Source organism: Mustela nivalis (assembly GCF_964662115.1).
Source record: "Mustela nivalis genome assembly, contig: HAP1_SCAFFOLD_1158, whole genome shotgun sequence".
Classification (NCBI taxonomy): Eukaryota; Metazoa; Chordata; class Mammalia; order Carnivora; family Mustelidae; genus Mustela; species Mustela nivalis.
In genome coordinates this window covers 20875-165053 of record NW_028135506.1, presented here as the reverse complement: position 1 = coordinate 165053, position 144179 = coordinate 20875, and the positions used below count along the sequence as shown (strand labels likewise).

General features: G+C 42.8%; 1 protein-coding gene and 2 long non-coding RNA genes across 3 annotated transcripts; 2 read left to right on the top strand and 1 right to left on the bottom strand.

Moving 5' to 3' along the window:
• Positions 1 to 34776: 34776 nt before the first annotated feature.
• Positions 34777 to 40621, bottom strand: LOC309857739. The gene is made up of 3 exons (XR_014307885.1): positions 40491 to 40621; positions 39657 to 39764; positions 34777 to 35307 (listed from the first exon to the last, which is right to left on the bottom strand). It is a non-coding gene; the product is annotated as an uncharacterized lncRNA (long non-coding RNA).
• A 15889-nt stretch (positions 40622 to 56510) lies between these two features.
• On the top strand, positions 56511 to 121809 carry LOC309857738 (uncharacterized protein; the record flags this gene model as incomplete). Its single annotated transcript, XM_082750497.1, has 3 exons — positions 56511 to 56617; positions 58356 to 58999; positions 121698 to 121809. The coding sequence occupies 3 exons, from the start codon at positions 56511 to 56513 to the stop codon at positions 121736 to 121738; spliced, it is 792 nt and encodes a 263-aa protein (XP_082606623.1). The 3' UTR covers positions 121739 to 121809.
• On the top strand, positions 59916 to 87075 carry LOC309857737. Its single transcript, XR_014307884.1, has 4 exons — positions 59916 to 60021; positions 82381 to 82502; positions 86615 to 86757; positions 86886 to 87075. It is a non-coding gene; the product is annotated as an uncharacterized lncRNA (long non-coding RNA).
• Positions 121810 to 144179: the final 22370 nt, after the last annotated feature.

The window sequence follows — 144179 nt, the reverse complement described above, 5'->3', positions numbered from 1 at the left end:
ACAAACCCTAACCTTGTATGGTCTTAAGCGAGGGCAGTGACTTGCAGAACACTGAGCAGTGACTGCCCGGACAAAAATGATGTGAATGGCAGAGGCTCAAATCCACTGAGCAGCGGGCCGCATGGTTTACAAAGGAGAGCTTTGCTAATTGAACAACGTGGCTTGGCCGATGGACCACAGCCCAGAGCATAAATTTAGCTGGCTTCTCGGTCCTCTGTCTGGACTAGTATGCAGCTGAGGAGCTGAGGATTCTCTCTTTCCCGGTGCAAAGTCAGAGGGGAAAGGAGATATCAATGTTGCATTTCTCTGGAAGATGATCTGCTGGGCTGAGCAAGGGCCTGAAGGGTTAAATCCGATCGTGTCTTGCCTTGCCCTTTCAGAAGGTCAGTGCCCCATTTCAGAAGGGCTTTCTTCTTGATTCCAAGTTGCCAGTGATTTGAGAGCTCAATTGAGAGTTAGTTGATTGATACTTATAATTTGTACACATTTTCCCTCACTTGGGTTCAAGGGAACTTGGCATGAATGTTCCCTTGTTCATTCATTGGATCAGCTCAGCTGTCTTTCCAAAGTGCAGTGGGTCTCGCAAGTCACTGGTTCCTGGTGGCTGTGGATCCAGCAGGGTCTGTCGCTGGTGTCTGTTCCCCCATTGATGTTTTGGGTATATGCATCTGATCTCAGTCAGCGATCCCCTCTCTCCTTCCCTGCTCCCTGGGCATCCTTCTAGAAGCTGTGTTGTCTCTTTTCAACAGGTTAATGTTCCAGGAGAAAGGGGACACTCCCTCAGGGCCAGCACAGGTGTTCAGGGCAAGAACAGTGGCCACTTTACATTTTGGTCCCCTCACCTGTGTTTCATGCTCCCTTGCCCTTCAATGTCCCATGAGCATGTACCCCACATCTCTCTTTGATTAACCTATGCCTTAGTTTACATCTCACAGTATCTGTTAGCTCTCAAATTCACAGCTGCATCAGGGAAATACTGAGAATAAAATAATTTACACATTTGGAATGCAATGGGGCTTTATGAGGGGACCACAACACATCGTCTATTCTGGTCCTTTGGGATAAAGTCCAGCCACTGTGTGGAAAGCTTTGGGGAGGGGGTGGTGTAGGAATAGATGCTATCTTTCATATCCAGGCTGATGAGCAGAAAGAAACACGTATTTTGTGTTTTAAAATGTAATCAATAGACACACTAGAAGGAAGAAGGGCTCTTTGGAGGAATGACTGCTTCCAAGTCTAGGCAGGAAATCTACAAGAGGAGCAGAGAGGTCGTGTGTCGTAATATCCAAAAGCAGAGACTTTGGGACCTATGAAAAGGATACAGGAGACATCATGAAAGAACTCCCATGGGCCAGATATGGAGCGATTAAAGAATAAAAAAGATTAGTGAATACAGTTGATTGAAACACATTGAATACATTAACAAGACCCAAGAATTCATTATCATCATTATCATCAGCAAGAGATAGTCTTTCATCCTTCACTAAAGAAGCCAAAACAAAAACAAAAACAAAAAAATTTTTTTTAAAACAATTTTTTTAAAAGATTTTATTTATTTATTTGACAGATAGAGATCACAAGTTGGCAGGCAGAGAGGCAGGCAGGAGGAAGCAGGCTCCCTGCTGAGCAGAGAGGCCCAGGTGGGCCTCGATCCCAGGATCCTGGGATCAAGACCTGAGCTGAAGGCAGAGGCTTTAACCCACTGAGCCACCCAGGTGCCCCAAAACAAAAAAATTCTATAGACACTCCTATAGACAGTTAGGTTGGGTACCAAATCCTTGATTTGAAAATGAACACTTAAAGGGAAAGAATTAAACACCTATCCAACCTTTCTTATTTATTTATTTTTTTCTTTTCACAGTAACAGTATTCATTGTTTTTGCACCACACCCAGTGCTCCATCCAATATGTGCCCTAATACCCACCACCTGGTTACCCCAACCTCCCAACCCCCGACCCTTCAAAACCATCAGGTCTTTTTTTTCAGAGTCCATAGTCTCTCATGGTTCACCTCCCCTTCCAATTTCCCCCAACTCCCTTCTCCTCTTCATCTCCCCATGTCCTCCATGTTATTTGTTATGCTCCACAAATAAGTGAAACCGTATGATAATTGACTCTCTGCTTGACTGATTTCACTCAGCATAATCTCTTCTGTCCATGTTGCTACAAAAGTTGGGTATTCATCCTTTCTGATGGAGGCATAATACTCCATAGTGTATATGGACCACATCTTCCTTATCCATTTGTCCATTGAAGGGCATCTTGGTTCTTTCCACAGTTTGGCGACTGTGGCCATTGCTGCTATAAACATTGGGGTCATTGGGGTACATTGACCATTGGGGTACAAATGGCCCTTCTTCTCACTCCATCTGTATCTTTGGGATAAATACCCAGTGGTGCAATTGCAGGGTCATGGGGAAGCTCTATTTTTAATTTCTTGAGGAATCTCCACACTGTTCTCCAAAGTGGCTCCACCAACTTGCATTCCCACCAACAGTGTAAGAGGGTTCCCCTTTCTCCACATCCTCTCCAACATATGTTGTTTCCTGTCTTGCTAATTATGGCCATTCTAACTGGTGTAAGGTGGTATCTCAATGGGGTTTTAATTTGAACCTCCCTGATGGCTAGTGATGATGAACATTTTTTCATGTGTCTGATAGCCATTTGTATGTCTTGATTGGAGAAGTGTCTGTTCATATCTTCTGCCCATTTTTTGATATGATTATCTGTTTTGTGTGTGTTGAGTTTGAGGAGTTCTTTATAGATCCAGGATATCAACCTTTTGTCTGTACTGTCATTTACAAGTCTCTTCTCTCATTCCGTGAGTTGCCTCTTTGTTTTGTTGATTGTTTCCTTTGCTGTGCAGAAGCTTTTGATCTTGATGAAGTCTCAAAAGTTCATTTTTGCTTTTGTTTCCTTTGCCTTTGGAGACATATCTTGAAAGAAGTTGCTCTGGCTGATATCGAAGAGGTTACTGCCTATGTTCTCCTCTAGGATTCTCATGGATTCCTATCTCACGTTGAGGTCTTTTATCCATTTTGAGTTTATCTTTGAGTATGGTGTAAGAGAATGGTGGAGTCTTTGGGGTTTTCCATATAAAAAATCATGTCATCTGCGAATAGAGAGAGTTTGACTTCTTCATTGCCAATTTGGATACCTTTTATTTCTCTTTGTTGTCTGATTGCTGTTGCTAGGACTTCTAATACTATGTGGAACAAGAGTGGTGAGAGTGGGCATCCTTATCGTGTTCCTGATCTCAATGGGAAGGCTATGAGCTTTTTCCCATTGAGGATGATATTTGCTGTGGGTTTTTCTAAGATAGATTTTATGAAGTTCAGGAATGTTCCCTCTATCCCTATACTTTGATGCATTTTAATCAAGAATGGATGCTGGATTTTGTCAAATGCTTTTTCTCATCAATTAGGAGGACCATGTGGCTCTTCTCTCTTCTCTTATTGATTTGTTCTATCACATTGATTGATTTGCGAATGTTGAACCATCCTTGTAACCCAGGGATGAATCCCACCTGGTCATGGTGGATAATCTTTTAAATGTACTGTTGGATCCTGTTTGCTAGGATCTTATTGAGAATCTTAGCATCCATATTCATCAGAGATATTGGTCTGAAAGTCTCCTTTTCGGTAGAGTCTTTGCCTGGTTTGGGGATCAGGGTTATGCTGGCTTCATAGAAAGAGTGTGGAAGTTTTCCTTCTGCTTCAATTTTCTGGAACAGCTTCAGGAGAATAGGTGTTATTTCTTCTTTGAAAGTTTGGTAGAATTACTCAGGAAATCCATCAGGTCCTGTGCTCTTGTTTTTTGGGAGGTTTTTGATCACTGCTTTCAATCTCTTTACTAGATATCGGTCTATTCAGGTTGTCAATTTCTTCCTGGTTCAATTTTGGGAGTTTATAGTTTTCCAGGAATGCGTCCATTTCATCTAGGTTGCTTATTTTATTGTCATATAACTGTTGATAATAACTTCTGATGATTGTTTCTACTTCCTTGGTGTTAGTTGTGACCTCTCCCTTTTCATTCATAATTTTATTAATTTGGGCTTTCTCTCTTTTCTTTTGGATTAGTGTGACCAATGGTTTATCGATCTTATTGATTCTTTCAAAAAACAAGCTTCTAGGGGCACCTGGGTGGCTCAGTGGGTTAAAGTCTCTGCCTTCGGCTCGGGTCATGGCCCCAGGGTCCTGGGATCGAGCCCCACATCGAGCTTTCTGCTCCACAGGGAGCCTGCTTCCTCCCCTCTCTCTCTGCCTGCCTCTCTGCCTACTTGTGATCTCTGTCTGTCAAATAAATAAATAAAATCTCAAAAAAACAAAAAACAAAACAAAACAAAACCAGCTTCTAGTTTCATTGATATGTTCTACTGTATCTCTCTATCCAAACTTTCTTGTATGAACTATATGGGAGAATAATGAAATAGCCCTCACTGATGAAGGAAAATCACTTTATGGAAGGAATCTAATAAATGTAAAAAGGTAATGGATTTTTAAAAACAGCCTGTTGCAACCTCTAATGAGATGATTGCTCCAACTACTGCTGCCCAAGATGAAGGGCCGGGGAGGAACTTGACAGTGGAAGACTCTGTCATTACCACTCGCCCCTGTTGCTTGCTAGAACATCACTAAGTGGGCAAATGGCATTGGGCATCTGCGGATGGGATGCTAGGTGAACTGCCAGGATGGCCTATGAAAGCTCCAAGACAGGTGAATCTAAACCAAATCAAGCTTTTCAAGCCAGCTTCCCCAGGCAGGAAAGAAAAGCCTAAAAGGAGAAAGTGAGTGACACCCAAGAAAGGAAACAGACAAATCGAGAAAGTGAGGCCTTCCACAAGACAAATGACCCAGTTTCAGCAATCATTCCATGCATGAGGGAGAAATAGGGCCTTCTCTACTTTAAAGGAGAATTAAGAGACACAACCAAAAGCAATTTGGATCCTGCTTAGAATAAACCAACTTCAAAGAGACTTTAGACAGCTGAGCAAATTTCATTGCAGACTGGATATGACATGACTCCAAGAATTACCATGTGTGGTAAGGGCATTGTGGTTATTAATTCCAATAAGGAAGATCATATAGTATTCAAAGTTACAGTAAAAAATTCTGGAATATCACTAAGTATGCTACCTACTGAACAGGTTTATAAAGCCATTTTACAACTTTATAGGCATAAATATGTGTTACAAAAAAAATTTGTACAAGACCACACTGCTGCTTCCTGGGACAGAAGAGTGAACTGGGAGAGCCTATGAGAATCACGTACAGAGACTGGTGTCCTGTCTGAGGGGGGACTCATGTCTCACTTCTGCTGAGCCCCTGAGATGTGGAGCATTTTGTTACTGCAGCATTGCCTATGTGATACCTCCTAATACAGAGTGCAAATGGTGTCTTTAAAAAGTTCTTATGTTTGTTTTGCTTTTTGTCTTATGTATTACCACTAGAATAGCATTACCAATTAATGCAGGTTTACTATGATAAGCACTTGACCCATATAGCCCTCTTCAAGTCTCAACCACAAGCTATGTGTGAGATTCTATTTAGTGTCTCCTTTCATATCTGAGACACACAGAGGCTCAGACAGGTTAGGTAGCTTGCCCAGGATCACACAGCTGGCATCAGGCAGAGCTGGGAACAGACCCAGGCAGCCGAATTCGAGAGAACAGCTCTTAACTATTAAGCTATGCTCTCTTTTTACTGTATGAAAAGCCCATCTCTTATGTTTGCAGGAGTTGTATTCCTGCTCAAATGGTTTGTTAAATATTGCCTGAAAACGAACTTTGTTTAAGAAAGTAATTCAATAAAAAAGCAATTTTGAGGCTGAGTCTTTCAGATTACCGTTTAGTGTCCTTGATTCAGGGCATGTATCATTGTTTGCTTCTCTGTAGCAGATATAACACTTTTTTCCAAGAATAAAAACCAAAACTCTTTGCAAATTGCTCTGTTTATTAGAGCAAATCTTGCCTTATGGATCACTTCTAACTAGATAAACAATCACATGGAAGCATCTGAAAGCTTCCCAGAAGTTTCTGTTTGAGGTTGAATCCATGGGCAGCTTTCTTCCAATAAAGACTTCTCTGTGTAGGAGGAACTGGCCTTGACTTGACCCCCAAACCAGCAGGATCCTTCCCACTTTCCATCCTCTGGGAGCTACATCTCCTGAGTGTACTGTGTGTTGGACACTGAACTAAATGATTCAAATGTGTTAATCCCGACAGGCACCCTAGAAGGTAGGAACAGTTTTATTACTTCTTATTTCACAGATGGGGAAACTGAGGCATGGGTTGGTTAAGAAAAGTTTGCAAGGTCACAGAGCTAATGCACAGCAGAACCAGAGGTTGACCAAGGAGTCTGGCTCTGGATCCAGAGCTCTTCACCACGAGAACACTCTGCCTCATCCCTCACCTGTATTTCTAAATATTGTCGCCCTAGCCACCTAGAATAAAGCAGTGGGTACCACACCATGCTTCAGAACCCCCTACCTAACTTCCTCCCTGTGTCTCTCACTGCGTTTTCTCCCCTGGGGGCTGAATATGAGATTCCTGTGAGGATTTCCCAGCATGACTATCTCAGAGCAGATGTGGGCAACTAAGACAGTGGTTGGTACCCTGGATGTGCCCACAGAGACCCCATGGGGAGGGCACTGCCTTGCAAGAGCCAGCCCCAGAGCACCTGGGAACGTCTGTCCTTTCTGACCCTTTCTGAAAGTCCCCAAACATTTCTTTTAGCATTATGCTTAATCTGGGGTCAGAATTGAAAGGTCCAAAAGGACTGGAATGAAAACAGCTTTCTCTGAATATCATAGTAAAGCAAGGCTTTTCCAAGGAAGCCCAAGGCCCAAGACAAATTGCAGGAAAGTGGTTTTTTTCCCCCCCCCCGCCCATTATCACATTGGGATTATACTGAACTCTGATTAAACTTAGTATCAAAGACAGTCTTGATAAAAAAAAATAGGATATTAAAGAAGAATATCTTTGGGGTGAGGTGATGGGGACTGTGATGGGCCTTCTAGATCCTTCTTCTATGAAGGACCTGTTACCCTGCTGCTGGGAGTGCTGGGGGCTGAGCGTCAGCTTTCAGCCACTTCAGGGATCACCTTGGCTGCAGAGAGTGGCCTCACCCAAAGTCACATCCTTTCCACGACAGCCCATACCCAGGGGCTGACTTCCCTACAGGAGGTACACAGGCCTGACTATGTTGGTCCAATTCGAGAGAACCATCATTTCTCCCTGTGGGCTTGGTCAAAGCTGACAATGGAAATTCATTGCAGCTTGGCTGCTTCTTCTGTCCACATCTGCCCTCTCCCATCCACGGTGAGTGATCTCCAGTGCATGTTCCATAAGCATCTACATGCTGAACTCTGTCCCAGAGTCTGCCACTCTGAAGGCCTGATGCATTGGGACCACCCCAACCCATGGCAGGTAGGATATGTGAAGTGGGTAGGAGCCAAAGCTGCCCTCACAACAAGGACATGGATCTGAGCCTGGGCGTGGTGGTCACATCTGACAATTGTCAGGCAGGACCATAGGGACCCACACAGTCTTGGTGGTGACCCTACTATTATTGCCTTGGAGAAAGTAGTGAGAGGCTTTAAAAAGGGCTAACTTCCCCCAATTCCCAGTATGCTTTCTGTTTCCAGCCAGCAGCCTGCTACCTCAGTTACAACATGTTAGTCATTCTGGCTTCGGTGGGTTCCCCAGGCCTCGGTGCAATTGTGACTTGTTCTGCCCCCCCAAGTCACAGAATCAAAATAGGATCCTTCATTTGCAGAATTTACGAATGGTGGCCATGAAGCAAGATTCAAGGAAGACACTATAAAGATGAAATAAAGCTTTGTGCTTCGCACATCTTTCTTTGACTTCAGAGTGTAGCTTGACTTCTTATATACCAACGGAGTTCTTGTCGGCACCAACCTGGATTCTGGATCCTCAGTTTCAGCCACCATCAGCAAGAATGGAGGAGGAGGAGGAGGATGTCTGGAGCACAGATCGTCGCCGTGGCTGGAATCACAAGGTTCTTTGTGTAATTACATATGTGGTGCTCTCCTCTGTTTCCATTATTAAGAAGCTCTTCTGTGAGACGCAAACCACTGGTCACAGCTAATCAAGAAAAAATGCACGTCCTTTGCCAACAGCAGCTGCCCACATAACCATTATTCCTAGTCAAGAGCTTTCCCCTGATCTTCTGTCTGGACAGACCCCAGGAAGCAGTTGGTTGAAGAGAGGCTCTGAGAGTCTGAATCCGAGTTCCAGTCTGTGCAGGTGACACAGATAAGTAGACACCTTGTAAGGGACCCCTTCCCCTCCATCCAGGGAGAGTCTTAGCCACTCACTTTGTTCCCTACCTGGTCCCTTTCTCTTCCATCCCTCAACCTCTCTTTCTCTTGCCATCTTGCCCTGTTCTACCGGAGGAAGATGAGTCAAAGATTTGTTTACTGGCATGCTGTCTTGTTCTAGAAAGGCTTCTTAAGAGAGTGTATGAATCACAACAAAATTGCATAAGTGTAAGTGGGTCAGCAGGAGAAGGGGGAATAAGGGGTATTAACAACACAGGGCCCAGGTTACATGTAGCCATGCATAATTCTAATCTCTCTCTCTCACATCTTATCTCTAATCTTCTCAGCTACATATTTGACACTTCTTCTTGAATGTCAAATAAGCATCTTAAACTGAGCAAAACCCAAATAGAAAGGACTTTTTTCCCTCTTCTTCCTTCCATAAAGTTGGCCCTTCCAAAATCTTCCCAGCCTTGAGTAAGTGGTATGTCCATACGTCCTATGGTCTTCCTTGATTCCTTTTGACTTCATTATCCCATATCAGCAAATCCCAATGGCTTTGCTCCAAAACCTACCCCATGTCCCTCTGCTTCTCAGCATCCCGAACCCCAGCTCTCGTTACTGTAGCCACCAGCATTTTTCACCTAATATCACACAGCCTCCCAATTGGTCTGATTCCAGTCTCTCCCCAGCTGTCCCTCCTCCACAGCCACCTGAGTGACCTCACAGGAACCATAAATCTGGTCCTACCACTGATCTGCTAAGACCCTCCTGCAGCTCCTGCTGTGATGAGAAGGAAGGCCCACCACCGTGCTACGACCCACGAAGCTCCAAGAGAGCTGAGCCCAGCCCACCTGTCATCCTGCTTTCCATGTGCTCGACTCTCTGCCCTTCCTCCCTTTCCCACACCATCATTCTTAATCCCACCAGCAAGCATGCTGGGAATATTTCTCAGGAATATTCCACCAGCCTACCCCTACCTGAAAGCCGGCAAAGTTCTCTCCAATGCTCAGGGACATCCCCAGAAGTCACAGTGCAAATATAAACTTTCTGGTATGTGATCATAAAATTTCAAGGGGATTTTGCATTCACCTTTAGAATATATTGAACCAGAGAGAAAAAAAGGATGGCTAGGAAGAGGCCATGTTCCTTGCCTGACTGGGTGCAACCAGCGTGGTCCTCACCAGCGCAGCCTTTCTTGCTTTTACTCTGACATTGGGCTGCTTTACCAAGTTCCCTACCTTCCCTGAACCTGAAGTGTAACAGCAGTCTCCCTCGGAGTCAGCTCCCTCAGAACCATTTCTTGGCATGGGCAGGTCAAATGCCTCCACCGCTCTGCAGGAAAGAATGTTTGTAACCATTGAAAACACGATGGAAGAGCCAGAAGTCAATGACGTTAGTTACGTAAGGCAAACTTTTGCATGTTCTGCGGCAGGATTAAAAACAGTAAAGCTTCCCTCAATGTGGAGAGTTGTAATCAAGGAAATGAATTGCCACCTATAGACAGAAGTAGTGCTCCCTGCAGAGAGGCATGCTCTTCATGCTACCCCGGTGCAGGGCAGACACCCTGCCCTACACGCCTCCTGCAGCTGTGCCCCTCCTGGCACTGCTGACCCCCTCTTATGGGCCTTCCACCTAAAGACCATTCTGGGGTTCTAATGACAGGAAGCGGTGAGGAGCCAACCAGTCTCTTCTTTAACTGAAGAAACAAAACAAAACAAGACATAAATAGGTAAGACATAAAACAATTCAAACAGTTAAACAGGATATACAATGAAATAAAATTTTCATAGTATAAGAAATTTCATGGTGTAAGATTTCATAGTGTAAGACAAACTGCCCGGGACACCATAGGCAAGTCTGAAACTGAAACTCTCTATGCCTCAGTTTCCTTGTCCAAAATACGGAGAGCACAGGACCTACCTTGAAAAAGGGCAGCGAGAATTAAATCCGCCAATTCAGGTAAAGGCCACACATTAGCTCTCTAGAAAGACAGAGGAAATTGCTGTCACTATCTTTATTTCCCGAGACTTTGAGTTCACCAGAGATAACAGATCGTTATGCATCCTTCTGGAAATTACATATGCATACATAAGCACATGCGCTGTTTTTTTGTTTTGTTTTGTTTTGTTTTGTTTTTACAGGAGAGGTGACACGTTATGCACACTTCTCTGTAGAGCAGCAGACTTCACAGAGACATTCTTTCCTTGACCAGTCCCTGCTGATGGATGTTTACAACAACTTGCTGTTTGTAATTACAAAGAGCACTAGAATACATGCTTGTGCAGATTGTGTATTCATGAGGATACCTGTAGATTAAATTCCTTGGGGTTGATTGCTGGATCAAGGCTCCGCACATTGTACATTTTGTCAAGCGTTATTGAATTGTCCTCTAGTCCGTTTTCCATGAGGACATCTCCAAGATAGCTGAGATGGGTCATCTAGTGACCCAGGAAAGTACTTTCCATGCAAGAAGTTGTTTGCCTCCATCTGGATGGTCCTTAACCTCACACTTCCCACATCTGGCATGTGGGGCTTCTCCCCCCTGCCTTATCTTACCCGGAGCACACACATACCGTAACTTTTCTACGCATTTACATCTTATCCACTTCTAACTCAACCTTTTCATTGTAGTGAAATATCTAAAGTCACACTACTCAGCTCTAATATGAAAATTCTTTAGCTACCTTACATCTACTTCCAAATTTCTCTCATTCCCCTCTGACTTTATGACTTATTTATTTGGTCCATTTTCTATGATTTCTAAGATGTGGGGAGTCTATCATGTCTTTTACTGATGGCTGATTTGTCCTTTTTGTGGGGGAAGGGGCATCATTTCAGTTAGGATTCCAAAAGTCTCCATTAAAAATTATTATTATTGGGGCGCCTGGGTGGCTCAGTGGGTTAAGCCTCTGCCTTCAGCTCAGGTCATGATCCCAGGGTCCTGGGATCGAGCCCCGCATTGGGCTTTCTGCTCTGCAGGGAGCCTGCTTCCTCCTCTCTCTGCCTGCCTCTCTGCCTACTTGTGATCTCTGTCTGTCAAATGAATAAATAAAATCTTTAAAAAAAATTATTATTATTATTTTTTAAACTTCAGGTACTCTCCCATGACTGGCCTCACTGCTGTGCTATTTACTCTCCATTTCCTGCCATTGAACAGCACATATGCTTGTAAAGTAGATTTATTACCTGGCGTTTTCTTTTTTATTTTTTCTTCTTTTTTTTTTTTTAAATATATTTATTTATTTATTTGACAGACAGAGATCACAAGTAGGCAGAGAAGCAGGCAGAGAGAGAGAAGCAGGCTCCCTGCTGAGCAGAGAGCCTGATGTGAGGCTTGATCCCAGGACCCTGAGATCATGGCCTGAGCTGAAGGCAGAGGCTTTAACCCACTGAGCCACCCAGGCGCCCTTACCTGGCATTTTCTTTAACAGAGAATGCTCCCTGGTGTTGGAATTTTCCTAAATCAACAATCTCCTTCAGAGTCACACTCGATAGCCGACTTTCACATACCATGGAGTTGTGAACAGTTGCACCAGACTAGGCATTGGAAACCTGAACTATGGGTCCCATTCAACCAGTACCTGGGAGCTCCCCAGGACCCTTAAAAGGCCTTAGTTTCCTCATATGCAAAAGTGGGCCCAGATCATCAATCTCTGCTAGAACTAAAACTATGTGATTTTTATACACTTTTCCAGATGGGCTCTATCTACCAGTAATGTTCGTGACTATTCCTTCTCCGAAAAGGTCCTTCTTTCCAGAAAGACATACAGAAACAATTAAGAACATGTTTTAAACACACTTTAGATTTTCTCATTTATTCCCCTCAAGGACTGTGTCTTTTGAAGTAAAGAAGAAGGAAAGAAAGGGGTCAGAGAGGTAGTTACTACCTAAAGACAAAGGCAACAATAAACTCCCACCCAAATTTTGAAGCCATCTTTGAGGTTGAAGTGTTTCTAGGGAGTGATGAGATTATGTTGGAGTCTATAATAAAATTTTACCGTGGGAAATAAGAATTACTGAAAAGAAAATTTAAATCCTTAAAGAAAGAAAAGAAAAAAGGGAAACTGTCATTGTTTAAACATTTCCTTCGTGGTTTAGCATCACTTTCCAAGATTTATATTATAGATTGTGAAACTTGTTCTCATGGTCAGAAATCTCATCACCTTGCTATTCTGTAGACTCATAAAACTATTTTCAAGTAACTGGACAGAGAAAACAAAGAAGTAACAAAGAAGATGGGTTGGTCTTTATAGACTGCCAGAGTATTTTCTTTTTTTGGCATTTAGTGGAAAGATTAGTCAATAGCACTAATGCATAAAGGCAGTTTTGGTTTAATGTAAACAGTGTAGCCTTGGGACTAAAATAAAAATTGGAGGCCGAGATCTCGTTGAACAAAATACCAATTAATGTTATATTATCAAGTTGCTTCTTCATCTAAAAAGCAAGGTTCCCTGCTTGACCTTTTAGTTGCTCTATGTTTCTGAAATTATTTGTTTCTCACTGTCCACCATTTTTAGCTTCATTGGCTACTTCTGGGGATAATATTCTGGGGATAATATCCAGAAAATTGGATCTTTCTCCTGATAACTAGATCAAGATTTCCCTTTTATTCATTTTATGTCAAAGTTTTTCCACAAAGTATCTGTCATTTATTCAACTGCTTATTAAATACTTTCATAACATTAGCAAAACTCCCAGTTCTACTTCCTGTGCTCTGGTGCAGGGGTGGGGTGGGAGACCTTTTTTCTTTCCAAGGATTTTATGTCCTAAATTTTGCCTTGGGCAGATATACATATCCAAATTTACCAAATAATATGATTCAATCCAGCAAATATTTATTGAAATCCCACTATGTACTAGGCACCGGGAACACAAAACTAAGGAAGATGGGACTCCCAGTTCAGTGGGGAAACAGACAGGTGCATGCAGGTGGTTCTGCAACCATGGGCTCAGACCCGTGACAGAGCAATGTCCAAGTTTCAGAGAAACTAGGGAAGAACACAGGAGGGAGGGATTCATTCTGCCTGGAAATGTCTAACTAGACGGTATCACCCTGTGTGAGACTTGAGGTTTGATCAGGAATTTGTCAGATGGATATGGCCATGAGTTGATTATTAGACAAAGGAAACAGAGCAGGAGAAAGCATGGCTCTCTCAGACAAGGCAAATAACTCCTCACATCTGGAGTATCACATGGAGGTGGACACTGAAACAAGGGAACACTAGGTATGGTGGCCAGGGACAGATCATGTAAGGCCGACGGCTCCCTACTAAGGGGCTGGATTTTATTGTAGTGTCAGTGATGCAGAGCCATGGAGGGTCAGGCAAAAAAAAATAAGACAATAAAAAGGGATGTCACCAAGTAGTAAGAGGTGGGGATAGAAGCAGTAGGGACAGCAGTGGCCCCCAGCTTGCCAGAAGCATGACCTAGCACAAGGTGCCCAAGCCTTTTATGCCTTGGTCTCATCATCGGCAAAACTGAAGATCAACATTATAGAGAAGCTACGTGGGTTAATACAGAAAGTGCTTAGTGAGGGTTCAGTACAGTAGGAGGTAACTACTATTAGGAGGAGCGTCTGCACTGTAGCTTTAGTAGTTAGGGGACATCAGAGTTTTGTCACAAAGCAGATGGGATTTGAGCTGGCATTCCCACCAGCGAAGAAGAGCCTGTCTTTTCCATCAGCTTCTGAAGCAACAGTCGAAGCCTGGGCTGGTGTTGAATCTTGGCCTCCTACAGCATCAGCTGGGTTCCGTGAATTCTGTTTCTCCCCATTTCAGAGCCGTGGGAGGTGGCTCACTCTTTCTTTCTTTCTATCTTTCTTTCTTTCCTTCCTTCCTTTCTTTTCTTTTCTTTTTTTTTTCTTAAGATTTTATTTGTTTATCTGACAGAGAAAGTCATGGCGAGAGGGAACACAAGCAGGGGGAGTGGGAGGGGGGAAGCAGGCTCCCCGTTGAGCAGGGAGCCCATTACAGGGCTCCATCCCAGGACCCTGGGATCATGAACTGAGCTGAAGGCAGACGCTTAATGACTGGGCCACTGAGGTGCCCATGGGAGGTGTTTCTAAAGCAGAGCTCCGTGAGGAATAGCATCTTCTTTTTGCCGTGCTGGGTCTTTGCTATGACCAGAGTCAGGAAATATCAATCCACGAAAGACCCTAGGCAAGTCAGTCATTTTACAAGTGGAGAAACTGAGTCACGGTCTTCCAAGTCTTCTCCTATGGTCACAGCTCCAGCTAATCTCAAGAGGATCTGGTCAGGAACCTGATGACTAGGTCAGTTTTCTTCGCTGTGCTCCATGCTGGCTGGACCATGGAGGCTCCTTCCGTGTTGGTTAGTATTTTATTGTTTTCTTCTGGGACATATCCACCTGGCCTAGTGAATGAATGCTCTTTGTATGATTCAGAATTAGAAAAAGACTTTTTTCCCAAGCCAAAGTCCTCCCAAGACACCTGTCTCTTCTAAGGAAAGGAAAAACAAACTTGTTCTTTTCTCAGAATCTTTGGATCCAAAGAATCCCTCAAATCCTTCCAGTAACCCCTTCAGAAGACGTTCCGTCCTGCCTTTCCTACATTGATTGCTTTGGTTTTTATCTCTTCTTGTCCCAAACACTTGTTACCTCCACTGCTCTCTGTATCCACCCCCCACCCCCAACGGCAGCCCTTTGAGAGTACACCCAACACCATCACCAAAGCAAGGCCCTCCGCTAGGAGGGGTAGGTACGGGGTGTCTTCTCACACACATGTTCTCCATGTATGGCAGGAGGGAAGGATGCTGGGAAGAGAAGGGACGGATTGGTGGCCTTGATCAACCCCTAGTTTTCACACACATCAACAATGACACAGACTTTTTCCTTCTCCTCCAGAAAGATTGCTGACAATAACACTTCAGTATAATACCAGCAGGCCTAGCCCTGGTTTTATTGTCAAGCTGGATTCTGTTTGTACTGGAGCGCATTCCATTCTCAATTTAGTTTGGGACAAACCAGAAAGGGAATGCACCTCAAACATAATAAAATGTGACTCTCAGGAAAAAAGAGACTTAGTTTTAGGCCTCTGGCCAAATTAAACTCATTCTTTGCTACTACCACCTTTAGACTAGGCCTGACTCATTAACTGTTTGTTATGTTCAGCTTTAAAATGGTAAAAATAGGAAAAGTGGGAAACCAAGCTGTAATGTCAGGCAGCGTCTTGGTAACTTTCTCATTCCCCTTGTTTGGCTGGGAATGATACAAGCCAAGTTCATTACCAAGAACACAGCCTTTTTTGTAAACCATAAGAGAAATTATTAAATAATAGATAAGCATCATTATCATTAAACATATAAATAGATGTTTGTCTTGCTGTCTGACATTCCATGCACAGAGAACTTGAATTCCATTATGTGGCTAATTCTGTCTGAGAGTGTGGACAGCCTTATTAGGAAGAGGTAGTTCTTTGTTGTGAAGGGAGATGTCAGAGGAACACAGTTCTCTCTCTCTCTCTCTCTCTCTCCAAACCCCTCAGCAGAGAGAACTATGGTAAAGTGAAAAGGATGTTAACTAGTGAGCATTCCTTAACAGGCCAGCATGACAGTGGGGATACCATATTTTATGGTTCCTGAGCCAGGCCCAGGTTTGAAATAACAAATAAAAGCTATGTGAGGTTATTTATTTATTTATTATTATTATTATTTTTAAGCTAGGGCCAGTCTTTTTAACAGTTGCAAACTCTTTTTCACAGTTATCTGCTTAATTTCAAGGCTGAGCCCATCTTTGAAGACAGTGTTTTAAGTTTACCACCAAGAAAGAGGTTCACACAGAAGACCCTTTTCCAGGCTAGTTGGGCCAAAATAAAGGACAGAAAAAAAAAGCCCCCAAAAGCCAAAAAAACAAGCCCCCCAAAAACAACAAAAAAAACCCCAAATACAAAGAAAACCTACATATATTTTTTTCTAGCTCTTTACTATGTAAGACATACTTTTAAAAATATTTTTTAGATTTTGAAACAATCACAAACTTACAGAAAAGTTGCAAGTACAGTACAACTAATGTCTTCCCCCTAGATTATTTGAGAACAAATTCTTAATCTGATGCCCTATCTCCACTGAAGAAGGACAAGAACACGCTCCTCCATAACCATTATATAACCATTCAAAGCAGGAAATCAAGTGATACATTATTACCACCTAATCCTCAGACCCTATTAAATATTTGCCAATTTTTCTAATGTGTGGGATAGCAGAGGAAGTAAGTTCAGAAACACACACTGTTTTTTGTCATCATATCTCCTTAGTCTTCTTTAGTTTGGAATATCCCTCAGTCTGTTTTTGACTTTCATGGTCTTGATACCTTTGAAGATGACAGATCATTTATTTTATAAAAGATCCCTCAGTCTGGGTTTGTCTGGTGTTCTCTCATAATTCAATTCAGGTTATGTGTATTTGGCAAGAATATCACAGAAGCCATACTGTGTTCCCATCACGGCATCCTATCAATGGTCCATGATTTCAGTTTGTCCCATTACTGGGGATGTGTACTTTGATCATACGAGGAAGGCAATAACTGCCAGGCTTTTTCCTCTTTGTAATCAGTGAGTGTTTTAAGGGGAGTGACTTTAGATCTAAAGACATATTGTTTTTATGTTTGACAAAGAATTGGCATTTCAACTCAGCCAAGACTTTGGAGATAAAAGTTCCAGATCTGGTAGAAAAAAGAGGCAAAGGAGCTTTCCCCAAAGCAGAGTCCCATTGGGCAGGTGCTGGAATAATTTTTACCACAAACTCCCAACAGTGGTGACAGGTTAACTCCTTTGGAGGTAAATAATGCAGAGATTTTTTTTAAAAAATTAATTTTTTTTTCAGCATAACAGTATTCATTGTTTTTGCACCACACTCAGTGCTCCATGCAATCCTTGCCCTCTCTAATACCCAACCCCTGGTTCCCCCAACCTCCCACCCCCTGCCCTTTCAAAATCCTCAGATTGTTTTTCAGAGTCCATAGTCTCTTATGGTTCACCTCCCCTTCCAATTTCCCTCAATTCCCTTCTCCTCTCCATCTCCCCTTGTCCTTCATGCTATTTGTTATGCTCCATAAATAAGTGAAACCATATGATAATTGACTCTCTCTGCTTGACTTATTTCACTCAGCATAATCTCTTCCAGTCCCGTCCATGTTGCTTCAAAAGTTGGGTATTCATCCTTTCTGATGGAGGCATAATATTCCATAGTGAATATGGACCACATCTTCCTTATCCATTCGTCCGTTGAAGGGCATCTTGGTTCTTTCCACAGTTTGGCGACTGTGGCCATTGCTAATGCAGAGATTTTTGCAGGGGATGGAATCATTGGAAAACCTCTTTGTCACTTTTAGTTTCTACCTGGACTTGTGGTACAATATGAGAGACTTTCTTTGATAGTGGAGTGTGACTAGTTTAAATGTGCCCTGTTCTTAGCTTACAACAGCCTTCTAGGAGTCAGAAACTGGACTTGAAGAATTTCAGGAGTATGTCTGAAATCAGAGGGCCAAGAATCGGTAAGTTTCTTGGCTAAGAATGACATAGAGAGCTCTATGTGGGTTATCTTTCTACTAGGAAGCAACTAGATACTGGATACAGTGTCATATCCTAGACATGGGAGCCAGTGGTATAGGCTTTAATGTCCTATCCTATATGGTATCCTAGATAAAGGTGATGCTAATATTATTTTCACTTCTGAAGTAAGGTTCACAGATGTGGAGTGACTAGCCCTTTAGCCCTAGAGTCAAAGCATCGAAGCCAGCTCCTCGGAAAGGTCATGACTGTGGGAGTAAGAGAGCTCGGAGACCCGCACTCATACCTTGAGGAAAGAGTCCCTTGCTCTCTCTGAAATTGTCCCTATGTCCATAGTTGCTATAGTTCCTGACAGCAGAATTTCCTGCCTTGTTGCTTAGTGTGTCATATATAATGGAGCCAAAACCGAAGCTTAGTCATCCCTGTGAATAAGACTGACCCTCAGAAAAACATACTGCATATGACTGATAAAATATATTAAATATAAGCCATCTTAGTTAATAAAATGCCTTTAAAACCAAGAACCATATTTCCCAGAATTTGTCTTATTTTGTTAGCTACTTTTTCTTACAAAGATATTTTGATAGGTCTATATTTCTAAAATTTTCAGGGGTTTCTTTATCTGCGATCTTATAATGAAAGTGTAATGTTGAAACTTTCCCTGTTTTTCCAGCCTCATTAGTCTTTAGGAACACTCGATACCTAACATAGGGTTCTGATAAGTCAGATCATTTCCTAAAGATCTTGAATAAATTGGAAGAGCTTTGCACATTTTCTGAGTTAAAATTATTTCTCCAATCTCCAGACCACTCTCAGGATTCTACCCTATAATGTGTGTGTGTGTGTGTGTGTGTGTGTGTGCATGTGTGTGTGTGTGTGTGTATTCACACTGATATTTATATAAATATATGTTTACAATATTCAAGAGACTCTAGAAAGGCACCAACATTTGCCAGAAGGTATGATGGCCAAACAACCAAAATTGGGGGAGGTGAGAAGGAGAGATACCAAATTTCAAACATCATGTTTCCTTGTCCTATCAGTTCAGGTTTTCCCCCCAGAAAATGTAATATTAAGCATAACATCAGACGGATGAAAAACACATGACAACCCCCTTTTTCTTTGAAACTGTAGTAACAATTAGGAAGAGAATTAGAACAAGTAAGGGCCAGTGGGGGTCGGGGTAAGCAGTCATGAAGAAAGGAAGACACTGTGGCTGACAAGTTGAAACAGATCAGACTAGGGATGGTGAGGAGGAGGGGCTGGACAGGGAGGAGTCTAGAGAAACAGAAGTAGGTGCCAGAAAATCAGAGTTGGCCAAGCTGGAACTGGAAAGAAAATGAGCAGGGGCATCCTCTGGGCAGAATCCAGCTGGACTCCTGGCTGATCTTCCTGCTGACTTATTTATTCTCCCCTAAATTTTATCTTCTTACACACACACACACACACACACGGATTGTTCTTTTTTTTAGAGATACATACTGAAGTATTTGAGTAAAAATGAAATTATGCCTGGGATTTGCTTTAAAATACTCTAGCAGCAACTAAAAGAAGATGGAGAGGACAAGAGATATAACAGGATTGGAGGAAATATTAATAATTATTCAACCTGAATGATAGGTATAAAAAGTTCATTATATGTTTCACTCGACCTCTGTGTATTTTTGAAATTTAACTTTAGAATTATTAAACAGGGACGTCTGGGTGGTTCAGTAGTTAAGCCTCTGCTTTCAGCTCAGGTCATGGTCTCAGGGTCCTGGGATGGAGCCCCACGTTAGGCTTTCTGCTCAGCAGGGAGGCTGCTTCTCCCCCCAACCCCACTTGTCTCTCTGCCTACTTGTGATCTCTCTCTCTATGTCAAATAATAAACAAAATCTTTAAAAAATAAAAAAAATAAAAATAAAGTTATTTAACAAATACTGATACTTTGGATCCAAAGCAGACTAAATAAATTAGTACTCTGGTTGAGGAAGAAGGAGAAAACTCTTGGATTCAGTATTTTTAACCCACCCTCCAACCCCAGGTGATTCTAATATTGCAGTCAAGATTGAAAACCACTCAATTATTAGGAATTATTTTTAATTCTACCAGAATATTTAATAAATGACACATATGGTGCCCATACATCTTATTTTGGGCTTTAAAAAAAACCTCCTTGAATAAAGCATCCCATAGAATTTTTACCTCCCCCTTAATCATATATGTTTTGTAATGAAAATTCTTATTTTGAGATAATTTTAGATTTACACACAGTTGTAAGAAGTGATATGAAGATTTCTCTTGTCCTCTTCACCCAGTTTCCTCCGATGGTAGCATCGTGCAAAACTATGGTACAATACCATAACTGAGATATTGATATTGATATAATCAAGATACAAAACATTTCCATCGCCACATGAAACCTTCACTTTGTTTCTTTCGTAGCCACACCCACTTCTCTCACATTCCCAGCCCTTCATTAACCTCAGGCAACCACTCACCTGTTTCTCATCTCTACAATTTGCTCGTTTCAGGAATGTTACATGCATGGAATCATAAAGCATGTAGCCCTTCTTGTTTGGTTTTTTAGAGAGAGTGCATGTGTGCGTGAGTGGTGGTGGGGAGAGGAGCAGAGGAAAGAGGGTGAATCCTGAGCAGGCTTCATGCCCAGAGAGGTGCAGGACTTGGGGGCTCAAGCTCACAACCCCGAAATCATGACCAGGGCCAAAATCAGGATTTGGATGCTCAACCGACTGACCCACCTAAGGGCGCCAAGCAGGTAACCCTTCTGATTGGCTTTTTCCCCCCACATGATGTAATTCTCTGGAAATTCATCCAGGTTATTGCATGTATCAATATTTCCTTTCTTTTTAGCGCTAAATAGTATTCCATGGTGTGGCTGTACCGGTTTCCTTAAGCTTTCATCTGTTGAAGGACAGCTGGATTGTTTCTGGGTTTGGGCTATTAGAAGTAAAGCAGCAATAACAATTTGTGTACAGGTTTTTGTGTGTGAACATAAGTTTGATCTCTCCAATATAAGTGTCCAGAAGTATAATTTCTACATAAATGGTAGTTGCATGTTTAATTTTTTAAAAACAAACTGTAAAACTGTTTTCCACAGTAGCTATCCCATTTTACATTCTCATCAGGAATATATCTGGGATCCAGTATTTTATATCCTTACCAATACTTGGTGTTGTCACTATTTTTTATTTTTACCCTTTTGATAGATGAATCTCTCACTGCGATTTCAGGTTGATTTCCTTGATGGCTAATGATGTTGGACATCTTTTTAGGTGCTTATTTTCCCTCCGTGTGTACTCTTCAGTGAAATGTGTCTTCATATATTTTGCCCGTTTTCTAAATGGATTGTTTGTTTTATGCTGTTAATTTTACTAGACCTTTGTTGGCTATTTGGCTTGCAAATATTTTCTCTAAGTCTATAGCTTGTATTTTCCTTCTCATAATAGGCTGTCTCAAAAAGCAAAAGGTTTTAATTTTGAGGAAGTCCAATATATTGATATTTCTTTCTGTGGATCATGCTTTGGCTTGTACGGTCTAAGAACACTTTGCCAAGTCCTAAATCCTAAAGATTTCTCCCATGTTTTCAAAAAGGTTTAGAAACTTTTTAAAACTCCCATGGTTTGACAGAATTATAATTGTATGTTTCACATTAAAGTCCATTGTCCTTTTGGAGTTTACTTTAGCGTAAGGTGTAAGACTTAGTTTGAAGTTCATCCTTTTGCTTTTGGATGCCCAGTTGTTCCAGCATTGTTTGTAGAAAAGGCTAGTTCCCCGCCCCCCCCCCCACACCCCAATTAAATTGCTTTTGCACCTTTGTAAAAAAAAAAAAAAGTATTTGTGTGAGCCTGTCTCTGCATACTTTACCATTGATCCACGTGTTTCACAGTCTTCATCTTTCTGCCTATATCACACAATGTTCATCTTTCTGTTCCTATATGGTAAGTCTTGAAACCAGGCAGATTGATTCCTCTTGCTATGTTCTTTTTTATTTTTCAAAATTATTTTAACTCATCTGTTTTTAGAATAATCTTTTCTATATTTACAAAAAAAAAAAAAAAAAAACAACAACACCCTGTTGTTAGAAATCTGACAAGAATTTCATTAAACCTATATATTGGTTTGGGTAGAATTAACATTTTTATTGTGTTGAGTCTCCTAACTCAATACAAGATACATCTTTCCATTTAATTAGATCTTTGATTCATTTTATCAGCATGTGATAGTTTTCAGTATGCATATTCCATATGTATTTTAAATGTACGTTAAATATACACCAAAGCATTTTGCCTTTTTTGAGCAATTGTAAATGATACTGTACTTTTAATATCAGTGTTCATGAATTCATTGTTAATATATTGAAAAATAATTGATTTTTTTAACTTTATCTTGTATCTTTCAGTCTTGGTGAACTCACTTATTAGTTCTAGCCAATTTCATGTAGATTTTTTGTATTTTTCTGTATAGACAATTGTGTCATCTGAAATGGAAGCAGGGTTTTGTTTTTGCTTTGTTTTTGATCTGTATAACTTATACTTGATTTTCTTGTATTATTGCACTGGATAGAATGTCCAGCAATATACTGTATAAAAGTGATGAGAGTGGACATCCTTGCCAGGTTCTCAAACTTAGAGGGAAAATATCCAATCTTTCCTTATGAATATAATGGTATCTGCAGGTTTTTTTTTTAACAGATGTTCTATCAAGTTCAGAAAGTTCTCTATGTTTTCCTGAGCATTTTATCACGAATAGGTGTTGAATTTTGCCAAATATGTTTTTCTGTATCAGTTAATATGATCATGTGATTTTTATTCTTTACCCTGTTAATATTGCACATTACACTGATTGATTATTTTTATTTATTTATTTATTAAAATAGTTTATTTATTTTTTAATTTATTTTTATTTATTTTTTTAAAGATTTTATTTATTTATCAGGGGGGGGAGAGAGAGAGCACAGGCAGACAGAATGGCAGGCAGAGGCAGAGGGAGAAGCAGGCTCCCTGCTGAGCAAGGAGCCCGATGTGGGACTCGATCCCAGGACGCTGGGATCATGACCTGAGCCGAAGGCAGCTGCTTAACCAACTGAGCCACCCAGGGGTCCCAGTTTATTTATTTATTTGACAGACAGAGATCACAAGTAGGTAGAGAGGCAGGCAGAGAGGGGGGGGGAAGCAGGCTCCCTGCCGAGCAGAGAGCCCGATGCGGGGCTCGATTCCAGGACCCAGAGATCATGACCCGAGCGGAAGGCAGAGGCTTTAACCCACTGAGCCACACAGGCTCCCCAACACTGATTTTTGAATACTGAACCAGCTTTACATCACTGGGATAAACTTCATTTGATCATGTTGAGTAAGTCTTTGTATATATTGCAGAATTCTATTTGGTAATGTTTGGTAAGGATTTTTGCATTTATATTCATGTGGAGTATTTGTCTGTGGATATCTTGTAATATCTTTTGTCTCATATCAAGATAATATTAGCTTCATAAAATACATTAGGAAGTGTTATTTTCTATTTTCTGAAATCAAGTTCATAGGATTGGGGTTAATTCTTCTTTAAACATTTGATCTAATTCTTATGGGAAATTCTCAAAGCCTAGAGGTATTTTTAAAAGAAGTTTTTAATTAAAAATTCAATTTCCTTAATAGTTTAGGGCTTTTCAAATCATCAATTTTATATTGGGTAAATTATGATAGCTTGTGTTTTTCAAGAAATTGATCCATTTAATCTAAGTTGTCAATTTTATGTATGTAGACTGGTTCATAGTTTTCCCTTATTATTATTCTTTTGATATCTGTAGGGTGTGGAGTGAGAACCTGTTTTAGTCCTAATATTATTAATCTGTGTCTTCTCACCTTTTTTTTTTTTTTTTTTTGGTCAGTCTTACAAGAAGTTTGTCAGTTTTATTGATCTTCTCAAAGAACCAGTTCTTCCTTTCACTGATTACCTCTATTGTTTTTCTTTTATTAATTTCTTTGCTATTTTGCTTTTTATTACTTTCTTCTGCTTTGGGTTTTGCTCTTTTTCTGCCAAGGTTCTTAACATCAAAGCTTAGGTTATTATCTGAGATATTTCCTATCTTTAAGGTTAACATTTAGTGTACTGTTCTAGCTATGTACAAATTTTTGTATATTTTATTTCCATCTCTATTCAGTTTAATGTGTTTTTTTAATTTCCCTTGAGACCTCCTCTTAACCCATGCATTACTTAAAAATGTATTTTTTAGATTGTAAGCATTTGGAGATTTTTCTCTTATCTTTCTGTTATTGCTTTCTTGCTTGGTCCCATTGTGTTTGTAGGATACTCGGCATGACTTCAAATTTCTTAAATTTGTTAAGACTTGTTTTATGACCCAGGATATGGTCTTTGTGTATGTTCCTTGGGCACTTGAGAGAATGTGTATTAAACTGTTGGTGAGTGGAGTATTATTACCATCTTGAGGGTCCCTCAAGATCTGTACATTTTGGGGACACCTGAGTGGTTCAGTCAGTTAAGGGCTGTCTTCAGCTCAGGTCATGGTCTCAGGGTCCTGGGATTGAGCCCCATGTTGGGCTCTCTGCTCAGTGGGGAGTCTGCTTCTCCTCCCACTGGTGCTGTCTCTCTCTCTTGTGCTTACTTTCCCTCTCTGTCTCAAATAAATAAATAAATAAAATCTTAAAAAAAAAAAAAAAGAAGAAGAAGAAGAAGATCCATACATCTTTTCCTGTTTTCTCTCTGTTGTTCAGATTGCATAGTTTCTTTCCTTCTTTTTAAGATTTATTTATTTATTTAGGAGAGAGAGAGCACAACTGGGAAGGGAAGTGGGAGTGGGAGAAGGAATCTCAAGCAGACTCCATGCTGAGCACAGAGCCTGATGCAGGGCTCAATCTCGTGACTCTGCGATCACCACCTAAGCTGAAACGAAGAATCGATGCTTAGCTGACTGTGCCACCCAGGTGCCCAGACTGTGTAATTTCTATTCTCTCTTCGAATTCAATGAAACTCTTCTCTTTCCCTTCCATTCTGCTCTTGAGCCCAACCATTGACCTTTTGAATTTTAGGTCTTGTATTTTCTACTAAATTTTTTATGTGTTTTTTCTTTATATCTTCGACTTCTTTGCTGAGATGTTCTATTTCTTTGTTAGACTTTCTATTTTTTTCATTTGTTTCAAGTGTGCATTTGCAATTACTTATTGAGGCACTTTAATGATGACTTCTTTAAAAATCTTTGTTAAATAATTTGAACATCTCTCTTACCTTGGTGCTGATATCTGTTGATTGACTTTTCTCATTCATTTTACCATCTTCCTAGTTCTTGATACGAGAAGTAATGTTCTATTGAAATCTGGTTTTGGGGCCTATTTTGTTATGAACCTTATTTAACCCTTCTGTGTTCACTGACTTTTTCTGACATGTTCCTGGCAAGAGAATGGGTGAATGAATAATGCCTTATTAAGGCCAGCTGGGAGCTGAAGCCCAAGTTCTTCACTTGGCCTCTGTTGACACTGGAGTGCAGGTGTTTCTCACCACTGCTGGGTGGGTGTAAATGTTCTGGCTTTCCGCCAGGCCTCCCCTGATACCTCCCTGATGGGAGATGTAATAATCTTTCATTTCTTCTCCGCATGTGGCCTCCACTGATGCCACAGCTTCATTACCCCTGAGTAGTAGTAGCAGGGCTGACTCTCCATTAAGTCTCCTCTGACACCTCCCCAGTGGGGTGGGGGGAGGGGCACCACATTATTACTGGGTAGAGTGTGAGGAGGAAAAATCCAGGCTCCTTACTCAAGACTTTGCTGTCCTGGGTATAAGTGGGACCACAGTCTTTTCTGTGGGTTTGGCTATCATTGAGAGATTCTTGTCCAAAAGTTTTCTGTCTTCTAAGGCTGTCTATTTCCCCATTGTTTGGCTGGAGAGAGCAGGCTCTGTTGAGGCTTTATTTTTGTTTATGCCTATTGCCGTTTTCAGATTGCCAGATGCTTCAGCTCCAAGTCTTGGAAATATGAAGGAGCAGACAACCCAGAGAATTTACTGATGTTTTGTGCTTTGGGTCCTGAGCTTTCCAGCCTGTCTGCCTTCTTTCTACGTTTCAGGATCTTCTTTTATAGATTTTATATGTTATGTCCAGGGTTTTTAGTTGTACTTACTGGGAGGAATAGGAAACATACGGCTACTCTAACTTCCCAGCACCTTATAATATTTTAATACAATATCTTATCCATACAAAAGAATGTGTGTAAGTATGTGTGTCTGTTATAAAGCATAATAGCATGAACACTAAATCTTTTATATTTTAAATATACAATAGTGAATTGGACTTTTTCTTAGGGAAAAATGAAAACCACACTACTCATTCCCAAACTAACTCCCTTTGGCTGAGAATCCGTTAGACATTTCTATGCTCTGAAATGTCCTTTGGTTCTCAGAACCTGCTGAGGTTAGCATCTCGGCCTCATGACCTAGTTCGCATATCTCTGTTGTTGTTGCTGTTGTTGTTATTTAAAAACTACCTTTCCTCTGTTCTGAAGTTTCCTGCCTCCCAGCCACATGTTGACATGGAGAGTGACACAGCCTTGCAGCTGGGACGCCTGTGCAGCTGATGACTCAGGATGACTAAAATAAACACACTTCGGAACTGAGGACTCCCCACTCACAGGCTACTCTGACCCTTTCTCCACTCTGTCCTATGCCTTCTCCACTTATGTCCTTCTCCTGAATCCTTTCTTACTCTCCAGTATAGCATGCTGTAGCTATCAGTCCAATGCTGTCTGTAGTAATGAACATCAATTATCGAGGAGAAGCATGCCAACAGCTGTCTCGTTCAAGAAGAACCAGAGCAGGCACACAAGGAAGGGATTATACAAACAGGGCTGGGGACCTTGACCAGGAGACAGGATCTCATAATTAATTGATGATGACTTGGGAGGGCTCCAGGTTGGCCACCACACTCTCCTTCTTCTCCAGGGAGAGGTTGGATAGCACATGGATTTTCCCTTTCACTTCCCTCCATGACTTTTCTTCTTTCTCCTGGGGCTCACCAAGCTTCAGGAAGGGATGGGGTACAGGAAGTGGACCTCCTACTACTATTGACCAGATGAGAGTCCCTGAGATCCGGAGAACACCACATGGAGCCGTTCCCTCCCTGACAAGCAGTGTGAGCCTCCAAGCACCCCAACATACCGGAAGGTGAACCAACAGGGGTTGTGTGTTCTGTCTACAATACACTATTTGGGTTGATTCTGGGAAGAGATCTAAACAAATCTCACAAAGAACAAAGGATTACAGCTGTAATATCTTACCTCCTGAGAAACAACAGCAGCTGGATCGTGCCTCTGAGGCTCTGTTTTTGCTTTCTACTTCTATTTCTCTGGCATGGGAGCTAGGGTGGAAAACACATTGGGCTTGTGGTCAGAGGACCCCGGTTTTGGTGTAGTGCCCTTCCTTACAGCCACGTGACCTTGAACTAACCACTTTTGTCTTTGAGCCTCGGTGTTCTTGTGGATAAAAAAGAATAACGGGTAAGGATACTTATTCTCCAATCAACTATTTATTACTTGATGTAAAAGAACCATCTATAATTTTGTTGGATTGTGAAAATAATATTGTTGTCTTGGATTTGCTCTAGAATACTCCCATGAAAAAGAGAAGGAAGGTAGAGGACAAATGTAATAGGATTGGTAGAATGTGAATAATTGTTGAAGGAGAGTGTGGGGCTAGGGGACTGTTGGGGACAGTCAGCTTTCTACTTCCATGTTTGAAATTGTCCATAATTAAAAATTAAAAGAATAAAACCCAGCTTACATTCTAATAAGATCAATAAAGTAATGGACAGGAGTATTCTTTGGAAACAGATCTTACTATAGAAGAAGTTGTCTCTACTGGATACCCTTACCATGTGAACACCTGGTTTTCTCACCGTGTGAATATCTGTGTGAGGGCGCACCTCTCTCACTGACAGAGTCTGACCGTAAGAGCTGTTAACATGTCAGGGCAGCAAACCCTTGGGGGACTCATTCTCACTGCCCCTGTCTCCCTCTGTCCAAGCAAAGAGATGACTGAGAACCTCTTATGGGGCAGAAGGTAGAATAAGTTAATGGGTGTTAACTGCCTCTAAATGTTTTCCCTGTTTGGTGCATTTCCTGCTACAAGTTCATTGCTGCCCGTCACTTCCTGCTTAGGGGAGGTTTTTCCCATTTCCTCCTCTTCTGGATTCTCCTTGCCCTTGTCTTCAGATTCAAGAAGAAGCAGTGCAGGTGGAAAAGGAAGATACTCAGACATGGAGAGCTGAGTCATCCCAAGGGTAGGGGCCAGTGGGCAAGTTGGTTGACATCCCTATTCCTGGGATCTGGGATGGCTGCATGTTGGGTGTACAGATGACAAAGTCTGATTCATGTCCCAAGGACTCATGCCTAGTGGTGGAATAAGGCAGATGAGCAAATGGTTAGAAAACGAATTCAATTTCAGACATACATATGGAAGATTGTTAGAGTCTTAGAAAAGTTGTGCTAACCTTACGTTTGGGCATTTAGATGGTGGGCAGAGTGTATAGGGGAGCTATATAGTGATCAGGTAGCTTCCCAGAAAGGGTGACTCCTGAGTTCAGTGTTGAAGGATGAGCAGATGGAAGGAAGAAGGAGTCACAACAAACCTATGGACGGATGCTCTTCTTCATCCTCCTGTTCCCTAGTCCTCCTCTTGGGAGAATTCTAAATCAAATTATATTTTTTAATTAGTTAAAAATTTAATTATAAAAAATAAAAATGAATTAAAAATTAAAATTTTTAATTTTAAAAATTCTTTATATAAATTCAGTTTAGTTAACATGTACTGTATTAGGAGTTTCAGGGGTAGTATTTAGTGAATCATGAGTTGCATAGAACACCCAGTGCTCATTTAATGAGAGCTTATTAACAAGTGACAAATGATTATAAAACCACAAAAAGGCCCAGGTGGATTTACAGAAGAATTTTTGTCACACTGAGCAGGAAGGAACCTGATAACCCTCAGACCATACCGTGGCTGGATGACTGAACTGTACCACCCCTCCAGGACAAAGGATATTTTCAAATATGTTTGATTCTTTTTGTTACTCTCTTCCACTAACAGGAAACTGAAACTGAAACTAGTGCCCATTACTTTATTTCCTGTTTATTTGGGGTCATTGAGTCTTAGTTTATTATTCATAAGTTTTATAAAGGACAAGCTGAAGAGAGTCATCAAAAATATTAACACTTAATTATCAAATATGGCCCCTGCTTATTATCTTGCCCTGGGATAAGGTATGCTCACACAGAAGCTGTCTTTCCTTCCTGTTCCCTAGAAGCCTGTCCTTGGGCTTCCTCTCTATAGACACCTGACAAGAGTGGTCTCCTCTCCTCTCCTGACGCCATCTTGGTCCACGTCTCCCAGTGATAGGTCCTCAATTTCCACCTTTCTCCTCAACTCTAGATCTAGCCGTCCAACTGGCATTGGACTTCTCCATTTAAATGTTCTAGGGACTCCCCAAACTTATGCTTCCTATCTCAGACTTGCTGCATTTATTTTATTTTCCAATACCAGGAATTCAGATATGTGGGAGCCATGTTGAGCTGCTCCCCTACTGCTTGTCCCCCTCCCCCACTTCCAGTCCCTCACCAAGGCCGTCCATTCGCTTCAGAATGGAGTGACTTTCTCTTGGGCAAAGACGGCTCTTACTTCTGCTTTTTGCCACTTGTTTCTCACCTCTTGACGTTGTTGCTGCCACTATTTCCAACAATTCCTTAAAACTTTTGATATTACTCTTCTGCTTCGGATAAACCCATTGGCTTTCCATGGCTTCAGAATGTATCCAAATTCTTTACCACTATGCAAGGTCTTTCTCACGCAGGCACCCTTCCAGTTCTCCAGGCTCACATTCCACCTTCCCACCTGGGAAGTCAGTCAATACTATCCTCACCTTCAACTCTCAAGTGTTCTCCAAGCTGCTCCGTTCTTTCTGACCCTCAGCTGTTACACATGTTTCTTCCTAGAATGCCCTGTTCCTCTCAGTTTTGTCCTTTGTAAGATAGATAATCCCAGGACTCCTGCCTATTTCATTCTTTCATTTATTCATAAATTCAACAAACCCTTACTGAGCATCTACCATGCCAGCTCGACCAAAAAACAAGCACAAAGAGCAAGTAACCCATTGGACTGTGATGAGTGTGGTGTGGGAGGGGAGGCAGAGGAAAGCAGTTTTATCATTTCTCCCCTTTCCACAACATGGGGACGTGTTGCCTTTTTCTATTTGCACTAGTTGCATACTTTGGTGGCTTAAAGCCACAAAAATTTATTGTCTCACAGTTCTGGAGGCTCGAAGTCCAAAATCAAGGTGTCTGCAGAGCCGCACCCCCTCTGAAGGCTCGATGGAGGATACTTCCTTCCCTCTTCCAATATTTGGTGGCCCCAGACATTCCTTGTCTTGTGGCAGATGGCACCACTCGGGTCTCTGCCATCATCTTCCTATGGCTTTTTCCCACTTTGTCCCTCTTTCACCTCTCCTCTTCTAATAAGGACACCAGTCATTGGATTTAGGAATCAATTTCATCTTGGGGTCCTTAACTAATTACATCGACAAAGTAACTGCTCCAGATAAGGCCCCCATCTGAGGCTCCAGGTGGACATAAATTCTGCAGACACTGTTCAACCCACTGTGCTGTCTAAACAGTGAGGGAGAAGTGGCTTCTTCTTAAGGACAATACCGAATTTAAAATGAAGCATAAACATGACTCGAGGTGATCCTGGTGTCAATCCAGACACTTCCCCAGCAGACAGGAGCTGTTTCCTCTTTTCAACTACATTTTTGACCATGGAGGGAAAAGGGAGGGTAGAAACAGCTCAGTAGTTTTAATAAGAGTGGCTGGTAGGACCTCAGGGCGTAGCTCTGGAAAGTATCTGAATTCATTCTCCTGCTTTCTCGAGCATGGCTGGGACGCCTCTTCCAACATCAACTCTTACAGAAGTGGTCAGAGAACAGGGTTTGCGGGGATCACAAGCTGATTTTTAAAAAATTTTATCCCTTCCATTTTTACTCCAAACACGAGAAAAAAATATCTTAGTTAATAATAGGTAACCAAACATAATGATTGACTGAGCACAGCACTGTATTTTATATGCCTTACCTTCTTTAATCCTCACAACTAATCTATGAAGTAGATATTGTTATTATTCCCATTTAATAGGTGGAAAAAAATACTGAGACTCAGATAAGAGTTAGTTTGATCATTCCTACCATTGAACGCACGAGTCTGGGGGGAGATCACCGTGGTTACTAATTTATAAGCCGATGACAGAGACGTACTGGTTCTTTAGAGGAAGTACTTATATTTTGAAGCATTTGTTTACTTCATGTCCTTTAATTTTAGGATTTTTACAACACCCATTTTCAACTTAATACAGCTCACGAAAGTGTTTATAACAGTTGCACTTGTTTCTGAGCCCTTATTTATGTAATTGGCAACTTTTACACATTTTTTTGAGTATGTGTTTGCTTAAAGGTTTAGAAGTTTTTTTTTTCCTTTTTCAACATAAACTTGGTTAAACAATGCACAAGACTCCGAAGAACCATAGAGGAAGTGCCTACGAAATAGTCGAAGATGATAAGATGGAGACCCAAACCAGCAGAGAACACGGAAGATTGAGAAGTAAAATGAGAAATGAGGCCAGGAGAGAAAATAATTTGAAATGATCACAGGCAAGTGTCACGGGAGACCAGACAATAAATAACCACCAGCCAGGAAAAGCCCTTGCTTAGGGATTATGGACTCTAAGTGTGAGATCACAGAGGGAAACACAGAGAACAGAGACGAGCAAGTTGCAGACGCTCATTGGAGGCTGTCACGTGGCGAGCTTTCACCCACCCCTGGTTTGAGAACCATCGGAGAGCTGTTTATGCATCAAGCTATGAGAACAAAATCAATGATCATGCTCATAAGTCTGCTTAGGACTGGCTTTCACATTGAAGGCACCACGGTGGTCCTTAGATTCTTCCAATGTTTTATCTGAGAAACATGTGTTTTTTGTGCTTGTGACAAAATGAACATCAGTTAGGTGCATTAATGCTGTTATAATGCCTGCTTGATCATCCTATGCTAATGTAGCATGGTCAGGAGTTTTCCACCTGCCCTTGACCAGGATGCCTTGAACTTGGGGGTAAAGTCTGCTGGCACTGAGGTTGAGAGTCCTCTGCTAGTGTGTCTATTTTCAATGTGTCTGCTAAGTCTGCTTTCCTCCCTAGTTAAATTTAGTTACCCTGATTGAATAATCCCCCACCTCCACAATTCAGATAACTGGCAAGACTAGTTAACTTCTTAAAGTATTTTTTGGGTAGGAATATTCTGGTTCAGAAAAAAATGTCACAAATTTTCCAAAAGCAAAGCTTTCTCATTTTAGCTACCTACGTAGTAATCTATTTTTCTTTTTTGAAGTTCAATTTTGTAAAGAAGAAAGCATTCTACTTGATAGGATGCATGACAATGCATCTAAAAGTAGTTTAAAAATAAAGCATCCCCTTCCCAAAGAAAGAGACGCTTTGTTAACAATATTAAGCATTTAAAAAAATTTTAAACTACCGTAATAGCTGAAGGCGTGTGCTGAGTCATCTCACCCTGAGAGGTGACAAGGTAGCACAGATCAGCCATAGCTCCTTTGTGGGTGCCCTGCCCATACCTCCTTGTATTGCAAAGGCTTGACTTTTAGCTGTCAGCATCTGCAGGGATTTCTGCTGTCCTCCCACAAAACAGGCTATAATGTCTGAAGACTTAACAACCCTGGGAACAGACCTTGACCAGCCACTGATAGGAGGTGGTATATAAATATCCCAGCTCCCTCACCCCTGCAATGCTCTTACTCTGAGGAGTGTGTCTTGCACTGGCTCCCAGTGTCCCCAGTAGTATAATGTCCAGGGACTAATGGTCATGACCTGCCTGAAAACACATGCTTTCCCTCTTCTCTCACTTTCCTCTATTCCATTGGTCTCTCCTTCACCTTATAAACAAACTACCTGTCCTCAAATCCCTGTACTTCGGGTCAGTTTCTGGAGGAACCTAAACTTTGACAATATAGTATCTCTGGCTATTCAAGCTGAAATCTAAAAACTTCTAGTTCTTCTAAACCTGTACATCTAAGTGATTTTCAATCTCCTCAATTTTGGCAGAATTCTCAACTTAAATAGTCACTCTTAGCTCTTACTAAAATTTAACTGTGTGTGTTTAGACATTTCCATATTTTCTTCCTGATTCCTTCATTAAATATCTCTGAGCACTGAAAACTCCCCTCATGCTACTTGATGTCTTCACTGGTACTGTACCAATCAATAGAACAACAAAAAAAATCTGTGTGTAATTAAGTGGCTTCATAGTTAGAGGAAAATATAAAGATTGCACAGGACACAGACTTCTTGAGATTGGCTCACCTCGATCTCTCTCTCTCTCTCTCCCCCTCTCCTTCCTACTCTTCCCTTTCCCCTCCCCATCCTGCTTCTCTCTCTCTCTATCTCTCTCTCCCCCTCTCTGTTAGAATTAAGTCCTTTTCCTTCAGACATGTACAAAACATCACATCACAGTGCCTGGAATCTGGCTTCTACAGTAACCACTGACACATGGGAAGTGTAGAGTATAAGCTCCTGGTGGATGAGATGAAATCCAATAGGGGAAAAGAGGGAGAAGGGTGGACAGTCTCCTTCCCTGCCTCTCTTCCGTGGCCTGAGCTGGGGTGTGGTTTCTTTGCAGAGCCTTCCAGAAAATTCCAGAATGTTGGTGAGAGGGTTCCTATGCTACCTTCTTTCTCTGATTTGCTGTACAACATCCCCCATATGATCCTGAATTCTTAGCTGTGTTGCTTCCCTTCTATCTCACCTCCCAAAGCTTTGGGTTTGCACTTCTCACATGCGTGTCAACACCTTAGTAATCCTACCTCAGGCTCTGCTTTCTAGAAGATCCAAAGGCTGTGGTCATGATCCATCCCCTTTGCATGGATTTTTTTCATGTCTGTTTTCAGTATGTTTTGTGTCCAGATAAATTTATATCTTGCCTACTACCTGTTTTTGCACTATATATATATATATATTTTTTTTTTTTTTGAGTCTATGTTTATTGGGGTTGAAGCATGGTTGGAAGGTGCTTTAAACACGTCTAGAAGATTTACAGTGATGCTGATTTTTAGAAGTCTGGATTCATTTGGCCAAGTATTGTCTAGAAAGTTCAGATTCAGACCCATTGACCAGTTGACTATTGACAAATGTTTGGATGTTTGCGGATTCAATAGGAATCCTCACGGGAGCTTCTGATTCTCATGTAAGGTGAGAAATGGGATGATCAAATTTATTGTCAGGACCCCTATTCTTTCTGTGAGACTTAAAAGAATTAAATGGCACTTAAAAATATATAAACTGACTCTTATACACCCATGGGATTGTTACTGGCATCATGCAATATATGTGGCATATCTTTTTGCAAATGCAGAGAAAATCTTTAATGTTTCATTACTACGTCTCAGCAACACAAGATGTCAGAAGCATATTTGAAAATAATCATCTCCTGCTTTAAGCCTATAGATGAGTTTTTTATTTTTATTTTTTTTTTAAAGATTTTATTTATTTGACAGAGAGAGAGAGAGATCACAGGTAGGCAGAGAGGCAGGGGGAAGCAGGCTTCTTGCTGAGCAGAGAGCCCGATGTGGGCTCAATCCCAGGACCCTGAGATCATGACCTGAGCCGAAGGCAGAGGCTTAATCCACTGAGCTACCCAGGCGCCCCTATAGATGAGTTTTTACTCTGCTTTTTTGATGGCATTCTAATGCCATCATTAGAGGCTGTTAACAACATCATGAGGCTGTTAACCCCTTGATGCCCTCACCCATCTGGTCATCCTGCTGATCTAAGTCCTCTGTCCTCTTGCTCTTTACCTCCATTCTCCAATTGTGCCCTTATTACTTGTTTAGAATGAAAGCATACCTCATTTCTTGAAACAATGGCAAAGAGCAGATGATAGGTTTTATTAATTTCTTTAATAAAAAATTCAACATTGCCAAACCTCTGCTGTCTTTCCTTTTTTTTTTAATGAATATTCTATTAGGTGTTAATGTCCAAGCATCACAGTTCAGGCTTTCTTCTTCGAACGGTGCCTTGGGTACTGGTTTCCACTGCTGTCAACCTGTTTGCCCATCCCTGTTAAGGTTTGTTAGCTTTGTGATAAGCAAGCTTCCCACAGCTGGTTAAAGATTCATCTTTGGGTGAGAGGCGCCGTGTGAATTTCTGCCACTCAGAATGGCTTGTTGTCTCTCATCAAGGACTCTGTTTGCCTTCAAGGTCCAATGATTTGAACTGTTCTGCCGTAAGACCTTCTTACCCCAAGGCTCTCTCTAGAGTCTGTATCTGTGCCTTAAAGACCTGCTATTGGAGTTCTTTCCTTAGATTGAATTATTCTGGCTCATGAAGTCTAAGTAGAAGATACAGGAACAATACAACATTCGATCTACTTCTTAAATCTTTGAGATGAGCTTGAATTCTGAAAATGAGCATAAAGTTTAGAATTTAGGATAGCTGAGCAAAGAGAAGAGGTTCCATACTGAAAACAAATAAAATTTGACAGTTAATTCTCACATGATCCTATTTTCTACAGGGTGATATAGAAAAGAGGAGAGAATTGAGTCTTATATTCTATGCCAGATGAGGACAGAAGAAAGAGAAAGGCCCAGATGGGAACCTTCAGAGTTTCAGTCCTCTTGGTCCAGCCTCAGGGGTGGGCTGCACACAACAAGACCATTCTCAATTCAAGAATGGGTGTGAGAGGCCTCCTCCCTTCATGAGGATAGAAGCTTGCCCAAGCTTATGGTATGCTATCTCATGAAAGCCACCAAAGCTGTGTATAAGTGTCTGCGTCCATAAGCTCTCCTTCCCTCCCCAACTTTTTATTTTTTTATGTATTTACTTATTTTTTAAAAGATTTTATTTTTTTACCTGACAGATAGAGATCACAAGTAGGCAGAGAGGCAGGCAGAGAGAGAGGAGGAAGCAGGCTCCCTGCTGAGCAGAGAGCCCGATGCAGGGCTCGATCCCAGAATCCTGGGATCATGACCTGAGCCGAAGGCAGAGGCTTTAACCCACTGAGCCACCCAGGCGATCCCCTCCCCAACTTTTTATTTTATAATTTTTCAAACATACAGAAAGGTTGTAGAAAAAGTAGTACCATTAACATCCAGGTAGCCTCTTCATAGACTCAACCTACAACAACTTTCCACCTAGATTCAACAGTTAACACATTTGTTACAGTACTCTCTCTCTCACTCATATTCTCTCTCATCGTTGGAAAATTGCCTCTATATATCATAATGCTTTACTCCTAATTACTTTGGCAGCAGATATTCCCTGGAAATAAGAACATGCTCCTGGTAACTGCAATGGCTTTATTGTGCCCAGAAAAATCAACAGGAATTACATAGTATCACTTAACAATCAGCCCCTCCCTCAATGTCTCCCATTGTCCCCAAATGTCTTTTATGGCTGGTCTCCTTTACTTTTTTGAACAAGGATCTAACTGAGGTCATCACCTTGCTTTTGGGTTTATATCTCTTTAACCCCTTTCCATCTAGGACAGTCTCCCCTCTCTTCCTAGAATGTTGACTTTTTGAAGAATCCAGGCCAGTTTTCCTGCAGAATGTTTCATCATTAGGAAATACTCCACTGTGAGCATCTTGGTGTACCTCACCTTCTTTGTCCTCTATATTTTCTATAGACTGTAAGTTGGGTCTGAGGCATAAGGTAAGCTTCAGTGCTATTGAACCTGTGCTTCTGGGAAGTTTCCTTCAGTCACATTCCCAGATTACATAATTCCTTTGAATTTACGATTTGTTATTTAATGAGATAACTAGATAACAACTACCCACACAGGGTAGTTATCTCTGTTCTTCACTGCCTCTGGGAGCAGATTAACTCTGCCCCCGATGGAAGGCACCCCATTAGAAAGAAATGATCTTGGGACTGGGGAACATGGCACAAATCACTGAAAAGCATTGTTGATTTCTGCTTCCTCTCCCTTATTACATGAACACAATTAATAACGAGCTTGGAAGCCAAGGGGAATATTGGATCCCAGGGGAAAATCTAATTCTTAAACTCAACCTGATCCTACCCAGGGAGCAGGGCATTCCCCCTGCCTCAGTTCTCACATCGGGTCAGCATTTCCTCTGAGCTGCTTCATGAGTGTCACTGTCCCAAGTCCAGAACTACATTTGGTGGGCAGTATGGGAGAAACTGCCGCCGTGTGCAGTCAGTATTAGAACTCCATGATACTACTCAACTGAGACTCAGCACCTTTCCTCCTTGGTCCTGCTGCTAAAAGATGGAATATTCTACATGAAAAGTGATGACACAATAAACCAGATAAAGTAGGTCAAGAAAGACAAAGGGGTGGGGAGAAATAATCATCTTGTATGTGATTATCTCATTTGAAGCCATGTAGCCTCTGAGCTATGTGTGATAATCATCTGTAAATTTGAGGCACAGAGAGGTTAAGAAGTTTCTCTAAGCCACACAGCAATTAATCAAATGAGCTGAGATTCAGACCCCAGCATATGAGATTCATGAACCTGACCATTAACTACTTATGCTATGATTTTTCAGTGTGGCCCAAGAAAAGCATCTGGGAAAGAAAAGACTATTGCTGAGCCACTGTGTATCCAGGACCTACAAACCACCTCAAACACATCTGTTGTTTGGGGCACTGACCTGATGGACTTCTAAACTGTCCCAATATAGCTGGAGGCACATGGGGGAGCAAGCCCTTTGGAAGTAAATGACTTTTTGAAGATGACCAAGAGATGGGTCAAGCAGTTGGAAATCTGTGCACAGACTGACAGATTCATGTTCCTCCCCACTCATCCCTTCCCCTAGATCTGCTCCTTCTATACCTGCGATGGCACCCGCTAGGCTCACTCTGGGGGCAGGTGCAGTGAAATGCAAAAAAATGAGCTCAATGTGAGTCCATGCCTTATTTATGAAGCTCCAAACAAGCTGGTACCCCTTCCAGGCCCCCAGAAAGTGAAAACAAAGGGCTACTTTAAGAGTGCATGCATCTGATGAAACTGGCTTTGCTCAGGTGCCAAGGTCAGGACAGTACTGGAGGCAGAGTATTCCAGCCGTCCACGACATCCGTGCAGTCAGCACCCCGCAGACCGGGTGAGAGGGCGGCATTGTCGGAAGTGTGTCTGGACACTGGCATCAGCATTTCTTTGCCAACACATTCGTTTATAAACAACCCATCTCTTACCCTGCCTTTGTGGATCTTTTCAAAAGTGACCTATTGAGTGAAAGTCTCTGGACGCTGGAAATAATTAGGCCAAAGGACACAAAACTCTGCTGAAAATAAACAAATCACTCCTTTTGCAGTTGCCATGATCTCTGCGTGACATCCTTTGCATTCTTTTTGCTAAAAGACTGAAATGGATATACTTATGGAATAAATGCTAGTTGAAACAAAAAAGATATATTGGTGTTTTTTTTTGTTTTTTTCTTTTAACATATCAGATTGGCAAATACTTAAAAGTTTAATAAAACCAGGGATGGCTGGGTGGCTCAGTTGGTTAAGCAGCTGCCTTCGGCTCAGGTCATGATCCCAGGGTCCTGCGATAGAGTCCCTCGTCGGGCTCCTTGCTCGGCAGGGAGCCTGCTTCTCCCTCTGCCTCTGCCTGCCTCTCTGTCTGCCTGTGCTCACTCGCTCTCTCTCCCTCTGTCTCTGACAAATAAATAAATAAAATCTTAAAAAAAAAGTTTAATAAAACCAGGGAAAGGTGAGGATGTAGGGAAAGAATCCCTTTCACACATTGTTAGCCAAATATAAGGACCTCTATGGAGGGCATGGTAATATCTGCAAAACTATTATGTACATGGCCCTTGACTTGGCAACCTCACTTCTAGGAATTTATCCTATAGCTACAGTTGCACAAGTATATAAAAAGCAAACAAATAAAAAATGTTCACTGCAACATTATAATTAAAAATATCTGGATATAACTTAAATGTCCATCAATAGATGACTGACATAGAAAGTATATCTTTAAGAATAATAATATATAACTATTAAAAAGAATAAAGCAAGCCTGTATGTATCGAAATAAAATTGCTGAGATTTATTACTAAATATGTAAAAAAAATCACTTAAAAAACATGTCTCATAATAGTGCATGCAAATGTTAAAATATGTATTTTCAGTGTTTGTGCATGCATGGAAAATTCTGGAAGGACATATAGGAAATTGGTTTTTTTCCCCCCTTTTGGAAAACAAGTCTAGTTTTTTTTATTAAGCAGTTTTACACAGCCAGCTGTTCACAATCTGCAGTTAAAACATTGTGCATTCACTGCTATTCAGTTACAAAATCTTCCAACAGGAGACATACAGGAAATTATTAGCATGGTAGAGGGGGTGTGTGAAGGAAATTTCTTTTTTATTCCATCTTTCATATCCTTCCCTATTGTTGAAGTTTTTAAATGGGCATGTACTACATTTATAATTTATTAAATTGGCTTCCATTTTTTTAGACATAGGGACACTGTAAATTCCTGGGTCATGCTCAAAATTTCCACATTCCTCTTTTCTGTAGATCATACAGACCACATACACCACTCAAGGCTGAAGGAACACAGTTGCAAGAAAGAAAAAGGAGCATAAGCTGTGTTATCCAAGAGCACCTGTTTTCCTACCATTCTCAAACATCTTTCTGTCCTTCTGGTTTTTCGATTTATTGCAGAAAGTTCTGCCATCCATTATGATCACCGCCCCACGCCATCACCCCACCAATTCACCACCCAACCACCCACTAACACCCTACCACTACCATCCCCAAGACCCGTCTTCCTTACCTTAGTAAACAGCACCACCATCCACTTAACTGCTCAAGCCAAAAATCCAGATTCCTTTATGTAGCAGAGAAAACATTGTTTCAGTGTATCCTACTGCAGTTTTTTAAACTTAAAACAAACAAACAAAAAAGATTAGTTATTTGAAAGAGAGAAAGAATACGCACATACACATGTGTGAGAACGGGAGAGGGGCAGAGGGAGAGGAAGGAAATCTCAAGCAGGCTCGCCTCTATGCATGGAGCCCATCATAGGGCTTACCACGGGGCTTGACCCTACGACCCTGAGACTATGAACTGAGCCGAAACCAAGAGTTGGGACACTCAACCGACTGAGCCACCCAGGCGTCCCTCCCATCCATTTTTCAATTCCTGGGCACACAGAAAGATTACTTTTTCTAGCATCTCTTGCAGTCAAGTGTGGGCCATGGAGTTATGGTGGGGGGGAACTATACTTCATATTTCTGCTTCTCCTGTGCTTTTGCAGAGATCCCGCCGACATTGTGTTGTGAATGTGAAAGCCACAAGATGAAGGAGGCTCTGTCTACTTTTGTCCCTGCTTGAGTGTATGCAACTGGGTGATCCTCCCCCTTCGACTTACCAACCAAAGTTGAGACATAATGTGAGCTAGAAATGAACTCTTGCTGTATTAAGTCACTGAGATTTGGGGTGTGGATGCTACACGCCAGCCCAGCATTAAGTATTTAATATATTATCTTTTCTTCACCCCAGCCATTTAACTAATTCACAATCCTAAGACTCTAACACATACCCTGAATGTTCCCTGCCCCCAGCAGGCCCAGTACCACCACCACAGCGTGCTAGGTGACCCACTTACCAACAGCACTGGTGTCTTCCTTGTCATATAGTCCCACATGTGGGATATCAATGTCTAAAAATCTTACTTTAAGGTGTGCTTTCTTGGATCAATTTTGCTGCCAATCCTCAGAGGCTGGATTACCTGGGAAACTGATTCACAGACAGAAGTTGCTATACAGAAAGTATATTAGAGAGTGATCAAAGACTCGTATCTGTGGGTGAAGGGATTAGAATGGGATTGTTGTCTAAGGGACCAGTAGTGTTCTGCTTCTTAAACTGAGTGATAGAGGGTGCCTGGGTGGCTCAGTGGGTTAAGTCTCTGCCTTCAGCTCAGGTCGTGATCTCAGGGTCCTGGAATGAAGCCCCACATCAGGCTCTCTGCTCAGCAGGGAGCCTACTCCCCACCCCCTTTCTCTGCCTGCCTCTCTGCCTAATTGTGATCTCTGTCAAATAAATAAATAAAATCTTTTAAAAAAAAAACCTGAGTGATAGATAGGTATTCATTTTGTTGATATTCCTTAATCTGTACATTTATTTTCCATACACTATGGTAAATAAATGATATATTTCACAATTTTAAAAGTTGTGTTTTGTTTTTAAGTTTTAAGAGAGGTGGATCACAGTGGGTACTCTGACAAAATGCTTTAACATCAGAATTCCTGGCATTTCTGGTATGTTTCTTTGGGCAACCATTTTAGTCCTCTATAATTTCTTCATGTATAAAATGGATATTGCAACAACACTTACTTCATATAATTGTGGTGAAAAGTAAATGAGATCATTCATGTATAGTGGGTTAAATAGCATCCCTCTAAAATTCACCTCCACCTGGAACCTCAGAATGTTACCTTATTTGGGGGCACCTGGGTGGCTCAGTAGGTTAAACATCTGCCTTCAGCTCAGGTCATGATCCCAGGGTCCTGGGATCAAGCCCTACCCAGGGCTCCCTGCTAGTGGGGAGCCTGCTTCTCCATCTCCCTCTGTCTCTCCCCTTACTTCTCCCCCTGCATGTGTTTGTGTTCTCTCTCATATAAATAAATAAACAAACAAATAAATAAATCTTTTTAATTAAAAAAAGAAAAGAATGTTACCTTATTTGGAAATAGAGCTTTAGCCGTTGTAATCAATTAAGATGAGGTCCTACTAGATTAAGGCAGACCCTCAAGCCAACAACTGCTGCCACAAGAAAAGGAGGGGACACAGAGACCTGTACATACGCATAGGGAAGAGGGTCGTGTGATAGGGTCAGAGATGGGAGTAAAGCAGCTACAAGCCAAGGAACATGAGTAACTGCCAGAAACCACTGGAAGCTGGAAGCGAGAAGAGAGGAGTCTTCCCCATAGCCTTCAGAAGGAACACAGAAAGCCCTGCTGAAACCTTGATTGGGACTTCTAGCCTCCAGAACGGTGAGAGAATACATTTCTCTTGTTTCCAGCCACCCGGTTTGTCTCTATGTCACAGTAGCCCCAGGAAACTAATGCAACATGGACCAAACTGGTCTTCAGCCCGGGGAAAGTACTCACTAAAAATTAGCAAGTAGTAGATAAATTCAAACATCTGTACCAATTGTTGGACCTTCTCCCTTGCCACTCAATCCTGTTCAACATTTAAGCTAATATCTCACACTTTCCCTTGCATTACAGTTATGGGAGTGTTCAGCTGGCCTGCTGGCCGGCAAAGCTCCATGAGATAGAAGCCGAGCTTCCGCAGTATCTGTGTCCCTTACAGCACCAAGCACTGAGGTACTCATGACTTGAGTGCTTACTGTGGGTTAGGAGCAGTGCTTGGCACAGAAGGCATGAAAAATAGACATGCTGTTATCTCTGCCCTCGATAAGCTGGACATTTCTGTGGAGAGAGGGTCAGACAGTTGAGTCACTGCGGGATTGTGGTAGGTCCTGTAACAGAGACAGGGAAAGAACTGAGCAAGGAGGCCAGCTGACTCAGGCTCACCTGAGTGCAGGTCAGACTTCATGCACGAGGGAACGCTTCAGCTGAGGCTTGAAGTGTTACCAGGCAGATGAGGACAAGTGAGGGCGGGGACCTCAGATACAAAGACCAGGCTGTGATGGCCTGGTCGACAATGCTAAGGAGTTTGCACTCTACCTTGTAAAAGTAAGAACTAACCAAAAGTGCAATCACATTTAAATAGATTATTTGGGGGCAAATGGCTGACTGTTGTGCCTCAAAGGAAGGTTTTACGGTGAAGTCTCAACATGACAGGCATTGCCCTGGTGGCTGCTGTCTCATGTGGGGCTATCCCATCCTTTTCTGAGTCCCTGGGTCACTCTGAAATCAAAGGGAAAGTCCTGATTCTTCTGTGCTACATCCCAGTGACATGGAGACGTGGAACCAAGGGATAGGAGCTAAGACCTGCAAAGACAGAGAGGTTTCAGCAGAATCCAATAGAAGTAGGATGCAATTTGGGGAAGAAGTGGTGAGGGGAAGAGAAAAAAGGGCCCGTGAAGGCAAAGGTAGTTATATTGCCCCTCTCCGTGAAATTCGAAAAAACCTTAGCTTCAGGTGAGAGTTGGTGGGGCAAGCATGAGTTTCTCCACTCGCTGGGAGCTCTGGGAAGATAGGAAACAAGAGACAGCATCCTACAAAATCAGGCAGCAGACCAGAGCTAGGAAGAAGAGGTAAGATCCTTCAACCGAGTTCAGTCCCATGACTCAGTGCAAACAATGGTGTCTCATGGTGGCCAAGATGCTGAACACCAGGCCAGGTGTTTGCCTATAGCAAGCCGGGAGGCAGCTCCCACAAGCCCCTGGGGTCATCATCAAGATGAGGACCTTTTACAGGCTGGGGTTTCCCAGGAATTCTCTCTGTCTCTATGCAGGCTTCTCATGGCTCAATATTGGTGTAGCATAGTATCTTCTACTCACTAATTTTTTTTTTTTTCTGTTACGGCAACTTCACTGAGGCATAATTTTAATTCCATCAATGTACCTACTTAAAATGTAAATTTTGATGAGTTCTGACATGTTTATACACCTAAGTAACCAGTGCTACCATCAAGATGCAGAACATTTGCCTCATCTCAGAAAATGCCCTGGGGAAACTTCCCAGTCAGCTCTTCAATCCCCAGCTCTAAGCAACCACTGATCTGCTTTCTGTTACTGTAGAGTAGATTTGTCTTTTCTGGAATTTCTTATAAATGGAACCATCCAGTATGTACTCCTTGACTTGGTGTGTCAGAGTAATGTTTTTGAGATCCAACCACGTCACTGCATACAGGAAAAGTTCATCCTGGTTTATGGCTGACCAGCATTCCAGCGTGTGACTATCCCTCATGTGTTTATCTACTCACCTATGGATGAAATTAGGGTCGTTTCCACTTTTTAACTGTTATGAATTAAGCTCCTATGAGCATTTGTCTACACGTCTTTCCATGGACATATGTTTTCATTTCTCTTGGGTAAATATTAGGAATAGGATTTCTGGGTGTTATCCTTTAAAGTGTGTTTTTATAAGAAACTGCCAAACCCTTTTCCATAGTGGTTGCACAATTCTGCTTTCCCACCGGCAATGTATGAGTTCCACTGCTCCATATCCTTGCCAACACTGGCTTCCAAATTGGTATGTCTTTAATTTTAGAGATTCTAATGGGTGTGTAGCAGTTTTCTCTTGTGCTTTTAATTTGCATTTCCCTACTAATTAATGACAACGAGCATCTTTTCATGTGCTAATTGGCCATTCTTATACGAAATGTCTCTTTAAATTTCTTTATCATTTTTAATCATTTCTTTATTGGATTGTTTTCCATTAATATGTTTGAAGAGTTCTTAAGTGTTCTGGCATAAGTACATTGTTGGATGTACTGCAAATACATATGTATGACTGGAACCCATACGAAATTACATTGACATTTTTGTTAAAAATCAATTGTGTATGTGTGAACCTATTTTTGGATTCTCGTCTGGTTTTTCAATCTCGATCTCTATTCATATACCAATACCAACTTGTCCTGATTCCAATATTTAAGATAAGTCTTGAGATTAGGTAGTGTAAGTCCTCCAACTTTACTCTTCTGTTTCAAAATTGGTTGAGGTATTACAGATCTCTTACATTTCTATCTAATGGTTAAAATCAGCTAGTCAATATATATATATTTAAAATATATATTTGGGGGGATTTTTATTTTTATTTGTTGGAATTGCATTTTTATTGAGATTGCATTAATTCCATAGGTCAATTTGGTAAAAGGCGAAAGATTTATGCGATCTGAAGAGAAACCAGAGTATATCCATAGGTCAATTTGGGAAGAACTAATATGAAAACAATATCTTCCAATTTGGGGACACAATATTTCTCTCCATTTATTTAGGTCTCCTTTATTTAGCCACAGCATGTAGTTTTCACTGATGTTACATATATTCCACTAAATTTGTGATGTTACATATATTCCACTAAATTTGTCCCTAAACTTATGGTTTTTGATGCCGCTGTAAATGGTACTGTTGAGGACAGTTTCAAATACCAGTGGCTCATGGCTAGTTTAATAAATGTTCTAATATGACTTTCTGCTCAAATTGTCCCATTTTGTAGTTATGGACAAAAGTGTGGGGCAAAGGGTACATGCTATCTTGAAACTATCTCAAGAAATTCATGAAGAATGTGTATAGATGAAAATGCGGTCTAAGCCATGGTTTCCCCTAAGAGGTGGTCCTCAAACGGACGGTAGCCAAGATCACAAGGGGATCCAGCATAGTAATTCAGTCATCCCGGAGAGCCAAATTCAGTTACTCTGACTCTGTAGAAAGAAGACTTAAGGGTTCTTGAGCAGTGGCTTACAAACCTGGGGGAAGAAGGAAGAAAAAAGTTCTTTCTCTAAGCTTCTCAATCCTTTTGGCAATTTTTCAGAATCACTGGAAGCTTTGGATACTTAAGCCTCAGGCATGTATCCTCCCTTCTATTCCCATTTTGATAACCACTGTGATCTCGAGCCAAGTTATTGATGGGAAGACAGTGTATCCCTCAGTGTGTGGGGGTGGAAAAGAGCTCTAAATGACATGGGGTCATTTGCAATATGGGTACTTAGTGAGGGGCCCTGAAGAAAAGTCCTTCTGAACCTGTAATTCCTGCTACAAAGCACAAGTCCCACAGTTTGCAACTGGTTCTGGTGGGACTGTTTCAATCCCTCATTACAATGGAAATGACCCAGAGGTCATAATCCAAGTAAGTCATTATCAATCTGTCAACATCTGAACCAACAAGTAATCACCTTGGAAACAGTCTATAGTGCCCTATCGTTTTGGAGTACTTTTGATGGGAGGAGCATTGCAGGAGAGAAAGAAGAACAACTCTTGAATGTTCATGCATTGCAGATAAAGTTCAAAATACACCCAATAAGGGAAAAGGGCAAAGAAAGACCATTTGGAGAACTGAAAATGCACTGCCTTCTTTCTGCTTGTAGAGCCCACATAGTTGACCAACAACCACTGCCTGTTAGCAGGACTTGTAGGACTGACCTGGTTATCAGTTAGAGAGATATAAGAATATTCATGTAGATTGTCCTGGGGCACCTGGGTGGCTCAGTGGGTTAAAGCCTCTGCCTTTGGCTTGGGTCATGATCCCAGGGTCCTGGGATCAAGCCCCACGTCGGGCTCTCTGCTCAGCAGGGAGCCTGCTTCCTCCTCTCTCTTTCCCTGCCTGTCTCTCTGCCAACTTGTGATCTCTGTATGTCAAATAAATAAATAAAATCTTTAAAAAAAAGAATATTCATGCAGATTGTCCAAAAATTCCTCTGCCCTAACCTAACAAACTCCTGCCCATCCTTCTAAGCTCATCTTGACAGCACTTGCTCTATGAAACCCATTCTTGGTTCCCCACATTAGTAGCTGCCCCTCCTTTCTGCTCATATAGGACTTTATTCATAACTCAAGTTTTGTACTTTCTAGGCTAAATCACAACTCTTTTGTTTGCCCGTCTCTCCCCCACTATTCTGGAGAAAAGCTGCTTCAATGATCATCATTTCTTTCCACCTCAGACTTTGCCTCCGAGCTTCTTTCCCCTAAAATCCAAATGCCTTTTCTGACATCAACATTTGGGTCCATCAAAGGAAGCTCAGACTCAAAGTACCCAAGGCTGAGCTCACAACATCTCTACCCTTTTCAGTGTTTGCTCTCTCTTGGTGAATAACTTCTCTATTTCTCTGCTTGGGCAAGCCAGAAATGTACAGTCATTCTTAACACCCACGTTCTGGTCGATCTCCATACCCACATCTCTTCATGACTACTTCCTAAATACCTCTAGACATAGTCATCCATTCTTGCTGTCACCACCGTAGAACAAGCTGGCAGCAGCCTCTCTCTTGTACGCTTGCAATATCTTTCTTAAACTGATCTCAGCATATATTCTAGGCTGCTGCTCACCCATTTATCCCACTGTAGCCGATATGGTCTCTGCCCTGCCTATAACCCTTCAGTGTGTTCCTTTGCTCTTGGGGCAAAGACTCAATTCTAACGTCACCTAGAACATAAATTCCTGTGTAGTCTCAAGCTGCCCACCTCACCATCCACTTTTCACTTTCTATGCTCTGGTGGCCCCAACCTTTTTCCTTTAGCTCCTTCTTCTTCTTTTTTTTTAAAATAATTTCAGACATACCAAAAAAAAAAAAAGGTTCAAAAACACAAAGATTTTCCATGTACCTTTTACCCAGCTTCCCTAAATGTGAACATCTTACGTAACCAGAGTATAATTATCAAAAACAGGAAATTAACATTCATATGCAATACTAGGAACTAATCTATAGATTTTACTTGGATTTCCATGGTTGGTTCAGGATCTAGTCAATGACTCCTCACTGCATGGGAGTGTCCTGTCTCCTTTGTGTCTGATCTGGAGAGGATCCCTATTCTTTCTTGTTGTTTATGACCTTGACAAGTCTTGAAGAACATAGGACAGTTATCTAGTAGCATAATTCTCAGTTTCGGTTTGTCTGATGTTTTCTCATGTTAGGATCAGGTGATACGTAATTTGGCAAGAATGTCTCAGTCTATTTTATCAGGGGGCGTGTGATGTTAATGTCTCATTATTGGTGATGTTAATTTCGAGCCCTTGTTAAGATAGTATCAGCCAAGTTTCTCCATTGTAAAGTTACTCTTCATTAAGGGGAAGAAGAGTGGGGAGAAGAGAAATTTTGAATCTATGTAAATATTCTGTTTCTCATTATAATTTTACTCACCAATTTTTTCATCAGTTGATGATTCTTGCATGCAATCATTATTACCGTGATGTTTTTCAAATGGTGATGTTCTATTTTCATCCTCCCTTTAACATTTATAAGTTGGGAGTCTACTGTAAGGAAGAGCTTTTGTCCCCTGTTTATTTATTCAATTGCTGATTATCATTGTGGACTGACGGATATTTATTTTTTCTGTAAGTTACAATCTATTGCCATCATTATGTATTTTGTACCTCAAATTGTCCCCAATTTTAGACTTGACCCTTTTCATTGTCCTCAAAGTAGCAAGTATGCATGTGCTATAGGGGCTTTGATTGTGCTGTTCTATTAGCCTGAAATAACCTTCTAGCCTTCCCGTCATCGCTGTTCCATTTCCAATTTCTTTGTGCACTAAATCCCTTTAAAGCCTTGAGAGTTCAGCTCCAATGCCCATCTTCAGGAAAGCCTTCCTCGAGCCTGCCAGAAGTGGTTAGGGTTGCCGTTATAAGTTTTCAAAGCACCATTTACTTTTTCTTCATAACGCCTAACATATTTCAAAATTAAACCCTTCTTGTGTGAATATTTCTAAGAGCAGGGATTGTATCTGTTTTAACCTAGGATATTAATAAGTCTTCAGTAAATTATTAAGATTGAATTAATAAATAAATGAACTAATACTAAAAGTCAGTGGGTTGAGATCTTTGCAGAAATGCCATACTGATGATTCATTTTTACTCCAAGAGAAGTTTTTCTCCCGAATCTCATAGATCTGGATAAGATATGGCTGACAGTTTGACACAATGAAGATTCATTTAAAAAAAAAATCATCGAAGTCTGACTCAATGACTTGGATCTTGAGTTTAAAGATTATTGCCTGTATGGTCTCAATTCCATGCACATTGTTTCATTTGTCTTTGTTTCTTGCAATGGTAAAAACACACTTGCACCATACTCCATGTATGACTTGTGATGTGAACTGTAGAGGAAAATGCATGACTGGGTGAAAAGAGCTCTGTACACCCCATTGCTGTCTGACTCGTGATTGTCTGTCATAAGTTTGTTTCATTCATGACATGGTAGTTGACACATTTTAAGTTAGACGTTGAAGCTTAGACCAAACACTTAGAATCAGTTCCACTCTCTGTTCAAATAGGATTCTCACTGAGTGGATTTCATTTCTAATTTGGAAACCTGGGCAGTATCAGTCTCTTGATATTTGAAAACAAAAAGCAGGGACTACCAGAGTGGACCTTCATTTGGGCAATCTGAGAGTGACGCTCTGGGAAAGCATTCTGGTTTATTTTTACAAGCTGGTTACTTAGGTTCTCAGGTAGATGTGAAGATTCCAGAGAAAATTCTTCCAACAGGTGACAGCAGGTGAGAGTAATGGAGCACATCTGCAACCCAGCTCAAAGGCTGTACCTGACCTTGGGAGTTTAAATCATCTGAGTCTGCCAGGTTTAAGAAAGGAATATAAAGAAATTACTTGGAAAATGAATTTCTCTGGGCAAAGTCTTTGTAAACAAGGTTTCTCTCTAATGTCTATCTATATACTTAATTTGGAATGTTACCTGTCCATAAACAACCACATATGTGATTTACCCCCATTTGCAAACTAGCAAGTTAGCCTACCACAGTTTTGTGAGTGCTTCCAGGGGACACAACACTCCTGGGTCAGAGACAGAGGGCACTCTGTTACCCATAGCTATAGCAGTAACTAGCATATCAGAATTTTTTTTTTTTAAGATTTTATCTGACAGAGAGAGAGAGATCACAAGAAGGCAAAGAGGAAGGCACAGAGTAGGGGAAGTGGACTCCCTGCCAAGCAGAGAGCCCAATGTGGGGCTCAATCCTGGGACCCTGAGATCATGACCCAAGCCGAAGGCAGAGACTTAACCCACTGAGCCACCCAGGTGCCCTGCGTATCAGAATTTTTGCATCACAAGCATTAGTTCCCACAAAGTGATGACAGCTACATACAAAGAGGGTTGCATTCCAGGAGAGGAACCCTGTGCTTAAGGAAACTAACTCTTTTATACTGGGCACTTAAGCACACTCACTTTGCTGTGGAGGGAGATGTTATCTTTATTAAATTGGATTATAAATATACCTGCCTTTGCTTCGGGAAAAGATACTATCTCTACTTTTCAGGGTGGTGCTCTTTGCTCTAGGGAAGACATTATCTCTATCTTCCAAGCTGTTTGGTATAAAAACATCCTCAAAGATAGTGGAATAAAATGTAGTCAGTGCATTGATTGTAAGATGTGCAGAAACAAAAGGTAATTTTATTCCAATAGCATATTTTTCCCTCTGGCCTCTTATTGAAGTCCCATCTTTTTTTTTTTTTTTTTTTTGAAGTCCCATCTTGTATGTACACCCGAAGGTTCCTGATCTCTTTCTGAAGACCCCTAGACACACCCACCCACACACACACACACACACAAACTTATTTTTTTTCTTCCCCCAAATCCCTAGAACAATCACCCATTGTATGGGGGGGTAGGGAGCAATCCATACTTAGATACAACCTAAGTAAGGGCCAGTTGATATAAATGCTTAGGAATAGTTATTTTGGGGTTGTGGGTAAATGGTTGGTGCTCTACCCCTCCTGATGTCCCATCGCTCTACCCCTCCTGATGTCCCATAGGAACTAATGATAATGCCTTAATCACATGCCTAGAACATTATAAACAGTGCATAGATATTAGCTATTATATTGGTCAAAGTACGCAAGACTTTTGCAGTAGGAACAAACTAGCTCAAATATCCAAGCGTGTTTTTTTTCTTTATCATGCCCCTTGTCCATTGCAAGTGGCCTGGAGGCTCTTCTCTCCCCTGTCATGACTCCAGAGCACAGGCTAGTAGGGCAGCCATCATCTGAAGTGTTGCTGGTCCCTGGGGTAGAAACTAGTTCAAAAGCCAAACATACCACTTCTGTCCTCAGGTCACTGGCCAGATCCAGTGACAGGACCCCACAAGAGGGTCGGGTTTTCCAATACTACCATGTGCTCAGAAGGCAAAGAGGCAGAAAATTTGGGGGCAGCATAACAATTACCACAGCTTTTATTACTGTCATTCAAAATTATAATAACAATATATCCTATGGCAGAGGACAGCGTAACTGCCTATTCAGCATTCTTTATTTTATTTTTTATTTTTTATTTTTTTGGGTAATAGATCTCCAATTTTGTTTAGGCCTCTCTCCTTCCTCCCAGAGTCATGGAGTCACGGAGCCCTCGACACGAGGGTGAGGCCTAACTGGTTCAGGGGCATTGTCACCCTTCTTGCCAGTGACTGCCTTTGCAATGAGCACAAATAACTCAGGCCGTTGGTGTGCAAGGAGAGGTTTTAAATTTCCTGGTGGTTTAGGGGAAACTTACTTTTCAGTCTTCTCAAAAAGCTTCTAGAAAAGACTTCTCTTTCTTCTTTGGATATTGTCCAGCTCAGCTCTGAGGCCTGGGACCAGATGCAGCATCTTCTTGCCACCAACCTGAAGATGAAACTCACAAAAAGAACCCACAGGGCAGCAGAACTAGAGCCACTGGACAGAGTAAATCCTGAAGCCCTCTGGACTTCCCATAATGAAGCCCCATTCTGGAAGCTAAGAAAGAAAGGACTTTCTGTTACTTTTAGCTGAAAGCAACCTAACAGTACTGCTATCCTCCTGTTAACTTCGGGAAAGAAGGGCAGTGTGGAGTGAGGAAGGAACAGAGTCAGGACAGCTAGCACCATGGGTGACAAGAAACTAGCAGTGGCAACAATCAGAAGATACACAGAATGTCTGAAGTCTGCCACCAAGCCCGTCTGCCACCCCCCAAAACCCTAGTTGGGAGCCCTGGCAACATAGGCATTTTGCTGTCCTGCTCTGCAATGGTAGCGTTCATTTCTTAGGAAAGATCTATTACACTGTCTGGAAGAAAGCACTAGTCTTAAGTCCTGTGTTAACTCCAGATTTTGATTTTCAGCACAGATGAGCTGCTAGTTTTCTTTGAGCCCTTTGAAGGATGTGCCTCTGGATTTAACTACAATTTCTAAGACCAGGTCGTTAGACCGTCCTGTAGCTTGCCGGAAAACCTCCTGATTGTATCCCCTGAGCCCTGACATACAGATGGTGTCAGATGTCATAAAAAAGATCTTTTGATCGCCATAGGATCAAGTCGGGTGTTTTTTGTTTTTTTTTTTTAAGATTATTTATTTATTTGACAGACAGAGATCACAAGTAGGCAGAGAGAGAGGAGGAAGCAGGCTCCCCACAGAGCAGAAAGCCTGATGCGGGGCTCGATCCCAGGACTCTGGGATTATGACCTGAGCCAAAGGCAGAGGCTTTAACCCAGAGACACCCAGGCACCCCAAGTCCAGTGTTTTTATGGCTACGCAAGCCTCTTGGCTTTAATTTACTGGACTTTGGTTTCTTTACGTCTTTTCTCAGGTCATCTTCTCGAAGGCATATCAGGTTAGAGTCAGAAGGCATGTCTTAGATCAATGTTCCCAGCAGGAAAAGGCTCTGTGAGCCTCTGACTGCGTGCCTAGTCTTTTATTTCCTGTGTTGTTCTAGTTCATCCTGAGGGGGAGAATTACTTGTTTTTTATCCTGCCATATTAAATAAAATTCTAGTTTAGAGCTAGGCAAGGTTTTATAAGGAAGATAAAAGGGCTGTTTTTAATAAACAAGGTGGAATGATAAGAAATGCGTTCTCTCTGCAGCGGTTCAGAGACACAATAGAATCAGGAGGACTCCAGCTCCGGAAAGACTGTTGTCCACAGCGTGGCCTCATCCAGAAATAGAACTGGGGGGAACAGGCTTGAAGTGTGGCATATAGGCTTTGGGTGAGATCAGGTTTCAAAGAAGTTCAGGAAAATTTCCGAAACATCACGGGGTGTTGTTGGGTTGGGGTCTGTCCACGAGGCTTGCAGGGAGTGGCCTATCCTAGGGCGCTCATCTGTCTTGGGAAAGTAGAAACCATCCCCTGACCAAGGCTGCAGCAGGTAGAGATGATATTTCCAAGGTCACTCAGGTGGTTTTATGGTGGCATAAAAATGAATGTTGACTCTCTGAAGCAAACAGTTCGTGTAACAAGACTGTTCAAATACTAGCAGAATAGCTTCCCAAGGTTTTCTTTTGTCATTTTTCACTGGCTAACTTCTAAGCAACTGTCATGATCTCACTTCTTTTTTATTATTATTATTTAAATTCAATTAGCCAACTTATAGTATATCAATAGTTTCAGATATAGAGTTCAGTAATTCATCTGTTGCATAAAACACCCAGTGCTTATCACATCACGTGACCTCCTTAGTCCCATCACCCATTTACTCTATCCCTCTACCCTCCCCCCCAGCAACCCTCAGTTTGTTTCCTATAGTTAAGAGACTCTCATGGGTTTTTTCTCTCTCTGATGACTTCCCATTCAATTTTTCCTCCCCTACCCTATGATCCCCTGTGCTGTTTCTTATATTCCACATATGAGTGAAACAATATGATAATTTTCTTTCTCTGATTGACTTATTTCACTCAGCATAATACCCTCCAGTTCCATCCATGTTGATGTAAATGTAAATATTCATTCTTTCTGATGGTTGAGTAATATTCCACATATATATATTTATATATATATATATATGTATATACATATATATATATGTATATATCTCACATCTTCTTTATCCATCAGTGATGGATGAAGTTTTCACTTCCAAAAACTAAAAATAGTTGATTTAACACTTACCATGTTTGAAGTATCATCCAAAGTTCTTTACAACAGGCCTCAAAGGGAGGGGTTCTCTTATTATCCCCCTTTTGTAGGTGAGGAAGCTGAGGAACAGAGAGGTTAAATAACTAGCTCAAAGCAACACAGCTTTGAGTCCCATGGGGCTGGCTCTGCAACCTTCAGAGCCTGGAGAAGCAAGGAAACCGCAATGCTAGACTGGGAAACAGTCTGTAGCCAACAGGAGGCTAGAACGAGGAAGTGACCACGAGGCAGAGAGGAGACAAAATCAAGCAGGCAAAGGTTGAAGGTTCACTACCAATTTGAATCTTTAAAAAAGAGCTGCCAGTGTCCAAAGAGGCAACAGCATAAAGGAACTAAGCCCATGGTCCCCTAGAGCAGCTACTTTGAAGGAGGTGAGCAACTTCTGCTTAGTTCTGCCCCACCTCTATTTTCAATTTTTATTGGAAGGAAGGTCACATATTCCTCTGATAGTAACTACCAAAACTACTGCTGATTTTCAAGGTCTTAAATAGAGCTTTATTAATGGTAAAATTACAAAAGGTAAGGAAGGGCCGATTCAACATAGATAAAGAATCAATATAGATAAAGAATCTTCTCTGTATTTCAGGGAGAAAATTCGACTGGTGTCCAGTTGGACAGTTGAGAAATGACCAGTGTTATAAATAATATCAAAGAATACTTCAGCTCCAGAAACTTTTCTCTTTCTTTTTTTTTTTTTTAAGAGTTTATTTATTTATTTATTTGACAAACAGAGATCACAAGTAGGCAGAGAGGTAGGCAGAGAGCAAAGAGCCCGATGCAGGGCTCGATCCCAGGACCTGGGATCACGACCTGAGCTGAAGGCAGAGGCTTAACCCACTGAGTCACCCAGGTGCCCCTTCAGGAATTTTTCAAAGCCACATTTTCTTTTCCCCAATCCATCCTGCTGTGTTTATTTTGTTGTTTCGTTTTTGTTTTTGTTTTTTCCCCAAAGCCAAAGAAGTAGAATTTGGAACTCATCTTAAAGTTTGGTTAAAACTCATGCTTGCCACAGTCTGATTCCTTTCAGATTTTGCCCATCTTCCGAATTCAAAATATAATTCTATAATGTTCATGGCCAAGTGTATTTCTACTTAGAAACGAGAGAGTAGAGAGTTGTCCTCTAGAATTTCTTCTTAATTATAATTTTGGCTTTCTCTGGTTTACCCTCTTTGTCTCTCCTTTTAAAAATCTTTTCTATCTTCCCCTGACCCAAATTTTTATTCTTCTATACTACTCGGGCTAGAATGACTTAAGCAATGAAAAAAAAAAAAAAAAAAAACCGAGTAGGAATATGTATTCTTTATTTACATGGCAACCTTCTTTTATAGATTCTAAACTTTAGACCAGGGAGTGAGAACATTGCCTTCTAAATATTTGTGGGCTGGATCTCGGTTCCTTGGTTAAAGGCATTCAAAATGGATGGAAATACTTGGCATAACTCACAAGTTTATAGTTTTAGAAGGGCCATTTGTTATTTTCCTTTGTTACATAATCCTATCTCATTTCTGCCCTCTCTCAATAGGCTTTCTAGGCTAGTGGGCTATCAAGATGAGAAAATCTGACTCTTGAACCGAACACATTGCTTTGAGCCCCTGCAAATCACTCCAGGCTTCTTATATTTCCAACTCGAGCACAGAGAAATTGGTACTTTTATTTCAGCAAAGGCTCAGTTAATTACATACTTCTGATTTGGGAACATTCAGGATGGAAACCAGGTTAGGAAATCCCATGTCATAGTACCTCTTGCTCATGTTTGGAAACCTCAGGGAACACCAGCAATGTCTGGCAACAAACCAGGCCTCTCCCCTCTTCTCTGTGACACTGATCTCATTTTTTCTTACTCCCTCTAAGACTCCAGCCAAAAGAACTTCCCACGCACATCTTGCACAGTTTTGCCCATCTCCACGCATGCACCAGTCAATAAAAGCATTTAAGAGGCACCTACTGTGTGCAGAGGGAGGACAGTGTTTTGCTCTCCACTCTGCCAATTCCTTGATTAAAAGAGTGGCTCAGAATATCTTTCCAGAAAATGTTCTCTGCTTAACTCCACCTTCTCTAGTGTCTCCATAAATGTGTCCTCTGATGAACATAGATCCAACACTTCCTAAGGGAGTGTTGTACCAGTTTTTTTGGAATAAATTATGATACTACAACCCCGTACACACACACACACACACACACATGCACACACCTTGCAAATACAGTTAACCAAAATAAAAGTTTCATGAAAATAATATTTACTATATAGGATACACTGGACTGTTTCAATTCTAATTTGATTTCATAAAACAAAGGTACTCATCTTTATCCACAAAACTGATCTCCTGACCAGCAGTTTGAAAAACCCTAGAGAATCCTAAGTATTAAGGAAGCATAGAAGTGGTGCATAAACAATGAATCTTGGAACACTGAAAAAATAAAATTAAATAAAAAAAAAAGGAAGCATAGAAGTTAATTCGAGATTCTAAAGGATAAATTAATAATTCAAACAGGGGATGACTTAAGGGTGTTCACCAAATATTATCAGAAAAGAGAAGATTGCTCTAGCTTAACAAACTTAACAAATGTTAAGTTTGACAGATCCTCTGAATTCCCAAGAATTAATTCATTGCTTAGAGCAAACTTTTTTTTTTCCCCAAGCATCAAGTCCAATCTAGACTTCAAACCTACAAAAAATGGACGAGGTCTTGTCCTCCAGGAGCTCATAGTTTAATGGTGGACACAGAGAAGTGACCCAATAATCTTGCCCCAGTGTTCTAAGAGCTATGCCTGAAGCCCACATGGGGTGCTGTGAGAGAAGCAAGGGGGCTCTTAATTCAGAGAGGGCTGAATGACATCTTCTCTCTAGACCAAGAATGTCCTAAGTATTTGTGTTCCGAAAGCACAGGACCTCATGAAGCTGCAGGGCCCTGTGAGTGGTCCCTGGCTACAGGAAAGGGCACCCATGGGCAAATGATTGAAGATGAACCTCTGGAGGGAGGTGAGCAAAGAAGCTTGAGTTTTCTCCTGAAACATAAAGGGAATCCATTGAGAAGTTTTAAGAAGGGCAGAGGATAACCAGGTTTCTGTTTTTGAAAGATGGTTGAAGACGGAGTAGAAGGATAACCAGGTTTCTGTTTTTGAAAGATGGTTGAAGACGGAGTAGAGAGGATGCTGGCTAAGAAGCCAAGTGGAGAAGAGAGTCAAACACCAGAAGAGAAATCTTTCAAAATGGCTTGGCTGAGGCAATGGCGGTAGGAACGAATAGGGTTGGTCTCTTAAGAACATTAAGGACACAGTAGCAGGTGGATTCAAGCAGGTCCCATCTTGGAGGGCTCCCAGGTTTCTGGATGGCATGAATGGAGTTGTGTTTGAGTCATTCACTCAGATGGCGAGTCCGTGCAGGAGGAGGACATGGCTGGGGGAAGAGTTCAATGACGGACATACTGAGTTTGGAGTGATATGGTGTTCTAATAGCCATTTGGCTCTGGGGCTTGGGAAAGTCTGGCCTGGTGTTAGACAAAGCCACAAGGCAAAGATATGAAGTAGGGCAGAATCAGAAGAAGACTGGGGGGCTCCAAATTCAGGACAATTACTGATTTGCTGGAAATCAGTCTTTCCCATGACTCTGGTTAGTGTGGGAACAGTGCAGACAGCCCTTGTCCTTCCTTCCTTCCTTCCTGTCTTCTCCAGCTGTAAGTGCTGCCAGAGCTCTCACAGATAGCAGGAAGAATGAAGAGTCTTTAATATTTTTACTGAATACAGTCCTTCCTTCTGGAGACTTCTGGAGATGACACGGGTACTAGGTGGAGGTCACAGCCCCAACAAAGCAGAACAAAGATAAGGGTGACATGGACCTAGTCATGAGCAAAAAGTAAAGGGCTAATTCTGAAATGTTTGCTGGGTGGGGGTCCCAGATCCCTGATAGCTTCCCAATATTCATTTTGGACTTTGGGTGTTATCTTCGGGAGGACCCTATGCTCTGTTGAGAGAATGGTTTCTTTACCAGGTTTTAAGTCCTTCCAGTTGTGTAGCACAGCACTCAGTTACGGCAATAGGAATCCACAGGCCAGCCTACATGGAGGGCACAGGGATAGAAGGCAGAAGCTCAGTTTCTGTTCTAGGCTCTTCCGGTCAGTGAAGCTCCCTGTTACCAGCTGAGTTGTATCCCCTCAAAATTCATCTGTTGAAGTCCTAACTCCCAGCACCTCAGAATGTGGCTATGTTTAGAGATGGGGTCTTTAAAGAAGAAAGTAAAATGGGGTCATCTAGGTGGGTCCAAAAATCCAACACAATTGGTGTCTTTATAAGAGATGATGGCCATCTACAAGCTAAGAAGAGAGGCTCCAGAAGCAATAATCATGCTGACATCTTGATTTTGGGCTTCTGGTCTCCAGAACTGTAAGTAAATAAATTTCTGTTGTTTAGGGCACCCAGACTGTGGTTGGTATGTTGTTATGGCCCACCCAGCAAAGTAATATACTCGCCTTCTGCTTTTGTGATGGGGGCTGGGACACACAAAAGCTCAGTGCATACCCAAGAGGAAAAATAAGAATCTAGCATTTGGAGGGAAAGAAGCCAGGGTTGGAACGAAATGAAATGTGAGTGCTAGCTACTGAAACCGATAAATTGCACAAGTAGATTTAACAAGTATAAATGTGTCTATCTACTGCTTTGCTGATTACTAAGTACTTGACAAACTTCAACTGATATTCACAACCGCCTCAGCGTCACCTGGGAACCTGTTAGAAACGCAAATTCTCCGGTGCCGGTTAGGCTAAAACAATCAGAGAAGGGAGGAGGAGGAGGAGTGAGGTGGGGGAGGCAAGGACCAGCCCTGTTTTAACAAATCTCTGGGGACTGTGATTGGCTGAAGTGTAGAGTGTGAGAACCACTGAGATAGGGCATGGTCCCCTGTCTCGAGGAGCCTTTTGCGGGGGCGGGGTGGGGGTTGTGACAAGATTTCTGTACAGTTGTGTCTGGGCCACCAAGGGCGGTCTCCTTGACAACTGGCCCAGAGTTCTGGGGACAGCAACGTTCGCACGCGTTGGTGGGTTTTATACCGCGAACGGTTCAAACTCAGAGCGACCGCTCCGGGTCTCTAAGGGTAAGCGGGGCCCCTCCGGGCCTCCGGGTAGCAGGGCTGGAGCCCAGCGAGAGTCCCGGGAGCCCCGGAGCCGCCAGGCGCGTGCGCGTGGGCGCGTCCCCGGGGCCGGGCCGGGGCGGGTACGCGCCGAGGGGGTGGGTCGTGCCGCCCAGCCGGCCTGGCGCGCGGTCCGAGCCACTCAGAGCGCCCGGCGGCCGACACCCGGGGGCCCTACAAGTAATACCCGGCGCCCGCTCGCCCCGCCGCGACTTGCGCGCCCACGCTACGGAACAGAGGCTCCCGGTCGGCCCTGACCTGCCTCGCAACTTGCTCTGCTCCGGCTGCAGCGGCGAGTCGACTCGCCGGGCCCCTCGCGGAGAGCCAGCTGGTGTGGGGACGGTGCCGCCGTCCCCGAGGTCCCGCGCCGGTGTGCGCCTCCCCGCCCGGCGCCGCCGCGGAGCGACCGCCACCTTCGTCGCTGCCGAGAACTTTGTGCTGGGTGGGGGGGCCCGCCTGGCAGGTGGGCGACCGCGGCCGGCGAGCCGAACCGGTGAGTGGGCTTGGGAAGTTGGGGTGTGAGTGTGCAGGCGCCCCGTGGTGGGACGCGGGGCCCCGCGTGTAGTTTTCCTCTGCCCCTCCTCTTAGTCCCCCTGCAAAGTTTCACTCAGGACCGGGGGGAACAAAGGGAGGGAGAGAGGCTAACCTGTGTGGACTCTGGCGAAAGCGCGAGTCATTCGGACAGCCACTCCTCCCGGCCGGGTGAATGACACGGCGGCGCCGGCCTCCAGCCCCAAGCCAGACCCAGGGCTCCACTGGCACCCAAGAACCCTGGTGGCCCGGGGCTGCGGATACGCCTGGAGCTCACCCCAAACCACTTCCTAGAACTAGGACCCTGGGGGTGTGACGGGCCACCGCCCTTCCCTCCGCCTCTTTAATTTGAGCAGGAGATGGCTACTGAGATACAAGACCCAAACTTTGTTTTCACTCGGTAAAGCTGCCATTCCGGTGCTTTAAAACTAAATGTGCAGACGCTATTCATAGTGGTTTCTTAGGGACATCCCCGGGGGCGGGGCTGAACCGGCTGGCCCGCAAGTGGGGGACTCTGGACGCGCCCAGTGGCCCGGGGGCTCGAGGACAGCTCTGGTCCTCTTCCCCCGGGGTCTGGCCTCAGCACTGCTACGGCGGCCAGGACTGCCCCGGCGCGCAGGCCAGTGCTCGGGACGCGATGTCCATCGGCGGTAGGTGCGGGGCTCCTGCGCTCGAGTGGGCTTCAGGTTCCGACCCTCTGTCCTGCTCTTCGGTCCCTTCGGTTCCTCGGTGCTCCCGCTGGTGGCCCGGCAGAGGGCGCCAGCTCCCGATCGCTGCGTGGGCCGGCGGAGGGGAGGGGACTTGTTCGAGAGCCTCCAGGTAAGGAGCATAGTGAATCATCCCGAGAGGGGGGACCCGATCCTCGCTCTGTGAAAGGAAGCAGGGAGTGGCCGTGGCGCTTCTGAGAAGCGGGGGCTGGCGCGCCGCTGTCCGTCGGGAAGCGGCGATTCTGTCACCCAGAGGTCTGGGGGAAAGCTCGGGAAGGTGAGGAACGTCCCTCCGCGCGGTGGCCCCAGGGCAGGGAACGGCAGCGTAGACTAAGGCCGGCAGACACTAGGACACGCAGCTGCGCGCCCTTCTCAGGGGCCGGTGGTGGGGCCAGTTTTACTCCAGCTCTGGGCGGTCCTGCTCCGGGCGGCGACGGGAACCCGGTAGCCGGCGGCCGATTGCCGGGCGGCTGCGACGGGGTGCTCCCGGCGGCCCGCGGGGTCCCGGAGCGGTAACAAAGGCGCGGCGCGGCGCGGCCACTGCTCCCACCCACTTCCGTCCCCGGCGCGCCCTGGCGCGCGCCCGCCCCGAGGTGCGGGCCGGGTCAGGATTTCCCTCTGTAGAGTTTCGGGAAGTTAGCTCCGCGGCCCGTTACGCTGGTAGGAGGGGCGGGGAAGGGGGTGACCCGCGGAGGTGCACGCCAGTGTTCAGAACTGCGACACTGCCTGTTTCCTCTCAGGACTGCACGGACGAGTGGCAAGAGCTGCCGCGGCTCCCGCGCCCTTCCTCCGGTGCCAGGGTCGCGCCTCCGTAGGGCCCGCGCGGGTTTGAAGTCCCCGCGCGGCGCGCCCGGCCAGCCCGCCAGTCCACGCCCCTCCCTGCAGCCTCGGGTGGCGTGCGGGCTCCCGGAAGGGAGTGGTTTAGACCCCGGGGGACCGCCGGCACCCGCCGGCACCCTGAGCGGTGCTCCAGAAGGCGGTAATGGCATTACTGTGAGTTAGCGGCCGGGAGACTCCAGTCCAGGCCGCAGTCTGGGTCAGGTGCGGGGTTAAGCGCTTCTGGCGAAGGCATTACAGCTCTGGTGAAGTCGGACAGTTTATTGCACCAGGAAGTTCCTCGTGCGATAGGGGAGAAGGATGGCTGTGGGAATTAAGAGAGCTCCCTGTTTTCCCGGAGGTGGTGGGAACTTAGGCAAACCCAGCTTGCGCACAAGTCCGGTCACTGAAGTGGCCTGGGCAACATCTCCACCGCGCACAAGACGTTCAGGGCTCTGGATGCGAGACCAGAGGTGCTGCTAAGAAAAACCCAGGCACTCTGCTCCGATGTGAAACGTCCCCCAGTGATCAGTGGATAGAATCCATATGCTTTCTTATCTGCCTCCACTCCCTTCTGCGGCGAGGAAAGGGCAGGAACTGGTTTTTTTATAAAGTGCCTGGCGGATGAGAGACTCTTCACACACACTTTGGAAGGATCTTCACCATTTCCCACCGAGGCGTTTTTTTATTTTTTTTATTTTTTTTATTTAACAGATGAGTAAACTGAAGCGTAGAGAGTCTGGCTTGCTCTAAAGAGTGCTGTTTGCTCATCCCTGTGTCTTTGACAAAGGCTGATACCTGATTCAAGAGTCACCGTATGTGCTCTAAGCCCAGGTTAGGATTTGGTGATGTTAGGCATTGGGGTTAGGCGGACTTTCTACAGCTTGCTGGCTTCTGTTAGGACCAAGTACCAAAACGAAACCAACTTTTCAAGTTGAAGGTGTATGGCGACAACCAAGGCTTCTTCCAAAGATGCTTAGAGTTTTCTGGCAACTCCAAAGAGAGTCAGAAATAGCGGTCCTCTCTGTTGTGTCTCCTGAGGCAGGTGGGCCTGTGGTAGGAACTCTACATGGCAAGAATCTCTGTTTGCCTTCCCCGTTGAAAGGAGCTGCATGCAGTTCCTACTCTGTTTAAGTGGTGTGACTGGGTGGCGGTGCTGGCTACGTGTGTAACATCAAGTGTGCCTTGGAAATATGGCCAACCTTGATTAACTGCTTAATGAGTTGAAACTCAGATGCCTTTTCGGCATCTAACAACATGATTTTATCTGTGCACATGTATGCATCACTGAGCTCATTTGTAATAGGGGCTATTGGTATTGTCTTGAATATACTTAAGATGGATTGCCTTTAAGAAAGATGTTGTTTTAAACTCTGGACTGACAGCCTGTGACTCAGAACATCCCAGGGCAGTGCCAGCTGTGGAGACAGGCACGATGGTTAAGGGCAAGCATCTGAAGTCACAATGGCAGGCTTGAAATGCCACCTTTACCATTTATAGCTCTGTAATATTGGGCAAGTTGCTCAGCCTCTCTGAACTTTGTTTTCCTCTTCTAGCACAGGGATAATAATAGCACCTCCTGATTTGAAGCTATAAGGGATAAATTTGATAATCCATAAAAAGTACTTAGTAGCACAGAGTCTAGCCTGTGGTAGCTATCTAACAAACACCAAGTATTAACCATGGTGTTTAAGAACAGATTCTTTCTTTCTTCCCTTGTCTCCTCCAAAGAGGTAAAATAGTTGGTGGTTCTTTGCCTTGAACTTGCTCTTCTTCTTAGTGAACACTGCTGTGCAATGCAGTGAGTGACTCCTCTTTTGGAATCAGTGGTTGGGGGGCAGGGCTGGTCGTGATGTAAAATTCTGTCTAGTTGCCCAAGGAATTTACCAGGGGCTCCGGAACTGTAGGGCTTTCTTCCTAATTTTACCGCTGTATAATTTTGTGGCCAGTCCTCTAGCCATTTATCTTTCCTTTAAATTTGAAGCCTGTAACCCTAATGGCCAGGATGACAGGACTTAAAGAAAAAAAAAAAAAAACACTCAAAACCAGACACACTGGTGTGAAGAAGCAAGGATTCTCTTTGTTCATCCACTAGCTGTTTGTAACCCTGAAGAAAAATAAGAAAAATACCGCTTCTGTGGAACTTGTGCTGGCCCAGCCTTGGCAAGAGCGAACATTTCTCTGGAAAACAGAATATTTTTCTGGAGTCTGTTTAAAGGTGAGCCACCAGATTGGTGGAAAGGGGAGGAGAGTTTGAGATACCATTTGATTGGAAAATGGCTAGACTGTAGCTTGAAAGTGGATACAAAGTCAGGCCATGCTCAGGCTCAATGACCAGTAGACAACCAGTAGAGCTAGTTCCTGTGTTATAAAGCCAGAATGCTTTAAACTTAGCAGATACAAGTGGAGCAATCCTTTTTCATGCCAGCTTGTTTTGGAAAGACCTTTTTAACATTGCTAATTTGTAGCTGTGGATTTTTCTTGTGCATTTCTCTTTCAAACAATCAGTCATGGGCAAAAGCACAGAAACCCTATAATGTCATCAAACACCACCCTTTTGGGAAAGTTGTCAGCAAGAAGTGGCGCATGGGTCTGGAGTACAGGGAAGGGTTCCATTTAAAACATCAGAGAGGTTTTACATTTGGGTATAAAATGCAGCTTTCTCCCACACTGGAAAAAGAGCTGCACGCGTGACCCAGTGACAGCACGCAAAGGGTTAGGAGCAAGGTTTCCGCTTTTGTGCGTCTCACTCCATTTGTAGCCACTTGTTGGGCCCCTGCTGCAAAGAAAGAAGCAGCTGCAGGGCATGCGCCAGACCTGCCCTGGGCTGTCGCTTCCATTGTACGGGAAGATGAACAGGCTGGCGATGAACAGGCTGGCGTTATTTTGGATCACATAGCAGCTTGTTCAAAAGCATCTTGCATTCCCCAGCTGTTTCACAACTTCTTCGCATATGGGAGAGAACTTGCCAGCTGCTGGGGCAACTGTACTTACATTTGCTGCTTTTGTGCAGTAACCAAGGAAGGTAAAAATCCAGACGCCTTTGTTAAACTCTAGCCATTGTCAATAGTCTTATCTGTTTCTGCAAAGTCAATGTTATTCTAGATACAGCCCTTCATGGGAGAAGGCTTAAAAGAAAATGTCAGAATTAACATTTTTTCTGAATAAATTTCTTCAGGGATCACCAGTATGTATAGTTTTTCTTACTGAAAACCCACACAGCTTTTGTGTTTTGTTGATTAACAAAGGGATGGGTCTAATATCAAAAATGTTTTTTCAATTAGACATGTAAATCAGGTTTAACTACTTCCTTTTTTTTTTTTTTTTTTTTTGCATGAAGTATATAAAAAAGACTGTGTGTTCAGACAAGTGCTTTTTTTGTGTTCAGAAGATTGGGTTGTTTTGCACTGGCCAAAGCCGGATGGTGTTTTGCCCACATCCCTTATCTTATCCATGACAAAACTTGAGTTTCGCATGCAGAAGCTGTTACTTATCCAAGACCTGGCTCTTTGGTTTAATTCAGCAAATCTTCTGTTGAGTGTTTACTGTGTGACAGGCCTGGAGAACACTTAAAGATGAGGAAGGGCTTGAGCCCAGCCCTGGCTGGATTCACAGTTCAGAAACCGCAGACTAGACCCATGCCGGGTGTGGGCTTTGGTGGGAGGCTGCACCTTTTCGTGTAATCCTGTTGGGAGTCAAGTGCCAGAGACACAAGGCCTTGTGTCTGTGCCCTGAACTTCTGTCCCGGCCTCAGAAGCCTTCTGCCCTCCTAATCACTGTGCACAGAAGTGGATGAATGCTCTCTAGGAGCAGCAGCATAAATCACAGCCTTTTATTAGGATCGGTCAGCTGCAATCCCTTTGTTCTATAAAAGGTTATAAAATAAGCCATATTTACTGTGTATAAAACCCAGCCTGAAGCCCCTCTAACTCTTCGGGGCTTTTGCCCTGGAAACCACTGCTGCCTCAGATCCCCGGACAACCTGTAGTTGTTGAGTTAGACCCACGGTCCTAAGCCCTTAATTCCCTCTGTGCTCTATTTACACATCCTCGTGTCTCTTACTTGGTCTCTTTTCACAGCTGTACTTGAACTGTGCAGTGTTTCAGCTTTCAGTGGGTTTTACTGTCGTTTGCATGGGCAATTCCAAGAGCTCGGTTTGGACCCGTTATCTGTCTTCTGCCAGCTCCACTCCTTTCAGAAGATGACAGTGCCCAAGTGGTTATTCCTGTTTAAGGGGGTGGAGTGCTACACTGGTCCCGGCAGATTCCAGATACAGATAGATGCTCAGAATTCACATGTCTGGTCTTTTCCACCGGGGGAACTATTGGAAGACGAGCCAGCAGCCTTGGTCACGGGGCCCATGTTGCCCCTTCACCACGGGGCTCCCTAGAGGTTAGAAATGACTCTCTCCCTGGAGGAGGAGAGGTGCTGGGCTGCCGAAGGCATCTCCTTTGGTCACAGGACTTCTCTAGTGTTTCTGGTGCCCCGGGCCTGTCCCCCACGCACATCCCCATAGCCGTCATCCAACCCCCGGACTTCGGCCCCTCCCTTCTCATCCTGGGACCCTGTGTTTCCTCTTTGACACGCTACCTCTCCCGCTCCTGCTCCTGGTGGCTGCCCAGCCATCTCCCCACAGGCCTTGGTTTCAAGTGTCTTAGGGACACTTTGCCTTGGATGCCCTTATCTCCATCTGTCATTGGTGTTTAATTGCTTCCCCCACCAGCCAGCCTGCTCTTTGACACCGGGTAGGCTATCCCTTCTGATGACTTCTGTCAGCTTTTCGTCCTGCTCATCAGGATGCCTTCTGTGTCTTCACTGCCCTGGGCTTCTGGTGCATGTCCTTGTGTCTCTGGGGGCGGCCCTGCTCTTTCTTGCTCTCTTCTCCTGGCCTCTCCCCCACCTCAGTTTTTTATTTAGGTATAATTGGCGCACAACACTACCTTACTTTCAGGTGTACGGCATAACGATTTGGTATTTGGATGGATTAAATGATGACCACAGTAAGTCTAGTGAACCTTCATGACTGCATGGCTACAGAATTGCTTTCTCCTTGTGAGGAGACCTTTAAGGACTGACTCTCTAAGCAGTGTTCAGAGGTACAATTCTTCCTCCCCTTTTTCGATCGTGCTTCTTGAGTGGGCGATCCCTTCTTCCTCATTTGTTCTTGGCCATTCGCAGGCTCTTTCTTCTGCCTTGTCGAGAGCCAGTCCCCTTTGGCTGTCACCTGCGTCAGGTGTAATAATCACATTAAATAGACTCAGTCACAGCTTTTTTTTTTTTTTTAAGATTTTATTTATTTATTTGACACAGAGAGATCACAAGTAGGCAGAGAGAGAAGAGGGGAAGCAGGCTCCCTGCTGAGCAGAGAGCCCAATGAAGGACTCGATCCCAGGACCCTGAGATCATGATCTGAGCTGAGGGCAGAGGTTTAACCCACTGAGTCACCCAGGCGCCCTTAGTCACAGCTTTTATTTAGAGAAAACTTTCCCTTTAAGAAAAATGGTTCTTTGGAACTGAAACTTGGAAACACCAGTTTTGAAACTGGTCAGGTCAGGGCATTTCAAAGGCCAGAACTTTGGGGAAAATGGTTTGAAATTTATTTTGGCTTTTCTTACCCATGGCAGGACCTTGAAAGGAACTGAAACAAGGCCTTGTTTTTGGATAACCTTTCCCTTGCAGATGGAAATTGTTCCTACACAGAGCAGAATTAATGTTTACTTTTTCCCCCCCAAAATTATATTTCTGAAGGATCTTGGAAGGTATTTTGGGCTTTGTGGCCAGAGTAGCTTATGTATAAGTCATGGGCGTATTAAGAATGTGCAGGGCCTCTTGTTCTAGAGGCTCCTCAGGGGTGTTTCCAAGCAGTAGTTCTGTGTCCATGAAAAGATACTGGAGAGGAAGTGTGAGGGGATCCTGGATTTGGGAACCTTTAGTTTTCTCTCTAAAGCTGTGAACGAGGAGGGGTATCTTCAGAGCAAGGAAAGGAGCGGGTTGGCTGTTGGGAGGCAGCCGGAAAGGATGTTCTTGCCCTGCCTTGAGCCAGAGCTTCAGGGATAACATCCCTGCCAGATGTTGCTCCTGCTTGATGGTGTTTGCTGTGAGTTCTGGAGTCCTTCCACCTGGTCCTCACTGCAGGGAAATTGCTCTTTCTCTGAAATCGTGTGTGTGTGTGTGTGTGTGTGTGTGTGTGTGTGTGTGTATGCGAATGGCTTCATTTGCATTTCTTCTTGCTCTCCTTTTTAAAAATTCCGAAAACAAGTGAAAGGATGCTTACCTGTGCCAAAATGGAGTTTGGTTCTAGAACTCCCCAATTAAAAAAGAGCACAGTTCTGGGAGTCCAATCTACAGGAGTTAGATATGGGAATCTGTCTACAGCGCTGAGAGAGGAGCTTGTGCTAGTGCAGACTGTAGCTCACCCAGACGGAGGGATGCTGCTTTAGTTGGAATCCAGATGTGGTCAGTGGGTTCAGTTAACCTAGAGAAGTTAACCGTCTCTGACAACATCTGGAGAAAAGGGTTTTAAAACTGGAATTACAGGGATGCCTGGGTGGCTCAGTTGGTTAAGCGGCTGCCTTCGGCTCAGGTCATGATCCCAGCATCCTGGGATCGAGTCCCGCATCGGGCTCCTTGCTCGGCAGGGAGCCTGCTTCTCCCTCTGCCTCTGCCTGCCTCTCTGTCTGCCTGTGCTCACTCGCTCGCTCCCCCTCTATGCCTGACAAATAAATAAATAAAATCTTTAAAAAAAAAAAAACTGGAATTACATAGAAATAAACAATGAAAGTAGCCCAACAGTCTGTTCATTCATTCACTTGTTTGTTCAGCAAACATTTGTTAACCTCGTAGTGGTGTGTGTGTGTGTGTGTGTGTGTGTGCGCATACACGCGGGGGGCACGTGCATGGAAACGTATGCGGGTATAAGCACATGCTCATACTGAGAACACAGAATGAACCCTTACCCTCACAGCGCTTACAGTCTGGAGATGCATTGTCAGCCCAAACGCAAAGGGAAGCGTCAGAGGTGCTGTGTTGGGTGCATGGTCCAGGGGTAATGGAGACACAGAAGATGCAGTGGTGGGGGTGGGGCAGCTGCTGATGGGAGGATCATGGATTCGGTCCACCACGTGCCAGGCCCTGCGCTGAGGGCTTGACATGCCATGCCTCTCATCATTGGCACCATCTTGTAAGTTAAAACCCTGGGGGTTAAGTACCTCAAATGACGTGAGACAGTAAGTGGTAGTATGTGAGTTTGAGCTCCTATCCAAAGTCATAAACCTTCCACGATAAGTGAGAGGACATATCAGTATCTTCCTGGGTTTGCTGTCCCCTCTCCATCTGTCTCCATCACTGCTATACAAGAAGTAAGAAGGAACCGTTTTGTTAAAGGATGTGCAGTGGGGGTCTAGCCTGCGCCACCGACATATAAACGACATACTATGGGGATCGAGTTTAGACAGTTACTCTAAGTCTGCAATTATGCAGTTGCTCAGAGTATCCTTTATATTCAGTGTTTTGCCAACTGTATTTCTAAAGAGGCTTTCTTTTCCGTCTGCCAAGCTCTGCAGAAACTGGTTGTCAGGCTTATTGTCACCCAGGAGGGACTGTGCCCCATGGCTCTCCTCCGCTTCTTGGTGCTGGGCATCGCAGCCAACAGCCTCTGGTTTCTGTCCTGCTGTTCTCAGCTGTGTCTGGGTGAGGGAAGTAGTTCACTTTCAGGCCCGTTGAAGGAAAGCGTAATTTCCTCACGAAGCAGAAGCATATCTGCACAGTACAGGCTCTCAGGAGTCTCATCTTCCCATCCAGTGGGATGTGGGCTACCTGGCTTTATCTCCCCTTTTCCGCCTTTTAAGGATGACAAGTCTGTGTTTCTGATAAAACTCATGTTTAATCGTAAAAATACCAGCTGGGCAGGTGGAGGAAACCTACCACTATTGAAGAAGAGGAGAAGCTCAAAGAGGAAGTTGGATCTGCCTTCTTCTAGAAAGATTCTCTGAGGACAATGGGCAGCCTTCTTTAGAGTGAATCACTCTGGGGCTCAAGAAGAACTGTTGACAAGCACACTCTGCTTTAGGGCTATGTCTGTATGTCCTGTTTCAGATGTAGCTCTTGATAGTGGAGCAAGTAGAAAGACAGAACTCTGTCCTTGAACTGTGTGCCGGAATGAGGAAATTCCATGGTTGAATATTTGGAAGTAAACATGCTTTTCCTTCCTTCCTATCTTTCTTTATTTCTTTCAAGACTGCAGTTTTTAGTCCATTGGCTTTTAAGTTCAAAAGCTCTTAAGAAAAAGGTTAAGAACCTACATTCTTAGAAACATTGATAGACCATGAGCTCAAGTACAGAGACAATTTACTTCAAGCAATGCTAAGACTATTTCCATCCTGTTCCTAAAAATGAATTTGATATAAGACTTTTAAATAGGATTTATATATATTTTTTTCATTCTGACCCCAGAATTATCCAATTATCTGTTGAAAAATGATCATCATTATCATAGACTTCTGACATTGAGTTTCCAGGAAAAAGAAAAATATATGCTTGACAAGAAAATTATATGGTAGAAAAATGTTTTGGCTGGTTATTTATGTAAACCCAACATGTGTGTGTGGTTTTTTTTTTTTTTTTAAACTTCCTCATTACTTTATTTAAAAAAACTAAAAGTTTTCATCACGTGGCATTTTTTGCCGTACTTAATTCTCAGAGTGTTGGACATAAACACAAGCTGGTTACAGCAGGCAGTGGAAGCGCTGTATTTTTTTTTTTTCCCCATGGAAAAATTAGTTCTGTCTCTAGCGTTTAGGCTTCTTACACACACACACACACACACACACACACACCTTAGAGGAAACTGCAAACGTACTATGGAAAACCCACTTTCACTCTGAGCACAGATACTGGTTCTAGGTTCAAATAATACCATCTTATCTCCTTGTAGAACTAGTAACATTGATAAACCCACTCCTATTTCCTACCGGCATAACTGTGGTCTCCAGTATACATGTTCTTCTCGACTAATTCCCATTTCAGCTAGAAGTTGGCTTTCAGAATTCAGTGCTGTGTTTACATAATGATCACTCACACCTTTTTCTCCTCCAAGCTTTTTATCCTCTCTGATTGCCAAGTTCTCAGGGATTCCTGATAGTTCCTAAGAATGGCTTTTCTGTTTCATCTTGTATTTTCCAAATGGTATCCCCATTGTTATCAATTTTTAGAACAACGGGGGAGAATTGATGGGCTGTGGGAGAGTTGCCTCCATTGTGATTGGGCTTACCAAGTTCATTATCCTCATCAAGTGTGGGAAATTGGAGGATGCCTGCCTGTGGATTTAATGTTTTAGTTTCAGTATAGACCGGAAAGTGGAGACAGTTTAAAAGATGAAAAGATTGCACAATATGACAGGATTTTTCCTTCTCAAGATTTTTGTTTTCTAGGATTGTTATGATTATGATTATTATTTCCTGAAGTACCATTCATAGTCTGGTAGAACATACAGCTCTTGCTAAGAGTAAAGTCTTCTTAACAGTGAATACTTGGAAGTTTCAGTTAAAGTACTACGAAAATGACTCATTGTGAATAATCGTCATTTAAATGTAAGAGATATCGCAGTTTATAAATATTTCTGAGCACTATTTTGGGCAGGACACTGTGCTAGGCACGTTCACGTAATTAATATCCACCATTAACACTACCACCATATGTGGTAGGTAGTGTTACTTGGATTTTATGGAAGAGTTTCAAGGCTCATGGATGTACAATGACTGGGCAAAATCATTTATCTAGTGGGTGATGGGATTGAGATTTAAATATCGATCTTCCAGCTCCAAGGTCACACTTACTTTCCAGTGCACTGAGCCAATAACTACATGGTAGTTAATCACAGTGAAGGTCACCCGTATAACAGAGGATTCTGGAAGAGTAGCTTGATGCTAATGTAGTAACTTTTAAGGACTAAGAATTAATTTAAGAATTAACTATCAGCTTCCTCTCTCTCTGCCTGCCTCTGCCTACTTGTGATCTCTGTCTGTCAAATAAATAAAAAAATCTTAAAAAAAAAAAAAAGAATTAACTATCAGTTTAGGGCTGGAGTTTTTAGTGCCCTGAGTCCATGTTGGGCTTGGAGAATCAGTTCAAGCATTTGCCTACTTTTTGATGAAGACATTGATTGTTCCAGATTTGTGGCCAGCTCACTGAAAACACTGATTGTGGTTGTTGTTTTAATGCAGCATTGTCCAAAGGGCACAGCCACTATTTGTTTCTTTCTAGCATTATTAAGTATAATGTTGTCACTCTTTTCTTAACTTTCTAGTAAGGTTTCTTGTGTGGGGGGGGGGGGCAGTTTGGCCAGTGTAAGCCAAAATTTCTCAACTCCCGGGGCTTCATGATATAGTCTTGGATAAGTTACTCAAACTTTTCTTGTTGCTACATTCCTTTATTACGTGCAGAGAAAACTTCCAAGTAGTAATTTGGGAGATTATTGAATTTTAAAAACTCATGGTTGGTCACGCCATATTGAGTGCTTAAGTCTAAAAAGGAGAAAAAACTAGTAGCTTGGTGTTAAGCAGCTATCCCCCCTGCAATGACCTCTTAAGCTTCTATATTAATAGAAGGAACCGATGACAGTGAGCAATGGAAATAATACTTAGCATCTATGTACATTTTATGGTTTCACATGCATCTCCTTTTAAATTTCTTTATACTCTATAAGATGAACAGAACTTGTCTTCTTATCCTTCTTGTATAGATGAGAAAATTAAGGCTCACAAAGAAAAATGTTCTACTCAAGATGATAAAGGAAGCAGACAGCAGGGTTGGCTTGAAAGTCAGGTCTTCTGACTTCTGTCCCTGTTTTTACCACTCCCGATTTCAGTCAGTAACAAGTGATAGAGGTTTTGCAATGGGACTTAAAAAAATTATATTAGTCATATTTACTCCTGATATAGTTGTCATAATTTGAAACTTTGTAATAAAGGTGTCCAACTCAACCTTTCTCTGTTAATCCATTCTGAGATGTAAGGCCACAGCTGTTGGAAGAACGTAAATTACCACCATAAATAAAGCTCTTCACTAAGATTAGAAGGAAAAGTATTGGCTAGATGAATGTTGTCTCAGAATTTTCAATGATCAGAATAGAGATACTGGTATGCTTTGCTGGTGAAGATATTCCCTTCCCTATCCTTTCCGGGATGACTCCAGCAGATGTGCTGGAAAGCTTAGGTTTGCATCAGGAGCGTTCATACAGATTAGTCAGTGTGGTGGAAAAGGTAGGAAAAGCATGTGTTATTGTTCTGTGTTGGGCCACGTGCCAAGCATTGTCTACATAATCCTTCAGAGTAGCTCTTAGTGTAGTCCTAGAGATGAGTCCCTTAAATCTCAAGGAGTTTAAATCCAAGTGGTGGGGCTGATATTTTTTCCAGCTCTTTAAGATGAAAACATTAGGAGTTTTTCACCTCTACCATCTCAATTCTGTGGTTTGTTTTTCAAGATTAGCTTTCCTAGAAATACCTACTCTCACTCCTGTTTAGCCTAGAAGTCAGACACAAGAGCACCAGTTATATCAGAAGGAAGAAAAAAAGAAAAATTTACCAGAAGTTGACCTGAATATGGACTAACTGTCCTTTGAGAGTAGTGTAGAACAGTGCTTCTCAGACTTTAGGATGCATTCTGATCACTGGAGGATCTCGTTCTATCTCTTATGTATTCATTGATTTTTCTCTTTCTCTTATAAAATATTGACAGAGCAGTATTGAAGTATGTGAATGTGCTTGTGAATTTGTCCTTCTCCTTGCTGTTTGATCAGGTTTTGCTTCCTGTATTTGGAAGCAGAGCTGTTAAAGTGAATAGATGTTTAGGGCTGTTATATCTTCCTGATGAACTAGTCACTTTATCATTGTGAAATGATCTTTTTTTTTTTTAAGATTATTTATTTATTTATTTGACAGATCACAAGTAGGCAGAGAGGCAGGCAGAGAGAGAGGAAGGGAAGCAGGCTCCCTGCCAAGCAGAGAGCCCGATGTGGGGCTCAATCCCAGGACCCCGGGATCATGACCTGAGCCCGAGGCAGAGGCTTTAACCCACTGAGCCACCCAGGCGCCCCAAATGATCTTTTTTATACCAGGTGATGTTCTTTGCTCTAAAATCTCCTAATATTAATAAAACCTCTTCAGCTTTCTTTGGATGGGTTACATCATTGTATGTCATCGTCTATCCTTTTAATCTGTTTGTGTCTTTACGTTTCACTTCTTATAGGCAGTGTGTAATTGGCTCTTGCTTTTGTTTGCAATACAATAGTATCTGTTTTCTATTTATCCCATTCTCTATTCTCTTTGCCCGTTTGCTCCTTCTTTTGGATTATTTGAGTATTTTTCACGTTTCCATTTCCTCTCCTTTGATGGGTTACCATACTGTATCTCTCTGTTCTGTTATTTTAATGGTGGCTTTAGGGTTTACAGTCTGCAGCTTTAACTTACCATAGTCTACAATTAATGAGGTTAAACCCCTTCGCATGTAAGAACCTTACAATAGTATGCTTCCATCTCAGCTGTATATTACCGTTGTCATGCACTTTACTTCTACATATTGTAATTAACTCCACGTTAATTATTATTTTTGTTTTAAGAAGTTACTCCTATTTTAAAGATATTTAAATAATGAAAAATTTCAATGTTAAGTAATTGCTATTTCCAGTGCTCTTCATGCCTTTCTTATCCATATTTGTATGAAATGTCTTTTTTTTTCTGCTCAAAATGGCTTCCTTTAATATTTCTTTTTATGCAGGACTGCTGCTCATGAGCTCTTTTTGCTTTTATATATCTGATAAAGTCCTTATTTGCCTTTATATTTGAAAGCTGTTTTGCTGGATAGAGAATTCTAGATTGGCAGGGGTTTTTTTGGTTTTGTTTTGTTTTTTTAATTATTTAAAGATGTTGCTTCACTTTCTTGGCATTTGCACTATTTTTTTTTCTTTTTTTTTAATTTTAAAATTTTATTTTTTATTTATTTTCAGCGTAACAGTATTCATTATTTTTGCACCACACCCAGTGCTCCATGCAATCCGTGCCCTCTCTAATACCCACCACCTGGTTCCCCCAACCTCCCACCCCCCAGCCCTGCCACTTCACACCCCTCAGATTGTTTTTCAGAGTTCATAGTCTCTCGTGGTTCACCTCCCCTTCCAATTTCCCCCAACTCCCTTCTCCTCTCTAACTCCCCATGTCCTCCATGCTATTTGTTATGCTCCACAAATAAGTGAAGCCATATGATAATTGACTCTCTCTGCTTGACTTACTTCATTCAGCATAATCTCTTCCAGTCCTGTCCATGCTGCTATAAAAGTTGGGTATTCATCCTTTCTGATGGAGGCATAATACTCCATAGTGTATATGGACCACATCTTCCTTATCCATTCATCCGTTGAAGGGCATCTTGGTTCTTTCCACAGTTTGGTGACCATGGCCATTGCTGCTATAAACATTGGGGTACAGATGGCCCTTCTTTTCACTACATCTGTATCTTTGGGGTAAATACCCAGCAGTGCAATTGCAGGGTCATAGGGAAGTTCTATTTTTAATTTCTTGAGGAATCTCCCCACTGTTCTCCAAAGAGGCAGCACCGACTCGCATTTACACCAACAGTGTAAGAGGGTTCCCCATTCTTCACATCCCCTCAACACATGTTGTTTCCTGTATTGCTAATTTTGGCCATTCTAACTGGTGTAAGGTGATATCTCAATGTGGTTTTAATTTGAATCTCCCTTGCACTGTTTTTGACAAAATCTGCTATCCTCTTTATTTTCATTCCTCTATAGTGTGTTCTTTTTCTCCATTTGCTTTTAAGATTTCTTTTTAACTGCTGGTTTTGAGCAATTTGATTATGCTGTGCCTTGGTATAGTTTTCTTCATGTTTCTTGTGCTTGGGTTAGTCAAGCTCCCCTCCCTCTCCCTTTTTGGACTTTATATTTTTATTAGGTTTAGAAAATTTTTAGTAATTTTTTTGCCCCTTCTCTGCCTAATGAATGCTACAGTTACATATATATTAAGTTGCTTTTGCTGTCTCCACAGCTCATTCATGTTCTGGTGGGGTTTTTTTATTGTTTGTTTCATTGTTTTTTTAAATTCCTTTTTAATTTTTTTAATTTTGAATGTTTCTACTGCTATGTCTTCAAGTTCACTAATTTTTTTGTATGTGATGTCTACCTGTCATTAATTCCATCTAATATCTGTTCATCTCACACATTGGAGATTCATCTCTATTAACTGAATTTGTGTTTTTATATATTCATGTCTCTGCTAAAACTGTGAGTACCCATCCTTGTCTGCTCATTCTACTATCTGTCTTAATTCTGGGTCAGTTTCAATTGATTGTCATTTCTCCTCATTAGGGATTGAATTTTCCTGTCTGTGCCTGGAACTTTTTGACTGAATTGTAGATATTGTGATGTTATATTCTTGGGTGCTGGATATTTTTGTGTTAATACAAATATTCTTAAGTTTTGTTTTGGGACATAGCTAAATTAGATGGAGACAGTTGATTCTTTTGTGTCTTGCTTTTTAAGTCTTGTTAGGTGGGACTGGATTAATGCTCAGTGTGGGGCTAATTATTCCTCACTACAGAGGCAAGATCTTCCTGAGGACTGAATGCCTCTGAATTATGAGGTTTTCTAGTCTGTTTGGTAGAAACAGGTACTGTTCTTGGCCCTGTGTGAACACCAGTCAGTATTACCTCTAATCCTTTCAGGTATTTTTTCCCCTAGCCACGGGTAGTTTACTCACACATGCACTGATCAGTACTCAGCTAAGTTCTCAGGGGTGACTGAGGATTCTGAAGTTCTCTCTGTGTACAGTTCCCTTCTGCCCTCCAAACTCTTTGTCTTCCAACTCTCTCAGTTCTGTATCCTCAACTCAGAAAGTCACTGGGCTCTTCCTCTGTTTTTCCTCCTATGTCATTGCCAGGAAATCTCTTAAGACAATAAGATCAGACAATCCTAGGTTTGCCTCATTTACTTTCTGATGTCCTGTTTCCTAAAAACCATTTTTTCACATACATTTTCTTTTTCCTTTCTTTTATTGTCTCAGACAAAAGCAAAAATCTGTTTTCTATTACTTCATCTTGGCCAAACCTGGAATTTTTAATAAAATTTCGATTCTATTCAGTAGGTTTTGGTTGGGGCCTGAGAGTCTGTGTTTCTAAGAGATTTTCCAATGATACTGATGCTTCTGGGAATAGACTACTTGAGTAGTCAGTCTCTAACTATTCAACAGAAATATAATGTGAGCCACATAGCCAATTTTACATTTTCTAGTAGTCACATTGAAAAAATTAAAAGAAACCAGGGGAAGTTAATTTCAATAATATATTTTCTTAACCCTTCAACCCCAAATGCTATCATTTCAACATGTAATCAAATAAAAATATTTGTGAGACTTTTTTTTTATTGCAGTGAGTCTTAAAATTTTGTGGGTATGTTAGAGTTATAGGAGATCTAAATTCAGATGCCACATTTTCATCTGAAATACTTGGTCTGTATTTAGATTTCATAAAATTCATAGTTGAAAAAGTAGATTTGTGTAACAAAGTTCCAAACATACTTAAGTTTTCCAGTAACTTAATCAGGTGCCAAAAACCATTTTCCTTTAATATTTGCCATTTTAATTGACTAATTAATGTTTTTTAGAAAAATTGATGTCATTTTTTGAAACAAAAGTTATCAGTTTTAAACCTGTGTCTATTTTTCTTTTAAGATTTTATTTTTATTTATTTGACAGACAGAGATTACAAGTAGGGGAGAGGCAGGCAGAGAGAAAGAGGAAGCAGACTCCCTGCCGAGCAGAGAGCCTGATGTGGGGTTCAATCCCAGGACCCTAAGACCATGACCTGAGCCGAAGGCAGAGGCCTTAACCCACTGAGCCACCCAGGTGCCCCAACCTGTGTCTGTTTAAGCTATATAAATTCATTAACTTTTATGCCAACTCAGAATTGTTAACATTAAATTCAAAGAGATATTGTAAAAATTAAAAATGAACTCTAAATTTAAAAATCTCCATAAAGTGTTCTTCAAGTTTTTCTTATGGATTTTGAAGACAATTTATATAACACTTTTGCTTTCAATTAGATCTTCTGCATATTGATGCGAGTTAGAAAGATATATAAAACATTATTTTTGATTTATGAAAAGTATCAATTTTGATTTACATTTTCATACTTCTTTGACAAGGTCATAAATAAGCTTTTCCTTTTATTGGAGCTTCCAGTTTAGCTTGTTCATATGCAGTGTGATATCTCTTGAGAAAACAAAAATCATGCTGCCTTTTAATTTTCTTTGTTTTTATTGAGTGTTTGGCAAGATTCTTTTTGTTAAAAGAAAATCTTGAACTTGCATTAACTACAGGGTAAATCTTAGTAGAACTTTTCCATGACCCAACCAAAGATCTACTTGCAGAGAAAACATGATTATTGCATTAATTATTTTCCATTTCTTTCAGCAATTCTATAAACTGATGGTAATTCATTGCATTTTTGTGTATATACTAAACAAGTTTACCAATGATATCCATGACAGTTTTCAGGCTGTGCTTTAGGAAACTAGCTACAAGTTAATATTAAATAGTAGAATGAAGCACTAAGAGAAGAACACCAGTCTGCTATTTTAAAAGATTAGTAAGTTTGGATTTTTTGACTCAACATAGCTGGAGCACTTTTATGATAGAAGCTTTATGTTTTCATATCTAGTGAAAATTCTTCTTTGACAGATGGAAAAGATTCAAAAGTATCTATGCGATGAGTTCAGTTTTTTTCAGCTATGAATTGACAACATTTTTTATAAGTTGGAAGTCTTTTTGAGACAAAAATGTACCCAAAGTACTAATTTGGCAATGTCTCTTAAATTGTATGACTCATCCAAAGCTACAGAAAACTTCTTGTGATTTTTTAAAATTTTGAATTTATTTATCTTTGATATTATTAGAAAGATCTTGTTTTCTCTGGGCAGTTACTTGGTTGTTTAATTTAAAATCTTTCACTTTTTGTGCAGTATACTTTTTTAATTTTTTCCTCATAATTTTCCAACAGAATTTCCATATAAATTTTTTTTACCATCTCTCCGTGTGTGTGTGTGTGTGTGTGTGTGTGTGTGTGTGTATTTGTTGTTATTGTTTAAGAATCTGAGATGTTTTATAGCTGGCCAAAGTTATAAGCTCAGATTTTGTTAATCCTTTAAAATTTTTGGTTGGTCATTTAATTCTGATTTCAGGAGACTAATTTCATTGCTCCCTTTTGATTATTGAAAGGAAATTTTGTATCACATTCACTGTGTCTTTGCTGAAATCGTCCTTTAACAATCTGCTTAATTATCTACTAAATTGCTGCTTTATCATCTTTGATTGATACAATTAACAGCCTTTTTATTTTTCTCTGCTACAAAAAATTGCAGTTGGTATTGATCATGACATTTTTTATTTCTTCCAGTCCCTTTTTTCCCTTACTGTTCTAATTATAGTCCTAGCTTTTGTATCTCCACTTGGTTTTTTAATCAATAGAAAATTTGATTTAAATTGTTCTTGTCTTAAATTTGAAAATTTGATATTTACCTTATAAGCTAGAAAAGTAAATTATACATTTCATTAAAACACATTTTAATTTACTTACTAATTAGGAGTTACATAATTATCACTGTAACTTGTGCTGTCTGTATAAAATATTCACATAGACACATTACAGTGTATAGAAGTATATAGGGGAAAAAAAATCATTTAAATGGAATCATCAGTTATCTTAACACCAGGTAGATCAGCAATGTGCTTATGGGTAGACTCACACAGGGCAATAGACCAATACCGTCTTAGGCAATAGAGCATTAAAAGTCAAATGAAATCTTATTAAGGTGATACATTTGTGCTTAATGCAGAAACATTTTACACTACTTCAGTTTTTTAAAACAAAATTAATTAAAATGTTCAGTTCCTCAGTGGTTCTTGCCACATTTTAAACATTATGCAGGACAGGGCAGACCAGGGGCTGGTTTGCATTTAAATCTAGAGACCTTGTAGCAACACCTAGATGGGCTCTCAACTTTCTTGCGCTGCAGCTGCTTCCTCCTTATCTGGCCCCATGGCACTGGGCATTTTAGGAGTGTAGCAAAGGAAGTCTTGGATAACTAGTGGTCTCCAAAGGGTTGGGCAGCCTCCCACCATGTGAGGCTATTAGAACAAGTCTCAGAGCAGGAATTGTGACCTCAGGCACAGTCTGTGAGTTGTAATGTTGGGCCAGGGCCAGGGTGAGATTTGTAGGTCAGCTGAATTGGTCTTCCTCTTCCCGTGGGCTACTGACTGATGACCCCTGGAGCAATCTGACCTGGATGTGGTTGGACGGGAATTCTGTCAGCAGAGGTCGCTTTCCCATGGTTCTGGAAGGAACGGTTGCATTTTCCCACCATGAGTGAGAGTGGATAGGGGAAGCTTGCCCTTAGCTAAGTGGGCTAAGAATGTTTTCACAGCTCCATTCGCACGAGTGATCACGGGCTATGAAAGGACACCTGAAAAACATGAAGGAAATGGAATGGTTGATTCATGAATTAGAAGATGACATAGGACGTTCTAAGAGTCAGAAACCACCTTGTGAACCAGGATGTTCTCAGAGCAGGTAGACCCGATGCTGCTGGAGGCCACCTTGCTAGCACCAACTGGCTAAATGCTGCAGTTCTCTTCTTTTTGTTTTTTGGGTTTTTTGTTTTGTTTTTGTTTTTCCAGTTTATATCCTGAACATCTCTGTTTGGGAGTGGGTTGGCTCTATTTTCTGTTTCAGTACTATCATCACAGAAGTTAGGATTTCCCTGACCTTCATCAGCTTGCTGTTACCTCCCACCTGCATGCTGTGTGCTTTGTATGGTGCTGTACATTGAGATAGGCCTTAATCAACAGGAATGTGTTACTTACATGACCTAACATGTATGCTCAGTACCACCAAATGACATGCTGGAATCACAAAAAAGTTGAGAGAAGAGTTTATTTTTATTTTCTATCATTTCTACTCCCCTCCCCCCATGTTAGAGATGAAGAAACAGATTCATAGTGAATGAAACTCATCATACACTTCAGCTCACCTCATGATGGTTCTAAAGAAAGTAATAAAATCTAGCCCCAAAGTCTTCAGCTTTTTGAGGTGTAAGTATTGTTGCATTGATGTGGTTACATTGTTTTGAAGTGTGTCCCCTGAAGTCACACAGGATAGAGATGTTACTAGCTTTGCGCTGATTTCTTCTGTAGGCACCCGATGGCCAGCCTTGTGGAGAGGCAGCAAGCACCCTGAGCTGGCTGGCCCCTGTCCCATTCTGACACCATCTGGTCACGTAGCCTTGGGCAAGTCACAGGCCACTTGCCCAGTCTTATTTGTTTATCAGGATAGGAATCAGATTATGACACTATTTCCTAGACCATTCCCCTGAATATCCTTTGATGTTCCTCCAGTGTATTCTGATAAGTTGGAGGAATGTTGTGTACTCTAGATTACTTCCATGTTGGGTATTTAAAGCTCATCAGCACATTTGGGGCTGTCGTTGTGGAGTAAAGAAGACTGATTAGGCTTATCTAACCTAGCATTTTCTAAAGTCTTTGATCATGGAATCTCTCTCCCTTTTTTTGGAGGAACACTCTTAAATATATTGGAGTTCCTTGTAGTATGTAGGTTGGGAAACAGTGGAATGAATCAGGGTTCGCAAACTATAGCCTGAAGGCGGAGGCTGGCTTGCCACCTGTTTGTGTAAATAAAGTTTTATTGAAACAGTCCCACCTATTCATTTACAGATGGTTCACATTACAGTGGCAAAGTTAGAGAGTTGCCAGAGACCTCAGTGGCTCACAATATCTCAAATATTTGCCATCGGTTGCCACCTGCCAACTCTGGCACCAGATGATTATTTTCTAAACATCACAGTGATTGATGAACGTGGCTGAAACAAATCAGATGGTAGATAAGTGCTGATAATGAAAAAAAGAGTTTTGTTTTCCAGAGGCGACACATTTTTAATGGTTCCTGTTAATTCTGTTAGTGGGTATTACTTCTGTAACTCATTAATAGCATATTTGCTCAGCTGTTTTGATGTATCTACTTTAGGTTGACCCTGTCTGCTATATATAGATGAAGCGCACACACAAGGGGGCATGTGTAACTTCTTAATTTTATCACGGTATGAACTCTGTTCTTTACTATTGCAATTGTAACATTCATAAATCTCTATATTTTGTTCCACCTGCTTACCACCTTTTATCTCAAATTTTGTGACATGTGGATACTAAGTACTGCTACCCTTTTGTCTGCCTCTTTTTTTTCCACTTGTCCGTCTTTCAACTTTCTCAGCTATGTCTTTACTTTTTAAAGTATTGACGTTGATAACATCTGCCTTCTCTGACTGGCACAATTTGCTTTTCTTATTTCCTAGGTTGAGTCTCAAGGTTACAAGCCAATGAGTGTGTTCATGTAAATACTGTTTGTGTCAGAGCCAAGTAGGGTACTATAATTGTACTTTCCACACTGTAATTCCAATATCACAACTATAGCATCACTCAAAGGAGGAAATTTCTAATGTTGATTTCAAATGGTTTCCTCTGATAAGTTTCACCAAGTGCTCAGAATCATGGCTCATTTGGATCACATCACATTTTGTTGTTGGCAGTTGTCCCGGAGTTTTTAATTGATCTGACATTTTCCCCCTCCCTTTTGAGGGAAGACCCACGTTTCCTTTACTGTATCCCTAATAATCACTAGGTTTTAACTCATTTGTTTTTTGCTCAAAATAAATACATTTGTCTCAAAGATGCTTCCTAGATCTGCTCCTGCTCATTTTCCTGGAATGCTGGGCTTTGTTCTATCATTCTTGTATGCTATATTTCCCCTTGTTTTTTATTCTCATTTTGGTGGAATATAATCTCACATGACTTCCTCAGATTGGAGTAAATTTTTTGAGTCTTGTATGGTTGAAAATGCTCTTTACTATGATTGGTATGGACTTAGATGTTTGAAATAATTTTTTTCTCTAAATGTCCAAAATTTTGCTAATGTGAAAAACCCCATGCTGGTCTGATTATTTTTTTTAAAATCTTTTTTAATGATTTTTTTTTCCTTTTGGAAGCTCCTACAGTTCCTCTCTTTTTTTCTTCATTCCTTAATACTCTGCGATTTCATAGTCTAGTATGAGCTTTTTCTCATTTATTGTATTTGTCTGGGTATGAGCTTTTTCTCATTTATTGTATTTGGTTGTCAGTGGTGTATCAGGTTCTTTTTGGGAGACAAAAATCAAACAGGAATTTGGGCAGTGGAAGTGTAAAGAAGTATTCATTAGTAGTGAGGGATTTACTACTAAGGGGTTAGCAGGGGATTAGCTACTAGGGGGAAAAGAGAATCAGTAAAAAATACAGGAGTGGCTGCCTGCTTGTGATCTCTCTCTGTCAAATAAATAAATAAAATCTTAAAAAAAAAATACAGGAGTGGCAGATACAGGGAACAGCTGCTCCCTCTAGGACTAATGCAAGATCAGATTGGCAAGTCACTGCCCCTTGCCTCTCCCCAAACAAAGCTGAGAGTCATCCCTTGGAGAGGGAGTGCCTCGTGGCCCACTGGTACCAGAGCAGGTGGATGAGGTCCAGGAATTCCCCCCGGGCCCCTGCCCCAGGGTGCCTACCAGCCTTGCTGGGTGCCTGCCTGCAAGTTCTCACTGGAACCCTCACAGGCATGCTGCTGTTACACCTCGTGGGAAGCCACCTGTGGGGTGCCTGCCAGACTCTGGAATCCACCTGCAAGGTGTTCAGACTGAGACTCATTGGTATGCATGTTCTAGGGCATTCTATGTGTTCTGACCATTGGCACGGGAGGATCGTACCTAAGAGAAGTCCCTTCCTCCTGCCTGATGTCCGCTGGCAAAGGAGAAACCTTTCCCATGTCCAGCTCCAGTATCATCAGGTAGGGAAATGGGGTGGACGGGTGGCTGAGTGGCAATGCAGGGACAACTGGCATGAGCTTGAAGTCCAAACACCTGTCTGTCTTCCACTCTGGGAAGTGTTCTTATATTATTTCTTTGATCATTTCTTCTTTAACTTTCTTTCTTTCTTTCTTTAAAGATTTTATTTATTTGACAGAGAGAGAAAAAGAGATCACAAGTAGGCAGAGAGGCAGGTGAGGGGGCGGGGGAGAAGGCTCCCCTCTGAGCAGAGAGGCCAATGCGGGGCTCAATCCCAGGACCCTGAGATCATGACCTGAGCCAAGGGCAGAGGCCTAACCCACTGAGCCACCCAGGCACCCCAGCTTCTTTTCCTTTCTTTCTTCACTTTCCTGTGGTCTTCAGAACTTCTCTTAGTCAGATGTTAAGCTTCTTGAATTAATCCTTCATCTTTTTAATCATGTCTTTCATTTTTCATCTCTTTGTCCTTTTGCTCTGTGTTCTGAGAGATTTCCATAATTTTAACTTCTAACTCTCCTATTGCGGTTTTTACTTAGCAACAATATTTTTAAATACCAGTAGCTCTTTTTATTTGTTTGTTTTCAGATTGTGTATTTTCAGGCATTCTGCATTCTGTTCTTTTTCTGGTTGTATGTTGTTCTACTAATATTCATCCTCTCAAAATGTGTGCAAATCTTTTGTTTCCTGATGACTGATTGCCTCTTTTCATGAATGTAAGTTTATACATTTGAGAAAGTTGGGTCAGACTACCTGAGTTCAAATCACAGCCCTGATAATATAGTAGTTATGTGACCGTTTTAAGCCTGAATTTCTGCATCTATAAGGTAGGAATGATGATAGTATCTATCTCAAGCATTAAGTGAGATAAGACATGAAAAGAATTTAGCACAGAGGCTTTGGCTATTATTATTTATAAATATGCCATGTTATTTTAAACTGGCCATAACCCATTTAATTATTGCTTTAAAATCACTTATGATCTGTAAAATACTCTTTCTTTTATTATTTTTTTAAAAAAGACTTTATTTATTTACTATAGAGAGAGAGAGCATGCGAATGTGAGTTGGGGGAGGGGCACAAGGAAGAGGGAGTGAGAGAATCAAGCAGACTCCCCACTGAGTGTGGAGCCTGGCAGTGGGACTAGACTTGCAACCCTGAGATCATGACCTGAGCTGATCAGACTGTTCCACCCAGGAGCCCCGCTTTCTTTGATTCTTTAATACAGCTACTGTTTCTGCTACTGCCACCATAGATATCTTCAAGCAGAAATAATAATTAGCAGAAATCGGGACGCCTGGGTGGCTCAGTTGGTTAAGCAGCTGCCTTCGGCTCAGGTCATGATCCCAGCGTCCTGGGATCGAGTCCCATATCGGGCTCCTTACTCTGCAGGGAGCCTGCTTCTCCCTCTGACTCTGCCTTCCACTCTGTCTGCCTGTGCTCGCTCTCACTCTTTCTCTCTCTCACAAATAAATAAATAAAAAAAAAATCTTTAAAAAAAAAAAATAATAATTAGCAGAAATCAATTTAGGACAAAATAATGACACGGGGTTTTGAAGGCATTTAAAATTCCCATTCCTTGGATTTTATTCCCAACTTTTAAAATTTTGATAATGGGTAAGCTAACAGAAAAATGGGAAGAACAGTTCAGTGAATTGTACGCTTCCTTTTCATTCACCTAGACTGACTCTCCATTATTACATACAATTTTTCCCATGTAGAGCCATTTCAATGTAAGTTGCAGATACCATGAAATTTATCCCTAAACATGTCAGGCATTTCCTAAGAATAAAGACAGTCCCCTCTTAACCACAATGCCAGTATCACCCTGCTGAAAATTGACATTTATTCAACAATATTATATGACATACAGTCCCTTTACACATTTTTCCAGTTGTCCAAAAATATTTTTTATGCTCTCCCTGTCCATTTAGTGTTCATGCATTTCTTTTGGTTAATGCTTCTTCAAGCTCTGCTGCTCAAGAATAGAGCTTTTGCAGCTTTCTGTTTTTAAGGAAACTGTCCTTTCTTTCCAAACTCTGGACGAGTAGTCACGACCTATGTCCCACATTCTGGGTTTGTCTCCTTGTCTCCTAATGATTAGATTCAGGTTGAATACCTTTGTTCAGAAGTGATGTTGTGCACGTAGTTAATCGCATCAGGAAGCAGGTATAATTAGGTCATTCCTCCTTGGGTACCTCCAAGTTTGGTCGCTTGGGTGAAAATCTTAATATCTATTTTTTTTAAAAGATTTTATTTATTTATTTGACAGAGAGAGAGAGCTCACAAGCAGGCAGAGAGAGAGGGGGAAGCAGGCTCCCCGCTGAGCAGAGAGCCTGATGCAGGGCTCGATCCCAGGACCCTGAGATAATGACCTGAGCTGAAGGCAGAGGCCTAACCCGCTGAGCCACCCAGGCGCCCCAACATCTCTCTGTTTTTAAAGGGGCTTTATAATTTCCAGATTCATGGGCTTTCCTTGCCACAAATTTGGAACCCGGCATTTCTTCTGGACCCTAGTTCCTTTTTGTGGGAACGGTGCTTAGATATCAGGATCTGGGTACCATGTGTGCTCTTTGCTGATGTGGTGTCCTCGTTTCGAGGCCTTTGCTGTAGACCGATCTAGGAGATGAATTTAAGAAAAAAGTTACTAATTCATACCGATACTATCCCATTCAAATCCACCTTCACTGGGCCCTTCCTCACGTTTCCCTAATACTGCATCTATATCTCCCTTTCCCATGTTGAAAACCTGGGTTGCCAAGAGGAAGTGAATGTTCAGGCATTTGCTTTACGCTACCTACAGACACATAAAAGAGCATCTGAATTTCAACACCAGTGGTGTCACCACCAGCAGACTAGGAAGTACGTGTAACCATTTCTTTTTTTTTTTTTTTTTTTTTTTAGATTTTATTTATTTATTTGACAGAGAGAAATCACAAGTAGATGGAGAGGCAGGCAGAGAGAGAGAGAGGGAAGCAGGCTCCCTGCTGCGCAGAGAGCCCGATGTGGGACTCGATCCCAGGACCCTGAGATCATGACCTGAGCCGAAGGCAGCGGCTTAACCCACTGAGCCACCCAGGCGCCCCCATTTCTTGTAGTTTTTAAATAATCACTAGATCTACTCAAGGTGTATAATCCAAAAGCACTCTGCTACAAAGTTACTTGAATTTATTCTCTCTTTTCTTTCTTAGAATTTCAAGTTGTCACATATTATTCTGATTAAGCAAACATGGGGCTATTCTCTTTAGCTTTTTTATTACTCTTTTTGTAATTGCTTTTGGATATTTTCAGGATAAATCACAGTTTAAGGTCCTGGGTAAGTTGGGGGAGCTAATGTGTTTACCCATCTCTCAATTGATCAAACATCTCTTTATTGATCAAACATTGGTTTTTTATTACTGAAACAGTTTCTAGAAGTGGAGAGAAAGCAATGGGTATACAGTTAATAAAGTTAATTAACTTTGAGTTCTCCTTCAGACTTAAGCGTATATTAATCAGCTAACAAATACAGCCCGAGGCACAGAGTAGATCATAGACAAAATGTGTTCTTTAAAGTTTGGTGTGATGAATTGCTGTGTTTTTTATTCCTATTTTAAAATTAGAGTGGAGTCAATTCTGAAAGATATATTTTTTTTAAGATTTATTTATTTGAGAGACAACGAGAGCATACATGTGGGCAGGGGAAGAGGTAGAGACACTCAGGCCGACTCTTGGTTGAGCTGGGAGCCCAATGAGGCGTCGAGCTCAGGACCTGAGATCATGACCTGAGCTGAAATCAAGAGTCAGATGTTTAATTGACTGAGCCACCCAGGCACCCCCCAAAAGATATTTTGAATCCTAATCTGCAATAAGAATTATATCTATGAACTAAACACACTCTAAGATTCAAGAAAACATGCCTTTATAATAGAATAAAAGTAAAGTATAGATTTCCATTCCATCTTGAATATAATAATGACAGGAGGGTCTTGGGCTGAAATGGAACCAGAGCTCTAGCTTTCACAAAGAGAAAAGGCACACAGCACACATTAGGTCAGACTTAGAAGTTTACATGTTTGAGTATGAGAATTTATAATTACTCATTTTTTAAAAAAGATTTTATTTATTTATTTGACAGAGAGAGAGATCACAAGTAGGCAGAGAGGGAGAGGGGGAAGCAGGCTCCCTGCTGAGCAGAGAGCCCAATGTGGGGCTGAATCCCAGGACCCTGAGATCATGACCTGAGCTGAAGGCAGAAGCTTAACCCACTGAGCCACCCAGGTACCCCTATAATTACTCATTTTCAACTAGCTGTATGACCAAGCAATTTAATCAAACCCTCATACTATAGTTTATGGTTGTCATTGTAACAAATTGCTATAGACTCAAATAGTTTTCATCTCTTACAGTCCTGGAAATCAGAAGTCCAAAATGAATTTCAGGGGGACTGAAATCAAGATGCCAGCCAGGCCCCTTCCTCCTGGAGGCTCCTAGGAGGAATGTTTCCTTGTCTTCTTCAGCTTCTAGTGTCTGCTTGCATTCCTTGGCTTGTGTTCCATTTTCAAAACATGTCACTTCAGTGTCTGTTCTCACCCTCACCCCACCTTTTCCTCTGGAGTTCGTCTCCCTTGGCCTCCCTCCTTTAAGGACACTGGAGATAATGTTGGGTTCATCCAAATAATGCAGGATCATTTCCCCATCTCAAGATCCTCAAGTTTACGACATTGGTGAAGTCCTTGCCATATTAGATGACGTTCACAGGTACCAGGGATGGAGACATGAATATCTTTGGGGGGACATTTGTAGCCTGCCATGCATCCCTTTTTCCTTTTGACCATGAATATTTATGCAGATTATGTTATCTTTGACTGTACTGCAAAATCTCTTTGGGAGACTTGCAAATTGAAGGAGAAAATTCCCTCCTACCCACCCCCCCCCCCATTTTCCTTCAATTACCAATATCCAGGGATAAAGAACTTCCAACATTTTGTGATTTGTGATTTTGTGATTTGTATCAAAAATAAAATTGTGGGGTTGTCATTTCTACTCCCTTTACATTTCAAAAGATAATAATACATTAAAAATCAGCACCACATTTACATGGTTTAAACAGATCCACAGCAGGCATCTCTGTTCAAGTGTTAAATCTGTGCATAAGTGAGTGGTAATATTTTTTTAAAAAAATGTATTACACCCTATTCCCGCCCCAGGACTCCAGAGAGGTGCTTATGCTTGTCTTTCGTTTTTGGAGGTTAGGTCTTAAATTCCTCTGGATTTTTCTCCCTGATGGAGGAAATGATGATGAATTGATGAACAGAGCAGTGAAATGGAATTATTACTTGAATGGCCGGTGGGAGGTTAAGTGTGGAACGCACCACAGCTCCCTGTTCTGCCCTGATTTGGTGTAAGCTGGAGCTTACATTCTGTTCATGGACTCCCCCCCCCCTCCTTTCCTGCCACCCCCGCTCCCTCTGTTCCCACCCTCCTTGGTGACCTGGGCCCATTGGATTGTGCTGAGGAGGATTTTATGATTCTCATGTGTCTGTTCTCTAGCTCACCTGGCTCAAGAGGAGAGGGGAGGAGGTGATGGTAATTGCTCAGGCACTGAGTACAGGCACCGTACTAGGACATTGCCAGTGACCCCGTCCAGTGGCAGCTCTCTGTATTTTATGCAAGTGAAAGGAGGGAGCAGGATGAACCACTGGGGTGGGGCTGACTCTTTTTCTGTCCCTCTGGGTGGCTGTTTGCTCCCACGAACTTCCTTTGATGTAGGACAGCTTTTCTGCCTTCATCCACCTCCGACCATGGTGGTGGGACTGGCCCTCTTGGCATTGATTGGTTCACACACACGTTCTGTGCAGGACACTTAGCTATAAAGGGGAACAGAGAATAGGCCTGTTTCATGGAGCTTCTGTTCTAGAAAGACAGACATGAGCAGGGAACCAAGAAACTCAGGATCACGAATGCTCAGAAGTGTGCTGCGCGGAAAGGGGGAGGTGCTGGGAGAGATGCCTACTTAAAGCTGAATTTGACATTGGCCGAGTGGCGCCACCAGCCGTGTGTGTGGGAGCCCACGTGGTTTTACATCCACAGCTCGCCTGGGACTTCAGTTCTGCCTTTCTGTTCATGCATTCTCTCTCCTCGGTTTATTGTGAGTCCTTGGGGACAGAGGTGATGCTTCCTCATTGTCCCTCCAAAGCGGAGTGTGTTTTGTGACCGCAGGATGAAATCCCCAGAGTAATGTTAAGTTCTTGCACCTTCTCCTGGCTTTCTCATTTGAAGAGCTTTGTTCGAGGATCATCCTTCCCACAGTCCCTCACGTGAAAGTAATCAGCAGTTCAGTTTTCGGTTTTGCCAGTATATGACTGTCTTGGTTGCCATGAAGGGGACAATGGAGGGAAATGAGCAATAACCTGAGCAATTAGACTTGAAAAGGAATTTGGGGGACGGATAATGGAGAACCTGCTACATGAGGACCTATGTCAGATGCTTTGGGAGATTAAAAAAAAAAAAAAGAGGATGTGAGAAAATGGAATCTCTGCTATTGAAAGAGACATGGGGTGAGCCCTTCAAAAGTATTGTAGGACAATCTGTTCACGTTACACGTCCAGCGCGTGCTTTGCTGCGACGTGAACACACACGCGGGAGATGCCGTGCATGGAGGGACGAGTGTCGGCTCCTTAGAAACCTCGTGGGGAATTTCAAGTTTGGCCTTGCAAGAGTGGTTGGGATTTGGGGGGTGCTGGGAAGGATACACCAGCGCGCTTTCAAGGGTGACAAACATCTTCGTCTGTTCTGGCGGCTCTAACACGCAATCCTAGCGACTGTGCACGTTTAAATAACAAACCTCAATTTCGTGCCGTTCTGGAGGCTGGAAGTCCCGGATCCAGGCGCCGGCCCACTTCCTCCTGGTCCTAAGCGGTTGTCTTGCTGCTGTGCCCTCACCTGGCGCAAGTGGGGAAGGAGCTCTCTGGCGTCTCTTTTTAAGGGAACGAAGCGCCTTCATGAGGGTTCTACCCTTAATGAATGAATTTCCTCTACAGGCCCCACCTCTGATACAGTCACACTGGGGATTAGGCTGCAACACATGGATGTGGGATGACACGAACACTCAGGAAACAGCAGTAAATACACAGTACTTGAACACGCCTGACGGTTCCCTCGGTGGGAGAGAAGTGCTCTGCCTTTTCTGGATTTCTCGGGGTCCTGGGGAATCCTGGTGGGACGAGAAAGCCAGTGTGGCAGGGTTTTCCCACTGTGTTTCCTCACCAGTTGGAGACCACTGACTTAGCAGAAGTCGCCTGCCTGGCTGCTGGGCCCATGTGTCTGCCCCCACAGGCCCCGCGAGCTGGGGTCTTTGTTCTGAGCCCAGAGCCCCAGGGGCTGCTGGAGTGCGGGTGAAGGCCTGGCTGACAGAGGGGCCTGTGTTCTGTCCTCCTGCTCGTTCCCCGCTTCACTTGTCATGAATGAACAGCGCATGAGTGGAGAAAAGGAATGCATTTGGGCTTGAAGATGTGATTTTTAAGAGGCGGGTTTCTGACAACAGGTGGCAGAGATGGCCGGAGGGTGACAGCTCCCTCTCAGCGAGGCCAGCCTGTGGGGAGGAAGAGCAGACAGGCTCCCTATCTGGTATTTGACCCCGAACTGACCCGAGTTACCTGACTTAGCTTCATATTCAGTGTTAGGAGGGAACCTCCAATAACTGAACCCAGAGCAGTTTTTAAAATACCGATGAAAAACCATGAAGATGGGGGGGAGAATCAGGATGGGTTAAAGTTAGAACTGTTTTCCTTCTATCAAAAACTAAGCTCTCTCTTTCTCTTGTATCAAGAACGAATGCCTAGATTATTTCATATTGCCCCTCAGCCTACATTAGGCTCCCTCACATTTTTAGAATGTCTTTCTTGAGATCCTAGTAGGCAAGGATTTTTTTTTTTTAAATCATTTTCTTCCTTTTGCTTGTTTTTACAATGAAGTGACAGGAAATATGATTTATCCATTGAACGAATATTTATTTGTTCGGCAACCTGTCACGTTCCATTAGAATCCAGGCCAGGAATTGAGGCCTGTAAGGTTCCATTCCTGTTCTTCTAGAATTTTAGGCCCACCCTAGGAGGCAGATTTGCAGAAAGGAAGGCGTCGAGTGGTCAGGCGGAAGGTGGAGGGTTTGTACCAGGAAGTGGAGCAGCCCAGAGGCAGCTCCATGAGGAGTTGAGGCGAAGTAGGGAGCAGATTAGCCTCAGGCAGTAGGTTTGAAAGTCAGGAGAGATCAAAGGTCTGTGAGCTTTGTTGGTTTAAGGATATATTTTCTCTGTCTCTACTATATGTTTTGAACTGATCCCTGTCTGGGTTGCCATATTTATGAATGGCATAACCTCATTGATCATTTCTTCCACAGCTGATGAACCTCAGCTATGTGGCCTGAGCTAACTTGCCGGTTCTGGCTGCGGCTGCACAAGTGGCCCTCGGGGAGCAGGTGCAGAAGGCCCCTGCCTGCAGTGGCGGGGCGGGGTTGGGGGGGGTGGTTGGTTGCTGCTTGTTGGACCCAGGCAGAGCTTAGGTCAGTGCAGAAGCCAGCAGGGAAGTCAGCATCCCGGTGGCTGGTTTCCAGAGAGGGTTTTGGCTTCCATCCCCCCAGGGACACGTAAATGCTTCATTTGGACCTTTGGTTGTGCAGTTGGGTGTGGAGTTTATGCTTTAAGTAGCTTTTCTTATTCTGATGGAACATTTATTCAGAGTTGGACCTCCTCTGTCCTTTCTACAAGTCTTTATGAGGCTTAAGCCTGGGAACAGATTGCTATGAAACACTTTTGGTGGTTATCATTATTATTTCTTTAATGCTACCATGTCCTGTCTGACAGGATGTAATTCTTTAATAAGTATTTGATGTGATCCTTCAGAGGCATTGAAGCATTACAGTATATAAAAGGATACCTTGGAACTTTATAATTAAACCATTTACTTATAAGATTTTAAGGATCAAGTTAGAATAGTTTTCTACAAAACATAAGTGGCTGTTTTATGAATATATTTGTGACCGATTCCTGTCCAAAGAGGAATCTTTTTTTTACTGGAAATGGTATCTGAGTATATTATTAGATGTAAAGTTTTTCTTACTTCTGTTTTAAAAAAAAGCAACAGTTTTCTTGAAGAAAATTAGGGCTTGGTCATCTCCCACCCAGCCACCCAACTCAAAGTAGCTTGAGCCAAACATGGGATTTGTTGACTTACATAGTAGGGAATCCAAGGGGAAAGCTGGCTTCTGTGGGGACTTGAGTGTGCTCTGTATATTGGCCTCATTTTCTTTTGGGTCTGAAAGATGGCTACAGCAGCCCTTACAGTGTGGACCCAGCCCGAAAGGAGACCCTTTTTTTCCTGTTGTTGCTAAATCAGGTCTTAGGCATTCCTTTGGCCTGGGTCACGTGCTCAGTGCTGTGGACAGGGGAGTGGGCACCATGCTGGGCCTCTTCTTCCGCAGAAAGGGTGGGCCAAGCTGATGGGTCTTCTGTTGTTGGGGGAGGGGCCTTATGTTCAGGCTGAGGCCAATGTATAGTAAGCACAACAGGAAGTCGTGGTACCAACAGTGTCCCCTGCTTGTCTCCTTCCTCCTCTTGGTGGTATTCAAATGCGCCTTGAGGTTATGGGTTAAACTCAGCACTTCTCAAACTTGGTTTTATTCAAGTACCTCGTGGCCAAGAAGAATGAACTTAGGCTGGGGTTGTGGCGGCAGGGGTGAGCAATCAGCACCCCACACAAATAATGGAGAGGAAATGACTTTCTTCATTACTTCCTAAGCTGTGGGAGGGATTCACCAAGAGAGGGGGGGAAGCCCAGGATTCTTCCTGTGACATTTTCAGGCTCTTGATGGTGGAAAGATTTTGTGTGTCCTCTTCGTGAGAGGGTGACCCTGGGATTGCGTGGTAGCTTAGAGTGTTTTCGGGGAAATACTCATCAAAGGACTGTCTCAGTGAACAACTGGCTGATGACGATCTTGGTTTTATCTTGAGTTTCCATCACACACGAACAAAGCTAGAATCTCAGCATTCTCGCGAGCACTGTCTTTGTCTCACTCTCAAGCTCCCCCTCTTTGATCTCAACAGTTTTGTCTTAGGCACGGAACAGATCTGTATGGCCCAAATATCTGCTGAAGAAGCCTGCCTTTGGAGTCCCTATTTTATTTTATTTTTAAATATTTTATTTATTTATTTGACAGAGAGAGACACAGCGAGAGAACACAAGTAGGGAGAGTGGGAGAGGGAGAAGCAGGCCCCCTGCTGAGCAAGGAGCCAGACCTGGGGCTCTATCCCAGGACCCTGGGATCATGACCCGAGCTAAAGGCAGACGCTTAACAACTGAGCCACTGAGGCGCCCCCTCCTCTTTATTTTAGGTGAATTCATTTACTTTATCTATATTTCTACTCTTTGTTGCATCATCTTTCTTCTTTTTGAAGGAAAATAGCAAATTCCACCATGAGTTTGGAAACCTCCTCTCCTTCCTTCATCTTCCCTTGGTAAGCCAGAGCCCAGTGGTGTTGAGTAAGCCTTGAAAATCATTTTCCAGTTCCTCACACATTTGTCTAAAGGGAGGGTTTAGAATCCAAACCAGGTTTGCTTTGTTTTCCCCAGAACTTACCATTTTCACCAGCCCATAGTGCCCTGATGACATGGCCTGCGGGGACCCTCAGGTGAGCTGGAGCCTGGACCTGAGCCGCCTCCCACCGTCCTGCCTGGAGATGTCCAAAGAGTGGACACTTCACATCCAGTGTCCCCCCTGAGCTCCCCAGTACCACCCCCTAAAAAATTTAGCAAATCTTGCTGAAAAAAATCTGTCAGTTTGGCCTCAGCATGTCCTGAGCTATCATGAAAAATATAGTGACTGAACAGCAGTGGTTCAATTATTAAAATCCATTCTTTTATTCAGCTATCAGACAAAGAGAAAGGGCTGAGTTAAATCCAGCCTGTCGACCAGTTGTTCAAATTTGTCTTTCCGGCACATTAAAATACAGAGTTTTACGGTGTCATTTGATGAGAGCGCTTTCCCAGCCAGCCTGTCTATCTCTTCTTTGCTTGAACAGGTGCGGCCACATCACATAGAGTTTTGCCACCTTGTCGCCCCTTAAGCCGTTTCTTGATTCTGAAACAGAGCTTGAAGAAAGCTTTAAGCAATTTTTAATTTGTTTGGATGAATGAGCTTCCCACTGTTTATATCTAGCCACCTAGACTTTTTTTTTAAAATACAAAATATGGGATTTATTTTTCTTCAAAATTTATTTTCCTTCAAAACTCCCTTTTTGAAGTAATGTGATCGAGGCCGCAGGGTTTTTTCATGGGAGACGTCAAGATTATTCACCTTCCCGAGTTACAAATTGGTTAGCATGTCAATTTTTCACATCCAGGTTTTCCACAGATTCCAAATTCTTCTTCAGTTTTCCTTTTTTCTTTGGGTTATAGGAAGAAAGCATTAAATTGTGTTTTGTGGGGGGCGCCTGGGTGTCTCCCAGGTTAAGCGTCTATCTTCAGCTCAGGTTGTGATCTCGGGGTTCTGAGATCCAGCCCCGCATCCGTCATCTGGCTCCTTGCTCTCTGGGGAGACTGCTTCCCCCTCTGCCCCTTCCCCTGCTCCTCCCTGTGCTTGTCTCTCTTGCACATGTGCTCTTTCTTTCATGAATAAATAAAATCTTCAAAAAAAATTAAAAAATTATGTTTTGGGAACCACTTCCAAAACAGCTGCAATGTAACCACAACAGTAAATACATTAATATTCGTTATTCCCATCCTTGTGTACACAGGTATGCGTCTTCCTGCCTGGGTGCAGTGGTCACCCATCACAACTCTCAGGGGTCTCTACGCAACAGGGGAGATGAATGTCTTTCAGGGACCTCACTGGACTCCTTAACCTATCATAACATCTAGAAACTGGAATTTCAATTATATAATAAAATTCAATTATATAATTCTGTGGCTTGGGGCAAAGCACTCTGTGTCTTAGACTTGCCTCTGAAAAGGGCATAGTATGGAGTGATGAATGAGGATTTGATGAATGTTGGTAATGAACTTGTGCAGCCCAAGCGCATGCATCTCTGTATGCACTTCTATAGCTGCCCCTGCTCTTCTGGCTTTCCTCACGAGTGAAGATGTATTGAAGAAGAATACTTTGGGGATGGTTCCTACAGAGGGCGCTAAGTCTGGAATTCACAGGGTCTAGACTGCAGTAAGGTCTAGACCACCCTTCTCTCCAAAGACAGCTCTGCCCAGTCTCATCTTTCTTTGCTACTGCATGACGACGCCATTCTCGTTTGGTGCCCAGGCTCCTCTTGTCCCCTACTTCTCCAAGTAGCTCTAGAAAAAGACTGCCCTTTTAATAAGAAATTGAACATTTTTATTTGAAGAACCAGCCAGTGAGAATGGACTCGTTGATGTGTTCACAACTGAAATTTTCTTCCAAGTGTATGTGTGTGTGGGCTGGCAGACTCCTAGGAGGTTTGTGTGTGTGTGTGTGTGTGTGTGTGTGTGTGTTTCCCCCCCTTCTACCTTCTCTGCATTTCCTCTCCCCATCTCCTAAATAAATTCACAAAACGGAGGTCCCATGTGGGCTCTGGAGCCTCCCTGCTTTACCTGAATCCTGACTTGGCTCTGATGCCTGGACAAGTTGCTAAACGGCACTGTGTTTCAGTTTCCTGATGTGTAAAATGCAGATAAGGACAGTTCTACCTCAGAGGGTTATTATGAATTTTAAATGCATTAACATACAGAAAACACTTCAGGTGCCTGGGACTATGTCTGTGTTAGTAATCATTAAACCCAAGCCTGATGGGTGGTATCTATTCTGGATAACTGTTAGGAAAAAGGACTTTGGAAAGCTACATTCTGAAGTATTATGTTTTCTATATTTTCATAGAAAAACAAAGAATTCCTCATCACAGTTCTAGGTGGAAAAGATCAGCTGTAATTAGGGAAAACATCTAATGCAGCTTCCCTGAAATTTCAGCAAAAGTAGAAAGTTATTATACTCTGTATGTAGCAGGAAAATATGGTAACTAACCATCTGGATGTTTTGTTTCTGATAAGCGCTGTGCTGCATGCTTGACGCTTAATGCTGTAAGAATTGTATGAGTTTGTTCCTATACCCTTTTTACAAAAGAATAAAGTGGTTTGGAGAGGTGAGTGATTTGTCCTGGTTGGGAAGCGGCTGAGGATGTCTGGCAGATTCCTGAGCCCACCTGCTACCATGGCCGGGAAGGCTCTGTCTCTCTTGTGTCTTGGAACACTGCCCAGCAGAGCAGGGGATAGAGAGTCTGGTTTCTTCTCATCTTAATCACATCATCTCTTAGGGCTGATAGTAAGTCTAATAATACACTTCCTTTTAAAGGCAGCCTTCATGTTGATGAACATCTGGCTCCAAGTGAGCTGGCAAAATTAAGGAGCAAAATTCCTGTTTTCTTGTTTGTTGTGATTTGATCAAGCCCTCCCTGCACAAGCCACCCCCCCACCCCTGCACAAGCTGCCCTCCCCCTCCCCCCCATTAGACCCATAGAACAACTGAAGTTCTTCCCAAACCTTGATAGTAACTTGCCCTCATATAGAGCAAGGACTCCTCTGGCCCTTGAATTTCCAGTTGTACATTGGCCAACACACTTCCCACTGCCCACTCCCTCCATTCCTGGCAGGGAACCCCTGCTGAAGGTTCATCTGATGTGTGACATGGGAGTCTCAATATCAGGTGATTTTGAGCTTATGCTTCACATTCTTAAATCACAGTCATGACGTAATTCCTGTGTCTCCAGTAGAGCGTGGCAGGCTTTCCACAGCTTCCCTCTTCAGCCTCGGTGGCATTGGGAGCTGGGACTTGGTGGTTCTTCCCGGAAGGAACTTTAGTTGCAATCTTAATCTGAGCTGTTCATTTGTGCTCCTTTGAGAGATAAGCACATTTAAGGAGTTGCTAATCTTGGTCTTGACCTTTGAGACAAGATTAGTAAACAAACTGAATCATAAAAAATTGTTTATTGTTTTGGTCACAGAAGCTGGAAAGTCCCTAGTAAGTGAATTTTGAACTTATCATCGTGCGTATTTTAAATTGTTCCTCATCGATTATTTAGATTGTACTATTGTTACAGATTTAAAAAGTAAAAGAAAAAAATACTTTTCTGTTAAAGAATGTTGCAATTTTATTTAATGGGAGAAATATTCTCTTACTTTCCTTATTCTTCTAGAAGAAAATGTTCCACTGAATAATTGATGCTTCTAAAATAAAGCCTTGTGTTTTTATGAGACCAGAATAGCTTTCATTATCTAAGTGAATGTTAGACAGCCCTGAATATTAACTATTTTCATGTAATAAATATTTTGAACATAGGAAAACTCAGCTAACTTGATTGTTCTCGGGTGAAGTTTGGACCCCAAATTATGCAGCCCTACAGATAATTGCAGGTGATAGAACTAATCACAATATGCAAATCAGCTGCTATTAAGAAACTTGTGAAGGTTTTTCCATGATTTTGTTCAAGTAAAATAAGATGTAAAACTAGAAACTTAATTATTAATTCAGGATGGTAAATACATCGTTGTATTTTCACACATTTTAGGAGAATTGTGATGGATGTAGTCATCACTCATTGGTGATTTTGTAACTTTTGTTTTTATTTTGTATAAAATAAGATATGAAATACTTTATTTTTGATGAGAGGGGGCAAAGTAAAAACACAGTGACCCCTAGTATTTCATATTCTGGATCTGAACTTCTTGCTTCTAAAATGTAAGGCTTGGCTTGAAATGATATAAATATCCTTCACATTACCAATTTATATTTAAGAAATTCTTTCTGAAGATTCTACAGCAGGTTCTTGTTATCCAAGGATAATTAGAACCAGAAAAAGACCATTTAAAGTGAATGCAGTTAAGTTGAGACCAATATTTCATAATTTAATGAAAAGAAGCTTTGGGATTTTATTTTACAAAAACAAAAACCCTGAAAAATATGAAAATAGATTTATTTCAGTTTATATTTAACAAAATTTAGATTATCATTTTGACCACGGCTATCTCTTAAAATGAACAATGCAAAACTCAAATATTGAGTGTTTTGAGAGGAGTAAATTCTTGGACAGAATTGTATGACTGCATATTGTGGTACTTTTAAATCACATTTGACACTTACATCACATCTTCAAGATGGCTAGTTTTACAAAAATACTTGAGGTCTTAGTCATTTTCCTTTGGGTCTTTTAGATTCTTTAATATTAAACTCCCTCTGTATTAAAATTCCTATCTTACCAGCAACTTAAAAATTTTTCTCTGAAATGACTGTTTCCTCATCGAACGCTCAGTCGCCACTTGCCATTGTTTTACGTGTTACTGCAGAAGTTCTCTGATGTCATTTGGATTAACCTCATGAAATTCTGGATTTGTGGGGCAAGATTTGCAAACTTTGCAGCAGACGCATTTCCTTCGGTGGCAGGTACAAGATGCTCAGAATTTCCACACCCACATCCATATGTAGAGATACTTCGGGTAAAGTTGTGATCAGCAACTCTGTAATCAGCAACAATGTGAAATTCTGTTCCTTTCAGTAGTTTTCTCTCTTCTCAGCGTTCATGTATATATTGTAATCTTAATATTTCTCTTTTTCATATTTTCCTGTTCTGATGGCTGCCTGATAGTCCATGGTTTAAAAATGTGTTAATATACTTAGGTATATCCTGACCGTTGGGCTCAATTGAGCATCTCCAGAGGCTAGAGTTTGGTGGGAGAGGGCGAGTGTTTGGGGCCATGTCACCATGGACATCTCTGTAGCCTAGTAAAAAGGGCTTCTCTCACGTGTAGCACATCTGTGTGCATTTCCGTACCTGAGCGCCCTTTGCTGCTGCTGTGAATGGGAAGAAACAAACTAAGGCAAAGCATCTGGCTTACGTGAAGCAGGACCTGGTGTGAAATGAGGAACACGGGGAAAGCATTGTCTTCTGCCGCTGCCAAGCAGGGCAAACGGAGATCCTGGGGAGTCTGGCATCAGATAAAGGAAGCAGGTAGAAGAGACAGAAACCCGGGTTCTGAATAGGATCTTCAGATTCCAGGCTGCGGCAGGGGCAGCCATCCCACACTACACCTAGTGTTGGATCACCTGGGAAGGCTGGTGATTTCTGGCTTCTTGAAGCTGCTCTCTTTCTGGTCCAGAGAACAGGGCTGTCCAGTTGTCAGCAGTGGGGACACAGTCTCTAGGGGCAGATGTGCTCACAACAGTAAAGCACTCACAAATGGAACTAGCTGATCCCACAGTATTAAAAATCACAGCACTTTTTATTTTACAAGATCTTAGAAATTTTCAGTGCATCCTTGGATGGTAATAGCTTGTTTGTCTGTTATAATTTGATTTGCTGCCTTCTTATCAAGATAAAGGAGGCATAATTGGCACTGGAAAGATCTGCTTTGGTTTGGGGATGTTGTCGCCTCCTCTGCAGATGTGGGTGAACTGTTTGCAATGCTTGTGTGACGTAACTTTGCAACAGTACTGAGCTGGTTTTTGGGTAAGAAAGGAAACTGTGTGCTGTAATTGGGGTTACCTTGGTTGCTGGCGGTAGCTCTTTGCAAATATTTCAAGTTAAGTCAGCTTAAAATAGGTTCAATCAAGACAATTTTGGTCATGATTGAAATTACCAAGGTAAAAAAACCCCAGAGGATTATAGAAACTTGTGTGTCAATTTCAAGTTCTTCTGTGCAAGGTCACATGAGAATGAGGGATATTGGTAAAGTAGGGTGTGGTCCAGTATTTTCAGAGGTTAATATGAATGTAAACTGGCTTATTCGATCTCTCATGTGTATATGTTTCTCAGTTTTGGAAATTGCATCCTATAATTTTTTTTTAAAGATTTTATTTATTTGACAGACAGACATCACAAGTAGGCAGAGAGGCAGGCAGAGAGAGAGGAGGAGGCAGGCTCCCTGCTGAGAAGAGAGCCCGATGCGGGGCTCGATCCCAGGACCCTGAGATCATGACCTGAGCAGAAGGCAGAGGCTTAACCCACTGAGCCACCCAGGCGCCCCTGCATCCTATCATTTTTAAAACTACCCACCCCCTAGCCTTAGTTCACCGGAGACCAGAAGAAATGGTGAATTCTTTTTGAGTTTTGAGTACCACAATAAAAGGTCATTATTGATCATTTCAGAATGTGTTTGCAGTACTGGTTAGTACTGTGCAGGTCAGCAGCAAAAGCAGCAAACAAAAAACTGAGAATTGTGGGTATTTTCTCTCACATGCAAAAAATAACTGGTACTGTACTAAGGTAGATATGTGATTTAAAAAAAAAAAAAACTCAGCATAGTCTTTTTGGATCTGCTTTTCCAGATGGGCATACTTGTTGACGAATGTGTGAACCAGCTAAGCATTTACTCCTTTTCTTGGACAGCCTGTGTGTTCCTTGGCCATTCTGTGCGACAACCCCACGTGTAGAGAGAGAACGTTGGAATTTTCAAGATGTGTTACAAATGCTTACTAAAGTACAGGGACTGCTTTTAATCACACATAAATTTGATAAAACATAATAATCAGCTACCTTAGCCCCTTTCCTGGTCCTGACTCCTTGGAAGCCCCAGGACAAGCGATGGCCTCACCCCGATGAGACTCGTTCTCTCTGAGGCTCTTTTCTCATTTACTGTTTTCCTACAGATTATCTTTCCAAAGTCCATTCACCATATTTTGTTCTTAGGGACAGTCACAATTCCTGCTTGCCAATTCTCATTTTATGTATCCTATCTTCTCAAAATTATTGGATTTACAGTTGAAAAGGAGGCATGTTTAAATTCATACTGATGTACTTTTTAAGTCCTATCAGTCCTAGGGCCAATGCGCCGAGGATATAAAGAAACATCTGGAGGGACGCCTGGGTGGCTCATTGGATTAATAATCTGACTCTGTTTTCGATCTCAGGTCATGATCTCAGGGTTGTGAGCTCAAGCCCCACATTGGGCTCTGCGCTGGATGTGAGCCTGCCTAAGATTCTCTCCCTCTGCCCCACCCATTGCTCTCTGTAAGAAAAGGTAGAGAGAAAACATCTGGAGAATTGTTGAAACCCCTGAGTGTCTAATGAATAGGTTGCTGGCCTTGAGGAAGATCTTCACTAATGGAGATATTTCAGTAGAAACTGCTCACCTGTCTGACAAGGACATTTTGGAAGGGGAGCCTGGCTAAACCGGGAAGAAGGTTTTCTAGGTTCATACATTCAAACCAAAAAGGGATTGATGCTACAATCTTGCAGTTGATGTCCCAAAGGAAGTGAAGTGTTTATTTTGCTTATTTTCTTTACACACATTTAAAAAATTAAGCAAAGATATTCAGCTTGATTATTGCACCTGGAATTTGGGGTGCATTTGTTATGCTTTGGGGGGTAACTTTCTTTAAACTCTCATTCTCAAACCGGTTTCCTAAATGGCTCACTTTTAGCCCTCCTGCTCTTGGGGGGCACTCTGGAGAGCTGAGGGTTTTGTCGTTTTGTGCTTTCCACGGTGGTGAGGTGCTCAGGGTGCTTTCAGAGCGGTGGGCCTTGGACGGAGAGGGCCTGACAAGGCAAACAACACTCCGCCTTTGGCTCCCAGGGGAGGTCTTAGTGCAGGTGAATCAGGGATTTCACCTGATAACTGGGAGTGACCCAGGGGGACAGTGTGATAAAAAGCTGTCTGAAGTGGGCGGTATATGTTTTACTAGGTTGGGAGGGATAAGATAACCATGAGTTGATTATAAACCCGAGTGTTAGGGATCTCAACAGGAATTTTGGACCCCACATTCTCTGGCACTCTTGAAACCCTAGCGTCTACCTCCCATAGCCAAGCTTCCTCACCATACCTTGGGGACAGAAGTGGAGATAGTCATCAAACATGAGATAAAACACAACGTGGGGACCTTCTTGGAAAAATATCTGAATGGCCCAAGACCATACCTGGAGATAATAATACATACAAGCCTGTAAAGGCATATTGAGTTTTAATGAAGTTTTTAGGCTCCTGTTTCCTCTTGGAACCTCCCTCACTCCAGCAAGAAACATTTCCTCCTCCCTTTTTCTAAAGGCAGCATCATGTTGTCCCTACCTTAGGCCACTGGTTTAGTTTCTTTTATTAATTATGTGTTGAAAAGTTGTGTCCTCACTTAGCACTGGAATGTTGGCTCCATGAGGCAAAGGATTTATTTTTGTTTCATTGGCTACTTACTGCCGAGAGCCTAGAACAGTGCCTAGTACACAGTAGGTGTTCCATAAACGTTGACTTAACAATATGATAAATGCATCTCCCTGACCGAAGCAGAAGTTCCTTGGTGATAGGACTAGTCTCTGGTGTACTGACTTAGCGGTTGTGCTCCCTGACTAGTGGTTTGTGGGCTGTCATACCCCAGTCTTGGAAGGTGAGACAGGGTGTGTTGTATGGTCACTAGCGAGGACCACAGGTTAAGCTATCTACTTAAAGATTCAGAGATTCTTTCTAAATAAACATGGAAGAAATGCAAAAGCCAAGACCATTGTTCGTGTCCATGGCAAGAGTTTTTTACTTGCTGGGTTCACCTGCCCCTCCCAGGAAACATCTCTGATAGGTTGTGGGGTGGGTGTGGTGGTGGGGGGGGGACAGCAGGAAGGGCGTGTGCTGGTTGTCACCAGAGTCTTCCCCTCTGGTCAAGTCTGAGAGGAAGTGTGCGGTAAGTCATGTGGAGGCAGAACGTCTGGCTTAGGGAGCCTGCCTCTTTTGAAATAAACGGATGAACTCAAAGGAGCACAGAGAGGAGAAGCTTTATTGCAAAGCGTCCAGTTTGATTTATAGCAGCCAGGGAGTCTGGCTGATGGGAGAATTAAATCCAATTCCAGTGATCTAATAATACCTTTGAGTAGGTGCCCTTAGGGTAAGTTTTGGTTTTGTGGCTTTCCCCTCCCAAGGTGATCCTAGGGAAGAAGGAGGTAGGCAGACTTTTCCAGAGCTGTGATGCTGAGGGAAATGATCCAGAAAGGAAATTTTAGGTACAAGGGTTTTAACTTTGAAGCACAGTTGTAGTTAACCTTTTGGTCAACTGATGAATGATTTTGAGACAATTGTGAGATATTCATTTAACGAAACTGTGGACTTAGGCTCCCTATCTTCTTTTCTGTCTGTCTTTCTCTTTCTCTCTCTCATGTAAGCATGCATGGACACCATTCTGACTTTAGAAATTGTCCTGCTTGTGCCTGTCAGATTTTTTTGTGCTGAAGCAGCTAGAGTCTACCTCCCCATCACTAAGTGCTTAGAAAGCTGTCATTCTGTGTCACACACTTGCTGCCAACTGTCTTCCCTGCCTTCCCTCACGTGCCTGAAGCCCGCCTCCCCCGCCCCACAGCCTGTCCTCTTGCAGCCATGCTGGCGGATTCCACCAGTTCCGTTCTTCCCATGCCATCCCCTTTCTGGTTTTACCACCACCTGCTTCCAGCCCCGTGGTCCTCTGCCCCCCTCTCAGCCCTGCCTCCTGCCCTGTGACAGCTCCGGTGAGGGAACCGGCAGGTGAGGTCTTAGCATCCTAGCCCAGTCAGGGGCCTCTAGCCTCTTTTCCTTGCCTTGCTGTTCTTGATCTGGAAATGCATCACCCGTCTGAAAGGCCTCGGGTATTTGATAGAGTTGAAATCTTTGGCTGTAACCTCAGGGCTAACGTCTAGAGGCCCAGCGTAGGATACAGGGCCTCGGGATGCGGGCTTCCATCTCCCGCCTGGTTGTACCATGTTCTAGTGATGCCTAATTACTCTCCGGCTTCTGGAAATCCCAGGCTCAGTTTCAACCTCGCGGCTTCGTACATGCCGTTCCTGCTATCTGGGATGCATTTCCCCTTCCTTTCCAATGGGATAACCCTGACTGGTCACTGAAGGGGTCCTTCAGGTGCCTCCTCCAAGAAGCCAGCTGGGTCAGGTGCACTTGCTAGAGTGGGAGAGGGCTTCTGGGCCCCACTGGACAAAACCCGTGTTCCAGCTTGTGTCAGACTGTGTATTTTAGAAGCTGGTCTTTCCTCAGGTAGCAGACTTCTAGACTAATGGGTCTGGACCCCTGGCCTGGAGCACTGCATCCAACACACAGTTGTCTAGAAAATGTCTGGCTTTCTCCTCACGCGTCCTTAGACCTTCCCACCTATACTCAACCCTTCTTATTTGAGGTTATTGTTTTTCTAACAAAATATTTAGTGAAAAATCCCATCTTTTTTAGGAATGCAGAGAGGAACAGAGCACATAGATTGTGGTCGCCACTGTTTCTTAAAGCATGGCTTCAGCGGCCTTAATAGCCGGTCCTATGCTCAATGAGGGTATCTATTCACCGCTATGTTTGAGAATCCCGTAAAAGTCAGCCCAGCAAGAGACTCCCCCCATTGCCTACAAACAGCGGTAAACCCAGGGTTTCTGATTTCACACGTGGGCCGCTGCACGGAAACCACAGGCAGGAGATGGCCCGCATTCAGCCTCAGTCAACTCACGGTCCCTTCGTCCCAAGATGCAGAAGAAGAACCGCAGGAGAAACCAAGGAGGGCAAAGAGCGTGCTGGGGTTTCCACATTCACCAAGCTCTTGAGGCTTCTACTACATTTAATTATTTCTCTTTGGACCAAAGCTCGTTGTCTGTACTCCAGGTCAGTGTGCTACATTGTGCTGCCCAACTCCTCTAGCTTCCCCTCACCGTGCGACTGTCACGCACAAATGCAGGTCTCCAGCAAGATCCCAGACCTGTGGTCTTCCATACGCACAGGCTCTGGCTTCCGATGGGGCATCTGTCCTGTAAGGACGACAAAATAAAGCCTTTCTGGGGCGTTAACCTGTTTCTCAGAAGCACGTCTTCTCCCATAGACTGAGGGGTCCAGGCGGGATGATCGCCGGGGTGTCTTCTTGTGCATTTGGGGGTTCTCCAGATTGAAGGTAGAGCATTAAGAAGTGAAGGTAGGCGCGGGCAGCCGGCATGACTGAGCTTCTGGCGGATTTCACCCGAGGGCACAGGTAACACCAGGAATGTTGTTGGAACGGGAAGCGCCATTCTTTTCCCTCTGTCTTCATGGAATCTGGGCAGTTGACCATAAATTCCTAATGAAACTGCGTCCCAGGTGTTGCTCGGTGTAAGGGGCTGGGCAAGCCTGGTTCGCCTGATAGAATTTTCTTCTCTTTGGTTTGGGGATTTTGCGGTGCATGGCAGAGAAAAGGAGCAAGAGAAATCTTATGGTAGTTTTCACTTCTTGTGCCTAGAAGAGTGCCGAGGGGCTGGAAAGTGAACATATTTTTTGACATCTGTGTCCTCAGGGTGGCAGCTGAGCTGAGGGGTGAAAGGGAGAGGGAGAATTTGTGGAACAGGATGCTGGGTTACTTCTGTGTTACTTCTGTTACCTCAACATACATACATTCGTTCACTGTTTTTAAAGTCCAAAGAACAGTGGGGGCACCTGGGTGGCTTAGTCAGTTAAGCCTCTGTCTTTGGCTCAGGTCATGATCCCAGGGTCCTGGGATCTACCCACATAGAGAGGGTCAGTACAGTTCGGTCTCTCAAGCTCACATTGGTTAGCTCTGATATTGTCAAAATGATCACAGTTAAATAGCAATTGTTAAATACCCCATTGATCAAGTATTCTATAACCCTTTGTTCAGAAGTATTCTTAAGGTAAGCGATCTCTAGCCTAGTGGACAAACGGGTTCCGATGACCTGGGATGAACTCCTGTGCAAGTGGCTCAATCTGATTCTCAGTAGATGCTTCCAATACCCGAAGGTCACAACCGTGTGCCGATAGGAAAACACGGAGTTGGAAAATCTGCTCCATACAGCCAAATGGGCACTCCGTCCTAGGTGGATGCCAATTGGAATGGAGCCCCCTGTGTGGCCAGATGCTGTTGTCAAAAACAGAAGAGCTGGCTCTGACTCTCCCCAGCCAGAAGGCAGCTCGGTATCCAAAAGGCCAGCTGCTGTGGCCCCCTAAGGTAACATCTCAGGGCCCAGAATGACCTCCCTTGCCCCACTTGAGCCAGCCACACCACCCAGTTCTTTCCACTTACCTTCTATGACAGGAAATCTCTACAGGAAATCTCTACAGGATGCCAGGAACATGTCTTTGTTTTACTGTCATGGTCAAAGACTGCTCAGTCTTTGCTTAGTTGATGAGTGTCTACTAAGCATTTGGGTTTCTGATATGCACACGGGCGCATACATCCACACGCACACACCCCTCTGTCCTTCGAACTTTAAACTTTATTTTAAAAATATTTATTTGACACAGAGAGAGAGTGAGCACAAGCAGGGGGAGCAGCAGGCAGAGGGAGAAGGAGAAGCAGGCTCCCCACTGAGCAAGGAGCCCAGTGCGGTGCTCGATCCCAGGACCCTGGGATCATGACCTGAGCCAAAGACAGAGGCTTAACTGACTAAGCCACCCAGGTGCCCCCACTGTTCTTTGGACTTTAAAAACAGTGAACGAATGTATGTATGTTGAGGTAACAGAAGTAACACAGCAACAGGACATAGATGAACATGTCTTTACTGTAATTAACAAATCTTAGGGTAACGTGTGGGCAAAGGAGGGTTTTTCTCCCTCACTAGAATAGAGGGATGGAAGACAGGGCATGGCTTTCTCTCCATTTGGGGGAGCGCGAGGCAGACCGGAGAAAGCTCATTAGCTTTATTATTAAAACAATCGAGGGGGTGCTTGGAACCTAGTTTGATGAGTGGGAATGACAACTTTGTACAGTGGCTCATGTGGAGGGACAGAGGCCATGTGCTTTTGGGAGCTGCCGGAAGAAGCCACATTCCAGCAGGTGGGAGGACCGGTGTCTAGGAGTGGTGGTGCTCCAGGTTTCACACGGGGTCCTACAGGTGAGCTGGCTTCATTGACCTGATTGCTAAAAAGCAGCGTGTGGTGGGAAGAATCTCATGGCTCCCTCAAGAATCATGTCCGAATCCCCGGAAGCCGTGACGGTGTTAGGTGACATTGCAAATAGGAATTAGGCTGCTGGTCAACTGATGTTGAGAGGGGAAGATTACCGTGGCGATCGAGGTGGGTCCGATGTAATCACAGGGTCCTCTGAAGTGAAGGAGGAAGGCAGGAGAATCAGTGTCAGAGTAATGTCATGTGATAAATTCTGCAGTGTCTTTGCTGCTTTAAAGATGGAGGAAGGGGCCACAAGCCAAAGAATGCAGGTGAGCAAAGAAATGGATTCTGTCCATAGAGCCCCCAGAGGAATACGGGCCTGCCAATGCCTTGATTTTAGCTGACTGAGACCCACTTTAGGTTTCTAACCTCTAGAACTATAAGGTAATAAATTTGTATTGTCTCAAGTCACCAGATAAGTAGTAATCTGTTGTAGCAGCACCAGGAAACCATCCAATATGGAAACCTGTCTGTATTTTGGAAACCTTTTTAGTTATTTATGGAATATAATATAATGGAAAACTAATGGAATATGTTACTCAAAGAAGAATCTTGTCAAAATTCTAAGATCTCTTTAAGCTCATTTTGTTTTATTAGAGTGAGGGCCAAAACTTTAGCTCATTCCTGTTCTATCTTCACTGCCTAGTTCAGGGCCTGACTCATAAGTCTTCAAATGAGTGGATGTTTTTTAACTAAATCCACGAAAAACCAAAATGACTATCTTTTCAAAGACATCATTTTATGCTAAAGTATGTTACTAATATTAGAAATCTAAATTCAGGCTCTTGTTATAGACAAAGAAAATCATACTTTACATTGCCATTTAAAGATGAGAGGCTGGAGGGGTGCCTGGGTGGCTCAGTGGGTTAAGTGTCTGCCTTCAGCTCAGGTCATGATCTCCAGGTCCTGGAATTGAGCCCCAAGCCAGGCTCCCTGCTCAGTGGGGAGCCTGCTTCTCCTTCTCCCTGTGCCCCCCCCCCGACTTGTGCACTCTTTCTCAAATAAATAAAATCTTAAAAACCAAATGAGATGCTTGAGTAGCAATATATATTTTTAAGTTGTTGGATTTAAGCAAGATTCATTATTTCTTTCTTGGCTTCTAGGACTTCTTTGTACCTACACATGGTTGGATATTCAATAAAACTGCTGTAATATGTAGCATGTTGTGACCTTAAGTTGATGCCTCCCCTTCATTTTTTATGAAACTCAGTTTGGAGAATTTGGTGTTATTATTATTATTTTTTAAAAAGATTTTATTTATTTATTTGACAGAGAGAGACACAAAGTAAGAGAGAGAACACAAGTAGAGGGAGTGAGAGAGGGAGAAGCAGGCTTCCTGAGGACCAGGGAGCCCAATGTGGGGCTCGATCCCAGGATCCTGAAATCATGACATGAGCAGAAGGCAGACACCTGACAACTAAGCCACCCAGGTGCCCCAGAGTACGGTATTATTTACTAATGATGCCATTAATGATCTTTGCATGGCATCTTTTAGAATTAAGACTATTTCTAGTGTTGATTTTGCTATTCCTTTACCCACTGTTTGAAAAAAATCTTTGCTAGGATTTTGCCAGGCCCCGGAGAAACAAAGGTAAGTAAGATACGACGATTCATATTCTAGAATGGGAGGAAAGGCAAGTGAGTAATGAGCATATGGGATATTTGGTGTTAAAATAACTTACGGTGCTAAGAGGAGGGAACTTTCAACTCTGAAGGAGAATACCACAGCGAGGAGGAGACATTTGAACCAGGAACTGGAGGACTGGGAGATGGTTGGTCAGTAGAAGAAGGGGACATATATTATTTGCCTACTGAATCTCAGTAACAGGCACTTTTGCATGTAACTCTGTCATTTTAACTGAGGAAAACGATAATCTAGATAAGTAACTTTGCAACACCACACAGGTAGGATTTACACGCATTGTCTTCAAAGTCATTGGTTTTAAAAGCTGAGGTGGACAAACTTTCTGTACACAACCAGAAATAAACATTTCAGGCTCTATGGGTTCCTGTCAAAAATATTCAACTTTACACTGTAGCATGGAAACAGCTATCGATAATAGGGAAATGAATGAGCAGGGCTGTGTTCCAAGAAAACTTTGCCTAGAAAAATAGGCCGTGGTCCCCAGCTAGTCCATGGGCTGCGGTTTGTGGACTCATGTTCTAGAAAGGCAATTATAGCCACCATTTTGTTTTGCAATATTTCTAGAGAGGGAGCTTCTAAGTTCCATTAGTTTCTCAAGTGGGTCAGTGACAGTTTCAGAACGTGTTAATAGAATCTCACCAAGAAGTGATAGCAGACTGGATTAATAATGGAGGTACAGACTGACCCAGTTTTCTAACCTGTCACATCATTGTGGTTAATACTTAGCAGACCTCTGAGAGTCCAGATATGATACATCTTTAGGTCATTACAGATGAATCCAAAGAGAAAACCACACTAATTCATTCTTGGCAGAGGATTTGACATTGTGTGGGTATGTGTGTGTTTTAGCTCTGAGATTTTTAAAAAACAGAGATAGAGAAGATATGTCTGGAACCATCGGGAAGAAATAAGGTGCAGATCTGAATGGATGACCTGGGGTTAGGGTTAGGGTTAGGCTAAAGGCTCACTGCTGCTGTCTTCTGGAAAGAGGCAGAAACATCTGTTTATTGTAACAGTGAGGGGCTTTGTGAAGGAAGTCCTAAGTCAAGATTAGAAAAGCGGAATACATCTTGACATCTTAAAGCAACAAGCCAGGAAAAAAATTGTCTTTAAGAGCTGATACTGTGGGAAAAGTCACTAAATTCAGAGATTTGAGTAAAAAAAATCTTGTAGAGCAAAACAGTGGATTGTTTTAGAACAGATCTTTGCAAGGATATATCTGAAGAGATATAAGGATCTAGGAAGACATCTGGAAAACCATGAAAGGACTTTCCAGAGGACTTTCCTGTGTCTACCAAGAGGAGACACTAGGGAGCTATGAAGTGCCTCGTCTGGCTCCTGTGTGTCCTAGGCCCTCCAGAAAGGACATTTTTCTCTTGGCTGCTGATGAAGCTGAAGAGGTTATGGTGACTTTCGGGAGCTCATTTCTTTTTAGTAACCTTTAAAAAACCAAAAGCAGACTATGTTTATAAGATGGTTTCAAACTCAGATGGTTCCAATGGACTGAAACATTTTCTCACCAACAGCAACAGATTGAAAGTGAAGTCTATGCCTGGTGTCTGCAGAGGTTCCTGTGCTTGGCGTCCCTAAGTGTGTTTTGATCTGGTTTCTCATCAGGCTCTGTGCTGTTGAATTAGGGGTAAGAAGGAGGAAAAGATGGAAAATATGGGAGTGATATCTTCCTGGAAGACCTTGTGTATATTAGCAGGCTACAGTTAGGCCAATCAAAACAATTTAAACTTTTCCTTGTGTTTTGGATCCCGGGCAGGAACCTCGTGTTGGATGAAACAGATGTGATCTGAGACGTGCGCAGGGTCCCGTAACATGGGAGCTGAGCCTCATGGGTCTTCCTGCCACGGCACCTCACTCCGGCTTGTGGACACCAACCTTGATTCCGTTGTACATTTCTGTTCCTGGCCTCTTCCTAGGTTAGATCCAGTTTTAGCAAGCTCAGCAAGAGCTTCCTCAACATAGAGCTCTTAGGGCAGGGTGTGTCTGGGAGCCGTGATCCCAGGGTCCTGGGATTGAGCCCTGCATCTGGCTCCCTGCTCAGTGGTGGTGGTGGGGGGGTCGGTCCACCTCTCTCCCCTGCTCATGTTCTCTCTCTCTCTCTCAAATAAATACATAATCGTAGAAAAAAAAATCTTGGGGCAGCTGCAGAACATAATCGGTGAAGCAGATAAATGCTTTGATGTGGGTTGTGTCAAACAAACAGTGTTTATATAAAGGGCCTTAACATGTAAACTAATTAGAGTCTTCTAATTTGACTTCTGCTTCCCATCGGACGGAGGTCTTTTATACTGTGAGTGTGGTAAAGAATAACCATATTCTTCAATCTGGCCGACATTCTTTTCTTTTAGCAAGGATTAGATACAGGGGCTCTTCAAAGCGTTGTGGATATGTTTGGTAAAGCTTTGAAGTTTTTATTAGCTTCGCTGGAAATCTTTGTTTCCTGGAAAGTTCACTAATGGAATATATAGTCTCTTACAGAAATCCATTTCTTAGCTGTGTATAGTAAATAACCTCGTCAGTGGGGATGCTATTGCAAGATAAAATTAATATCTAAACTGGTCCTGAGTCCATTTTTTTTTAAGATTTTTTATTTATTCATTTGACAGAGAGAGATCACAAGTAGGCAGAGAGGTAGGCAGAGAGAGAGGAAGGGAAGCAGGCTCCCTGCTGAGCAGAGAGCACGATGCGGGACTCGATCCCAGGACCCCGGGACCATAACCTGAGCCAAAGGCAGAGGCTTTAATCCACTGAGCCACCTAGGCATCCCTCCTGAGTCCATTCTCAACCCAATAAAGCTTTTAACGTCTTAGGGACTAATGAGGTTTGGGTTAAAGTCACCTTTCCTTTGTCTGAATTCGCCTCTCTCACTCCCTGGTAGAAATGTCATAAACATTTTCTATGGACTCGCTTGGCTGCTACTGAGGATACCGTCTTGGCACCTTGCGTCTCGGTCAGTGGCAAGACATGCTCCTGGTTTCCCATGTGGTTCTTCTCACCTCCTCCACTGTTCCCCCTTGTCCACCCCTGCCTGGGTGGCTGGGGTGGCCTCCTATCAGTTTCTCCCATCTCCTTCTTCTGGTCCACTTCCCCATCTGCCTGCCCCTAGAGCCCATTTTCCTTAGTGTAACTACAGTTAATCTTTAAAACTAAATCAAGATCATGTCATTCCTTTCCCACACCCAACGGTGGCCTATGGTAACTCTGAACAAACCCAAAGTCCTTCTTTGGCACAGAGCCTGTCTGATCGGCACCCACTGTCTCCGACCAGTATTTCCTGCCGCTGCACCCCCTCTCCTCACTCCCTTCCAGCCATACCAGACACCTACCTCACTTGTCTCTTGGACACGCAGACACACTCCATCTCAAAACTTGAGGGTTTGCACTGTTTTCTCCTCTCCCCTGCCTGGCCATTCTCCTTTCCCAGGCTCACCATCTTGCTTCGCCCAGTTCTTCTAGGTCTCCTTAGAGACTCCTCCTCAACTAAAGTAGAAGTTGCCCTTTCTCTTACCCTGCTCCCCGCAAGTGTTTATAAACCTATAGTCTATTATCAACTGATCGGGTGGTCTGTTTGTGCATTCATGTCCTTATAATTTGTCTATTACTCCTGAGTGAACGTGAGCTGCTTAATGACGGGGGTGTTTGTTTGTCATTGTATCTGTTGTGTCTAGCACACATGGACGGTCACCGTGTATGTGCTGGGTATTGAATGAAGGAAAGAACCAGAATCGTGCATACTGTTTTTAGTCTGCGTATGTAGTACAGTGACATAGTTCATAGGACTGTGATGTCTGTGATTTTCCTACCTTGCTAAAGGTTTGCCGTGAAAGTCAAGATGTATTTTAGATTTGCTTCTTGCCTAAAGACTTTAGCAGAAACCTTGGTTTACCTTCAGTATAGTTCAGTGTATAAGGGACGTAGTACTTGAACTTCCTGGCGATTTAATGCTTTTATGGTGACCATCTGTGTAGATGGACAGAACCATTGGAGTCTTACCTGCCTATTTTCCCTCGGTGATCAGCAGACACATATTTAGCATGAGGACGAAGAGGCACTTACCCAAGTCTATTTTTAATACAGGAGAGTTCCCATAATTTACCTAAAGAGGTTACTTTAAGATATTTTATATGCCGAAAGGAGCTTTTTCTCCTACAGATGAACAACCAGTAATCTTCTTATAAATGAGAAGAAATTGGGAAGGGAGTTAATAGAGGACGTTCAATAAGTGATTTGTAGAACTTTGTAGAAGAAAAGAAATAGCCCCATTCCATGAGAAAATGTTGTTGGCGTAATTGCTGAGCGCTGTTTTTTTTTTTTAATCAGATTTATTGATGTATAAAATACACACACTAATTTTCAGTCTTTTAAAAAGCATACAGCGATATATCTTGATAAGTACAAAGTTGTGTAACCACCACAATATAAATTTCCATCACCCTAAATTTCCATTGTGTCCCCCCCTGCGCCCCACCCACGTAATCAGTCTCTCCACTCAGTTCTCACCCCTGGCAACCCTTGGTCTGTTTTCTGTCCTTACAGTTCTGGCTTTTCCAAATGTCGTAGAAATGGAATCATTCAGTCTGTAGCTTTGTGAGTCTGGCTTCTCCCACTTAGCTTAAGGCACCCGAAATACAGTCTTGTCGATCAGTGATTTGTTTCTTCGTTGCTGACTAGTATTCCCTTGTGTAGAGAGTTTGCTTCTCCATGCACCAATTAAAGGCACATGGGTCGTGTCCAGTTTGGGTTAATTATGAATAAAACTCCCATAACATTCACATACGGGTTTTTATGGGATCGTAAGTTTTCATTTTCTCTTGGATCAGTACCTCGGACTGGGATTACTGGGTCAGATGGTAAAGTATATGTTTAAACTTTCTAAGGAAAGCAACCAAACTGATCTCCAGAGTGGCTGGACTGTTTTCTAGTCCCACCACTAGGGTAGACAGGTTTCATGAGCTGCTTTTTCAGCCTCAGGTGCTGATGCCGGAGTGGTTTTTCTTTCTTGAAGAGGGATCTCAGGTTTTATCCTTTCCCTTTATGCCCTTTCAATTTTATATTCCAATCTCTTCTACTTGGACCTTTAAATTACTTTTATTTAACAGTCTTTCAGTTCTTCACTGTTGCCTGAGTTTTTTTTTTCTTCACTGCACATGTCACAGGGCCTTATATCCAGTAGATGCTAAGTTCGCGTCTGTCTGATTTGGTTGCCGTAAACCAAATTATACTGATCTCAAAGGTAAGGAGTGCCCGTTGTGGGACCTTGGTGCAAGTGTGGAGGGGTTGCAGGGTATCTGAAGGACAGATGGTACAGGACAGGCAGAACCCTATCCCAAGATCTGGGGAGAGGGTCCTTTCATGTCTATTTTGGCAATAAGGCACCACTATCAGGTGTGGGATACAGACGTGCATCTGGACCACTTGTAGTGGTGAAGATCCGTTTTGCCATAGGTAGAGAAGTCAGAAACTAATCTGTGTTATTCAAGTTTTTAGAATAATTTATATTATATTTCTAGTAATTTCTACTAACCCTTGTTAGATTTATCATGGAGATACTGACTATAAAGTGGGCAGAATCTTGTGAAAGGTTTTTAATCTCTCTTAAAGCTTTTAAATTACTTTCTGATCAGGGATGCAGCAAAGCCTGGTGAGTAAGAGTAAGGACTCAATAAGTGACTTCCTTGGTTAAAATTAAAAAAAAGAGTGAACTCTGGAGCCCAAAATGCTACTAGCCACCTGTGTGACCTTGGATGACTTTTCTACTCCTTAGTTTCTTGATTTGTAGAATGGGGGCACTACTAGCACTCAGAAGCTAGTAGTGGTGATGAAGTGGTTGGTATAGAGATAGTGCTCAGAACAGTGCCTAGTAAGTACTGAGCGCTCTGTGAGTATTAGTTGCTGTTGTCATTGTTATTAACTAACCCCCCCCAATACTCTGAAAATGGGTGTTTTTGACATATTTTTCATACTTCCACAGGTGTTAGATATGGGATACTGTTCAAAGAATGCTTAAAATTCTGTTAACAGTGAGGACCAGAGTTTTCTGACATTGTGCTGAGTAATACCCAGTCACTGATTATCCTCACATGTGGGATTTATACGTGTGTATGTTGACTCAGGTCACACTTTAAAGCAAGTCTAGCTTGTTTATTTTACCTTTGGGGGCTCAGGAGGAAGTTGTGATTTCCCAAGTACACTGTCCTCCTCCATCAGACAGGACGTCCCTGCTTCCACCGTTGGAAGGGTTGAGCCCACCGTAGTTAGGTCAGTTAGAAGTTCCAGTACAAGATAGTCCTCTCTCTCTTCCTATTTCTTTTGGTTGCTATCTCCATTCAAAAATGGTTTCTCTCAGAGGTGCCTGGGTGGTGCAGTTATTAAGCAACTGACTCTTGATTTCTGCTCAGGTCCTGATCTCAGGGTCATGAGATCGAGCCTTGCATTGGGCTCTGCCCGCTCAGTGCAGTCTGTTTGAGATTCTCTCTCCCTGTCTCTCTGCCTCTCCTGCTCATGCTCTCTCTCTCTAATGTAAATACATAACTGTTTTGTTTTTTTTAAAGGTTTCTTTTAGCACTGCTGAGCAACATCTCCCTTGATGTTTCCTAATAGTGGACATTTCTCCCAAGGAGCAGACCTGACCTGGTTTTCCCATTTAGGACCTGGGGTTTGTGGGAGTCCACTACCTTACCTCTGTGTTTGGGGGCCACACCGCAGGGCCAGAGCATGTGGTCCTGGGAGCCAGTGAGCTTGCACACAGCCAGCAAGCAGGTCCATCCGTGCCCACTCAGGGATGGGTTAGGTCTGCCCAGGTGTGCGCCCGGCTCTGACAGAGCCCTGCTTTTTTGCTCATGAACTTCAGACTTACCATGGGGGAGGGGGTGAAGGAATTTATGTCATTGTAAGCATTGTCTGCAGGCTACGTCATGCCTCACACATGCACTCTTAATTGACGTATGTATGTATCTATGTATTTATTTATATTTTAAATCCCCGTATGGTTAACATGCATTGTTATATTGGTTTCAGGTATATGGTATAGTAATTCAACAATTCTATATGTTAATCAGTGCTTGTCAGTTAAGGTAATTGTAATTATAATCCCCATCACCTGTTTCACCCATCCTCCTGCCCACCTCCCCTCAGGGTCACTTTGTTCTCCATAGCTAAGAGTCTGTTTTTTGGTTGCTCCTTTCTCTCTCTCTTTCTTTCTTTCTTTCTTTTTATCTTTTCTTTGTTTTGTTTCCTAAAATCCACATATGGGTATGTCTTTCTCTGACTTATTTCACTCAGCATTAAACTCTAGAGCTATCCATGTTGTTGCAAATGGCAAGTTTTCATTCATTTTTTATGGCTGAGTAATATTCCTCTGTGTGTGTGCCACATTGTCTCATTGTTTTTATCCATTTATCTATCATTGGACACTTGGGCTGCTTCCATATCTTGGATATTGTCAGTAATGCTGCAATAAACATAGGGGAGCACATGTCTTTTCAAATTAGTGTTTTTGTATTCTTTGGACAAATACCAAGTAGTGGAGTTACTGGATCATATGGCAGTTCTAATTTTAATTTTTTGAGGAACCTCTGTGCTGTTTCCCACAGTAGCTGCACCCATTTGCATTCCCATCAACAGAAAAACCATTACTTTAAATGCTCCTAAGTGGCTGTGACTTATAAGATATAAATCTGTGAGACATATTCATAGTAGCCTTTTGACATTGTCTTATGAGCTGTGCAACTGATGGCAGGGGGCGGGTACAAGAAAAAGGGGCGGCTTATACGTGAAGTTCTAAGACCCACCATGGTGACATGCACCCAGGATGAGGCTGTGACCCACGGTAGGTTGGGACCGATCACTTCCCTCCCTATTACGAGGGGTTATAAGCCAAGTATCCAGACAGTGAACTCCAGCCCATAGTGCATATTTTTCTTATCAGATGCAGCTTGCATATCAGTATGCTTTTTATTTGGGAAAAAAGAGCAAAGCCTAGCATAATAATCTCTTTTTGTGAAGACATGCACGTATGAAGTCAGTGGAGAGCAATAGGAAAAATTTGTCTTCACCAAGTGCTGACTCATACAGATCAACTGTGAGTGTCTAGGAGTCCAAAGGAGGGTCATGATAATGTGGTTGCTTTGGGCCCACTACAATCCGCTGGGAAGCCCCATGTACCCCTGACAGGAGAAACAGTGATGCTTGGTTCTGTGAAGGGTCTTAGTACCTCTAGAGTGCCTCCTGGAACAGCCTATGGAAATATACCCAGGTGATGGTTTTCAGACTGTTCACGTTGAAGGATTTGGACACCTTGGAGAAAGTCATGGTGCTTTTTGAAGCAAACTTTGAAATGTTGACATGTTGCATCCTTTTTTTTCGGTTTTGCAATTTAGCACATTATGTGTTTTGTCAATATATACACAATTATATAGTGTATATGTATACATAGGTGTACACACATATATATTTAATTACTAGATTTAAAGCTGGCTCTTACTATATATCTTAGTTTGCACTCTTGCAACAAGAGTACTATAGACTGGTTGTCTTAAATGATAGACACTTATCTCTCACAGTTCTGGAGGCTAGCAAGATCAAGGTGGTGGCAGGTTCAGTGCCTTGTGTGGGCCCTCTTCCTGGTTTGCAGACAGCCACCTTCTTGCTGTGTCCTCATAGGGTGGAGAGCAGAGAGAAGAAGCGAGCTCTCTCTGTTTGTTCTTATAAAAGCACTTATCCCATTATGAAGGCTCCACCTTCATGACCTAATCACCTCCCAAAAGGCCCCAACAGCAAATACCATCACCTTAGGGACTAGAACTTCAATGTATTCACTTCAGGGGACACAAACATGTGGTCCACAGGACTATATTTGGGAGCTACAAACAGCATAAGATCATATTCACAAGTACATGTGTCCATCAAATAGCAAGCTGAACTTTTCTTTAATGTTTGTTTGCTACTTGTTTATGCATTTTGTGGTTGCTACAAGGCAAGTAGTAGAAGGCACCAATGAGTTTGAAAAAAATACATGACAGAAGGTAAAATTGAGAATTGTGCCCCTTAACTTAATTTTTGTACGGGTGATTTTAGGTAATACCCACATCCTTTGGATTTTGAAGCGTAACACCTCCCAAGGTTTTGTAGGAGCGTGTTTGAAAACATAAGTGGACCGGATGCTCTCTTTTAAGATCTGTTGCTATAATGGGATGTATGGCGTAATAGGAAACCTACTGAAGTAGCAGCAGAAAGCCCATCAAGTGGGAAATGTGTCCCCCTAGGAAGAGAGCCCCAAGGACAGCAGGGTGGTGGAGTTTCTGGATCTCACCGGAGAGGATTGAGATGCTTATTTTAACTCCCTCTCTTTCATGTGTCCCCGCGTCAGTTGCTATTTTGATGGTGAGCATCCTTCTGCAGCTGGTGGCGTGCTGACTGCCAGAGCGCTTGCAGGGGAATGAGCTGCCCTGTGTGCACTGGCCCTCCCGTCACTCTTTCAGAATCTATTGTTTGAGCACTGGCTTCATGCCTATGAAATACTAATGGGATGAGCCTTCATAATGCGATGAGTATTTCATGCCTATGAAACACTAAAAACATGTAAGATAAAAACCCACAGTCTCATTTTAGAGGGAAAAAGTGCATAAACATATGAAAGACATCTCTCTTGATCAAGAGGAGTACAAAAGATATCTACAGTTGAATTATACTTTGGGATGCATTTAGTATACCATTACTCAGCAAAGGCTACCAGCATTTAGTTCTTGAAGAATCCAATATTTAGGAAAACTTTCACCATTCTGTGGCTATTATCCTAATGTGCAAAAGTAGTACAAGCATAATAGTTCAGGATGACAAACTCTCCTATAAATTACTTGACAAATAAGAGGGGCCAATGATTAGTACTATTAAAATGGTCTATTTTTTGTTCTTTAACCAAGATTTTTGTACGCCTTCCCCTATATTAAATGGAAACCTAGATGGACCAAGTGTGTCTTCAATACTTGTCCTTTCTTCTTTCTAATGTCATGTCAGTGGGCCCAGTGATCTTTGAAGGGAACCCCCCTCCCCCCGCAGTGTCCCTGCTGCCCTCTCTCCTGTGTCACCTTTCTCCTGTTGTCATTGCTCAATTGCCTCTAACCTTGGCTCCTGTGCATGACCAGTTCAGTCACTTACTAATGGTTTTTTCCATGAACTTGTGTGGTCCTGGAATTAATGCTGGCAGAATGACACCTCAGACACCAATATAGTAAGTACATATCTGTGAGGTGATGGAATGGGACTGTCCCCACACAGCTATAGACCCGTGGTGAAGTCTACAGGTTATTGTGTAGTTCCAGTCAGTGGGTGCCTTCTAATAAGTACACGGTTTTGTTGATTTGGAGATATTTTATTATTTATAATGTTCTAATAATAACAATGATTATTATTATTATTTTGTTATATTATTGCTGCTCTGGCTAATCAAATCCTAGGTGGTTTAGAATTCACTATAGTGGTCATCTATAATTAGATAATTGACAGGAAGTGAAGAGACAGGAAGCTTACTGAGGAAGGAGTAAGACAGTCGGAGAAGGGTCTCATGGAAATGGAGGCATTGAAGCTGAATCCTGAAAGGTATCTTGAGATTTGTATGGGGGTAAGTAGGAAATGCCCATAGTTCCTGAAAATATCTTTTTTTTTTTTTAAAGATTTTATTTATTTGAGAGAGGGAGAGAGAAAGAGCGAGCAGGAGGGAGAGGGAGAGAGAATCTGAAGCAGACTCCAGACGCCCTGCTCCTGAAAAGATCTTAAGGAGCCTCCTTCCCTTACTGTAGGCATCCAGGAAAAGAAAGATGGGAGAAAGTAACCAGGGCGGAAGTGGGTCTCATGGAAGCCTCATCCCTAGGATCCTAATTAGGGAGCCACGGTTGGATGCCTGCTGGAGGGGGAAAGGAGGAAGACCGCGATAAATTCTCTGGACCGTGAGGCCCCTGACACTGTAGTAAAGTAGTACGTGAATAAAACTCACCAGAAGTGTCCCTTCACTGTGGACACCTCCATCGGCATGTTCTGTCAAACCTCTCTTGAAACGTAAGATAAAAGTATGGTTTTCTTTGGTATGTCTTCCCTCTAGACACAGGTGGTTGAGAATTGGACACAAAGTCATGTGAGGGGTTTTGCGCAGGGGTTGATACTCGTCCAAAAGCCAGGCGAAAGTTGGTTTTTGACCGGGAAGGAATACTTTAGAAGGATGGAGTGAGCTCTGGCAAGACGAGCTAAGACCTTGACTTGGGTTCCTCTGCCTGCTGCACACTGATTCTCCTTTCCCCATTGCCCTGTTTTCCTCTGGAAGTTTTGCTGCTGTTCTGCAGGTTTGACTAGTTTACTAAACATGAGCCTGTCACTTAATTTGGACCCTTTCCTGATTGTGGTTTTGCTCTTTTCTTTCCCCAAGTTATCTCGAGTACATGAAAGCTGATTTCTTGTTTTGTCTTCCTGTCAGTTGCTATATTACGAAGCTTTAGTACCTAGTGACTATCCCCTGGTCTTTGGGTGAACCAGATTCCTGAAACTAGTGATGCAGGTCCACGCCTTTCAGACTCCTTCTTGGTCCTCGGGTTCATGATCTCCATGCAGAGTCTCTTTCTTTTTTTTTTTTTTAAAGATTTTATTTATTTATTTGACAGAGAAAGACCACAAGTAGGCAGAGAGGCAGGCAGAAAGAGAGAGAGGAGGAAGCAGGCTCCCTGCTGAGCAGAGAGCCCGATGCGGGACTCGATCCCAGGACCCTGAGATCATGACCTGAGCTGAAGGCAGCGGCTTAACCCACTGAGCCACCCAGGCGCCCCAGAGTCTCTTTCTTCTTGAACTGCAGGTGTAGAATTCCAAGGGGACCCTTTTGCCCTCTCAAGCTTGAGAACCCCTGATCTATAGGGTGCTTGAAGGACATGAGCCGAGGGCAGAACAGACATGGGAGTCTGGGGAGAGAGTTGGGCTCTTAAGATTGAGAGATGAGGATTTCTTCTCCTGTCCTTACCTCTTGGCTTCTTTTGGTTCTCTTGGCCCTTTTCCTTTGGAATAATTTCATTTTTCATTCTCTGTGGCCAGGACAGAAAGTGGGTCTCCTTTTCTGAAGCAGGCAAATTCCTCCTCAGTTTAGTATACTAAGGAGGGGCCCCCTGGGGAAAGGCAGGCTTAAATTGGTCTAGCCCAGTTCACAAGGCTCCAGAGCTTTTTAGTAATAAACAGATTTGTGGGGGAGAAGGGAAAAAGATTTTTTTTTTTTTTTGGCATGAAAAACAGTCTACTTAAACCCCATAGTTTGTCTGTGTTTACCACAAACTGTCTTTGTGGCTTTAAGTAATGAGTTCATAGCTGTCTGAATTTTACTGGGCAGGGGTGACAGTAATGTTTTTTTTTTTGCTTTGGGGGAACTTCACATGTGTTGGCTCCCCTGTGCCCCCTCGTCACTACAAGATGATTGCCTTACAAGTTGTCTCAGCATGAGCTTCTGGAGATGATCCCCATTCTCTCTACACGAGATAAGTAAGATAGCATCAGACACCATGTCTCCCCTGTGTTTCTAAAAACTGAGGACTGATGCCAGGTCTGGTCCTTTACAATGCTGGTGTGTCATTGTCTCCTGTCCCATCCAGTGCCTTCCGTGCTTGAGTGAATTCTTTGCTAAGATGACTTTTTCAGAATGTAGTACAAAGAAGTGCTGAACAGACATTGGGAGGAGCTAGGAGGAAGTGCCTTAGTAGTCTGAAACAAAAGGTTTTCCGAAGTCAATGCTGTTTTACCACTAACACTGACCACTAAAAAACTAATGCATCTAGGGGCTTTCCTCTTTAGTCTGGGATCTCAGGGCTGAAGTCTTGCTTGTGTTTGGTGTCCCTCTCCCAGGCTGAGTCATTGGAATGCCACAAAGGCAGTCAGCCATTTTGAGTGTAAGGAATGAACCAAGCGAGTTATCTTGTATGCAGCTAGGAGAATCAGATGGAAAAATGTGCATATGCTGCAGCCCTCCTCTGTTGTACTTCCAGTGTGAGTGGGGGTTTTGCTCGTTCCCAAGCCTGTGAGGAAAACAGATGTAGAAGATTTTCCCTGCTTGGATTAATGGCCATAGACCAAGTTCTAGCCCAGTCATTCACTCTGGATGCCCTAGAAGGGTTACACTAGTCTCTAGCTTCTTTATTCAGTATCTCTTTTTCTAAGAATTGGCCTTTGTCAGTTCCTTCAGGCTCTACATATCCAACTCCTTGATGAATTCCAACCCACCCTTCTCTGTTTTCTCAAGTCTCCCTTTGTTACAAGACTTCTTTTCCAAATCCCCTCATTTGGAGCTGTTGTAAATTTGTATTTTAGAAAGTGCTTGTGTTTACTCAAGATAATTCTTGTTGTTAGACCAAATGCATAAAATGTCAGTCTCTTTGGAAAAATTAGGGCTTTGGAGAACCATGGCATAGAAATGACTTTATTCACCAGGTTTAAGATGAAGGAAAACAGATTTTTATTGAGTATTTCTTATAAGAGGTTTTGAAGGATACTCTAACCACTGCCTGTGATTTGTTGTAGCTGATGTAGATGACTAATTGAAAGAGTCAAAGCTCTTTAGAAGCAGAAAATGAATCACAGCAGTATATCCTGCTTTGCTCCTATGTGTGATGTTTGCTATTTTCTTCCGTAGTTTCAACATTGAAATTTTTCTTTCTTTCCTCCTTTTCAGAGAGAGTTCGAATAGAAGACTTTGAAGACTTACAGAGCTGAGATACAAAGATTTTGAAGTCATTCTACATCTGAAGCTATGATTTAAATATCAGCATTATAGTAAGTATTTAGGAAAGAAATACAATTTTGTGGTTAACACATCATTGGCTTTGCTTACATCCAGAGAATGTAGATTAAAGTACATCATGCAGGGTGAATTTGTTTGAATCACATTCGAGAAACCAGAGCTCTGAGAAAATTAAAACTCTCCCTGTGGTAAATTACAGAACCACAAATATACACAGGAGATGAACCTTTTTGATAGTTGGAAAAATCTTTATTTCTCCTTAGTGTCCTATGGGCCCTTTAGGAGCGCCAGGAAAGACAAAGAAAACTTAATTTTGGGGTTTTCTTTTTGTGTTGAGCTGAGGCTATGGCAGAGACATTTTAGACGACAGTGGAGCTGGACACAGGAAGGGGAACAGAAGCACCCTTCTGGGAACTGTACTTTCTAGACTGCCTCTCTGGGGCAATGGTTCTCGAATTGTGTTCCATGGAACACAGTTCCCTATACTGTTAATGCAGTGGGGACAGAGGTGGTGAGAAGATGGGTCTGTGCTAAACACTGAATTAAAGTTAAGCAACCTTTCTTACTGAAGGATCTCAAAAACAAAGGAGCCTTGTGACTCTCCTGGGTGTGTATAGTCAGCAGTACTTACCAGAGTCCTCTCTTGTGGAGCATCTTGAGACCAGGGTTCCATTTGTTCCTTAAATAGTTAATGAAAACCAGTCATGCATAGTATTAGATACTAAAAATATATCAATAAATGAGATTGGCAAATAAGGTAAGAAATAAGTAAGAGCAGTTACTGCTAGATAGGATAGCAAATGATAGCAAATGTTTAAGAGAATGATCTTAGGAGCTGGGGGACCTGGGTTTACAACCTGACTCGGCCACTTAAAAACTGTATAACCTTGAACAAGACACTTAAACTCTTCTTTCAACTTCCATGTGTACAAAATGGTGATAATAACATCTACCTAGTAAGGATTGTTGTGAGGATTAAGATGATAAACACATGCTGGCAAATACCGAACTTTATACGAGGGTTATCAGAATTTGCACTTATAATAATAATGGCTGAGTGCTTTGAGGTTTATATGATAGACAGGAGAAGAGATAGTGATGGATAGAGACTTTTGAATAGGATGGTCTAGGACTTCCTGAAGCAGACACCTGTAAAGATGAGAAATACTGAGCCTTGGAGATGGTGTACAGAGTGTATACGGCAGGAAACCTAAGTGTGAAAAGGTATGTTTTATGGAGAGAAAGCATTTGACAATTCTAACACCCCTTTAAGATGAAAACAACAACAACAACAAAGAATAACAGCAAAGTAGGAATTGAAGGGATGTCCTTCAACCTGAAAAGGGCGTCTGAGAAACCCACAGTTAACATCACGCTTAATATGAAGTACTGAAAGCTTTCCCCCTAAGACCAGGAACAAGGCAAAGATGGCTACTCTCATCGAATTTCTATGCAGTATTGTACTGAAGTTCTAGCCAGGGCATCTAGGAAAGGATGTAGAATAAAAGGCTCCTGGATTGGAGAGGAAGAAGTGAAACTAACTCTGTTTGCAATGAAATGATCATGGATATGGAAACAGCTAAGTGATGCACTACACTATCAGAACTAATAAACAAGTTCAAAAAATATTTCCTCCTCAAATAGTATGAAAAAAAGTAAAATACTTAGGAATAAATGTAATCAGAAGTATAAAATTTACTCTTAAAACTACAAAACATTATTGAGAAAAATTAAAGAAAATTTAAACAAATGATAAAACATCTCGTGTCCATGGATTGGAAGATTTACTATTATTAAAATAGCAGTACTCCCTAAATTGGTCCATAGATTCAATGCAATCCCTATTAAAATCTCAGATGGATTCTTTGCAGAAATTGACAGACAGACCCTAAAATTGACATAGGCATTTAAGGGATCTGGAATAGCCAAAATATCTTAGAAGAATTGAAATTCTTCTTAGAAGAATTGGAATTCTTCTAAGAAGAATTGGAATTCCTGATTTCAAAACTTAATATAAAGCCACAATAATCAGGCCAGTGTGGAACTGGCATAAGGATGGACATACATATTTTTGTAATAGAATTTATAGATCAGAAATAAACCCATACATTTATGGTAACTGATATTTGACAGTTGTGCCAAGACAATTCTTTGGGAAATATTGTCTTCGACAAATGGTCTGGGACACTGGATATCAACATGAAAAGGAATAAAGTTGGATCGCTACCTCACACAGTATACAAAAATTAATTCAAAGTGGATCAATGGCCTTAATGTAAGACCTAAAGCTATAACACTCTTAGAAGACAACATGGGTATTAATCTTCATGACCTTGTTTTAGGCAATTTTTTTTTTTTTTTGAGATACAACACCAAAAGCACAAGTGAAAAAGAAAAAAAATTTTGTTGGACATCAACAAAATTAATCAAAAGATGGTATTAAGACAATGAAAAGACAACCCACAGAATGGGAAGAAGTGTTTGCAGATTATATCCTGTGATATGGGACTTGTATGTCGCATATATAAAGAACTCTTACACCTCAGTAATAAAAAGATAACCCAATTCAAAAATAGGCACAGATCTGAGAAGACATTTCTCCAAAGAAGATAGGCAAATGGCTAGTAAGCACATGAGAAGATTCTCAACATCACTAGCCATTGGTGAAATGCAATCAAAACCATAATGTGACATTACTTCATGGCCACTATGAAAGACAGTAACAAGTGTTGGTGAAGATGTGGAGAAATTGGAACTCTCCTACACTCTTGGTGAGAATGCAAAATCTTTCCAAAGCAGCTGCTTTGGAAAACAGTCCGGCAATTCTTTGTCCAGTTAAACAGAGTTGCCTTATGATCCTGCATATATTTTTAAGGTAAATGAAAACATATATCTGCATAAAAATATAAATATTCATGGCAGTATCATTCATAATTGCTGAAGAATGGAAAAAACCCAATGTCTGTCAACTGACAGATAAAATATTGTATATCCATGTGATAAGATGTTATTCAACTGTAAAAGGTTATGAAGTACTGATACATGCTGCAATATGGATGAATCTTGAAAATATGCTCAGTCGAAAAAGCCAGACACAAAGACCATAATGCATAATTCCATTTATATGAAAGTTCTAGAAAGTTCTAGAGAGACAGAAAGATTAATAGTTGCCTAGCACTGGAGTATCTAGGGGAAAATTGAAAATGACTGCTAATGGAAACATGTTCTTTTTGGGGTGATGAAAATATCTAAAATTGCTTTGATAGTGGTCATACAGGTCTATAAATATTCTAAAACCATTAACTGATACACTTTAAATGGGTGGATTGTATGGTACATGAATGATATATCAATAAAGCTGTTGTATATATAAAAAGGGATAGCTTAGAGGTGTAACCATCAGCACTTGGTGGTAGCTGAGATAGGGAGTGAGGCCAAGGGAGGAATTAAGAATGATTCCCAGATTCTGGCCCTGGCAATGTCTGAAGGGAGTAAAAACTGGGGAAGAGGTTTTGTTTTGTTTTGTTTTGTTCAAATGGGGAGGGCCAGCTTTGAGAGTCAAGAGTTCTGTTACAGATGTACTAAGTTTGAGGTACTTGGTAAATATCCTGGTAGAGATCTTAGGTAGATAATTGAACTTGAGTCTGGAACTCAGCGGAGCAATCCTGAATGTAGGTAGCATTTAGATTATAGGTACATCTGTAAGAAAGGATGAAAACTCTGTGTGCGCGCGTGCCCATTTGTGTGTGTGTGTGTGTGTGTGTGTGTGTGTGCACAAATGAGGCCCAGAATGAGATGGAAGATAGCCAGAAAGAAACCTGAGAAGGGGTCAACAGGGAGGAAGGAAAGTGGAGGGGTAGAAGGTCCTGAAGCTCAGGTGAATGTAAGGAGGGTGGTGTCCACAGAGCTGGTGCTACTGGATAATCAGGAAGAGGAGGACGGAGCGTCCATTGGAATTGCCAAGATGGATGCTGTCGATGACCTTGGCAAGAGTAGCTCAGTAGGGGTGACTCCAGAAAGTGGGTTGAAGAGGGAATGTGAAATGCTAGAGTTGAGAGAGGTGGGGCAACTGTTCTTAGAAGCTTGGCTGGAACTGCACTCTGGTGAAAATTGCTCTGGGATCCTTTCCTGCTCCACTGAATCGCCGGAGTGCTGGTAGGGTTTGAAGGCCATCTCTTCCGTTGGAGCCAGTAACTTCAGGTGTAAATCCTGCATCCAGGAAGCTGCCAACGTAGGTTGGGGTGGGGCAGGAGAGTAGAGCTAGGCTGGGGTCCAGGGAAGAGTGTCATTCTTTGCTTTGTTCTCTGATGGTTTTGATTTTCTTTTATTTCGATTGGGAGAAATCTGAGAGGAGAATTTCACTAATAATGGGCTTTTTTTGAAGTTTGGAGTGAATCATTTAAAAATCATCATTTGACGTCAGAATAGAGAGAAAAGGCAGTCCATGGTTTTAGATGCAGTGAAGGTTCGGGCTCTCTATACATTGCTACTTTGTGTGTCTTCAGACGTGGGGGAACTCAGTGCAGGGACCACTGAGACTATGTGAGGTGGGGAGAAATATGGGAACTTTCTCAAAAGGTCCCCATACCAGTGCCTGAGGAAGTTGTGCTTTGTAAACCTCAAAAGTGCATTGACTTTAGAATGTTCTTCCTCCATGCCTCTTTACTAGTCAAGATTGTGGAAAAGCACTTTTGAAAGATACATGTTCTATAACATGTTATAGAGCAACAACCCAGTCTTCACCTTCTCTTGAGAAAACCAGTTGCTACTTAGGCAATAAAGTCCATTTAATGTTTTGAGCAAACACATGTTTTAAGCACATGACTTTTTTAAAGATTTTGTTTATTTATTTGACAGACAGAGATCCCAAGTAGGCAGAGAGGCAGGGAGAGAGAGAGGAGGAAGCAGGCTCCCTGCTGAGCAGAGAGCCGGATTCGAAGCTCTCGATCCCAGGATCCTGAGATCATGACCTGAGCTGAAGGAGAGGCTTAAACCACTGAGCCACCCAGGCGCATTTTGGATGAGACCAAATGGTGCTGTTTGTTTTTCTTTCACAAGATGTGCGCGCGTGTGTGTATGTGTGTGTCTTTTCTTATGTGGAATATAAATGATCTAACAGAAAACTATATATTTGAAATCCAGTGTGTTCTAACTGGCTTGGCATGAAATTAGAAAACTTTTCAGGGCGCCTGGGTGGTTCAGTTGTTAAGCATCTACCTTCGGCTCAGGTCATGATCCCAGGGTCCTGGAATCAAGCCCCACATCGGTATCCTTGCTCAGTGGGGAGCCTGCTTCTCCCTCTCTCACTCCCCCTGCTTATGTTCCCTCTCTCGCTCTTTCTCTCTCTATCAAACAAACAAACAAAAAAAAAACTTTTCAACTCTGCCCCCAGCAGGGACCCTGTTGAGGGGTTTGATATGATAATCCTGAGATCGTGACCCAAGAAGAAACCAAGAGTTGGTCACTCAACTGACTGAGCCTCTCAGACACCCCTTTGTGTGTATGTGTGTGTGTGTGTGTGTTTTAAAGAAACTTTAATATGGTCCTTCTTGTTTGGTTGTGTTTCATTCTATTTGTAGGGGACAGGCTCTGGGAGATTTTGAAGGCAGAACATTTCAGTATTACTTTCATTCAAACATTCTTGTTCTGAAAGAAACATCTTTTTTTTTTTTTTTTTTTTAAGATTTTATTTATTTGACAGAGACACAGCAAGAAAGGGAAACACAAGCAGGGGGAGTGAGGGAGGGTGAAGCAGGCTTCCTGCTGAGCAGGGAGCCCGATGCGGGACGATTCTAGCAGGACCCTAGGATCATGATATGACGAAGGCAGATGCTTACAGCTGAGCCACCCAGGCGCCCCAGAAAGAAACATCTTAATTTATTCCGGAGCACAGGGTTTTTCAATCAAGATTACAAGAAAACAACATAGTGGTGTGGGTCCTACTTGGTTAGAAGTGGATTTTCCTCCATGAGGAAATCAGCAGCTTCAGAGAAACCCTGACTTTACAAGCCAGTCTTTTCAGCGGCTCCCCACCCAGGTGTAGAGATTTTACTGACTTGCGGCAACTTCCAATCACCTTGGGAATTAGAGTGCTTATCTGAGAGGAATCATTTGAACTTCAACCTATACTTTTGCCTGTAGGGCCATGCTAACAGAAGCTTTTTTTTTTCCTTTGAGATGTATTTATTCATTTTAGAGAGGGAGAGAATGCGTGGGTGCGCAGCTGGGAGAGGCAGAAAGAGAGGGAGAGAGTTTTACACACAGACGCCCTGCTCAGCACAGAGCCTGACTTAGGGCTTAATCCTGTGACCCCGAGATCAGGACCTGGGCTGAAACCAAGAGTTGGATGCTTAACTGACTGCGTCAACTAGGTGCCCCTATCAGGTGCTTTGATCATCTTGATTTTAAAAAGAGCAGGAGAGAGTGACTGCAAATAGAGGGTTTGGTCTCTTCTCCCGACTGCTTCTTGAGAGAAGTTGGCCTTGTGTGATCACCATGACTCAGGGCAGATGAGGTCAGATGACTGTGTTTTTAATGGTTTTTGGAGAATTGGACTGTATTAAGCAGGTGCTGCTGACCACGTTTCAGATCCTTTTACGGAGGGGGACTGATTCCGTTTCTTCCTGCTCGGGGTGGATCTGTGCACATTACTTTGTTTCTCAGAAACGTCTTGTTTGTCTTGGGAGGCGGCCAGGACTCTAATGTGGGTGGTGTGGGCTGTGTCACCAACCTCCGGCCCCAAAGCCTGAATTTGGCTTTGTCAGATCAGACGAGTGTATGAAGCAGACGACTAGCCTTTGAGAGACGGAGGGAGGCAAACATAAAAGTGATGTTTGTGATCCGATGTAGACAGAGACTTGGGGCAGTTTTCTTTGAGATGTGGGAATGGAGGTGACAGGAAGAGAGAAGAACAGAAGAAGACAGGTAAGGGACTTCTGGATTTTCCGAAATAACCTTATATGGCTGCATTCAGAAACCTAGTTAGCATTTCATGGGCTGGGGAGGGCCTTATGCTCTCTTTTGGGGCATGCTGGGGAGCAATGATATTTGAATGTTGATAATGTACTTAGCTTAGAGTATTACAGTGATGAATGCCACCGGTTTGACTCTTTTTTTTTTTTTTAAGGATTATTTATTTATTTGACAGAGTAGGCAGAGAGGCAGGGGGAGGGGGGAAGCAGGCTCCCTGCTGAGGAGAGAGACCTATGTGGGGCTCGATCTTAGGACCCTGGGATCATGACCTGAGCCAAAGGCAGAGGCTTTAACCCACTGAGCCACACACGCACCCCGGTTTGACTTTTTAAGTAAAAATATGTACGTTCTTAAAAAACTACCCAAAACTAGGAGGTATACAGCTCTCCAAATAGGAAAAACAAACAAGCACATAAAAATCCTAAAGGAATCTTTTTTGTGATCTTTTCTTAAACCCAGTGTAAGTAAGATGTAGGCCTTATTAAAAGTAAAATTTGCCATAAAATAGGAAACAGAAACGGGGGGAATGTAAATACACCTTTGGTCTTCTGTTTCTTACTCACAGACACATGCACACCTATATTTGCATGAGAAATCTAGCAAACGTCTTGAAGGACAAACAGAAGGTATGATAGGATTAAGTAAGAGGTTGAATGTAAATTGGAAAGAGTCCTAACTTTTTATTTCACTTTCATTTGGATCCTTTTACTAATTCACTTTGCTGGGTTTAGGCTTTTCAAACATTCTTTGGCCCTGGGAGGGAGTTGTATAACCATAAAACTTGAGAATCCTGGCCCTAGAAGAAATGTTCCTTTAAAACCCCAAGGACAGAAAATTGAACACAGCTGTGCAAAAGAAAAAAGCGAGAGCGCCAGTGAGGATTCAGGCCTGCGGGCACGCTGACCAGCTTCCCCAGTGCCCTGGGGCTGTGGTTTCTTGATGGTAGAGGGAGACCTTCCTTGATCTTTTTTTTTGCAAGTTTCAGGAAACGGCCAAGACCTTCCTTCAAAACTGGAGTTTTTTCTGTTGTCGTCAGAAGAGTGTTCTGGGAGGCGTTGTGACCTGTCGCTCTGCTTGTCCCATGTGCATCCTGTTGCTATCCCCTGGGGACGATGGGGGTTTCTGATAACTTTTGAGGTGCCGTGATTCTGCAGGCCTTTCGGTTCCTACCTAGAAGGAAACCCCAGAGCTTGAGAAGTTTACACCAGAGTCAGAAGACAGAATACACAAGGATTTGGGGTCCCAGAGTCCCTCTCCTCTGCCTTCTGAGAATAAAAAGCTTTGAAGTGTGGTCCTGGGAACCTAGCTCTGTCGTTCCTTGCTTTTCCGCCTTTGGGATGAAAACTGCCATGTTGCCTGTCTGATGTTGGCCTGGTGGGTCCCGCTGTTTTGTTTTAGCCCCTCCAAGGAGCTGTGGCCTTGGCCCCTAACCTCTGGTCCAGCCTGGGGTTGATCATTTTGCTCTTTGTCAGACCATGTAATGATGATTCATACTTCTTCCTCTACAAGATTAGATTACCGTAATTTTCATATCCTGGACTGTTCACTAGGGATTTGAATTAATCCTCGTTGGTAGAGAAAGCAGTATTGTGTTTCTGGGGAGAAAGGACTGAACTTGCCTACTTGGCCACCATCAGAAAACATTCAGGGAGGGCCTGTTGTGAGTCTCACTCTGGAAGGTAATCCCAGTTTCAGGACTCATTACCATATCAATTAGTTCACTGTAAAGGCCTGCAAGTGGGGGCATTGGCGTGCCCTTGGCCCAGGTGCAGTGGATTTGCATGCATGACGCCATGCCTCAAGGATCAGAATGCTCGGAGAGCTTTGCAAAGAATCCTCTACGGACACCAGGCACTGCTTCATGAGGCAAAATCTTGCCCAGAGAAATCTAAGAAAATGAAGTTTGGGAAGGAGGTAGACTCATTCAGGTTTGTGGAATAGTCTACCCAAAGCCAGCAGGGATCACGATCACGGACTGCAGAGGGTAGAGGGGGTGGTGTTGGGAAGCAATGAGGGGTAAACTAACCTTTGGAAATAACTCTGTTTTGGCAGTCTCCCTGTCACATACTTGTGATTCTGTCCCTTCAACAAATATTTATTGAGCACGTACTGTATATTAGGCACAACCGTGGGCACCCAGGGTCCATAGTAGTCTACAAAACAGACAAAAGTCTCGGACTTGGTAGAGGTCACGTTCTCAAGGCCATGACCCGGGGTGGGGGGTGCGGGTAGGAATGTGAGCCGAAGAATGCTGTAGCCAGGCCTTAGGAGCTCCTGGTACAAGTAAACAACAAGCAAGGTGGTTTGGAGATGTGTTTGCATGTATATGCTCTCTTCTCTTCCCTCTGTGGACATTGTGCCCTCTGTCCCACTAAAAGGCTGCACCATCTTTAGCGGAGTCCCTGATGGGACTTGATGCATGCTAACACGTGGTCTGCTCTGGTCCAATGAGGCCAGCCCATGACCGGCCGGGGACCATCTGCTGCAGACTGAGCTTCTGCTGGAGGGGAGCTGCCTTGTGATCAAATAGCTTTGTTTCTAAATCCTACTATGGAGTGACCCTGACTTCGGAATGCCTTGTGTTGACATGTATTCTCTCTCCCTGGATCTCCTTCCTTTGGTCCCTCTTTTCTCTCTTAATCCTCTCCATTCTTCTTTGGCAACTCTGAGATGGCGCTTTGCCTCAGAATTGTAGAATCTGTTTTTCTGGAACTGGACGGGACCCTGGGAGTCTTTGTCTAAACTAGCGATTTTTGGTCCCCGGCCTAAAAACAAGGTCACCCGATGCAGTGACTTGAGAAATCTAAGAAAATGAAGTAAATGTTTCATGAAGCTAAGCTTCCGTGTTCGATTCCTGTATCTTTCTATCACATTCCCTCGGACTTTTTGGTTTTCAGTATTTTCCACTTATCCTGGAAATTATTCATCATCCTGAACTCTGCCCCTGTCCATCCGTTGACTCCTTCTCCCTACCCTCTTCTTTCACATTCTGGTTTTCAGCTGGTGTCACCTTCAATTTTGTAGCTCCTGACCCTAAAATCAGAGTCCGTGCCTAAACCTTAGGGTAGGAAGTCACCATTTGGATTGCCAGGGAGCTGGGTTTTAGGATCCCCCATTGGAAACACGGATACATTTTAAGCTACGACACGCAGTGGTTCAGTTTTATGGGATTATTGGTACTGTGGTTCTACTTGATTACCGGTTTATCAGACATGTTTGGGTTGGCCAAGGGTGCAGCCATCCCTTATAACCGTTTCTGGAGGAACATGAGAACGTACTTCTACAATATGAAGCTTACTGAGCTGGAGATGCAGACACACTTGCGTTTCCAATCAGGGGGTGTGGGGTCTCATGGTTTGTGGAGGCTGGAGGTCATCATGGGTGCAGAGAAAGGGGACCAGGTGCTCCCCATCCCCAGGGCATCTCTGGCACCTGGGTGTTCTCCTTTGTAACACGGTATGGATGTTTGAATTTTCACAGTGCACCTTAAGGAGAAACGTGAGTTCTTTGTGTTTGTCATTCAAGAGGAACAATCGTCCATTCTCTCTTGGTGTTTGGCATCAGCAGAGGAAAGCACTTATAGCCCTAGGCTTTGTGATGCCCACAGGAACACGAAAAGGAACAAGCCCCTGGAGTCTTCTCTGGCTCTGGTATAGGAGGTCCTTACTGTGTCAGCTGTACAACTCTGGGCTCATGTTTCCACTTGAGAAGTGACTCCTGGGGTTCTGCCATGAATACATGGACCAAGATCTCATAGTTTTAGATAGATGTTGGCCAGAAGGAGTCTGTCCCAGTTTGTAGATCTCTGAATGCCCTCAGGAGTCAAGCCTGGTGTCCAGGAATGTGGTGTTGGTCCCGCCATGTGAGAGGCTGTGTCCCTGGAGCCAAAATTCAGAAGACCTGGTCCAGGTTTCCTCCCCACCCCCAAACCCAGGCAAACTCACATTTCATTTTGACCAGGAGGCCAGCAGCTCTGTGCACGCTGAACATTACTCCATGCCCTTTGCTCTTGAAGCAGCAGCCTGGGAGAGAAGAGTTGGCTCGCTCATCTGTTGTTCAAGCCAGTGACCTACACTCGACCTTGGAGCTTGAAAGACTGTCAGCCAAAGCTGGCAAAGTCTCCATAAGCTTTGAGGGAGTGAGACAGAGAGACAGATATTCAGTTATTGATTGATTTAGGTCATCTGGGAGAGGGAGATAGGGTGGTTGAAAGACAAATGTTACCCCAAAATAATTTCCCCCTTTTAAAGAATCTACACCAAAACAAAATTATTTGTCCATGTTACAGAAGGCCACAATCTGAGACTCCTAGCAGTGTATCAGAAACTAAGGCACCGCCCTGTCTTCATTCACTGATGTCAAAATTCTAAGCTTACTGCAAAAATGGGCAAAAAAAAAAAAAAAAAAAGAGTTCCATATCTGGTCCTATTAGAGTGGAAATTAGGACAGAATCCGAATCTGGTTGCCTTCTATTCATGCCCTGGAAATGAGCAGCTTGAAAAAGTGCTTCTCCTGATCCTTCAAGTTCATTGCCATTTAGAAAGCAGACCCTTTCAGAAGGCAGACACTGTTAGACGGAGAGCTCTGTTAACCTTGCTCTCTGCGCACACACGGTTTTGCTAACGAGCTGATATCATCCTTCCTTCAGAAATAGGTGCTTTGTGGAAGGGAGAGTGGCCAGCAAGGTGCTCGTACTGGCTTGCTATTTTATTTGCTGCCTATAAACTGAGGAGCCAACGTGTTCCTCTTGTCATTCTCCTGCTTCAGAGGGACATTAGGCATTGACTAGTCAATCCTGAATAAAGGAGGAGAATGTTGTCCCTGCATTGAAGTGAGAGAAAAAAAAAAAATCTAAGATATTTGGATTGTGGTTTTCAGTCTTCATATCACAAACATTTATTCCATTTATAGAGTTCTAGCAATACAGAGAGAGAGACAGAGTCCCTGCCTTCTAGCCCATGTCTGGAAGGGGTTCACAGGAGAAATGAAGTCAACAGAGTCTTGAAGGATGCTGAGGGGTCTTCTAAATCAGAAGGAAGGAAAGGCATTCTGAGCATAGGGAACAGCCTGGACACAGCAACGATGGTCAGTGTGGTTTCTCGTGGTTACCTACTCGGCGGTAAGGTGGTGGAACTTATGGCTCATGAGGTAGGGAAGGGCCAGGTCGCAGAAGCTGGGGACTTGGGAATGTATCCACCAGGCCAGCCAGTCTTGACCTTTCATGTTCCTGTAGCACATGTATGCTGGAATATATCCACATGGGTCACCTCCTGGGTGTGCCCAGATAGGATGTTTGTAATGAAGCAAGACATTAACGTCCCCTGTAATCACCAGGTGACTGTTAGCAGTATATTCCTTAAAGCGCATCCCGCAGATCTTGGTCTCTATGAGATCCCCTTAGTGTTAAATGTGGTTTCCAAAGTATTTATGTATGACTTGATTTCTTTTTCCTCCTGATGAATCCCTAAATGCAGGAGGGTGAAAGTGATGCTTGGGCAAGGACAGTTTTACATGTATTCCTCAAGAACATTTCATTGAACAAGTTGTTGCACGAGCTCCCATCAGTGAGCGGTCACTGGCTACCCAGGAGAAGGGCTGCCGGAGCCAGTGTGGAGGTGATGGCTGGGCGAGAAGTGGCCTGTAAGCAGGGGAGAGGTTGGGTTTGGGGAGGGGTCGGTGGGGGAGGGAAGATGACTTTGCAGGCGCTTGCAGCGGCAGTCCTGCCAAGAGGCAGTGAGAGCACCTACAAGGGAAGTGGCTGCAGAGAGGGAGGCTGAGGGGCTGAGGAGGAGCCGGTGTGAGTCTGTCCACCGGGGAACCCCAGGAGCAGAGGTCGTGATGGTAGAGGACAAGTGCACAATGCCTTGGGCTTCTTGTTCCTGTGAGCTAGCCTGGTATTCTGGTCTCAGGGAAACCCCTCCGCCCCTGACCATGTCCTGAATTCTGCTGCAGGTACAGTGGAAGCAGGGAGGCACAGGACTCCTGGGTCAGTCCCGGGGCCACATGCAGATGGTTGTGGGGCAGGAAGGAAGAGGGGCAGTGAAGGGACAGAAGAGCGTCATTGTCAAGGCATGGAAAGGACCAGACCGTGATGTCAAAGACCTTCCTAAGAGAAGGATGCTCTGTGGAGGTGGAAGTGGGCAGAAAGTGTCTGACAACAGAGAGGTCAAGTCCAGATGGGGCACTGGGAGGGTCCCGTGTGGCGGGGGGAAGCCATTCCTGGGGTGTGGAAGGAGCAGAACCCAGCTGCACAATGATGGGGGAGCCATGTGGGAGAGGGGGAAACTTGGTTGTGGAGGGAGAAGAGGAAATCAGATGGGCAAGGGAACTCTGGGGGTAGGAGACAGAAGCCACAGCATGCTCATGGACTAGCAACACACTCCTTCCATGAACTGAGAAGAAATTCCACCTCTCATCATCTGTGCATTACATGGCCTGCCTCGGAGCTAACCTTTCCTGGAATCAAAGTCCGGGGGAACATAGTTTGGCCCTCAGGAGGGACTGTTCCCGATGTTTGTGTCTAGGTGTGATGTCACCGAGTCTGAGAGGATGAGGGACATGGTGCATTCTCTGTCTGCCCACCCTGTCACTTGTGTCTTGCCTTTGTATTTTTAAGAAAGAAACTTCAAGACTGTAGAACCCTGGAGTTTGAAAACTTGTTTCCTATGATAGTTATAGTTGCATTAGATTTTTTTTTTTTAAGATTTTATTTATTTGACACACACAGAGAGAGATTACAAGTAGGCAGAGAGGCAGGAAGAGAAATCAGGGGAAGCAGACACCCTGCCAAGCAGAGAACCTGATGCGGGGCTCGATCCCAGGACCCTGAGATCATGACCTGGGCCGAAGGTAGAGGCTTAACCCACTGAGCCACCCAGGCGCCCCAGTAACATTAGATTTTTGAGAGGACTCCGTCTCCTCCTTTTCTAAAGTGTTTTCTTGCTATTTCTCCAGTATATACAGGTTTCGAAAAGAAATCATCTTGGGCAGTGCCTTGAAATTCTGAAAATTATGTGGCGGTATCCTGTTTTATTATTGGGGAGCCCCTAGGTATTAGAGATTGTCTTGAAGTATTCATACAACCTGCCAAAGATGCGTATTTAATTGAAAAGCAGTGCTTTCCTTTACTTCTGTATCCAGTATTTTACTTTGGATCAATGACTTCCATTCTTATAGGGAAAAAAACTTTTCCAATTCAAATTTCTTCTGTCTCTCTGTCTCTCTCTCTCTTAAAAGATTTATTTATTTATTTATTTGAGAGAGAGAGAGAGAGAGAGAGAGAAGGCCCACAGAGGGGAGGGGGAGAGAGAGAGAAAGAATCCTCAAGTGGATTCCCCACTGAGCATGGACCACCCACTTCCCAACATACGGCTCAGTCCCAGGACCCTGAGATCATGAACTGAGCTGAAATCAAGAGTTGGAGGCTCAACCAACAGAGTGACCCCCGTGCCCCACCAATTTGAATTTCTTAAGATGGCACTGATGACTGGCAAATCTGTATAGATTTATGTAAATTACAATTCTAGTCAGTAGCTCACTTATATAAACAGGATGCATTTGGAAATTTTATTTGAAGTTGTTTTTTTTTTAAGATTTTTAAAAAATTTTTATTTATTTGACAGAGATCACAAATAGGTAGAGAGGCGGGCAGAGAGAGAGAGAGGAGGAAGCAGGCTCCCTGCTGAGCAGAGAGCCCGATGTGGGACTCGATCCCAGAACCCTGAGATCATGACCTGAGCTGAAGGCAGCGGCTTAACCCACTGAGCCACCCAGGCGCCCTGAAGTTGTTTTTTTTTTTTTTAATGTTAAAAAATATTTAATTCAACTTTTAATTTGGAGATAGAGATTTGATTGCAGTTTTAAGAAATAATACAGAGGGGTACCTGAGTGGTGCAGTTATCTGACTCGTTTCAACTCTGGTTATGATCTCAGGGTCATGGGATCGAGTCCCACATCGGGCTCTGTGCTCAGTGTGGAATCAGCTTGGGATTCTCCCTCCTTCTCCCCCTGTGCATGTTCTCTCTCTTTCTCTAAAATAAATAAATCTTAAAAAAAAAAAAAAAGAAAAGAAAAAAAAAGACAGAGAAATGATACAGAGAGATCCTATATACTTTTTATGCAGTTTTCCCTAGTGGTTAACATCTTATGAAACTATGAATACCACAACCAGGATATTGGCACTGATAGAGTCCATAGAACAGTGGAAGGGTCCATAACAAGGATCCCTTTATAGCCACTGCCCCACCCCACTGCCCCATCCCTGATGTCTGAGAACCACTAATCCGTTTTCCCTTTCTACAATGTTATCATTTGGGGAATTTATATAAATGGAATCCTATAGCTTGTAAGCTTTTAGGATTGGTTTTCTTTTACTCAGCAAAATTTCCTAGACATGCATCCAGGTTTTTGCATGTGTCAGAAGTTGGTTCCTGTGTTTTTATAATTTTATATTTTACATTTTACTTTGTGATCCATTTTAGTTCATTTTTGTATGAGAATTTTTTTTCCCTTTTCTTCCCCCCCCCACCTCTCTCCCTTTCCTCCCCCCTGCATCCCCCCTCCCCTCCTCTCTATACTTTCTTTTTGCCAGTGGGTGTCCACTTGCTCCAACATGATTGTGGAAGAGGTAACTTTTGTCAAAAATCTGTTGGCTGTATTTGTGTGGGACGGTTTCGGGGTTTTCTATTCTCTTCCTGTAGTTATATAGTCAAACTTAAAATGGGATAGCTTGATTATTCTAACTTTATTCTTTTTGAAGATTGTTTAAACTCTTCTAAGCTCTATGTTTCTGTATATAAATTTTAGAATAAGCTTGTCTGTATCAGAAATCTTTGCTGGATGCTGATAGGAATTGCATTAAATGTGTACATCGTTTTAGGGAGAACTGACATTTACTGTGTTGACCCATGAATAGAGTATATGTATATTTATTTACATTGCTCTTTGAGTGTTTTTTTTTAAATCAGCATTTTGTAATTTTTAGCATATAGCTCCTGTATATGTTTAGTTAAGTTTATATCTAAATAGTTTACCTTCTTTGGAATGATTGTAAATGTTGTGGTGTTTCTCATTTCTGCTTCCACGTGGTGATTGTTATAAAATAGGTGTTCACAGAGATATACAGTATCATCTTTCTTAGAAGTGGTATCATAAATAGATAGGGCTCCTGGATTAACACACAAAAGCCAGATTAAAATGCATAAGAAAGCCGGATTTAATGGACAATTTCTAGAAACAAGGGTAGACCTCCACATTGCTTATAATACTAGCATTAAATAGTAGCTGTATGAAATAGCTCATCTTGGAAATGTCTAGTATAAGTGTAGTTTCTATTTTAGATCATAACATGATTTTCCTTCTCTATGGATAGATCATGAAATCTACTCTCACACACATCAGATCTACTACTGTCACTTTTTGGAAAAATGCGCATGTCACAGGGGTTTCCTGAGTTCAGATAGCAAAAATATTTAAGAACGTATTTAAACAGATTGCTCAGGTAGAATTAAGTGGGGTTTGAACAAAGACAAAAACGGTGGCTAGAAGAGGGGGCTGAGAGGAATTATTCGGTTAGATTCCATTGTATTCATCTAGGCGGGTTTGGTGGCTACAGGAAGCAGGGAGCCACGATTTAGGAAACATTCAAAAGTTAAATGTTTGTTTTGTGGGAGAGCATCTTTTTTAGGAGAAGGAAAAAACAAAACAAAACTGCATGATTGTGGTAACAGTGATTCATTGTCTCCTCCTATCTTTTCTTGAAAGACCCAGATAGTCGACTATTTTACGTAAGTTTTTATTTATTTTTACCCTGCTTTGCTCCAGGAGGAGTTTAAAGCAGCCTATGTGAAGATATAAAACTAGGTGAAGTAATATGTTAAGTGGAGGAAAAGCAAAACTGGTTAAAGGGAAAAATAAGATGAGGGCCATGATCATGACTGGGATTTGGAAGCAGAAGTCAAGTGGTGAGGTTTTGTTTGACATCTCGAAATGAGTAAACAATCTGGTTTGCACAGATTATTTTTAACCCTTGCGCACATAGTCCCGAAGCTGGTATTGAATTATTACTCTGTCCAGCCTTATCTGCCACCTCTGCAGGGTTAAGTAATAACAGGAATTCACATCCCACTCCGGAGGCCTCTGCTGGCTGTTGGAGCTGGTGGTCCGAGAGCCCACACCCCAAGAGGCTCACCTCCCAGGGCCTGGCAGCCGGCAGCCTTTGCTCCAGCCCTATTGCTGGTTTTCTGATTCATATGGAAGTTAGGATGAACAATTAAGACTTTGTTCTTTTGGGGAACAGCAAGGACACCTACAATTGTAAGTATTTTTGTAAGCAGGGTGGTCATACTTAATTTTAATATCTTTAAAATGTAAAAAGCCTTTTAAGAAGTGATTCTGTGTGGTAGTTTTTGTTTTGTTTTGTTGTTTTTTTGTTTTTGTTTTTTCTAGAAGTTAGGGTTCCTCTGGTTTGCCAGATGAGTGACCTGTAGTCCCTCGGAAGGCAGATCTTGCTAGTTGGGAGCTCTGTCTTTGATTTTAAGACAAAATCTTGGTGTGTTTTAGAGAAAGTATTTGCAGCACCATCCTTTCTTCCAATGGCTCCTTTTCTACAATTAGCGGACGTGGGAAGAAATCCACAGATGTCCACACAAATTGTGAACCGGTAACTAGACCTGTGCCATCGTAACGTGCCATTTAACGTCTATACATGTGTCAGCCTGCCCCTTGCTTTCTGGCGTTCGGTATCTGAGCTTTATCAGCGTTTGTGTGCCCTTTCGGAAGGCAAACACCAGAATCCAAGAAACGTTTGCCCACTCAATTCTCTATGGTTGCAGCCTGTTGAGTAGACAGCTGTTGCATTTTTAATTTCTGCATAAAACAAGCTGAGAGACAATGCGAATGATCTAATTGCTTTTGAAGGAGCTGCTGGCCAGGCTTGTTGCAACAGCTGATGGGCTCCTCTGAGTTTCAAGAGCTATTTATGGTAGATTAGCTGGGATCAGGGCTCTCCAGTTCAGGCCATAAAAGGCCCGTCCCATGTGGAGTTGCCCCACTGCTCCCGACGACGCGCTCCGAGGCTGAAGCGTCCTCAGGTTTCACGTGGATTTACCCAGTAATGGATGGCCACACCAAGGGCAGATCGGGGAAGTTCAGCGTCAAGGACACCAGGGCACTGAAAACTTCGAGAAGAAGACTCTTTTTAATATTTTGGAGATCTTTTTTCCGAGAAACTTTTGGGATGTAGCCTTCACCTCTTTATTGCTTTTGCCATCCAAACGCCTTTTGGAAAGCCCCGTTCTAAATTTATCCTGTTCTGAATCATCACTCCTGATAGATGCCGTTGCCTGGTGTGCGCTGTGATACTTGATTTGGTACAGTGTTCCTTGGGCTAACTTTTGATATTTTGCTTTTTGTTTAGAATTTGAAAGTAGCGTTCATTGAAAGGAGACGCAGAGAAATTACGTGAGGACATCCAGAGCCGTGTTTTATTTTTTATTTAGAAAAATAAGGAATCACAGTGTGATTTTTGCCCCCCCCCTTTAACTTAGAGGAACAACGATTAAACAGAAATTTGAAGTAAGTGAAAAATCTTCCTATAAATGTAAATGTCGTTGTTTGTGAAGTGCCATCTGTCTGAGCATGCTTCCTGAGGTTTGCTGACTTCAAGCTCTGGAATGTTCCTGCCCCTGTATGTTAGTTACTACTGTTACTCTTCTGTGTATCCTTGGGCATGTTTTTTGGTTTGGGAATGATGGGATTTCTTTTCCTTAAAAACAAAAGAACTTTGTGGTACAGAGAAGCTTGTACTAACAATATTATTAAGTAAATACATTTGGTCTGAATGTGAGCTCTTGAAGCCTTGGAATTAAAAGCCTATCCACAATACAGAGTACTTCCATACTGGTATCACAAGTCTGGGTTAGAATTCAGAAGGGCACGTTTTATTTCACTCTTGTTATGAATACATGCGGAAATGTAAACTGGCGGTGATCCTTTTGTATAATCTTTGTTTTGAAGGATCTTTACCTTGGTGCTCTGATTCTTCAACTCTGGTATTGCAGAATTAAGTAAACAAAAACCCGCAAGCTTTAGTTCTAGGATTTTGAACTGTATTTCATTTTTAAATCATCCAAGAAAAAAATGCTGTATTAGCCTTTTTAAGTACTAGATTTGCTCCTACTAAAAAGTAGCAAAGAACTAGAGAACACTGATGGTTTACTTGACATACTGGTCCTTAAAAAAAAAAAAAAAAAAAGACAAGACAACTTTTTTTTTAATACCGTATCAGATGGACCAGTAGGAACAGTAATTATTTTTACCAGGTAGAAAAACAGAATATTTATAGAGATAAGTTTCATCGATGAATACTGCTGTGGTTTGCAAACCAGAAGTAGTACCACAGTTTTAGCGGGCATTTGGAAATGCTTGGGGGCATTTCTGGTTCTCCTGATAATTGTGGCTGGCGTTTGGGGCAATGTGGTTAAGAATTAGAAATGCCCTGTAATGTGGGACAGTCCCATTGGGTGAAGCATGGCTCTGGCCAAAATGTGGGTGGTATTCCCTGCTGAGAAAAGCTGCAAGGCATACAGGCTCTCCCTGTTCCAGAGAGGAGTGACAACGGGCTGCGCATACCGGCTGCCTCTTCTCCACAAACCAGGGGAACTCGTGAGGCACCAAGCAGCTGGGTGTCCTGCAGGAGTGGCTCATCGGTGCTGCTGCTCCTGGGGTAGGGGGCACAGGGAGGTGACCGTGTCTCCTGCTCACCAAGCTTCCTTCTGTTGAGAGTGGGGCCACGCTTGTTAGCCCTCAAGGAAGTGCTTTTTTGAAATCAACCAGCTCTGGTGCCAGGAGCTTAACTTTCCAAGTGAAATTTGGTTAAAGCATCGCTTTCATTCAGCAAACCCAGCTATCTTTGTACTCTGGACACCTGCTTTTTCTTGGTAACCCCGCCTCTGGAAGATTGGGAATTTCAGTTTGGAATGAACCTTTTTGTTAACACCTGGGGTCATTTAAAATCATCCAGTTGAGGATTTGAATCCAAAGAAAAGGGCCACTGGCCTTTCCAGGGATGTCCCGAGAGCGGCTGTTCAAGGCTCACAGGCTGTGAGGAGAGCTGTTTGGGGGGTTGGCGGGGAGTGGGGGGAACCTCCATAGGCTCGTTTTTATTTTGGGGCACAAAGGAAGCCCTCTCCTCACTGGAGGGCTTCCTGAGCGGTGCCTTGGGACACTCGCTACAGTGGCAGTCACCATAGCCTCCCTAGGACCAGGAGAATTCCCAGTCTAGAGCTTTCCTGTAGTTCTGGGTTTCATTAATTTGTAACTCTGAACCAGAAGCCATGTGGTCACCCTTGACTCCTCTCCCTAGAGGTCACCAAGGCCCCTATGTCTGACACTGAAATGATGTTTGTGCCCATTACTTCCTCCTAAGCCTCCTGGTCCCGTACCTGGATAAGTGCATTGCCCTTAACTTGTCCCTTTGCCCCCAAGTTCCCTGCTGCCAATTCCCTTCTCAGAATGTCCCCCCTCACACACACACACGCAAGATGTGATCCTGTCACTCTTCAAAAGTCAAACTTTTCATGGTTTCTCACCGATTAAAGGTGAGAGCCTGACTCCTTCGCTTCCCTTTCAGGGTCTTTCACGCTCTTGCTGGCACCCATCCCTGAAACGGTCTGCCTTCCTTTGCATGCCAGGGAAGTGGTATCAAATGAAATCTTTCCAGAAGCTTCCACTGATCTGCCTCTGGGCTCCAGGGCCTTGACTCCTGCCTGTAATGCGGGTTCCTGGCTCTGTGTCCTTGTGCCCCCTTCCTCTGTAGGGGGTTACCCAACAAGGCACCTGGGTCCTAGCTCTCTTGCCCCCCAGGATCTAGCCCAGTGCCCATTGTATAGTGGGTGCGTTAACTGAACTGAATGCATTGGGGTGACTTGTGGATTCTTCACCTCAAAACTTAACTGTTGATGAAATGCTTTTGCCATTGTTATTTAGTGTTATTCCCTACAGAAGTAGGTGTTCTATGTAATAAGTTCTGGGTTTTTTTCTTCTATATCTAATAATGCAAGCAGATTTGTCTTACCTAGTACAAGTGTGATGGGGTTTATGTACGTATGCTTTTGCCAACACAGGAAATTACGGTGCATTCGATGAAGTCAGCCACCTCATTATTGGAGCCTTGCCTAAAATGAAGAAACTCCTCTAGGGGTGTGATTTGACTCGTACTCTTCTTACATACATCAAACTTTATCCCTTAGATGCAGCATCTCGGGGTGGTTTGCCCTGCTGACCTTGGATCAGAATGTAGCACCCTAGTTAGTGCCTGGTTCAGAGACTCACTGTCTTGTATCCACCTCCTAGTTGCAGGAGGTTTTGAAAGAAGAATTTGCTTATTTTCTTCTGAAACTTGACCCTTTAATCCCAAACAAGTTCATAGCCCATTTCAAATTGGCTTTTGTATGAATACGGTCAAAGAAAGAGCTTTAATATTTGCCTTGGGACAGTTGGTTCGCCCATGCCACGGTGCTGGATTCATTTCTGCACAAATATACTGAACATCTCACTTCCATATGACACGTCTGGGTACGGGTCTCGGGGTCGGATGCTGTGGGTGAAGGTGATGAAGCTCATTCCCTTCCTTAGTGAAGTCCTTTCCTAGAGTGGTTCAGACAGGGGCTTAACGAAGCTGTTACACAAGTAGGGCTGGAAGGGGGGTGCCCTGGGGGGCTCAGTCCATTATGCATCTGCCTTTGTCTCAGGTCTTGATCCCAAGGTCCTGGGATTGAGTCCTGCTTTGGGCTCCCTGCTCAGTGGGGAGCCTGCTTCTCCCTCTGCCTGCTCTGCCTGCCGCGCTCCCTGCTTGTGCTCTCTCACTGTCTCTGACAAATAAAAATTAAAACCTCTTAAAAAAAAAACAAATGGGCTGGGAGGGACGAACACTAATAACATGCCATCCATGCTCACTTAGCCTACATTATCTCATTTAATTTGTACAGTGGTCCCCAAGAAATATTACTATCCTTGTCCTTATTCTACAGGGGGAGAAAAATGAGGTTTCAAGAGGCTTGCCCGAGGGCACATACCACGGGGTCAAGGTAGAACTGGATTTGAACAGGTCTTTTTTGGATTTTGATGCCTGGCTCCATAACCCCTGCTTGAAACCAGTGCTTCTCAGCTGTAATAAGCATCCCGTGAGGTCCTGTTAATGCACCGATTCTGATTCAGTAGGTCTGGGGTAGGGCCACCAAGAAGATCCTGATGCCTCTGGCCAGCACCGATGTCGAGTAGCATGGTCTTAAAGTACCTTGCTTTCTTGGGAAACTAGAGAAGGAAGCAGTCAGGTTGGAGGGACATGCAGGGGCTTCCCGCAGGAGAAGTGGTCTTCCAGGTTAATCTGCTCCTGTGTGTTTTTGATGTCAGCACTTCCCACTGTTTGCTCACCCGTTGTCC